This window comes from Pelophylax lessonae (genome assembly GCF_965119305.1).
Source record: "Pelophylax lessonae genome assembly, chromosome: 4".
In the NCBI taxonomy this organism is placed as follows: domain Eukaryota; kingdom Metazoa; phylum Chordata; class Amphibia; order Anura; family Ranidae; genus Pelophylax; species Pelophylax lessonae.
The window spans coordinates 426548036-426692214 of NC_138771.1; the positions used below are offsets into that span (position 1 = coordinate 426548036).

General features: G+C 45.8%; 1 protein-coding gene across 1 annotated transcript; it reads left to right on the forward strand.

The window, feature by feature from the left end:
- The first annotated feature begins 9552 nt into the window (after window positions 1–9552).
- On the forward strand, window positions 9553–103650 carry ZMAT2 (zinc finger matrin-type 2). Its single transcript, XM_082254107.1, has 6 exons — window positions 9553–9649; window positions 15118–15211; window positions 17682–17808; window positions 45445–45518; window positions 88867–89012; window positions 103169–103650. Exons 1-6 carry the CDS (start codon window positions 9632–9634, stop codon window positions 103310–103312), a joined length of 603 nt encoding a protein of 200 aa, XP_082110233.1. The 5' UTR covers window positions 9553–9631; the 3' UTR covers window positions 103313–103650.
- Window positions 103651–144179: the final 40529 nt, after the last annotated feature.

The window sequence follows — 144179 nt, forward strand, 5'->3', positions numbered from 1 at the left end:
TTCGGTGCATCCCTACATCTTACTTTTCTGTTTGCAGGAGGGATGTCTGACTATTTTGATTGGGGTGTGTTCACTATTCCCAAATGTCCCCTTCACCTTTCTAAACCCTAGGGCCTAGGCTAACTTCCTTAACTCTTTGTCTACTGACTTCAATCATTCTCCGGGAGTCTTTTAGACTGTGGGAAATGCTTCCCCAAACTCACTTGTGTCCATTCACACACAGAGCATGGCTCGACCCTGACCCCGCTCTTTTATTGGCTTACTGGCTGTGATTGACAGTAGAGGGAGCCAATGGCTACCGCTCCTGTCTCAGCCAATGAGGAGGGAGAGACCCGGGAGAGCTGAGGCCCTCGTGCACATTTCTGGATCGAGATAGGACTCAGGTAAGTATGAGGGAGCCCCTGCACGCAGAAGGTTTTTTTAAATCCATGCATAGAATGCATGAAGGTAAAAAACCTTGGGACTTTACAGCCACTAACAAATGGCAACCATGCATATTCACCTCCATGCCACAGCATCCATGTGACACTGCAGCTCAACCACAACAGCTTTAAGGCCTAAAGGCCCGTACACACGTACCGATCGTCGGCATACAAACGTCGGTGGACGAAAGATCTGCCGATTGTACGCTTGTTAGTATGGTGCCTCCGACAGCTGTCTGCGCACATTCTGCGGACAAGAGTCTTTCTTGCAAACATTAAAATTTTTGTATGCCGACACCAGAACGGACGATTGTTCGCCAGTCAGTACAGAATTCTGCCGACAGACCGCAGATTTGCAAGACTGGGCATGCTCAGAAAAGAAAAAACACAGGGAAAGTTAACCATTACATGACATCACTTCTGCAGTCGGCTGTAGTCGGCGGACAAAATTCTTGGGCAGTCTTTGCACTTTTCAACAGACACCGACATCCCGGGGAGAAAAGACGAACGTTTGTATGACGACGATCGGTACGTGTGTACGGGCCTTTAAGCTAAGAAATCACATGGCCACTGATCAGTACATTCTCAGTCTGCTGGCAGGGGAGAACAGTGACTGTTAGTCACTGCCCCCCACTCTGCTCCTCCAACGCTGAAGCGCCAGGCTGGGGAAAGAGTGGGCATGGTCGGCTCTGATTCTCATCTGCACCATGAAAGGTGAGGGCAGCTGTCAATCAGGCAGCTGGGTGGATCCAGACAATATTGTCAGGATTCTTCCTGAACTTGGCAAGTTTCCACCCCATCAGCTGATAGTGGGCAATAGCCTGCCATCAGCTGTGAGTCACAGGAGGACATTAGTCCTCCTGTGATTAAAAAGAGAAGTATAGCCAAAAAAATGATTTTGCCAAACATCTCTTTTAAGTCCTTTTTGAATGTCAGAGCGGAACTTGGTCAGGGCAGAGTCTTCTGTGAATATTGCCTCAGAACAGCAATGCTGTATAAAGGCTGATACCATTTTGGTGTCACTAACTTGTTTGTCCATCGACTGCCCCAAAGATCAAGTAGACACCAGAACCATGACTCCACCCAGAGGAAGAGAAGTCACTCTATAGACAACTGAATCCATCCAGAGATCTCCTCTTAGTTGCCATCAGAGGGAGGAGAGCCCTACATGTATGATCTGCTTTGCCAAATTGCAGCACAAAGGAGAAGACTATGCTGCTCTCACCAATTTCACATCAGCTGTATCAGGAGATGAGACACAGAAGACAAGAACCGCTCCAAACTTTTGGGCAAAGGTTGCTTATTCCACTGGGGTAGCACAGTGGGTAAAGAAGGCCTTACATGATTCATTTTTTATTGTACAACCAGCGGGTCGAATAAAAAAAAAAAATAAAAAAAAAAAAAGGAGCATTCAATGTGGTTCGGGAATCCTCCGGTTGTGCTATTGTACTCTGCTAAGAAAAAAGTGCAGCGCCTAAAACATGAATGTTTAATATGAACCAATTGAGAATCTATATTCATAGAGATACCAACAAAAAAAGCCTCTTGACTGTAAAAAGGAGTCCAAACTTGTTAAAACAAACAGATAACTCCAATTACATAGAAAAGGCAGTTCATGTCAGTAGCCACCAATCCAGTGAGAAATTACAGCAGTAATGTCCAAACGAGCAGACCTCCATCATCAAGTGAAATGCAAACTCACCAGACCCAATGGTTTCTGCTACAGCAGCTGAGAAGCCTTGTATATATCATATATGTGGACTAGGGATAGACCGACATGGTTTTTTCAGGGCTGATACCAATATTTTGGTCACAATGTATCTGTATCGGCCGATATGGGCCAATATTTTGTACATTTCAAGTTTTGTAAAATAAAGATAATTTTTGACACAAATCTGGTACTGAACATGTTAATCTTTGTTTAATGCTTAATGGCTGGCTTGCTGGCACCCTGTGGTGGGTGACTGGCTGGCACCCTGTGGTGGGTGGCTGGCTGGCACCCTGTGGTGGGTGGCTGGCTTGCTGGCACCCTGTGGTGGGTGGGTGGCACAGGGGCTGTGGGTGGCTGGCTAGTACAGTGCCTGTGGCTGGTAGGTGCAGGGCCTGTGGGTGGCTGGCTGGCTCGCTGGTACAGTGCCTGTGGCTGGCTGGTACAGGGTCTGTGTATGTGGGTGGCTGGCTGGCACCGGGCTGCTGTGGATGGGTGTATGGCTGTGATACACTCCCGCGAGACTAGTCCCGACTCCAGACAAGGCTGTCCAGGGTGAGGGAGACGGCCTAAGATGGCAGAATGTTGTCACAAAAATATCGGCCAGCTCCGAGACCGATACATCGGGGAAAGTGCATATCGGCTCCGATATATCGCCCTTGCCGATAATTGGTCTAGCCCTAATGTAGACCCCTCTGGAGAGACGAGAGAGACGAGAGAGAGAGAGAGAGAGAGAGAGAGAGAGAGACGAGAGAGACGAGAGAGAGAGAGAGAGAGAGAGACGAGAGAGAAAGAGAGAGAGAGAGAGATCAATGGGCTGTGACTTGTCATGCGACTTTGTGTGTCCAAAGTTGCATGACAAGTCACACTAGAGGAAACATAGACTAAAGCCCCGTACACACGTACCGATTGTCGGCCGCAAATATTCGGCTGCCGAACGATCGGCCGATTGTAGGCTTGTTAGTATGATGCTTCCGACAGCGCATTTTCGGCCGAACAGAACCTGTCGTGCAAGCATTAAAACTTTTGTACGCCGACACCAGAACGGCCGATTGTTCGCCAGTCAGTACAGAATTCGGCCGACAATCAGCACATTTGCAAGACTGGGCATGCTCAGAAAAGAAAAAACACATGGAAAGTTAACCATCACATGACATCACTTCTGCAGTCGGCTGTTGTTGGCCGACAAAATTTGTGTGAAGTCTTTAGCACTTTTCAATCGACAAGACAGCCCTGGACAAAAGACGGCCGATCATTCAGCCGACGATCGGTACGTGTGTACGGGGCTTTAGTGTGGTTGCCTGTACTATGATCATTTGTAGACTGTGAGCTGAGACCCCCAAGCACTTCCAGCTACACTGACAGTCCCCCCTCTCCTCCCCCTGTGTCTAGCTTCTTTCTCCTATGGTAGTATTCATTTTAAGCCCAGCACAGCTATACTATATATGTGCACCTCAACCCCGTGTCCTGTGTGAATGGCTCTTTTTTTTATTTCTTATTTTTCTCATGAATTAGGATGTACAAAGCATCCTTCCTGATGAAAGAACACTGGGCGGGAACCTATGATTAGCTCCTCCCATCCTGTATACGCCCACTGGCTACACAGGAAAAGTGCCCCTCCCTGGAAGTGATGTCACTAGCTTTCAGTAACCACACCCACTTGCTGCTCTTGAAGTCAACAGGAGGAGGGATTGAAGTCATGTGACAGCCCTGAAAACTGCAAAATAAAAGGTAAAAAAACTGGGATTTTTTTCCATTTTGAGACATAAGGATGAACTCCGCTTACATTAATGATTGCAGGGGAGAATTTAAGGTAATTAAATGATCAAAGTTGTCGGCTAATAAAATCCATAACAAGAAATCTGCTTGTCTTTACAATGAAAAAGTCAAAACAGCATGACAAAATGTGAGAATGATTAGGATTATGGAGAACCTGAACCTGGGATGGAGAAGAAAAACAAGTTCTGTGACATGCATTGTGCGCCATGACAAATAGTGGTCTTGGTTAGGTTGCGCCTAACAGTGGATGGGGGAGGTGTAAAGAGGGATGAATAACAGAACCTGAGCCCATTCGCTGCATACGCCATGCGTCTATGCCACAGTCCATGTACCCACAAAATACTGATGCAGATACTGCTGGCCAGGAATCCTAATCCAGTAATCAGCTTCCCTGCACATATTTAAACAGGAAAGCCTTCATTTGAGTCCACTCAAGGATCTCATTTTTAACTCAGGCCTTGATAAAGGGCAGTTCATTTGACCCCCGAAACGCATTGGCTGTCTTTTAACACAATATCAATAAATTAATGTGGACTCCATCTTTTGGTCTAGTGCTCCTTCCATATATGCACGTCTTTACCTGAATTACATAGAGAAGCACAGTAATCTAGGAAACACATCAATGGGTCTAATAAGTTTGCAAAGGAAATGGAGGGGGTTTTATTTGGAATCCTCCCACCTCTGCAATCTTTCAGTGTGGGGGGGGGGGGTTAATAACTGAGGGAGCAGAGACAAAAACTCTTTCTCACCCTTTCCGTTCAGCTGCTCCATTCACAGTAGCCATACCACAACTTCTATAAATGGAACACGATCTATGAATGGAGAGGGTAGGCCCTCCAATCCTCCATTCATAGAAACTGTAGTACAGCTTCTATGAATTGAGGAGCTGGGCAGAAGAGGTAGGCAGAGTCAGGAACTTTTAATGAGTGCCCATGACTGCTCCCTCAGGTTTGTTGACCCCTGCCTCAGGTTTGTTAACCCCTGCCTGCCTGAAAGATTGAGAGGGTGGGTGTAGGTCATTGGAGCAGGACAGGGGCACTTCAAACTGAAGGTCCTGTGTGCTTATTTTTAAGTAAACTTACCACCCTTTTATACAGCATTTCCAATCAGGTCCACTTGTCAGTTTTTCAGGGAGACCTGATCGGAAGCTCCTTGTGGGGTATGGAAAGGCTGATGTAAATGGACTTGAGTGCATGCTTTTCTGCTTTTCCAGACCTAAACATGACAGATCAGAGGTAGCTTGATGTACATGGACACAAGCCCATTTATATCCGTATGCCCATAGCGCCATCACGGGCCTCCTGGTTCGCTGTGTAAATGCAGACACATCACTGAATGGGCACAGATGTCAGGAAACTGACATCGTCCAGTTCAGCACCGATTAGGGTTTCCACTTTACTCCTTTAAAACAAAACACATATTAATCACACAAGTTCTTTAGCGAATTAGGGTGGTAATTAAAGCAGAGCTCCAGTGTCTCTTAAGTGAAAATTAAAAGTCAGCAGCTACAAAAACTGTAGCTGCCGACTTTTACTAAACAGCCACTCACCTGTCCCACGATCCAGTGGTGTGCTCACCCCAGCCATTTTTTCCCCCTGTCCTCCATCGGCGGTGCCGGCGTCTTTATTATGGGCACCCGGCTGCGACAACTTGAGGCTTCATGCGTTGCCCTCTGTGACTAGTCCCGAAGTCTTCGGGATGGAGAGGGGAAAGGACAACGTCTGCTTGCCTAAGGCGGTCAGAGCGGAAGTGGGAGTGGGTACTTGTCAAAAACGGTTACCCACTAACCCCCCAAAAGCTCCATTTTACAAACAGGAGCCGTGGAGGAGGCCTTAAAATGGAACTTCACCCTCGACTGTGTCCTCCTGGAAAGGCCTGGTCGACTCTATGATCCCTTTTTATAAGGGCATATATATTTCCAGAGGTTGCGAAAATAAATTTCGAAAGGTTTGGCAAGACCGGATAGATTCTTCTTCCACCACAGGTTGACCTCTCAAGTGTGGATTGTGAATTCTCGGGCAATGCTTACACTCTTATACAAGATAGATCAGAAACTTGGGCGTGAGTGGCATGTTGATATTTAATAGCCTTTTAAAGCGTTTTTTTATGGTTGAACTTACTATCTATGGTACTTTTAGACCATGATAGCCTAAGGGCTCATTCAGCTATTAAGCACTGGTTTTGGAAGGTGGTTGCATTACTTCTTAGCAGCAGACCTTAGGGGCTTCAAAGTTGGAAGTGAGATGAGCTTAGAGGGTGGGAGGGGTGGGGGGGGGGGGGGGGTAGGAGGGTTTACTTTTAGGCCCCTTTCACACTTGTGCGACTTGTCCTACGACTTGGGATTGCAAAGTCGCATGACATGTCGTACCCCATGATTTCCAATGAGTACCGTTTTTATACAGTCCCTGCATTAGGTTGGTCCAACTTTAATGCGACTTGAGGTCCATAGACCTCAAGATCACACAGGCATTGCTTCAAGTCCAGTCAAAGTTCCGGCAAAGTCACGTGACGTTTAGGTTGCACAAGTGTAAAGGGGGCCTTAGTACTGTTAGAATAACAGGTTTTTGATTTTCTAGGATGTTAACAGCCCTGTGTGGCAATTTTCATGGTGGTTTGTCGCTTCTTGTTTGTTATGTCAAATATAAATTTAATAAACAGAATTAAAAAAAAAAAAAAAAAATTTGAACTTCACGTTTTGGGTGGAGCTCCGCTTTAAATTCACTTAGTGCCTTATCTGCATTAAATTAGCCCCACAACATGTGTATTTAACCACTTGCCCTCCGGAAAGTTTACCCCCCTTCATGACCAGGCCATTTTTTGCGAGACGACACTGCATTACTTTAACTGAGAATTGCACAGTCGTGCGATGCTGTACCCAAATAAAATGTATGACCATTTTCCCCCACAAATAGAGCTTTCTTTTGGTGGTATCTGATTACCTCCGCAGTTTTTATTTTTTGCTCTATAAACCAAAAAAAACAGGCAATTTAAAAAAAAATAAAAAATAAAATATTTTTTACTTCCTGCTTTTAAACATATTGGAAAATAAAATTTAAAAAAATCCAATTTATTCATCAATTTAGGCCAGAATGTACTCTGCTACATATTTTTGGTAAAAAAAAAATCCCAATAAGCGTACATTGATAGGCTTGCGTAAAGGTTATAGCATCTACAAACAAATTTTTTTTTACTACTAATGGCGTCGATCAGCGACTTGCGGTGGAAAAATCGGACACCTACCTGGCACCTTTTTGGGGACCAGTGACATAACATTACAGTGATCGGTGCTAAAAATATGCACGGTCACTGTACTAATGACACTGGCTGGGAAGGGGTTAACATCAGGGGCTATCAAAGTGTTAAATGTGTTCCTAGGGAGTGCTTGCTAACTGTGTGGGGAGTGCTTGTACTGTGGGAAGGCAGAGATCTGTGTTCCTGTTAGCAGAAACATAAGGTCACTGCCTTCTTTTGTCACAAAAAGGCGATCTGCCTTGTTTACATAGGCAGATCACTGTTCTGCCTGTGCCTCGAACGATCAGCAGGTTCGCCAGACCCGCTGATTGGCTCCCGCAGTGTCCAATCACAGCGGAAGAGGGTCACAGTCGGCACACATGCACGCTTCAGACCTGGCAGTACCTGTATTCTGAGCAGAGGAGCCTCCACCCTGCAGTAAATGTATATGGGCAGTCGGCAATATGTAATCATGGGCGTCCGCTAGGGCTGCACGATATTGGGAAAAAAAGTACATTGCGATATTTGGTTTTCAACTATATATATTGCGATATTTCTCTGGGTGGAATGCAGAAGACACTGACAGTGTGGATTTGGCAGAGTCGGGACTCACAGTGGTGGTAGGAGGTAGAAGAACACAGCCCGACATGACATCTGTTGTGTCAATATCGGTTTCCCCAAAGAAACGAGTTTCCCCTTGAATGTCATCAAGGGGAGGGGCTTAGTCATTATACTTATTTTGAATATTTATTTTTAAAGAGCAAACAGCAGCATTTATTTTTAAAGCATTTGTTAACCTAAAAAAAAAAAAATTGATCCTGTTCCCTTAAAGCATGTTATACAGCACAGTACTTTGCTGTGTAATTTGGCCCCTTCTATCACCTAAAATACATGACTGATCCTGCCTGGCTATGTGCTCCCCTCTGTAAACTGACCACGGTATACAATGGTGGCTGAACCCTGACACTGTGGTCAGTTTACGTGCCTCCGTCATCCGCAGCCCTCCTGTCCTCTCTCCCTGCCTGTCTGCTCCGGTGTCAGTGCCCCCTTCCCTCTCCTTCTGCTGCTGTAGTTTCGTTTAAAGTTTCATATCCTGTCTACAGTCTGTTTAATAATCCTGTGTGCCCCTGTGTATGTGTTTTATAAAAATAAGCCATTCTTTACCTGTTTTCAGGGTGCCACTCGCCACTCACGTGACACGCCACCTCTCTCCTCCTCCCAACTAACATCAATTAGGGATTCCTCAGCACCGCCCGCTGCAGGCAGCTGTCAGATGGGAGAGGAGAGAGCCGACGGGTCACATGAGTGTCACTCGGCCCTTTGAAAAATGGTAAAGAATGGCTAATTTTTAAAAAACACAGACACACAGGATTATTAAAGAGACCAGAATGATATAAAGTGGCTTAACAACCACTTGAAAGGGGAAGTTGAGATTCCGGGGGGGGGGGGGGGCATTTGCCCCTACCTGCGGATGCCCATGTATGCAATATGTGTTCGGGTTTAAAGGGATGAGGTGGCAACCCTAGCACTGATTCAGCATTGGTTCTATTCATAGGTCCCCTGCTGAACAGAGCAGAGCGGCCCTGCATGAAAAGGGCCTTTAGGTTTTATACTTTCTATTATAAGCATGCGGAAAAGGAGGTAAAAAAGGAACGAAAAAAGGCAAAATATAGGCATCTATAATACTGAAAGAATAACTTACCTATAATGTAATGGCCAGAAACAGACATACAAGGGTTGCCTTCAAAGGCTGTGAAGACCTGCTAGATAATACAAACTCTTCAGCTCATGGCCTTGCAGTGTTTGGAGTGATATGTTCAGTAAGTCTACATGTTCACTATTTCGTATTCCATCTTAAATCATTATCATTGTAAGATATTCCATCAGACTAAAACAATTGCCCTATAAAGCATATACCCTATCCCTGAGATTTCCTGTAGTGCTGCCTGCAGTCCATGTGATTGTCTCACCTCTGAAGGAAGTAGATCTTCTAGTTCTCCTGTCCCATCAGACATGAATGAACTACTACCAACTAAGGACATCCCATAGGAACCACCGGGGCTATATAACTCTATACTGCACACACATGCACACTACACTCCTAAATCGTTCATTTACAATATTTCTTCAGCTTTTAGCTAAACAAACGGCACATTGCCCACATCAAAGATGGCGGAACTAAAACCTAGTACACCCTCTAGTGCTCACGAAGTAGCACACAATTCCGAACATATTATCATCATTTATGTACTATATTAATCCTCTGTGCTATGCGGATGTTACTCGAGGTTTATTGGTGTAATTTGAGCAGTTTCCGTTCATACACATTTCCAGCAATGCAAAAGCGCCAAGCGAATGCCCTTGTATGCCGGGGGCGGGGCTAATTGCCTTGTATAGCGGGGCGGAGATATCGTCCTCACGGCGACGAGGGCGGAGCATTCCCCGCATTACATCATCTAGTGCGACAGTTGGCTTCAAGGCAAGGGAAAAGATGGCGTCGGGAAGTGGGGTAAGGAGCTTCTGGGGATTGATATTGGTTATATGTTTATGGAATGAATTGGCGATAAAAAAGCAAAGCTTTAATATGTACTGACATTTCTACAGAGCGACTCCATAGACTAGTGGTTGGCTACAAGTCCATAATGCGCTGTTTTCCTTCCTATGCACCATTCAAATAGAGGCAGTATTCAAGTGTAACTTTTCTTTAGCTTTGGATAGATTAAGGAAGGGTTAAAGATGAACTTCACACCCTGTTTGTTTATTTTTAACCCCCTCTTACTTTGTTTGCTGCCTTACAATTAACATGGTTGGACGCTTCGCGAATCAGGCGTTGTTTCCCATGCTGACGTTTTCTCTTTTTACGCCGTTGACTGTCTTTTCCTGGTTCCTGAAGCGGCCCCTCGATGACGCACATTTGCCAAGGCACGTCATCAGGGGACCAGCTAGAAGTCCCCATTCACACTTGAACAGTTAGAAGCGTTCGTCCAGAAGCATTTCAGCGCTTAGATTTCCATGTTATTCTCCTGTGCCTGTTCACGTATGAGCGTTGTGCTGTCACTCAACATTCTGAAAAGGTACAGGAGCTTCTTTAAGCTGTGGTCGTGTATTTTTATTTTTCCCCAATCATCTGAAAAATATACCTACAACTGTCTTTGGTTACCAGATCTCCGCTGGCTAAAACAAAAATGTGCAAATCTGGAAAGTGTGCAAAAAAAAAAAAATACACGTGAAAACTCCTCAAGCGTGACTAATGCTGGCCATACACAGCGGAAAAATCGTTTGAAAATCTGTCATTTGGTCCCCTTTTTTTTTTTTTTTTTTTTTTTTTTTTTGTGTCCAGTTAAAGCGGAGTTCCGGCCTCGGATGTGAAATTTAGATAAAAATACCCCTGGGACAGTCAGGGCTAGTACATTCCATGATGGATGGCGTCTGTACTGTCCCGGGTCACGCTTACCTTTTAGAAGAAATACTTACCTTGAAAATTTCTTCTCCAGCGCTGCCATCTCGGGTGTGGGCAGCTGAAGCCAGCGCGTCCTCTTCTGTGTCCTCTTCCATGTCCTCTTCTCCCAGAATGCGCCTGCATCGGCCCCGCTCGTCACTTCCGGTGCGGGCGTGTCATCCCTCCACAGATTCTGGGCATGCCTAGAAGCTGTTTAGCAGGGAATGAGGCGCCGCACTGGAAGTGATGAGCGGGGCCGGTGCAGGCGCGTTGATTCCTGGGAGCGATGACGTTCAGCTCCCAGGAATTAATGCAAAGAGGAAGTGATGGCGCGGGCCGCGGCCGCTGAGGGAGGAAGTGGAAGAAAGGTGAGTATATTTTCTTCAATAACAAGGTAAGTAAGCAAAAAAAAAAAATCGTAATTATCCATTTGTTTTTCAGGTGACCTAGAGCAAGCGGATGGCCCAAAAGCGATTTTTGAGGCCGGAACTCCGCTTTAATGGGCACAAATAGAAAATCGGTTTTAAATTTTCAGAGCCAAAAAAATCGAAGGAACAGTTTGAAAATTTCTGCCGAACAAATGGTCACTTGAAAGGTTAAAGCGGAGTTCCACCCTGGTTATACATTTTTTTTTTTTTTTTTATAAAAATACCCCCGGGACAGTCAGGGCTAGCACATTCCACAATGGATAAGCCTCTGAACTGTCCCGGGTTGCACTTACCTTTCAGGAGAAATACTTACCTTAAAAATGTATTGTCCAGCCCTGCCATCTCAGGTGTGGGCAGCTTGAAGCCAGCGCGATCCTCTTCCGCGTCCTCTTCCTTCTTCTTCGGTCCCAGGAATCATGCCCAGAAGCTGCTTAGAAGGGAATGACGCGCGCGCCCCGGAACTGACGTCGGGGCCGGTGCAGGCGCAATGATTCCTGGGAGCGATGACGTTCAGCTCCCAGGAATCATTGCAAAAGCCAGGAAGTGACGAATCGCCGTGGCCGCCGAGGGGAGGAAGAAGGAAGTAAGGTGAGTATATTTTCTCTAAAAGGTAAGTAATAAAAAAAAAAAAAAAATTGCGATTATCCATTTGTTTTTCAGGTGACCGGGAGCGAGAAGATGGAGGCAAGTGTAAATTTCGGGTGGAACTCCGCTTTAATGTGTTTCTCGCCCCAACTGTTTGCGCTAGGCATATGTGACAAAATGAATGCAAAACGGATTCATTTATGTCCATTGAACGAATTATCATTCGATATTCAGTCATTAAATGATGGCACGATCGTCTGCTCTCACAGCTGATTTTTCGTTTTTCGAAAATGAGTTTTAACGATTTTTTAGGAATTGTATGGCCAGCTTAAGAACCAGGAAGGGAAGCCAAGCTCTCTGATGACTGCCACATGTGCCTTTCTGGTTTTATTATTGAGTGCATGATGTAAGTATGATTTATCCCAGGTGTGTGTGTGTTTTTTCGCTTACTTAAAAGGTATGAAACCAAAAAAATTCTGAAGCTTTCAGGATGGAGTGGACTTCTAAAAGAACAGTCAACACCAAGGACACATACTAACTGTAATGTCCCTTGTTGCTGGTCTTTCTATTTGTTATTTGGCTGCACTTTAGCTTAAATAAGAACTACTGAGAAGAGCAAAATTGCTGTCCTGGGGGTGCACTGTGCAGCTTGCTCCTAGCACATCTGTCAGGCCGTATGTATGTGTACCCGCGGTGGTTAAAGAACCTAAGCCGGCCATAGATGGTTTGAATTTTGGCTGGTTCAGCAGGAGCTGGCCAGGATTGAACAATCTATGACCCAAGTCAATCCAGCGATCAGCTTGGATACAACCAGCCTGTTGGACTTTTCGGCATTTGATTACTGCCAGCAGCTATAGCCGCTAGCGATTAATTTATTTGGTTCTCCCGACAGTGACTGCTCCAAGTGCCTGTGTTTGTAGGAAATTTTATTCACACCATCTATGGCCTGCCGTAATTTTGTGTTTGTTGATTTTAAAGCTGTTGTAAATCCTGTGGGAAAAAAAAACCTGTAAGACCAAGGTTGCGATGCATACTAGCTCATTTTGAAATGCTTACCTTCCAAAGAAGCCCTCCAGTGGTTCCTGCTCACTGCTAAAAACAGCTGACATATTTACAACGCCCCCCCCCCCCCCCCCCCCCGTGTTTAGTCTGGGTTCACAGGTTCTGTGAATGGCTGGAGCTGCAGTAACGTCACTCTTGTGCATGCTGTTGTTTATGGCACAGGCTCTGAATGTCCAGCATGGTAAGCTTGATCTTCAGAGCGCATGCGCTGTTGACGTCATTGGCTACATGCACTCTGAATATCTCCTAAACAGTGCAAGTTTATGAGATATTCACAGTACTTGTACCTACAGTAAGGCTTACCTGTAGGTACAAGTAAAAAGTAAGACTTTACTTCCACTTTAAGAGCAATGAGTGGCTACAAAACTACTCTACTTGGGGCTTTGGTTGCTAGATGTAAATAATTTACACTCGTTGAGAGGTTCGCTTGTATTGATTTGAAAGATTGCATTTTAACTTTTTTTTTTTTTTGTTTTTTTTTTTTTTTATGGATATCTACAGAACCCCCAGCTTTAGAAGCTACTTATGTTATCCTGTAGCTGTGAGCGATCGTTACCCACGATTCCTTTGTTGCTGCATTATAGTCAACTACTGAAGCAACATTTTTAACCAGCTACAAATTGCCAAAGAAAATCAAGTGCTTCTAAAGGCAGAATACATTCTGTGCTTTAAGGTATAAAAACAAAACGAGTGCAGTTCCAGCTTCTTTCTCCCCCCTGTAAACTTACCTGAGCCTAAAACCAATCCACCGCTGTGCCAGAGAGCAGTCGCTCTCTCATCATTGAGGAGGGAGCAGGGGGTGGAGCCAAGCTTCACTGTCTGTCAATGGACACACAGCATGGGGCTCGATCAAGCTTGCACATAAACCCCCTACTATGGGGGCAATCAGCAGGAGGGAGGAACCAGAATTGCCTGGTGGGGAATTAGGGGGAAGGAGCCGGGAGTGTCGGAGGGGACCCGAGAAGAGGAGGATTGGGGCTGCTCCGTGCAAAACAGCAGTTAAGTATGACCCATTTCTGCTACAAAGTTACTGATGTCACTTGGATGATTCTGCTGCTAGTGACAATTCACCAGCAGCAGAATCACTAAGAAACTGCCTGCCTGTGCTTTGGAATCGCTCCCTTTCAGACTCAGGCAGTGAAATGTCTCTTCCCATTGCTAGCAATCAAGGTTCAGCAGCGTTCGGGTAAGTGAGTGTGCGATTCCATAGAAGCAAGTGGGAAAGCACTCTGCCTGCTGGTGATTTCTCACTAGTGGCAGTCAGCTAACTTTCCCTAAGGAGACTGTTGCCTTCCTCGTTCAGGGAAAAACAACAGTATATTTTATAGGGTTCTTCCTAACATGCTGATGCTCACTTTGCCTGATCTCTCTAGTCAGTTCTTCCTCCTGGTGATGACTGGTGTCAAATGCTAGGTGTGGCAGTGACATTACTCCCTCTTTTGTGTGACAGTGTTGGACCTCTGCACTGTCTCATGGGATGAGGTTACATGCTTCTGCTTACCCAGAAGCCTTGGGTATTGCTGTCAGAAAAGTGTTGGCAAGGGGAGTATCAGTGAGTGAGGAAGGGATTTTATGTCACTTGAGCCTCAATGGGCAAGGTGACTGTCTCTTTAAAATCCCAAATTGAGCCTGACCTTTTTAGGGCTCGTTCAGATGCAGGCAATCTGACCAGAAAAGTCAAATTCTTGGCGGTGGGCATGTGTGGGCAGCTGCCGCTTCCTGACAGGCGGTTACATTTGATTAGGGAGTCTTAACTGGCCCTGGGCACATTTTGTATCCAGGAATAACATTTTTGGTTGCACACAAACTGGCCGCAGCTTTTCAGGCAGTTTTTGTTAATGCCATAGCATTGCTATGTCCAGAGGCAGCGCTTGGCCACCTCCTGAATGTAGCAGCCTATCTACTCCAGATTGCCCATCCTGAATGAGCCTTTAAATATCCCTTGTGACTCGGGGATGCCCTCTCAGTGTTTTTGTTTACCTGATTTTATCACGCTACTGTGCTTAAGTCTCCTCTCAAACTTTCCGTTCAATCTATTGCCTTTGACTGACTTCAATCTGGATGACACCAGTGCCATTCACTTTTTGGCTCAGTGGCTTGGCTATCAGGGACAAATTCCCTGTAGTTCTCCACAATTGATGCCACTTGTGGTATTTCTTTTATTCAGAAATTCATTTTATGTTCTATCGCTGCTTGCTGATTGGACAGTGAATGAGAACCTTCATCTCTGTCCAGGTGAAGGCAGTGAGGTGACCCAGGAAGCAATGAAGAGATAATCCTGAATGTTTCAATCATAAGGCTGGTCAAAAATTACATATTGCTTGGCAGGAGAAAAAACAAACCTGTTTTGCATTTATTTGTATGCCTATAGTTCCTTTTTTTTTTTTTCTTAGTATGGATTCTTTATTAAAGTTTTTATATTTCGTCATTTTTTAACTTTTTTTTTTTTTTTTTCTTTTACAGTCCAAAAATGCTGATTTCCGTCGAAAGTGGGACAAAGATGAATATGAGAAACTTGCCCAGAAAAGAATCCTTGAAGAGCGAGAAAAGAAAGATGGTTTGTATTTTGCTTACAAATTGGATGTTGTTGTGGTAGACATGTCAGAAAAGTAACCATTTGCCTGTTGTATCACTTAAAGTGGAACTAAACGAATTAATTTAGCCATTCCAAAAACAGTCAAATTCAAGGCATACCGTGAAGGATAACTGTCACAGCTGCGTTTTTTCTCAACCAGAGTGTTAAGCCATCAAATAACTTGTTTAATAACTGATCACAGGTGCTGCACCATTGCAACTGCAGATCAAACAAAGGCTAGGATGGCTACTTTCTTGGCTGTTGGGGCGAATTTAGTCCTACTTTAATTTGAGGCAGCGGGACACCATGGTGACAAAAGATAATGTGCACCAACCCCTTTTTTGCGCTGTAAACAAAAAAAGGGCGTCAATTTTGCAAAAAATAACTATTTTTCACATTATTTTTTTTTTTTTTTTATATGAAATTCCCCCCCCAAAAAAAATTGTTTTATGCTACATATGTTTGGTAAAAAAAAATCGCAAAAAGCGTATTTTGATTGGTTTGCGCAAAAGTTATCGCGTTTACTAACAAAGGGAAAGTTTTTTTGTCTTTTTTTTTTTTTTAAACGCGTAATGGCGGCGATCTGCGATTTTTTTTGCGGTACTGCGACATTGCGGCGGACAGATCGGACCCTTGACTGACATTTTTGACACTTTTGGGGTTACCAGTGACATTTCTACAGTAATCAGTGCTATAAATATGCACTGTTACTGTAAAATTACACTGGCAGTGAAGGGGTTATCTTTTTTTTGAGAGGGAGGGGTTATGTGTGTCCCTAGGGGCGTGATTCTAACTGTGATTGGCTGTGGCTTGAGGTGTAGGAACAGTGATCAACGGTCCTACATAGTAGAACCGTATGATCACTATATTTACACAGGGGAGAATGACAGGCGGCTTGTTTACATTAGCCGCCTGCCTTTCTCCCTCTGCACCGGACAATCGCGAGTGACCGGCGGACATCGGGTCCGCCGGTCACACGTGCGGGGGGGGGTCTGTGGGAGCGCGCCTCCGGGGGCGCACACTCGCTCCCTTGACCCTCACAGGCTAGCGACGTAGTACTATGTCGCTTTGCCTGTGAGGGGCTGACCGCCGCAGTAAATAGTCATGCGGCGGTCGGCAAGCGGTTAATAGGGCCCCGTTGGTTAAACTGCCTCATTCAGTAAAAAGTGCAAAGAAAAAGTTCTTATTCTTTGGTTGAAGTAACCCATAGAAATCCATGGATATTTCTTCTGAAGTTAACCACCATAGGAATAATTGTTGGTTGTAATTGGTCGTTGCACTTAAAATCCTGTTGGAATCGCAGATATTCAGTCAGACAGACTTTACGTTTTGTTTAATTTTAAAAGTTAGGCACACTGTGCAGTCCCATAGGCAACAGGGTTTTGTTGCATTGACCAGTGCACATCTTAAAGACCCACTACGGACAAACTATGATGGCCTATAATGAGAAAAAGGATTTGAGGCAATTAGTGGTGTACCGAAACCGAAAATTCAGGATGCACTTAACCAAATTGGACAGTCATTTTTTTATATTTAATTGTATTATAATCAACTCTTTAATAATTTTTGAAGCGCTTTTGCGTAAAAGCTGAAGAAAAACGTATTCCTTACACCGCAACGGAAACGCGATGGACCACTGTGAAGACTCTCTTTCTATCTCTATCCTCCTGTGTGTCTTTGAAAGGAAAATAAGGAACTTCCTCTTGCTATGCAATGACAAACCTCAAAATCAACTTTAATGCTGGCGATTAGGACCATAGCAAAAGTAGTGTCGGGAATCAAATTCCTGCCACGGCTCTCAGCAGGTAGGTGCAGCTGCCGGTCCCATTTACTGACAGGTTGTTGACGGGCACACTTTGTGCGCGTCCCACTGCGATCACCACAGATAATCACTAGCTGTGCAGAGAAGCACAAATGGCTGCGGCCGCCGGCAGCCTTTCATTTTAGTGAATGGGGCCAGCGGCCACACCTACCTGCTCAAAGTTGTCACCGGACTCTTGATACTTGCCATAATCAGCAGGGTGAATGTAGCCTAAGGCTCATTTCACACTGCTGCGACATGGGGTCCGACTTGTGAGACCGCAAGTTGCATGACAAATTCAATGTTTCCCTCTGAGAGCCATCTTAACTGATGCTACACAAGTCGGTCTGACCTTAGAAAAGGTTTCTGCACTACTTTGGTCTGATTTGGGTGCGATTTCAGCCCTTGTACAGGCTCCTAAATGGTATTCAAGTCGGATCAAGACAGAAGGGAGTCGCACAACTTTGCCATCGTAGCAGTTTGAACCAAGCTTAATTCTTGAACAAACCCATTTCAAAATATGAGTCTGTTTAAATATGCACATTGTGAAATGTAATATTTTAGCCTTGATGCATTTACAAATGGCCTCCATGCATTTTACTAAACGGAGAGAGGTGCTACGTATCTTCTAATACATATCTTTATTTATAGGAAAACCACTACAGCCTCCAGTTAAGAGAGAATTACTCAGGCATAGAGACTACAAAGTTGATCTGGAGTCCAAGCTGGGGAAAACCATTGTTATTACAAAGACCACTCCGCAATCTGAGATGGGCGGGTAAGAATGCTGTTATATGCACGCTTTTTCTTTTTTTTTTTTTTTCCAATAGAATGTTTATAAACTTAAAGAATTAAGAGATCCATAGTCCAGCATCACGTTCATTTTAAAAAATCTGCATTTTTTTTTTTTTTGTTTTATATAAGCTTGCTTGAATAATCTCCTTTCATGCTATGATTGCTTCTAGTCTGTTGGCCATCTCTTTACGCAACTCCTGGATTCCCTGCATGCTTTGCAACTTCTCTGTTCATTTATTTGGTTTACATTCAATTGCTGAGCTCTCCCTATCCAATGGTACCTTGCTGCTTGCAAGCAGTGATTCCTATAATGACCCCACCTCCTGAAACTACTACCTTCAGCACCTCTGAAGCTCAGATGGCAGCCTCTGTGAAATGTGTGATACAAGCAGTGCATATTCACAATATATGATTTTAAATTTTGAGCGCTTTTGAGAGAACAAAGCATTTTGGGCAGGATTTAATCACCTACAATTCTGAAGCTTGCCACAAACCGTAGAATTATATTGTGCAGTGTTCTTTTTTTGATAACAACTGTGTATGCCAAGGCCTTTTAGGTAAATCTAAAGAGACTGTAAAAAGATTTGTGTTTGTAACTTATCAGTTTAGGACTGATTTGTTGGGAGACATTTTTAATTGTTTAGACAATTATTATGTAACTGATAAGATTTGTGCGTATAAATGACAGGATATACATACAGTATCTCACTTTTGAGAAACTGTAATTCTGCTTGACAACTATTGGCTTCACAAATGCAGCAATCATTTCAAGGGTTTGCCTGCCCAATTAAATAGTGATTGCGGCTTGCAAGATATTTTGCAGTGAAATTCTGTAATCTTGTACCAGACAGTCCCAAAATTCTAGTAGTAACATGCCAGTCAGCACAAGAGTCCTGCTTTCCTTGTGACCATGGAATATAAGAATCTGTGTTTGACAGTGGCAGCAGCAATTGTGGAAGGCTTTACATTGGAATGTAAAGAACATTTACTAGTTACAGCCCAGGTCCTTTTTATCTATTCTGTCTTACCAATTATGTCTATGTAGTAGCTGTCCGTTTTAATTTGCATCTTTTATAATCCCTAGTATTTCTGGTCCTGGCTTGTGGTATTTTACTGTACTACATTGCTGTGATTTTTTTTTTTTTTTTTTTTTTTTTCTTTTGCATATGTCACACCTAAATGATAGTCAAACAAATAAAGTAAATAGAAAATGCAGTTTTTAAGTGACCTTCATTAAGAGGAAAAAAAGCTGTGCCAAATCTGCCTGGCCCTATGTAAAAAAGTAATTGCACCCCCCTCCCTTGCTAAATCATGAATGAACTGTTAACTACATTTTTTGGAAAGTCAAGTTAAATTTCACTTGCCACACGCAGGCCTGATTACTGCCAGACCTGTTGAATCAAGAAATTACTCAAACAGAAGCTGTCTGACCAAGTGAAGCACACTTAAAGATCTCAAAAAAGCAATACCTCTTACCGTGAAATTCAAGCACAAAGTAATTGACCTTTTCCAAGTAATTGACATGTATCAGCTTGGAAGGGGTTAGAAAGCCATTTCTAAGGCGTTGGGACTCCAGCGAACCACAGTGAAAGCCATTGGTGATCCTTCCCAGGAGTGGCTGTCCTACCAAAATTACTCCAAGAGCATGATGACTCATCCAAGAGGTCATTAAAAAAAAAAAAAAACAGAACAGCTAAAGAACTGCATGCCTCACTAGCATAAGTTAAGGTCAGTGTTCATTATTCAACAATAAGAGACAGGGCAAAAATGGCATCCATGGAAGAATTCCAAAGTGAAAGCAACTGCTGACCAAAAAACGCAAAGGCTCCTCCCATATTCTCAAAAAAAAAAAAAAAACTATATTATCCCCAAGACTTTGGGCAAATAATCTGTGGACTGATGAGACAAAAGTTTAACTTTTTGGAAGGTGTGCGTCCCATACATCTGGCATGAAACTAACACACAGCATTTCATAAAAAGAACATCGTATCAACAGTCAAACGTGGTGGTGGTCTGGGGCTGCTTTGCTGATTCGGGACCTGGATGACTTGCCATAGGTGATGGAACCATAAATTCTGCACTCTACCAGAAAATCCTGAAGGAGCACCTGTGTTTTGCAACAGGATGATAATCTGAAACCCACCTCTAAATGGTTTCAAATTTAAAATCCAAAATTTTAAGATTTTGAAGTGACCTAGTCAAAGCCTGGACTTAAATCCGGTTGAGATGCTGTAGCATGCATGACCTTAAAAGGCCATTCATTCTCAAACCCTCCAATGTGGCTGAATTTAAACCATTTTGCAGAGAAGAGTGGGCCTGGAACATGTTTCCAGTGATGTGACGGACGCTTGATTTCCCCGATTTGTGGGGTAAACCCCGAGCCACACTTGGGATTACCCCACAATGTTACTCCCCTTCCCTGCGATTTCCCCCACCGTCCTCCCTGGCGTCTTTGCGCTTTCTCTCCCCGCTCTGTGCACAGCCGATTGTTGGCACTTGCCTTCCGGTTCCCTTCCCTGTGAGCGTTGCGACGGCAAATTCAAAAGTGTAAATACACTAAATGACATGATACAAAGCTGTGATCCTAACGGATAACACTGTATCATGCCATTTCACCACAGGATTTCAACTGGATACTTTTCCAGTGCTTTGTGCCTGGAAAATTTTGAACGACCATGGCATTCAAAAACCTCCTTTTTGCGCAAAAAAAAAAAAAATTGCTTTTTAGACTAACTGGAAAACGGCAACAGCGAACGGAGTTACTTGAACTGAGCGATTTATCGATTTGTGGGAAAAATTCATCATTGGGTACGGAAAGTGACGATTCTGATGTCTCTTTCTGGCACATAGCTTGTGGAATTTGGGAAGTATATCAAATGATTCTTCACAATTTCCAACGGAGCTATGTGCCAGAGAGACATCAGAATCGTCACTTTCCATACCGGATGACGAATTTTCCCACAAATCGCTATCGCTCGGTTCCTCAAGTAAGTTTCACTGTCTCTGTTTTCCAGTTCGTCTAAAAGCGATTTTGCGCAAAAGAAAGCTTTTTGGACGCCATGGTCGTTCTCAATTTTCCAGGCACCAAGAACTGGAAAAGTCACCAAGTGAAATCCTGTGGTGAAATGGCATGATACAGTGTAATCCGTTTTTGGATCACAACTTTATATGATGTCATTTTAGTGTATTTACGTTTTTGATATTTGCCGACCCCCCCCCCCCCCCCCCCCCCCGCGTCGCAACGCTCACAGGGAAGGGAACCGGAAGACAGGTGCCGGCATCGGCAGAGCACATAGCAGGAGGACAGTGGGGGATCGCAGGGGAAAGTGAGTTTTAAAATGTACAGATCAGATTTCCGTGCAAAATGATACCGCTTTCAGCACCTAAAATCGGAAATAATTCCGTTATAGGGATGGAGACGCCGGGCAACACCAGCTTGGGTCTCACATAAAGTCCCACCTAGTCCAATGTGTTTAACTTAACTTATTACCTGGACCGGTATCTGCTCCTTTGTGCAAGGAGGAATAGGATAAGCACTGCCAGAGCCCTACAAAATGACCTCCAGCAGGCCATTGGGGTGAATGTCTCTGACCAAACAATCAGAAACAGACTTCAGAATGGTGGCCTGACATCCTCTAGTGAGCCCTGTGTTCATTGCCCGGCACCGTGGAGCTCGATTTGGCATTTGCCATTGAACACGGGAATTGACAGGTCTGACATTGGCACGCTGTGCGTGTCACAAATGAGAGCAGGTTCACCCTGAGCACATGTCAAAGGGTCTGGAGAAGCCATGGAGAACGTTATGCTGCCTGTAACATTGTTCAGCATGGCCAGTTTGGTGGTGGTTCAGTGATGGTCTAGGGGGGCATATCCATGGAGGGACATACAGACCTCTACAGGCTAGACAATGGCACCCTGACTACCATTGGATATCGGGAAGAAATCCTTGGACCCATTGCCAGACCTTACACTGCTGTGGTCCTGGGTTCCTCCTGGGGCACAATGCCCATCCTCGTGGTATGAGTATTCCGCCAGTTCCTGGAGGATGAAGGAATTGATACCATTTAATGGCCCCCACGCTCGCCTGACCTAAATCCAATAGAACCTCTGGGACATGTTTTAGTCCATCCACTGTCGTAAGGTTGCACCTCAGTCTGTTCAGGAGCTCAATGATGCCCTGGTCCAGATCTGGGAGGAAATACCCCAGGACACCATTCGTCGTCTCGTTGGTAGCATGCCCCAAAATTGTCAGGCCTTCAAAGCATGTGGGGGCCATACCAACTACTGAGTACCTTTTTTTTTTTTTTTTTATCTAGCAATGGGGTGCAATGTTCTGAAGTGATTCTGTCATAACTTGCAACCTTTCAAAGCTACAGGGGTGCCCCTAAGTTTGTAAGCCTTTTCACTTTTCAATATTTCTCTGTACATGCGGTGCAAAACCTAATTGTTTTTCATAGAGGTCCTAGAACTAGACAGTAAGAACCCAGGCATTAACCTGTTCCTGTACTAAATTTTTCAAAATTATGTATTTGTATACAAACCATTAGGGGGGCATCCACACACAATTAGCACGCCCTTCAAATTCCAGTAGCTGAAATCATAGCTGTATACGAGAGCTGTGGTTGCTCAGCCCATGAAAAATAGTGACAGGTTTATGGCTGCTGCAGCTATCCATGACTGTTCCCACATCCAGGGATTACCTGAGGATTGTGGCTGGGATGGAGGCAGATTGCAGAGTCATCCATGTGAATGCACCCGAAGTCTCAGTTCATTTTGAAGGGAAATTGGATAAATTTTCTCAATCAGTGGGATGATAATCCTGTGTGAGACCCTGCCTCATTTAAAGAATAGAAATCTGGGTCTTTGCTATCATGTTTTGTTCCTAAGACCTGAACTGCGGAGGTCATGCCAAAATAGGCAAGCAAAAGATGACGGACTATTCCACTGTTTCGCATCTTTGCTCCCTGAAGCTGACCTTTTCCCCACTGATGACTTATTCTACCTTGTGTCTTTATGTAAGTGAGCCATATTAGTAGAGGAGCATGGCTTGTCTTCCTTATGTCAGAGCAAGCCATCCTGGTCTAGAGGCTATCATTTATTGGAACTGAGTTTTTAAATTTTAAAATGCTTAGGGCTAGTCTGAGGAATTCGCTTAGATCTGTTTACTAAAACGCAATAAATAGGAATTACGTTTTTGGTTTCTCTGTTTACCTGAGTTCTCGTTATTTATTTTTACGACACACACATGAAGACCATAAAGACCAATCTTGTTTTAAGTCATATTTTATTAGAAGTATTGAAACTTCAGAAACGTTTAGACAGGATTAGTTCACCTTGTAAACTTTTTTTTTTTTTTTTTTTTTTTTTTCCCATGCAAAAAGTGTGCATCTCAAAAAAAAAATTACAATATCAAAAAGTTAATTTTAATTCAAAAAGTGAAACTCATGTATTCTATAGGCTCATTACACACAGTGATCTATTTCAATAATTTTTCTTATTTACGATTTATGGCTAGTGAAAACCCAAAATTCAGTATCTCAGAAAATTTAAATATTGCACAAGACCAATAAAAAAAAAAAAAAAAAAAAACTTTTTAATACAGGAATATTGGCTTGCTGAAAAGCATGTACAGTATGCACTCAGGACTTGGTCAGGGCTCTTTTTTGCATGAATACTGCATCAATGCAGTGTGGCATGGAGGTGATCAGCCTGTGGCAGTTCTGGTATAGAAGCCCAGGTTACTTAGATAGCAGCCTTCAGCTTGTCTGCATTGTTGGGTCTGGTGTCTCATCTTTCTCTTGACAATACCCCACAAATTCTCTATGGGGGTTTTGGTCAGGGGAGTTTGCTGGCCAATCAAGCATAGTAATACCATGTTCATTAAACCAGGTTTTGGTACTTTTGGCAGTGTGGGCAGTTGACAACTCCTGTTGGAAAATGATCAGCATCTTCATAAAGCTGGTCAGCAGTGGGAAGCATGCAGTGCTCTAGAATTTCCTGGTAGAGGACTGCGCTGACTTTGGACTTGTTAAACACAGTGGACCTACACCAGCGCAGATTACATGGTTCCTCAAATTGTCACTGACTGTGGAAGCTACACTGGACCTCATGCAACTTGTATTCTATGCGTCTCCACTCTTCCTCTAGACTCTGGGACCTGGATTTCCAAATTAAATGCAAAATTTACTTTCCTCTGAAAAGAGGACTTTGGACCACTGAGCAACAGTCCAGTCTTTTAGACCCAGGTAAGATGCTTCTGACATTGTCTCTGGTTCAGGAGTGGGTTGACACAAGGAATGTAACAGTTGTAGTCCATGTCCTGGATGTGTGTGGTGGTTTTTGAAGCACTGACACCAGCTGTCCATGCCTTGCGAATCTCTTGCAAATTTACACTGTTATACAAGCTGTACACTCGCTACTTTACATTGTAGCAAAGTGTCATTTCTTCAGTGTTGTCACATGAAAAGATATAATAAAATATTAACAAAAATGTGAGGCGTGTGTATGTATGTATGTATGTATGTATGTTTAAAATATATAATATTTGTGCCTTGCAAAATTATACACCCCCCCCCTTGACTTTTTACCTATTTTGTTACATTTACAGCCTTAAGTTCAATGTTTTTTGTGATGGATCAGAACAAAATAGTCTAGTTTGGTGAAGTGAAATGAGAAATGTATACATAACCTATTTTTTATAAATAGAAAACAGAAAATTGGCATGTGTGTATGTATTCACCCCCTTTGTTATGAAGCCCATAAAAAGCTCTGGCGCAACCGATTACCTTCAGAAGTCATAATTAGTGAAATGATGTCCACCTGTGTGCAATCTAAGTGTCATATGATCTGTCATTAAATATACACAACTTTTTTGAAAGGCCCTAGAGGCTGCAACACCTAAGCACTAACCAAACCCTGCCATGAAGACCAAGGAACTCTCCAACAAGTAAGGGGCAATGTTGTTGAGAGTGCAAGTCAGGGTTAGGTTATATTAAAAAATCCAAATCTTAGATGAGCACCATCAAATCTATCATAACCAAATGGAAAGAACATGGCACAACAGCAAACCTGCCAAGAGACGGCTGCCCACCAAAACTCACGGACTGGGCAAGGAGGGCATTAATCAGAGAGGCAGCACAGAGACCTAAGGTAACCCTGGAGGAGTTCCACAGCAGAGGCTGGAGTATCTGTACATAGGACGACAATAAGCCGTACGCTCCATAGAGTTTGGCTTTGTGGCAGAGTGGCCAGAAGAAAGCCATTCCTTTCAGCAAAAAAACAAAATGGCACGTTTTTGAGCTTGCGAAAAGGCATGTGGGAGACTCCCAAAATGTATGGAGGAAGGTGCTTTGGTCTGATGAGACTAAAATTTGAACTTTTCGGCCATCAAAGAAAAGGATATGTCTGTCGCAAACCCAACACATCACATCACCCAAAGAACACCATCCCCGCAGTGAAACATGGTGGTGGTGGCAGCATCATGTTATGGGGATGTTTTTCAGCAGCCGGGACTGGGAAACTGGTCAGAGTTGAGGGAAAGTTGGATGGTGCTAAATACAGGGATATTCTTGAGAAAACCTGTACCACTCTGTGTGTGATTTGAAGCTAGGACGGAGGTTCACCTTCCAACAGGCCAATGACCCCCCCCCCCCCCCAACACACTGCTAAAGTAACACTTGAGTGGTTTAAGGAGAAACATGTAAATGTGTTGGAAAGGCCTAGTCAAAGCCCAGACCTCAATCCAATAGAAAGTCTTTGGTCAGCCTTAAAGATTGCTGTTCACAAGCGCAGACCATCCAACTTGAAGGAGCTGGAGCAGTTTTGCAAGAAGGAATGGGCTACCGGTGGTAGCATGCGGCAAGCTCAGAGACTTATCCAAAGCGATTTGGAGCTGTGATTGCCGCAAAAGGTGGCTCTACAAAGTATTGACTTTAGGGGGGTGAATAGTTGTGCACATTGACTTGTTATTTTGTCCTATTTGTTTGCTTTACAATTAAAAATAAAACCTCTTCAAAATTGTGGGCATGTTCTGTAAATTAAATTATGCAAATCCTCAAACAATCCATGTTCATTCCAGGTTGTGAGGCAACAAAACATGCAAAATGCCAATGGGGTGAATACTTTTGCAAGGCAGTGTGTGTGTGTGTGTGTGTGTGGATAAAGATAGAGATATATATTGTGTGTATGCAAAGGGACATCCCCCCCCCCCCCCCCCAAGGGCGACACACACACACACACACACACACACACACACACACACACACACACACACACACACACACACACACACACACACACACACACAATCATCCCCCCTAGCTGTATATATGCCAGGCCCTCTGTACACAGACAGCCCTCTCGCTTCATTTATACACACAGCCCCTACTTGTAAAGGAGGTCTTCCTAGTCCCAGCTCTTGTTAACACAAAGCTAGAGGAGCTGGAGCCAAGCACAGGCCAGAATAAAGTACAGACGGCAAACACATGAGGAGTGCACATGCAGGAAGTAGCTAGAGGTGGAAGTAATGAGCCCAATGTGAGCTCAGTGACAAACAGCTGCTGACTCCTCTGTAGTGTACCTATAGATGGGCAGTGCATCAACACAGCACCCCCTACACCCACATGGAAAGAATGCACCAGAAGCAGGTGCTCCTCCCGGGCCACGTACATGTGTATAGGCCAGTGATGGCAAACCTTGGCACCCCAGATGTTTTGGAACTACATTTCCCTTGATGCTTATGCACTCTGCAGTGTAGTTGAGTATCATGGGAAAATTTAGTTCCAAAACTTCTAGGGTGCCAAGGTTTGCCATCACTTGTATAGGCTGTCCTGACCCCCTCCCCCCCCCCCCTGCTGGTGGCCCTGTTTGTGTGCAACAGTCTGGAGTCGTAACGTATTTGCCTATCCCCAGGGCACTGATGGTGGACCTTGGCACGCCAGGTGTTTTGCAACAACATTTCCCTTGATGCACTCTGTAGTGTAGTTGAGCATAATGGGAAATGTAGTTCCAAAACACCTGGGGTCAGGCCCGGATTGGCCAATCGGGAGAACCGGGAGAATTCCCGGTGGGCTGGTCGGGTTGAGGGCCGGTGACACCGGTGTTCTAAAATTTAGAACACAGCTGACAGAGGAGGCAGGACTGGTTGCTTAGCAGAGAGGAGGCGGCACGGATAGAATACATCCTCGGGTCTGAGAGGAGGCGGGGCTGAGGCGGGACAAACTGCTTAGCTGGGAGGAGGCGGGACGGAGGTAGAGAAAAAATGTAATCAGCAAGCTCTGCATTATTACAATTCTGCTCGACCTCCGTCCCGCCTCCTCCTAGCTAAGCAGTTCGTCCCGCCTCCGCCCCGCCTCCTCTCAGACCCGAGGATGTCTTCTCTCCCTCCCAGCTAAGCACTTCGTCCCGCCTCCGCCCCGCCTCCTGTCTCAGCTAAGTAATCTGTCCCGCCTCCTCTGCCAGCAGTGACCTAATGACGCCGGGGGGGGCGCCATTTTTAATTCGAAAGAAAAAAACTGCAGTGGCGCTCGCCTCTCATCACGGCCAGGTAAGACCCCTCCACAGCCTCTAACCATCTCTCCCTGTACCATGCCCACAGCCTCTAACCATCTCTCCCTGTACCATGCCCACAGCCTCTGACCATCTCCCCCTGTACCATGCCCACAGCCTCTGACCATCTCTCCCTGTACCATGCCCACAGCCTCTGACCATCTCCCCAGCCTCTAACCATCTCTCCCTTGTACCATGCCCACAGCCTCTAACCATCTCTCCCTGTACCATGCCCACAGCCTCTAACCATCTCTCCCTGTACCATGCCCACAGCCTCTAACCATCTCTCCCTGTACCATGCCCACAGCCTCTAACAATCTCCCCCTGTACCGTGCCCGCAGCCTCTAACCATCTCTCCCTGTACCATGCCCACAGCCTCTAACCATCTCCCCCTGTACCCCATAGACATGCATTATGTCCGTATATCATCCGCAAACGGATAGGATGATATGCAGACATACGGACCGGATGACACAAGTGTCATCCGTGTCCGTAAAAAAAAAAAAGTGCCACAGCGGACAAAAAAACCGGAGCGGCCGTGTGAAAGAGGCCTTATGCCCCGTACACACGTGCAGATTATCTGCAGACTTTTGTCTGCAGACTTGCCAAAACCATATAATATGAGGTCAAACCTAAACACTTTCAATTTGTATGCAATCCGGCAGGCCCTTGCACTACATAGAAAAGGTAAGTCTGCAGACAAAAGTCTGCAGATAATCTGCACGTGTGTATGGGGCATTAGGCTACTGAATTTGCACTGAATTGTAAATATTTTTTGAAAAATACAATGAATTACAACGCTGTAGAGAATAGAGAACAGTGCACCTTTGCAAACTTATATTCTGAGGTGTTAATTACATTATTTTAATATAGTCAGTCATGAACTAAAGTGGGCCGGTCTAAGTCCTGAAACTCCAGGGCTGAAAATGAGTCCCACTCCGGCCCTGCCTGGGGTGCTAAAGTTCGCCCTATGGTATGATCTGAGCACCCTACCTCTTAGTCAGTCTGAATTCAGGGTTGTTACTCATGGGTTGTTAGCAGCCTCAGTGGACTTGTTCACTGTCCTTTTTGGGATATTACACCAAGAAGCTTTTCCTTTTTCTTGCTTGGTCATGTCATCTGAGATAGGTTGTCTGGCCAGGCAACCTCATTCTCATCTTGATATATTCCCTCCTTGATACTAATGCCTCGTACACACGCATCGATTATTGGCCGGGAATTTTCGGCCAATTTTCGGCTTGTTAGTATGATGCTTTCGACAACCGACTCTGACTTTTCGGCCGAATAAAATCTGGTGTGCAGGCTATAAAATTTTTGTTGGCCGTCAACACAATGGCCGATTTTCCGTCAGTCAGTACAGATTTCGTCAGACAAAAATCTGATGAGCAAGACTGGGCATGCTCAGAGAAGAAAAAACACACGGAAAGTAAACCAGCACATGATATCACTTCTGAAGTAGATTTTTGTTGGCCGAGAAAATTCGTGTGCAGTCTAGGCACATTCCAACCAACAAAACACCACTCTGGACAAAAGTCGGACGATCGGTCGGCCGATAATCGTTGCGTGTGTAGGAGGCATTAGGTATTTGATCCCCAAGCAAAACATGACTTCGTACTTGTTGGCAAACACAGAAGTAAGACATTTCTTGTAGTTAGTAACCAGGTTTGCACACATCTCAGGAGGGATTTTGGTCCACTCTTCTGTACACATCATCTTTAAATCCTTAAGGTTTCTTGGCTGTCGCTTGGCACCTTACCTTGAAGTTTCAGCTCCCTCCATGAATTTTCAATATGATTAAGGTCTGGAGACTAGGCCATTAAATGACCCTAATGTGCTATTTCTAGAGCCACTTCTTTGTTGCCTTGGCGGTATGTTTTGGATCATTGTCATGCTGAAAGACTCATCCATGACCCATCTTCAGTGTTCTGGCTAAGGGAAGAAGGTTCTAATCAAAGATTTTACAAAACATGGCCCTGTCCATTGGCACTTCAATGCAGCAAAGTCGGTCTGTACCTTTTTAGCAGAGAAGCCGTCCCAAAGCATAATGTTTCCACCTCTGTGCTTGACTGTAGGGATGGTGTTCTTCGACTCCTAGTCGACATTTTCCTTCCTTCCAAACAGGACGAGGAGTCCTCCTCAAGAAGGCACATGTACAGTCATGCCAATGAACATCTAAATAATTCAGAGAGGGATCAGGAGAAAGTACTGTGGTCAGATGAGACCAAAACTAAGCTCTTTGGCATTAACTTGACTCCCCGTGTTTGGAGGAAGGGAAATGCTGACTATGACCTTAAGAACACCATCCCTACAGTTGAGCACAGAGGTGGGAACATGATGCTTTTGGGGCTGTTTCTCTGCTAAAGGTATGGGCCAACTTTGCCGCATTGAGGGGCCAATGAACAGGGCCATGTATTGTAAATCTTGGATGAGAACCTTCTTCCATCACCAGAACACTGGATGGGTCTTCCAGCATGACCATGACCCAAAACGTACTGCCAACACAAAGGCGTGGCTAAGGATGCAGCACATTAAGGTATATGGCCTAGCCGGTCTCCAGACCATAATCCTATAGAAAGTTTATGGAGGGAGCTGAAACTTTAAGTTGCCAAGCGACAGCCAAAAATCTTAAAGGGGTTCTAAAATCAGGTTTTTTTTTTTTTTTTTTTTTTTTTTTAATCTTAATGCATTGTATGTGTGTAGCAGCCCCCCTTATACTTACCTGAGCCCCCTTTCTATCCAGCAATGTCCAGGTGTGCATCAGCTGCCTGGGACACCCTCTCCAAAATGGCTGAGACACAGCAGCAGCACCTTTTTTGGCTTCCGCTGCTGTCAAGCAAACTCAGCCAATCAGCAGAGACGGCCGGAATGGATACACTGAGCTGCAGCTCGGGTGCCCCTAAAGCAGGGGTCTTCAAACTATGGCCCTCCAGTTGTTGAACTACAATACCCATCATTCCTAGTCATGTTTGTGAATGTCATACAATGCCTCATGGGACTTGTAGTTTCCTTTCATATGAATATTCCTGTCCGAAAATCGATATGTATGGCCAGCATAAGGCTGGGTACACACCTATGCAGTTTGCTTTCCATCTGTTTCTGCAGTGGTTTTTGCTGTGATTTTTTTTTTTTTTGTTTTTTTTGTTTTTGCTGTTTTCTCTTTTTTTTTTTTTTGTACAGATTAAAAAAAAAAAAAAAAAAACAGATTTCGGCAAAAACGCACTTCATGCTTTTTTGTAGCTTCTCAATTGAAGTCTATTGAACCTAAAAATGCAAAAAAAACACTGTTTTGCATTGAAAAAAAAATTCTTTGACCCTTTAAAATATGCAACGGCTGAAAAAAAAGCATAGATTTATTAAACGTTTCCTATAGGAAATCGTGTTCAATGGACTGTAGTGTGTTTCTGCAAAACGCACCCAAAAACACATACCGGTAGGTATTAACCAGGCCTAAGATGTTTAGTAGCAGCAGCATGGTTTTTTTTTGTATCTCCTGTCAGTCATAAAACTAAAATGAGCCCTTAATTGTGCAAAAACAGTATACCCGTAAAAGTTTACTTATGTAATGCCTTTGATTGCCTCCAGTCTATCAGCCTCCACCTTCTTTGGGTTCTAATATATATATATATATAACAACAAACATGTTATACTTACCTGCCCTGTGTAATGGTTTTGCACAGGGCTGACATTCTCCTCTTCTGAGGTCCCCCACCGATGCTTCTGGCTCTTCCTGCCTTCAGAGTGCCCCAATAGCAAGCTGCCAAGTATAGCATAGAGTGCCCCTATAGCAAGGTAAAAAAAAACTTCTGCCTTTAGAACCACTCACTTCCTACCCAGGGCTACATGTCCCATGAGGCATTGCTCCTCATGCAATCACAAGTTCTCAGGCACTTACTGACATGTATGGATGGTGTACTGAGCTGTATGTGTGCTGCACTTGTGTATACTGACCTGTATGGACAGTGTACTGAGCTGTATGTGTGCTGCACTGTGTCTTCTGACATGTATGGACAGTGTACTGAGCTGTATGTGTGCTGCACTTGTGTATACTTACCTGTATGGACAGTGTACTGAGCTGTATGTGTGCTGCGCTGTGTCTTCTGACATGTATGGACAGTGTACTGAGCTGTATGTGCGCTGCACTGTGTCTTCTGACATGTATGGACAGTGTACTGAGCTGTATGTGTGCTGCACTTGTGTATACTGACATGTATGGACAGTGTACTGAGCTGTATGTGCGCTGCACTGTGTCTTCTGACATGTATGGACAGTGTACTGAGCTGTATGTGTGCTGCACTTGTGTATACTGACCTGTATGGACAGTGTACTGAGCTGTATGTGTGCTGCACTGTGTCTTCTGACATGTATGGACAGTGTACTGAGCTGTATGTGTGCTGCACTTGTGTATACTGACCTGTATGGACAGTGTACTGAGCTGTATGTGTGCTGCACTTGTGTATACTTACCTGTATGGACAGTGTACTGAGCTGTATGTGTGCTGCACTGTGTCTTCTGACATGTATGGACAGTGTACTGAGCTGTATGTGTGCTGCACGGTGTATACTGACATGTATGGACGGTGTACTGAGCTGTATGTGTGCTGCACTGTCTTCTGACATGTATGGACAGTGTACTGAGCTGTATGTGTGCTGCACGGTGTATACTGACATGTATGGACGGTGTACTGAGCTGTATGTTTGCTGCACTGTATTTCCTGCTATGTAAACAAATGCATTCTGTATGCAGGCCAACTAATTGATTATGAAATATTATTACTATTTTCATAATTGATTAGTTGTTTCAGTCCTAATAAAAAACATTTGTAGACCCTTTCTTTGTAAGTGGGCAAACTTGCAAAATCTGCAGGGGGATCAAATTATTTTCTGCACTGTAAATATACAGATGTTCTGCCTGTCTACTATATGACTATCTCTTAGATTGTAAGCTCTACCAAGCAGGGCCCTCTGATTCCTACTGTATAAAAGTTTTTATTGTATTTGTACTGTCTACCCTCAAGTTGTAAAGCGCTGCGTAAACTGTCGGCGCTATATACATCCTATATAATACTGTATACAAAAAATGTATTGCATCTATTCCACCTTCATTTAAAATCTCTTCTGTTTCCTTTATTTAATCCCCTGAAATGACGACTTATTTGTTCACGAATGTTATTAAAACTCTTCTACAAAGCAGATTATGAAAATGATCTAATTAATGGTTAGCCGCCCTTTCGTTTAAATTACAATAACTCCTGTTGACAAGTTTTCCCATCTGCTCATTGTAGATAAACATAATTTTGTAGAAAAGCCTCTGATTATTTAGTAATTGTAGTATTGTAACATTTTTAGAGATGGTTATAACTTTTCTTTTCTTCGCCTTTCCGAATTGTTTAAGCATCAAAACGCTTAAGAGCTTTAATGATTATTTTTATTTTTTTGCATTTTAAAAAAATCTCTTTAGTCCAGTTATGTATTCATTAAATGTATTTTTAAAATTCTGCTCGTATAACGGCCTGAAATGTTTTTTTAATCTCTTCCAACAATCCCCTACGTGTCAGAAATCCGACTAAGAGTAGGAGGTTATGCATTGTGAGCAAATAGGGTTCTATCGCATTGCATAAAGCTGCCGAGCTAATGTTTACAGTCTCTGGAAGCTGAAATGGGAAATGTGATTAGTTCGCATAGGAGAGACCTTAGAAAATGAATAGGGCCACATCCCTCAAACTGCTGTCTATACCTCTACCTTATGATTAGCAGTTTAAGAGTGGCCTTTAATAGTCTAATAAGTGAGCAGGTGATCCAGGAAGAGGCTGTAGAGAATAACGTTATTGCCATCCCAGCATGATTGTGTTCATCACGACTACAAATATTTTCATAGCAGCTTAAAGCGGAGTTCACCCAAATTTTCAACTTAACGGATTTCAGCAGTGATATGGTTTTTAAAAATGAATTGGGCTATAATTTTATTTATTTATTTTTTTTTGGATCACTTACCTTATTTTACAGCACAGGTGTCAAACTCAAGGCCCGTGGGCCGAATACGGTCCCCCAGGCCATTTCATGTGGCCCTCTCACCGCTCCTGCAGCTGCAGCACCCCCCCCTTGTCTCTGTCCCCACCTTGTCTCAGTAGTCAGCAGCAGAGGGGACAAAACTCAGATCCAGCGCATCTCTATGCAGCTGCAGAAAGGCTCGTCTTTGCCCACCCCACCCCCCCTTCTCAGCAGTCCGCAGAATCTGGAAGCTGACTCAAGACCTCCTCTTGTCCTCCTCCAGACTCTGTACTTTCTTTCTGGCAGCAGCACAAGGAAGGTGGTGCAATTGTGATGTAAGGAAGGGTGGGTGACTCCTGACTTGTGATGGTGGTGGGCTCTTGACATTTCATGTAAGGGTGTAAGAGGGCATGGGGTGCTCTGGACATCTAATCTTACAGACATAACCGGCCCTTTGAGGGTAGCCATAATGCTGATGTGGCTCGCAATGAAATTGGAGTTTGACACCCCTGTTTTAGAGGATTGTTTGTCCTACTTCCTCCTTCTCCGGCCGCGGCCCCGGACGTCCCTTCCGGTTTCGCACTGTGTCCTGGGAAATGTGCTGCGTCCTGGGAAATGTGTCATTAATCCCAGGAGGCAATGGGCATAGCCGGCCGCTCCTCTCATTGCCGATCGGTATCTACAACGCATGTGCAGAGGAGCCGGAAGTGACGTTACAACGGAGCCCGATCTCCACAGCGGCGGCTGGTTTTTTGTTTACATGCTGAAGCAACATGCCTAAATTGTAAGTGTAAATTCTTATATTTTAATAAATGAGTTGGATATACTGCACCATGAATAGTCTTTGTCTCTGAGGCACACCAAAGACCGGACAAAGAGGATAGTATATAAAAAACGATCGAAACAAGAAAGCAGCTCCATTGAGCAAGAAAGGACCGGGATTGAGAGAAAGTGAGTCTTTCGTCTTTCGTTGAGCCTGGATAGATACCAAAAGGCAAATTTATCTTGCCTATAAGGTGAGAGGCTGGAGCACTCAGAGGTGATACACAAGGTGAAGGAGATCACAGTCACTAAATTGCATGAGTTAAGCACGGATATAAAAGAGGAACGTATTCACACAAGCCATTTTGGATTACTTTATATAATCTTTTTTTTGGACTATTTTATTTTAATATTTATATTTGAAGGATCGCAATTGAATTATTCACAGATATTGTTTCTAGCACCATTTCTAAGAGAAAATTGCATGGAGCACTTTATTTTGAGCACAATATATATGCGTTTGTATTTATGAATCAGATTGAAGACCTACACTGAATTTATTTATTTATTTTTTGATATCACTGGTAAAAAAGTAACACTCCGATTGTTATTTATTTATTTATTCATTGATACACACCATACTCATATAATTATTTATTTTAAGAGATTCTCGACATTGATTGATTTTATATATTATTTATTACGCGGAGCACTTTGACAGCAAGAATTGTACACATCACTGCCATCAACCCAAATAGAAATTCATTAGAGCCTATCCCTGAAGCGCACCACTACCCTTAGAATTATATGATTTACTGCCTTAGTAACAGTCCCAGTGGCGCTGCAGCAGGGAGTCTCTAGCCATCTCAGACAGCGCAGGGATCACACACCCCCCGAGCATGTGCAAGATAGCGATCGGTATTCTGGGTAGCCAGCTTGCAGAGAAATCGGGAAGCAGCGAACACAGTGGCTTCAGATGCCCACACCGGAGATGTCCACGCTCTGAAATCATTTTTAAAGTAAGAAATTATCTACAATCAAGTACTGTAATCTGAAAATAGTGTTAATGTAATTGGCGATTATATTGGTATTAAAGGGGTATTTTTATTTAAAAAAAAGTATTTTCGTCCGGAACTCCGCTTTAACAATGTGTGTGTGTGTGTGTATGTATGTATGTATGTATGTTCAGTTGTTTGGTTTGAATTCCTCTGTAAAATGTTTATAACACTACAACGTGTTTCTTTTGCCCCCAATAAAAAAAGACCTTGTACTCTTGCACAATGGCAGCTGACCTGCAGCTAATAAAAATCTATTGATTCGCTTGAAGACATGCTTGTCCAAATATCAAAGCGTAAACAACATATGTAGACTCCGAGAGCAATATGTCTGATATTTGCTGCATAGGAAAACATAATTTAGAATGTTTCCTATTTATGGGATCTGAGCATTCTTTGAGTGAAATATCAGGGCTTGACCCATTCAGGCTTTACACAGATTTCTGGGATGGCGGTAGAGCTGTTTTGCTATTACTGCTTCGACTGACTCCTCCCTATATGTGTGTTGGTAATATTTGGAATGAGTTAGAAATGGCATCCATTCTTATCCTTGGTTTTATAAGTAATTTAACAATTAGAAGTGCTCATTGACTCGAAGACTACATTTCATGACAAACAAAGGTTTAACTACGGTGGACTTTTCACACGTCCTTTCATTCCTTTTTATGCACCCAAAAAGCTTAAAGGCTAAGTTCAAGCGGGGGCGTGGCTAGGTCATGGCGGTGTGAGGACGTTTTCTTATGGTGCTCCCGCTCCCTGGCCTCCCTGATCGGCTTTAAATGCACATTTACCGGCTGTCATGAGCTCTTACAAACGGAGGAAGACTAAATCTGCCAAACCTGCTCCCCGGGTGACTTCCTCGGCCCCGATCCGTCCGTTTTTTCAGGAATCACCGGCTCCGGCACTCCGGGCGCTCGCACAGAGTCCACGTGGGGACTCCGATCCGGCCGCTGCCTCTTCATCCCCGGCTCCCTCGCATTCCATGGCCTCCCCGACTCCTCCGCGGATGTCCCAGTCCTCTCTTACCGGGGACTCAGGGGAGGACAGAGACATTTGGACGTTGCTGCGATCCCTCCCCACCAAAATGGACATGGAGGCCCTGGTGGCTCAGGTCACGGAACAACACCGGAGGGACTTCCAGGCTCTGTCGGGAGAGGTGACCCAGGTGAAGGAGCGGGTGGCGTCTGGGGAGTCCGCTATTGGTGATCTACAGGCTCGGGTGACCCAACTGGAGCGGACCCAGGCGGCCCACACGGACATTCTTGCAGAGCACCAGCTTGCTATGGAGGACATTGAAAATCGGAGCCGTCGGAATAATCTGCGGCTCCGCGGACTTCCTGAAGCTACGAGTCACGAGGACCTGCTTGAGACGGTCCGGGCCATACTTACCAGGATACTCCCGTCGGAACCCCCGGTGGTGTTGGAGTTTGACCGGATTCATCGGGCCCTAGGCCCCAAGCCGCAGGATGCTGATAGGCCCAGAGACGTGATTTGCCGCCTTCACCGTTATGCGGTCAAGGAGCAGGTACTGAGAGCTGCTTGGACGGCGGGCCCTCTGGACTTCGATGGGGCTACGATCCATATATTCCCAGATGTCTCGCGGGGGACCCTGACACGTAGGGCTATGCTAAAGCCCCTCCTGGAACGTCTCCGTGGTCAAGACGCTACCTATAGATGGGGCTTCCCCCTTCAGCTGGTAGTCCGCAGAAATGGATCGACTTTTGTCCTTCGTAGGCACTCTGATCTCCAGGCTCTATTCCGGTTTGCGGATTTGACTCCGATGGCGATCCCGGACTGGTTGGCGAGGCTCCCGGAGCGGGACGCTCGGTCCCCTGGTGGTGGGCCGTCGCGGTCGGGTTCCGCTGGTCGGCGCCGTCAGCGCCGTGCCCCCGGGCTGAGCTCGTCCACCTTTTCAGTGGCCTCCCCGGAGGACTAAACCCGGACTGCCTTGGAACTGTGAGTAACCTTCTGGCCCCCTCCCTTGTTCCCAACGATCTCCCCTCCAGTTCCCCCGCTTCTGCCCCCGCTTCTGACTGAGCCGCTATGTTTCCCTTGCTTGGCCCTACCCGATGTCCGCAATGGTTCTGACTACACCCCCTCATGGGCCCTGTGGACTCATCCCGTGTTCTTCTCCCCTGTCCTTACTGGGCGGGTGCCCTGTTCCGCTACCCTGGCGGCCCCCTTCTCAGGACTGGAACTACGGCCCCCGCATCGCCCCGGGTGCTGCAGTGGGAGCTCCCGCCGCATTTGGCTACACGGGTGCCCTGCTGGAGTGCGCTGTGTGATGGAAGAAGTTGCCCCTGCCGGCTGGCGAGATGCTTGCATGCCTCTACCTGTGTCTTATGCTATTATACCATTTGTAATGTGATTACTGCATGTGGCTCAACATATACAGTATATTGATGGCTCGGGGTGTGCTCGTGGGGTTTCCCCCTAGTTTCCTTCCCGGCGGTGCCATGGCCGGACTGGGCCGGTAACGGGTGGTGGCTTAGACGGGGTGCTGCTCTCCTATCCATGATGGATGGTGCTGCATGTTTAGCTGGGGGTCTATGGTTCCCCTTTAGTTCCTACATGGCGCCGCCAACTTACCCCCCGTCCCCCCTTCTCCTCCTTGCCCCCCCTTCCCTCCCCCACCATTTCCCCTTGCCCTCCCCTTCCCCCTCCTCTCCCACCCTCCCTTTTCCCCTCTTCCCCCTCCTCCCTTCCCCCCTTCGCTTCCCCTTCCCCTCCATTTCCCCCTTTTCCCCTCCCCTTCCTCTTCTCCCCCCTCCCTCCCGCCCCCCCTCCCCCTCTCCCTTCCCTCCCCTCTCCCCTCCCTTCCCCTTTTTCTCTCCCCTCCCTTCCCCTCTCCCTATGCCTCGTTTTCCCCTTTTTCTCCCCCTTTCTTCTTACCCCCCCCCCCCCCCCAGGGTGTGGTGTTATCTGTGAGGGGTGGTGGGGTGCTCCCCCCTTCTCTCCGATGCCACTGATCCAGAGGGAGACGTCCGGGCGGAAGGCGAGCGCAGACGAGTTTCTGCCTTGCGTACCAAGGGAATGGATGATTTTGCTCTTTGCGGGGGGCGGGGGGAGGGTTTCCTCTCCTGTTCTGGGGCTCAGACTGTTGCACTATGTTACTAATTTTTTGTGGTTTTTTTTTTACACTTGGGCTGTTGGTATTTATAGCTGGTTGTTAATGCATGTTATTATGATATCTGTGGGCCGGTTTGGGGGGCCGGGGAGCGGTCACCTTCCTCTCTCGGTTAGTGGCTCTCCTCGTTCCCCACATAGGGTGATCCCTGGGTACCTGTCCATTATCCCCTGCCTGCGGGGGTGGTGGGCTGGGCTCTTGGGTCCTTTGAGATTTACTTCTCTCTTGTGCTTCAGCACCTTAGTATTTTGTAGTTAGGCGCGTGTGTTGCGCCCTTTTTCTTTTCTCTTTATCTCCTTTTTCCCTTCACCTTTTCCTTCCCCCCTATTTCCCTACTGCTCTCCCCTCCCCCCCCCCCTTTTTTTTTTTTTTTTCTTCCTTTCTCCCTCTCCCCCCTCTCCTTACCTCTCCCTCCTCCCCTCCTCTGGGTCTTTAGTTTTTGACCGGTGGGCTGGACCCGTTGGTTGGGGGAGATATGGCCGCCTCCCGCCCTGACCCGATCCGTTTGGTCTCCTTAAATGCGAAGGGGCTCAATACCCCTGAGAAGCGCTCCATTGTTCTGTCGGAACTCCATCGTCTCCGTGCTCATGTTGGTTTTCTGCAGGAAACGCATTTCAAGTTGGGCAAGATCCCCAAATTGGGAAACAGGCGTTTTCCTACGGTCTACCATGGCTGCTCCTCTGATTCCAAGACGAAAGGGGTTAGCATCTTGATTCATTGTAATGCTCCTTGGAAGCTCTCGGATGTGTGGAATGACGAGTCTGGCAGGGCCCTTTTTGTGAAGGGCCAGTTAGGGTCCATCACTGTTACCTTGGTGAATCTCTACCTGCCCAATACGAACCAAATTTCCTATATGGACTCAGTACTTTCTAAGCTGGCAGACTTCGCTACGGGACAGATTCTTATGGGTGGGGATTTTAATTTGGCTCTGGAACCACTGGTGGACACCTCTAGGGGCTCCTCCCAGCTGTCCTATGCTGCTCTGCGTCGCTTCAAGCAGTTGATTCATGCTTTTCGCCTGGTAGATCCGTGGCGGGTTCTTCATCCCCGGGATAGGGATTATACTTTCTTCTCCCCCCCGCACGACTCATATTCGCGTATTGACTTTTTTCTGTTGCCACAGTCCTTGCTGTCCAGGGTCTCCGCTGCCTCCATTGGTTCTATTGCCATTTCAGACCACGCTCCCGTTCTCCTCGACTTGGACCTGCGTTCCCCTGAGCTGTCACAGTGGCAGTGGAGGCTTAATGACACCCTTCTCCAGGATCCTGCTATTCTGGGGGAACTCGGTACGGAATTGAGGAACTTTTTCGCATCCAATGCCACGACTGACAGCTCACCCATGATGGTCTGGGAGGCCCATAAGAGCTATATGCGCGGGGTCCTGATCAAGCTCGGGTCGCGGAGAAAGAAGGAAAGGAGTGCCCAGATGTCTGCCCTCCTGGCGAAAATTGGCAACCTAGAGAGGGTTCACAAACGGTCGCAAGCAATTACTGTCCTCCAGGAGCTCATTGTTCTTCGCGATCAGCTCCGTGATCTGGTCCTCTTCCAGGCCAAGGCCACCCTGGCTAAATGTCGCCGAGCTTTTTATGAGCACGGGGACAAGTGTGGGAAATTACTGGCCAGAGCGCTGCGACAGCAGAGATCTAGGGCGTTTATCCCAGAGATCTCTACCTCTGCTGGCCGTACGGTCCAGTCAACGACGGCCATAGCTGAGGCTTTTCGCCTGTACTATTCCTCCTTGTACAATCTGTCCTCTGACCCCTCGCCGACATCACGTGACGCTAGGATCCGGGAGATTCGATCGTATCTCTCGGCCTCCGGCCTCCCCACCCTTTCTCCGGAGGATGTGGAGGAGTTGGACGCACCTCTACGCTCGGGTGAACTCACTGCAGCCCTGGGGGGCATGCAACCAGGGAAAGCGCCTGGTCCGGATGGGTACACCCTTGCGTACTACAAGTGCTTTGCAGAGGTCCTTTCGCCACATTTTTTATCCGCATACAATGCGGCTGGCGAGTTGGCGACCCTGCCGGTGGATTCCTTGCGCGCTCATATCACCGTCTTAGCCAAGGAGGGCAAAGACCCGCTGCTGTGTGCTAGCTACAGGCCGATTTCCCTTCTAAATATCGACCTGAAACTCTTCACCAAAATCCTAGCTTCCAGACTGGCTCCTCTGCTCCCGAGCTTGATCCACGATGATCAAGTGGGTTTTGTTACTGCCCGGGAGGCTAGGGATAATACCGCCAAGGCTATTGACCTCATCCATTATGCTAATAGCCGCCGAATCCCAATGCTGGTCCTGTCGACGGACGCCGAAAAGGCGTTCGATCGGGTGAACTGGGACTTTCTTCTGGCTACCATGGCACATTTGGGCCTGGGGAGGCGCCAGTTGTCCTGGATCAAGGCCATCTATTCCAGGCCCTCGGCTAGGGTGAAGGTCAATGGGTCTCTTTCGGACTCCCTCGACATAGCAAATGGCACTCGTCAGGGGTGCCCACTTTCGCCGTTGATTTTTGTTCTCGCTCTGGAACCTTTTTTGAGGACTGTGAGGGCGAATGTGGATGTGGCCGGACTATCGGTGAGTGCAAGTGAGTCGCCTAAAGTGGCGGCATACGCGGATGATCTTCTCTTCTTCCTGACGCGACCTCTCACTTCCCTTCCGAATCTCTTGCGGGAATTTCGGGTTTATGAGTCATTGTCGTTTTACAAAATCAACCAATCGAAGTCTGAGGCACTAGCGGTGGGTCTGCCGACTTCTCTGTCGGCTCTACTGAAAGCGGACTTTCCCTTTAAATGGGGCCTGTCTCACATTAAGTACCTGGGGATATCTCTCCCGAGTTGCCCGGAGAAAGTCTTCGACTGTAATTTCCCGCCTCTTTTGACTCGTATGAAGCAGGACCTGGAGGGGTGGCGCCAAGGGACTTTTTCCTGGTTTGGACGTTGCAATATCATTAAGATGAACATCATGCCCCGCCTCTTGTATGTGCTTCAGGCACTGCCCATTAAGGTTCCGTCCTCCTTCCTCAGAAGGGTGAACAGGGTGTTTCGGGAGTTCCTGTGGCGTAGGGGCTCCCCCCGCTTGGCGCTGCGGGTGCTCCGGCTGCCTAAATTGAGTGGGGGAATGGCGATGCCTGACGCAGTCCTCTACTATGAGGCGTGTCATCTTTCTCGCATAGTCGACTGGTACCGCCATGGTCCCATGAAGCAATGGGTCCGACTTGAACGTATGTCCGTACGGACTCCCCTGGAATCCGCTCTCTGGAGCTCGGACCCTGTTCCCAGGGAATTGGATGCCCATCCGACCATAGGATCCACGCTGGCGGTGGGTAGACGCCTGTGCCACAATGGCCAATTGGCGCCCTTTCCTTCGCCTCTCCTCCCAGTGATTGATAACCCGGCCTTCGGGCCCGGGGTAGATCAGCCCGGTTTTAGGTCTTTAAAGACCGCTGGGATTTACCAGGCCCGGCACTTTGTGAGGGATGGGGCTTGGATCTCGCGCTCTCACGTGAATACCACGGCGCCCTTTGCCTCCCTGTCCTTTTGGCAACGGATCCAGCTTATTCATTTTCTACAAGCTCTTCCTTCGGCGTCTCTGTTTTCGAGACGCCTCACATACTTTGAAGATTTGTGCTCTGACACCTCCCCTCTTCGCCACACGGTCTCCCTGGTCTACCGGGCACTGGCCTCACCGGACGAATCTTACCGTCCCCCATTTATTGCCAAATGGGAAAGAGACCTGAATGTATCTTTTACGGACCATCAGGTTGAGAGAATTTTATTTTTCACTTACAAGACCTCCCGCTGCTCGCGGTATCAGGAGGTGGGCTACAAGTGCTTAACCCGCTGGCACTATACCCCAGTTAGACTTCATCGAATGTTTCCGGCCTGCCCGGATGTCTGTTGGCGATGTGGGGAGGAGGTTGGCACCTACCTACACGTTTTCTGGTCATGTTCCAGATTACAATCTTTCTGGTCGGAGGTCTTACGAATTGCTAGGAAATTCACAGACCATTCCCTCACCTTGGACCCGGCCCTCTTCCTCCTTCATCACCATGAATATCCGAGAGCGTCCTATCGGAAATCAATTCTACCACTTCTGTTCACGGCAGCTAAAAGCTGCATCCCTCCGCTCTGGAAGCAGACGCAGCCTCCTACGGTAGCTATGTGGCTCCGCAAGGTTTCTTGCCTCAATGAGATGGAAGATCTAGTAGCCACTGAGCACGGTTCACGAGACAAGTTCCTGAAACGCTGGTTCTACTGGCATGAATTTAAATATACTTCAGAATACACGGAGTTGATTTCCTGCTGATGGTTGATGGGCGGGGGCCGGCCGGCCGCCCCCCACCCCCCTCTTTGGTTCTTCCCTGACCCCTTCCTCTCTCACCCTGGTCCCCTTCCTCCCCCTCTTTCTTTCTTTGTCTACTTTCCATAGCTCCTTCTTCTCTATCTAGGCTATAGACATACCGTCTATAGGTGTTTTCATCCTCTGTACCGTTTCTGGGCATTAGCTATTCTACTACGGGCTCCCTGTAAGGTCGTTCAGTCGGTTTTCAGGAGTAACGCAGTGCGACGCCCCTTTGGGGGAAGTAATGCCAGTGGACCCTCGGATGGTTGCCGCGGCATTCTGGGGCGCTTGGGGGGGGCCTCCCTTCCCCGGTAGCCGGCCATGAGATGGATGCCGGTGGGGGGGGGGGTCTACCTGAAGGTGTCCTGAGATTTTCTCTGTTCGCTATTCGGTTCTAGAAGTTTAGACCGTGGGCTTCACGGAGGGTTTACATTCTGTTTCTGATGTGCTCTATGGGCGACTTAGTGTTACGTTAAAAGTTTCGGAATGCTGCCTGTATTGTTTATAATTTGTTATCTGCTCACCACACCTGAAATTTGATTGTACCTGTTGTTGGTATATGGTATGCTTGGATGTTCTCTTTCTAATAAAGAAAAATTTGAAAAAAAGGCTAAGTTCACTTTTTCTTTTTTTTTTTTTTTTTTTTTTTTTTTTTTTTTTGTAAATTTCAGCTCTATGTACCAATATATCATTGATGCACCCCTGTTGCGGGAAAATAAAAGCTTGCTTTTTTTTTTTTTAAAACAAGGCCTTACATTTTTAGCCCCTGGTGTGTTCCATAGAAAAGTATGGTATGTAGATTTAGGATGTAAAAACCAGTTAGACACAGAAAGCAATTCACCAGCTGACCTTATTGGTACACACACACACACACACACACACACACACACACACACACACACACACACACATTCTGCACCCATCTGTGTTTGCTGGCATCCCCAACGTCCCTCCAGATGGGCCCGGGCCCCATTCTAAACTCTCTGGGGGTGTGGGGTGGACACCCCTGTTGTAGTGCAAGGGCCTGCCTGATTGGATACAAAGTGAATGGATAGATAGGTGGGTCCTTCTTTTCCATAGTTTTGGTAAATATAAAGTAAATTTGTACAGAGACTGTACAATTAGATTGTATAGTGTATGGTCACCCTTTTAAACCTTAAATTAACTAGTTGTACTTTCAATGTCATTAATTGTTAATGGCCCCCCAAACAAAGAAGCAAACACATTTTGCCGAGTCAAAGGAAGCAAAACGCACAGTAAAAAAAGTGCAAATCGCAAAATGTCCCTTGAGCTACTTTTGCTAGATGTATGGTAGCCCATTAAAATCAATGGGCTGCACTATGCATGTCTTGGGAAGAACGAGCCAAAAAGGTACGGTCCCATTACTCTACTCTAGGTGTGAATGGGGCCCGAAAGTTTGCACAAGAACATTGAGGCTCTGTTCACATCTGCTTGTTTCTGAACAAAAAAATGCATGCTTTGCCGCGCTTTTTCGGAAACGTGCTGCAAATGCACATGGTGCTTGCGTTACCAATAAACGTTAATGGTACCCCAAGCATGGGTATCGGGTGCATGTTTGCACTCCAGAAGAAGAAGTACCAGTAATGATACTTTTTCTCAAGTACTCCCCGATGTCAAATGCAGATGCCTATTTTTAATGTTGTGACATCAGTAAAAATCAGTAAAAAGTAGTGCAGGAACCTTTTTCATAATCACTGCAACATGAGTTGCGGCAGAGGCGTAACTAGAACATTCAGGGCCCTGGTGCAAGAAACCATGAAAGGCCCCCCGGACCCCCTTCCCTTCAAGCCTGGGGTTCTTTCCACTGATCCTGGGGCCCTTTACTCTTGTTGCTGGGGCCGTTTATTTCGGTCCCTCGGCAGGACCCTTTCACAGGTTCTGCAGTGGGCCCTCTTCCTGCCATCTTTGGGCCTCCCCACGGTGGTGGAATGCCAGGGCCCGGTCACAAGTGTAACCTTGGCGATCCTGGAAGTTCACCCACTGGTGTCATTAGTTTTATTTTTTGTTATTTTAATTGTATTTTTTATCTTTATTTTATTTTGATTACAGTGTGACTGACTATGACTCTGTCCATTCAGAAAAGGAAGGAGCTGGTAAATTACATATTTACAGACCCCTTCCTGGTTCTCTATTGTGGCACATCCCCTGCAGCAGCCGGCAGGAGAGGGATATGCAGCCCCCGCTACCCCTCATATCCAGGTGTACAGGGAAGTCGCACAGGCCCCCTGGAGCATGGGGCCCGGTTGCAATTGCAATCCCTGTAGTTACGCCCCTGAGTCGCAGCGATATGAATGGTTCCATTGCTGGCAACGGGGTGCCTTTTTGTCATGCGATTTGAAGCTATCAAATCGTGTGAAAAGTTGCACCGAGCTTATACTGGAATTTTTATTAAAAAATGAACAAACTGTAATTAAAAAGATTAATAAATAAAATACTAACAAGACACTTCTAAGATTTACACATAAACACAGGTTTTACAACAGTACATAAAACCTACACAGAATATACACATTCAATATATTTGTGTAAAGGACAGTATAGTTTATTTTCTCTTAGCACATATAATGTATAGTAGTATTCTAGCAGTGCTTGCCTGAAAGTAGTTTTTGGTATGACTTTCACATTTACATACTTGCTCCCCCTATTTTTAGAAGGGCCAGAATACTTTCTTTGCTGGGTAATTAATTGCTTGTTTAAGGAGAAATATAGCCAAACTTTATTTTTTATCATTAATTTAACCTTTATTAAAACGCATTTTTTTCTTTTGTTCTTGCAACAGCTATTATTGCAATGTTTGTGACTGTGTCGTGAAGGATTCAATCAATTTCTTAGATCATATCAATGGCAAAAAACGTAAGTATTCTAAAAACCTTTATTTTCCATAAATAAGTGTTCTGTTGTTCTACCTGTGATGGTTATTTTTTACTTACAGTGAACTGCAGGTGGCAGCAGTGTAGAGCAGAGAATCCTCCCTCTTTGTTTTGTTTAGTGGCGGAGGGTTGCGTCTTTAGTCTGGAGTTCTCAGAATATCTGATCACTGTAATTATTACATGCATAAAGCTCCTGAGTGAGCCAGCAAAATAATTAGTTGTGGTATTTAGCAGTTGGCAGTCAGAGGGTTAATCAGTCAGTTCTATATTGCCAATAGTTATTGCGACATTGCCATGACTGGTTTGTCATATTTTTGATACTATAGCTAAGATACTGACTGTGCCATGACAATAGTTACTATGGCTTAAAGACCCGTTCAAGGCAAAGTGTTTATCTGCCCCCGAATCACTTCTCCAGCATACAATGGCAACATCAGACTTGTGATGTCTCCATAAGAGCACATTTCTTCCCTTTGTATACTGCTATCAGGGGGCCTCTTAACCCCCTGGGGACAGTTAATAATAGATTAAAAAAATCAAGTTAATAAAAAAAAAAAAAAAAAAAACCTTCTAACGCAACACTTAATCCACACACTCATGCACATTTTAGGCCCCCTTCAGATGTTTTTTTGCTAGGTTTACAACCAACCCACACTGATGCACTGCACTAATGCTCACTAAAAGTCATGTTTTACCTTCTGTTCAGACTGTGCCGGAATTGTACTCCAATGCACTTAGCTAGCACACAACAAATGTGCTTTTTTTTTTTTTTTTTTTTTTTTTTTTACACACCAGATAGAAAGTATCAATGCATTGTGGTGTGCTGCATTAAAAAAAAAAAAAAAAAAAAAAAAAAAACATACAGGCGCCCTGCCAGCCTATTTATTCATCTCAGTAGGGCTGCAACTAACGATTATTTTCATAATCGATTAGTTGGCCGATTTTATTGTTTTGATCGATTAAGTCGGATAATAACCTTAGTCGGATAATATTGTGTATAATTTACGTAATATTTAAAGTTTTTAAAAAAGAAAAAAAGGCAATGTATTCCTAAATATCTCTGTGCAGGGGTAAATATAAATCACACTACGTGCTTTTCTGCAGCTTCTCCATTAAAATCTATTGAATCCCAAAAAAAGCACCGTTTTGTGTTGGAAAAAAGTCTTTGACCCTTTCCAAATACGCAGCGACTGAGAAAAGCATAGATGTGAGGGTATCCCATAGGAAACTGTGTTAAAGGAACTGTAGTGCGTTTCTGCATAAGCCCCAAACAACGCATAGGTGTGAACCAAGCCTAAGACGTTTAGTAGCAGCAGCATGCTTTTTTTTTTGTATCACCTGTCATAATGGGGTGTACCAAGCAATGAGTCAGAAGTAACAAATAATTGTAAATGTTATTGTTGAAATTTTTAACTTCAAATTCCAATTAAAAAAAAAAAAACTAAAATTAGCCCCCTATAGTACAAAAAGAGCAGATAATCGCTACTAGAAGAGGTTAATTTATACTGTAAACAGTGAAGGTAATAATATATATTACTTAGATTATATATATATATTAAATACACCCAGAAGTAGGATATTTGGGCATTTTAACTGGGGGTCAGACATAAAGCTATATGAAGGGCGAAAAGGGAGATCTAAATCTTTTACATCAAAGTAGTACTAAAAGCGGAGACTATTTTTTTTCATGGATATGATTATTTTATATAATCATATAATGCACAATACTGGTAAAAGTTTACTTTAAATGTAATTGTAATGCCTTCTATTACCTCCAGTCCATCAGCCTCCACCTTCTCTGGGTTCTGATGCTGATCCTCCAAAGCTCCAAAGTATATAGTATAGTGTGTCCCTATAGCAAGGTAAAAACAAAAGTCTGCCTTTTTAGGACCACTCACTTCCTGCCCATGACTACATGTCCCATGAGGCATTGCTCCTCACATATTTAAATTCACACGGCTGACCAACTAATCAATTATGAAAATAGTTGACAACTATTTTCATAATCGATTAGTTGTTTCGGCCCTACATCTCAGCATACCTCAATGCACAAAATAAGTAAGGTAATACAGTTCAGAGTGTGCATGGTCCATTAGGAATAATCTTGGTGCCAACGTTTATACTTTGTATGTTTTATAATGTTTTTATTTATAAACACAAACATTTTGCCTTGCATTACTATTTTAAATGGTTTGTTTTACAAGGTAAGAATTTCACATACGCTTTAAAGTTCTACTAAGGCCCTGTTCACACCTGAGCGTTTTTCAGCTCGTAAAACGCTTATCTCTGAAGCCTCAAAACGCCCAACAAGCAAAATCCCATTCATTTCCATGGCCCCTGTTCACATTTGAACGTTTTGTCACCTGAAGCAAAATGCCTGAAGCTCAAAAAAGTACATGAGCTTCTTTTTTGACAGATTACAAGCGTTTTTGTTAGATGTCAATGCCTGCCCCCACTCCAAACATCTGCAAAAAACTCCTGAAAAACGCCCAAACGCCTGAAAATGATACGCTCAGGTGTGAATGGAGCCTAAAGGTTTTATTTTTTCAAAGCAAACCTGTCATACTTGCCTGCTCTGTGCAATTGTTTTTGCACAGAGCAGCCTCGATCCTCCTCTTCTCAGGTCCCCCACCAGTGCCCTGGGCTCGTCCACCCAAGCTGCTCCCACCTGCTTAGTGCCCCCATAGCAAGCCACTTGCTACGGGGGCACATATGGTTGCTAGCAGCCAAGCCCCGCTGTGTGCATCCCCCCTCCCTCACTGGCTGTCATTGAGAACAGCAGAAGCCAATGGCTGTGCCTGCTACTGCTGTATATGAGCCAATGAGGAGTGAGAGATCCAGGAAAACGGCTTACTAAAGCAGCTGCCTAGAATGCATGAATGTACAAAACATTCAGCCTTTAGAACTACTTTATTGCTAAATATCTACATTTTGTAATGGTTTTTTAGTTCAAGTCAGCTGTTGACTGGTCTTTTCTGTAATTGAGAGATTTTCAGTATTTTGCAGAAACAAAATATTAAATGTATACACGTGTTTATGTTAATGCAGTTATTTTTTTCTTATCTATTAGGATTGTTTTTAGATTACACTGTAAGCCAATACCCATTTTAGAGTATTTTTATTGAAATTGCTGTTTTCAAAAAGGTTAGTTCATTCGGTACGTCCTGCTATCAATCTTTCAATTCCATAGATCCTGTGCTTTAGAAAATATTTGAGAGGGGGGGGGGGGGGGGGGAGTCTTTTAGAAAGTTTACTGAAGTGGTGTTGTATGGCTGCTAGGATCTAGATTGAGGGCCAGTATAGTATACCGGGTGAAGGATGGTGTATGCATTTGATTTTTCTTGATAAGAAGTTCTGACTACTCAGTCAGATGTACTCTTTTTACTTAAGAGAAGAAAAATACACTGATTGCTTCTTGCCAAGTGCTGATAAGGCAGCAACATCTTTTTATAAAATGAGCGTGTTTAAAATATGTAGACTTCATAGATCAACTTTTTTTTTTTTTTTTTCCCCTTACTTTCATTCTGTATTTTCTTTAGTAGACTGAGTAGCATCCTGTTTTTTTCGGTTTCCTTTCATGTAAGCTAAATATAATTATGCCATTACAAGTTTAGTGCTTGCCACCCACTGCTGCAGCTGAGGAATTATCTTTTTTTTTTTTTTTTTTTTCTTCCTTTGGGGTGAGGTAGAAGTGTTAGAATGTTATCTTTGGGGTCTCACATTTTCCACAATAATGGCAAATTTAATATTTCTGTTAAAGACCTCTTCAATTTCTAATACATTACTTTAGCTCCTGAATTTAAATTAAGCTGGGCAGATTTCTGAGATCGCAGCTGCTGAACTGTACAGGGTTGCTTGAATTTTTATTTTATGGAGGGTTTTTTGTGTGCGTGATTTTTTAAATTTCTTTTTAAATAGCTTTTCTCTTTCGTTCATTGACGGACACAGCTCAATATCTTCTGGACCCTTTGGTTTATGCTGCCCCCTACAGGAGTAGGACACTAGGCCAAAAAAAATTAGACTATGCCTGTAGGAAAGTCCCAGGGGGTATACTCCCACTTCCTGCTATAGGTCTTCAGTTTTTTTTTTTCTGCCTAATCAGGAATAAGGACCTAGTTCCTAGCTGGGATCTCTGGTCCTAGCATTATTTCCTTTTTTTAAACAGAATATTTTTCTTTTATTTTCTGTTCCTATGAGAACTACAATCAACCGCCAGACTGGGCGACGGGCTGGATATCCTAGATCCTTAAGGTCTGGCCAGCGAGTGCGACCTTACCTTAGCTCCGTGCTAGGTTTGCCCGCGGCATAGCCCCGCTGGACGGGGCCTGGCCAGCGAGTTAATTGCCTCACGAGGACACATAGCCCTGATCACGACCTGCGTCGCAGCGTGCCTCTGGCCCGCAGCACCCCATTCCAAGAGTGTGCAGTGGTCTGCCTGGAGCGGTGCCCGCCTAGTCCCAAGGTGTGGTGAGTAGTGTTCGCGCCCCGCCCCCCCCCCCGGTTGTTTTTCGGGGTAGACGTTGGTCAGACCCCTGAGCGCCCTTCCTTCCCACATAACACTCCCCCTTGCTATCGGGGGTCCCCCTGCGGACCACCCCTCCCCATTTTCTCCTGGATGGCTGCTGTATGTGTGGTGGCCATGTTTGTGTAGTCCACTGGCCATTTTCTTAGTTTCCTATTGCTATCACACGGCGGCCATGTTTTTGAAGCCTATTGAGTAGTGAATCGGCGGTGGCCCTCTAGTGTCAGTTCCTGAACTTTTTACTTTTCTCTCTGATCGCTGCACAGCCTACATCCTGGCACTCTTGTGTAGGGGGTGGTGAGTTCTGCAGGTGCTGAACGGCTCCCTCTTTCTGCTATAGCCATTACTTGGTGCACTGGGACTTGTGGTGCAGCGGTGGGGGGTTCTTTACAGCAATTTTAAAAAATTTTGTTGGCGGTCCCCAGGTTAACCCATAGAGTCTCTGGAGCACGTGTCACCACCTGACCCTCTCTGAGGCTGCGGGGCCCTCTGGGTACCAGTCCGCTTTGTCTGCTATGACAGTGGTCCTGCAGTCACTAGTGTCCAAGTTTGATATCGCCCTCCAAACTAGGACGAGGAAAAAGCATCCTCTACCTTCACCTGCATCCTCTGTCATCTCAGATTCTGTGGTTGATTTGGCCGCCACAGACACTAGTCGCCCTACTGGGACTGCGTCCATGCACCCGAAGTGCTCTAAAAGTGAGGCTAAATCCTCTTCCACTACAGCCGCGCATGAAAAGGCGCTAGTGGATGCACTGGTTGTATCAGTGCGGGAAACTTTAAAATTGTAAGACACCGCTACTGCTGCGTTGGCTGCACAGGTGCAATTTGGTACCCGCAGAACCTCTAAAGTGGCAAACGTATTTCCTCTTTCCCTCCTTTTTCGACAGCATTGTTGCAAGTCAGTGGGGTTCCCCAAAACGCACTGTCGGGGTACCTAAGCGTTTCGCTCGAAGGTATTCTTTTGAAGAGTCCATGTTAAAGAAACTGATAGTACCACCTGTGGTGGATTCTCAGATTTCCAGGTTGAATAAAGCCACCCTTCTCCCGTTGGGGGGACTCTCTGTCCTTTTAAGGACCCTTTTGACAAGCAAGCTGAATCTCTGGTCCGATACCTTTTTACCATGGCCAGTTCCATTCTGCGGCCGGTGTTCGTTATAACCTTGGTTTCCCAGACCTTAATGGAATGGACTAAGCTCCTGCGCCAGGATTGAAGGGGGTACAGCCTCCGCCTGACCTGGCGGACCAGTTGGTCCATGGGTTGCAGTATATCTGTGATGCCTCTCTGGATGCAGCCCTCTTAGCTTGCAGGGTGTTTGTGACAGCGGTGACCCTTTCGCCGCATGATATGGTTGAAATACTGGTCTTCGGACCAGGCTTCCAAGAAAGTACGGACTGATCTCACCTTTCTAGTAGACCACCTGTTCAGAGCTTCCATGGAGGCACTCAAGAGTCTTACAGGAGGTAAGAGTACTCTGCTTCCACAGTCTACCAGCAGCAAAGAGTCTTGTTGCAAACGTGGCCCTTTCTTTGCGGTCCATAAGCGGTCCATTCGTCCCTCAAGATCTAAGGACCAGGGGTCAAAATCAGCCCGTGACCCTGCAGGGTGTTCCAAGAGGCCTTGGCCTAGTAAGCCGAGAGTGGGTTCCTCAGGGACCGCAGACAGCCCACTTCTGCCTGAAGGGGCGCCCTCACCTGTATCTGGGTGGGGGGGGGGACGTGTTTGCTTCTTTCTGGATCCGTGGACCTTCTTGATTCAAGACAAATGGGTCCACGAGTTGATTCGGTCCGGTTACAAGATTGAATTTTGGGCCTTGCCTCCGGCAAGGTTCTTCCCTTTCAACCTGCGCTTGTCCCCAGATCGCCTACGAGGTCTTCTGAGGGTGGTACAGGATCTGCTCCCACAAGGGGTCATTGTACAGGTTCCAGAATCGGAACGCTTTCAGGGGTTTTATTCAAACTGATATACTGTTCCCAGGAAGGAAGACAAGGTCTGTCCAATCCTGGACCTCAAGGCCTTGAACTCTTTTGTGCGGGTTCAAAAATTTCGGATGGCGTCCATTCGCACGGTGGTGGCATCCCTTCATCAAGGGGATTTTCTGGCCTCTATCAACATCAAGGACGCTTACCTTCATATCCCAATATATATGTCGGGCATTAGCGTTTCCTTTGCTTTGCCGTGGGCGAGGAGCACTACCAATTTGTGGCATTACCCTTTGGTCTCGCCTCGGCTCCTCGGGTGTTGACAAAATGTTTTGGCTCCTGTGTTAGCACTGCTATGGCAGAAGGGGATTTCAGTACTGGGGTACCTGGACAACCTTCTGCGAGCAGAGTCTCCAAATGCCTTACAGGACATTTTGGTGTGAAATTTGCAAGAATTCAGGGGGAAACTCTGGTCCCATCCACCAAACTGGACTACCTGGGCCTGACCCTGGACTCTGCCTCAGCCCGGGTGTTTCTTCTGGAGGAGAAGCTCCAGAAGTTGCAGGATGCGATTTGGCTCCTGTTGTCTAACCGGCAGTCCTCTCTCAGGACATGCATGCAAGTGCTGGGCCTCATGGTTTACACCTTCAAGGCAGTTCCATTTGCTCAGTTCTATAACAGATCTCTGCAAAAGGGGATTCTTGCCAAATGTAAAAAAAAATCCAGTCTCTAGACAATCTGAACCTGTTGAGTTGGAGTCCGAGGGGCTCCCTGATCTGGTGGCTCCACTTTCCGTCGCTTCGGCAGGGAAAATTCTTTCTCCCCATGTACTAGATGGTGGTCACCAGGGATTCAAACCTGTCTTGGGCATGGATTGTGCTCAGGGGGTTTTGACTCTGGAGTCGTCCAGCCTGCCGATCAATATCCTGAAAATTTAGGCGATCAGGCTTTTCCTGTCCCAAGGGATTGATCGTCTGCAGGGGCATCCGTAAAGGATTAAATCGGACAATGCCACAGCCATGGCATATGTAAATCAAGGGGGCACATAAAGTGCCTTAGTGGCCCAGGAAGTAGCCACAATTCTAAGGTGGGCAGAACACTTTGTTCCAGCCATCTCTGCTGTGCATATTCTAGGGGTGGAAAATTGGCAGGCGGACTACCTCAGTTGGCCGACGTTGGATCGGGGAGAATGGTCTCTCCACCCGGGAGTGGTTTTCATCAACTGTGCCTCCGGTGGGGGACTCCTGATGTGGACGTGTTGGCCTCTCCTCTCAAAAGGAAGGTTCAGAGGTTCGTAGTAAGGTCTCGGTTCCTCTGGCCGACACCACAGACGCTCTAGTGGCCCCTTGGGGGCCAGTGTTGTCCGATATACGCCTTTCCTTTTGATACCTCTTCTGCCGAGACTCATGAAAACAATCGAGGCAGAATGGATTCCGGTCATCTTGGTGGCCCCGGACTGGCCTCCCAGGTCTTTGTACCCAGACCTGGTACGGCTGGTTGCCGATGTCCCTTGGAGACTCCCTCTCAGAGAAGATCTTTTAGATCAAGGGCTGATCTTCCATCCTGCTTTAGTTGGTGGCTTTAACGGCTTGGCTATTGAAAGCCAGGTGCTGAAGGATAGAGGGGTGTCTGAATCAGTGATTCCTACTCTGTTTAAAAGCTAGAAAATCTACTTCTAGGAAGATTTATCATCAAGTCTGGAAGGCGTACGTTGTGTGGTGTGAGTCTCGGGGAGGGAGTTCCTTTTTGGTGTCTCATGTCTTGGAGTTTCTCTAAAGAGGTGTAGATCAGCGTTTGGCCTTAGGTACCATCAAAGGCCAGATTTTGGCCCTGGTGATTTTCTTTCAGCGGCCGTTGGCCACAAATTCCTTGGTTCACACCTTTGTTTAGGGGGTCCACCAACTGGCTCCCCCAGTGCGGTCTCCATTACCTCCGTGGAACCTCAATTTGGTGCTCTCGGTTCTTCAGAAACCGCCTTTTGAAAACCTTTGTGAGCTTCCTCTGCCTACTTTGTTGCAGAAGGTAGCCTTCTTGGTGGCTGCTTTGTCCCTGTCAGTCGTTTCCTAAGGTCGTCTCTGGTTTCCATTTTAAATTTAGACATTTGTGTTGCCTTCCTTGTGTCCTAAGCCTAAAGCACCCTAAAGAGATTGCCTTGCATTCTTTGGGTGTGGTTCGGGCGATCAGGACGTACCTGTCGGCGACTGAGTTGTTCCGAAAATCGGATTCCTTATTGGTTCTTACGGATGGATCCCGTAAGTGTCTGGCCGCGTCTGCTGTGACCATTTCCAGATGGATTAGGCAGACGGTGGTGCAGGTCTACTCCATTAAGGGTCAGGATCCTCCTTTTCCCTGTGAAGGCGCATTCTACAAGGGTGCCTACTGCCTCATCAGGCATCGTGGTGCAGGTTTGCAAGGCGGCCACTTGGTTGTCTGTGCACACTTTCAAGAAATTTTATAAGGTGGATGTGTTGGCATCTGCAGATGCTGCCTTTGGCCGCAAGGTTTTGCAGGCTGCTGTTGGAGAGAAGTCCTCTTTGAGGGTGTATTTTTTGTCAGGTGAGCTCCAGTTGTTCCTAGTTGAGCTCCTGTTTTACCTAGTTGGCTACGTTTTAGCCTTTTGGGAAGTGTGTTTATTGCTGTGTTCTTCCCACCCCTCGTGTTGACACTGCTTTGGGATGTCCCAAGGGTCCAGAATATATGGAGCTGTGTCTGTCAATGAACGAAAGGGAAGCTGGATTTTTGTCTTACCGTAAAATCCTTTTCTCTGATGTTCATTGACGGACACAGCACCTGCCCCTCTATTGAGTTGGGTTATATGTTCTTCTGACACGGTTACAAAACTGAAGACCTATAGCAAGAAGTAGGAGTATACCCTCTGGGACTGCCCTATATGTGTGTGTGTAGTCAAACTTTTTTCTGCCTAGTGTCCTACTCCTTTAGGGGGCAGCATAAACAAGGGTCCCGAAGATATGGAGCTGTGTCTGTCAATGAACATCAGAGAAAAGGATTTTACGGTAAGACAAAAATCCAGTAATCTTAATCCTACAGTACAGGACAGAGGCAACCTATTCATACACCATGGCTTATGATAGGCTTGTACAGTCAGGGATTGAACACTGGCAAGCTCTTCTGGACACTCATCCCTAGGGTGCCTTCCCTGTAACCTTACCCTACGGAGTCCAGTTTTTTTTTGGGGGGGGGGGGTTTGTACGTGCAGATGATGGACTACTTCTGCTTCATGAAATTGACGTCACTCATTTTTTATTATTTTTTTTCTTTATTTTGTTGGAATTGTTCAATCGGGCCTTGCTGTCTTCTAATGCCTACACAGAAGCAGTGTGTCCGCATCGATGCAACCTTGGTAAATCCTTGGGAGGTATACCCTGACCCCACACTGTAAAGAGAAAATGTGAGGGGTGTACACACTTTTGTGAGATACTATAACTCCACCTCCGCCTAGAGCCCTTATAAGTTACGCAGGTGCTTTCTCCTGCCCTTCTCGCTCTGTCGCTCTCTCGCCTTAACAAAAGTAGACTTTTCTACATCTGTGTCCCAATTTCTTGGACATATTATGGGCTTAATAAAACCATCTTGGTCTAGAGCATGTGTGTCCAACCTTTTGGCTTCTCTGGGCCACATTAAGTGTAGAGAAATTTTTCTCGGGCCGCATATAAAATATATACTATAGTTAAGGTATACAAGTATTAAAATGCCGCCGCGCCCCCCAACCCCCCCCCCCCCCCCCGCACAAATTTAACACAACTAGAGGATGAGCAAATGAAATGGAATCGGCATACAGAAGTTTGCTTCTTCTGAGAGATGATAAAGGAAGACTCTAACCACCATGACCACTTCAGTGATGTGGTCATGGTGGTAGGAGTCAGAAACACTGCGCATGTTGACCCTCTTCTCCCCCCCCCCCCCCCCCCCCCTCCGAGGCAGCCTCTGCCTACTGTTAGTTGCAAGCTGCGGTGGCCGTGCCCCCAACCCAACTTCCTTCCTCCCCACAAAAAAATAATTGGGGCAGTGGGCCACATTGCCTGTGGTTCCGGGCTGCAGGTTGGACATGCCTGGTCTAGAGTTTAGACAACTCCTTCTCCCACTTCTCCCACTCCCATTTCTCACCTGGAGTCAGGCCCTGATATGCTGGTCCTAGAGGAGGAAGAATCAGAAGGGAATGATGTAGATGTTGAGTCAGTGTTGGAGGAAGCTGCAGAAGATTTCTCACCCCGATTGTTACTATATTGAAGAGAGAAATTCATGCAACATGCTTACGAATGATGGAAAGCTTGTTGCCTCTGTTAGCAAAACCCGTGGAATTGTGCAAACTGACTCTTCTGTCCTGCCACACCCCTTTGGGCACAAGGAGAAATATAAAAACTTTCAAAAGATAGAATTTGCAGTCTTATGACAATTGGGTCACCCAAAAGATTTTCATTCCTCCAAGCTTTTGTAGTGAAAGTGTTTGCAAAGAAATGGGTTATTCCTGTGGTTGACCCAGTCATCTCTGTCCTAAACAATCATCTCACTGTACCTATTTTTAAAGATGTTCCATCTTTCAAAGATTCTGCTGTTTACAAAATTTGAGACTAAAGGGACACCCAGTAATGCCACAGTCAGACCATGTCATAAATCAATCAAGGGGGAACGAGAAGCTTGTAAACCACCAAATTCTGCAAAGTCACATTTCGGGAGTAGACAACTGGCAGATGGGTTATCTCAGCCGCCACCATTTGGACTAGGGGGGGAATAGTCTCTTCATCCACATGTATCCAATCTGATATGCCAAAAATAGTTGTTGAAACCAAGGTCATAAGGGATAGAGACAATCCCTGAAAACCCAGGTCTTTGGAGAAAGCCTATCCTTCTTCTAACAAATACACTGTGTTTTTACTTAATCAGCTCATCCTCCCGCAGTGATTACCTTTTTGTATTACTTGACCCTCCCTCTTAGATTGTAAGCTCTAACGAGCAGGGCCCTCTGATTCCTCTTGTAACAAATTTGTATTTTGTAAAGCACTGCACAGACTGTTGCTATATAAATTTGGGGTCTGTAAATCCTACCCTGATGAAAGCAAGAAAGGCCGCTTCCAGGAGGATCATACCTGGAACACTTATGGCGCTTTTCCACTGCATGGAACCGAACGGTTCGGCTCGCTTTTGTGCTTTTCCACCGCTGGTACCGCATGGTACGGTACGGCGGCGCTTTTCCACTGCATGGAACCGAACGGTACGGCTCTCAAACAGTACCACCTCTATTGTGGTTCCAAGAGGTACCATATCCCACAATCCTTTGCATGCAGTCACTACTAGCCACTGATTGGTCAGATAATCGTTGTTATCCCACCCACTTAACTTTAGTACTACTTTAGTGGAAAAGCAAACGGTACCGAACCGTTCCAACACCGTACCATGCGGTACCAGCAGTGGAAAAGCAAACCGGGCCAAGCAGGGTCGAATCGAGCCGAGCCGGTACTTGCAGTGGAAAAGTGCCATTACTGTGGCTGGTGCAAGTGCTGTGAATTCAGTCCCAGAGATTATATTCGATGCCTCGCATTTTGGTCTTTTTTTTTTTTTTTGTAAATCCTAAATTAAACAAACAAACCAGTTTATACTTATCTGCTCCGTGCAATGGAATTGTGAAGCTCCTCTTTGTAATGGAATTGTGAAGCTCCTCTTCTTCTCATGTCCCATATCTGCGTTCCTGGCTCCTCCTCCCTCCAGCAAGTACCTATGTAGAAAACCACTTTCTATGGGGGGAATTATGCGGGCTCGCTCCCCAGTCTCGCTGTCTACGTCTATTGACACAGAAATGTGTCGGAGGGAGAGAGCGAGACCTCAAAAGCTTACCAGAGTCCAGTCACCTGAAGGCATGAGCCCCAAGTCCTTTATTGTACTCATAGAATTTACAGGCAAGTCAAATTTATTTCTACTGCACTAATATTGTCATGAAGGACACGATCTGTCTAACTCATCAACAACTTATCCTTGTTCCCATGGTAACCGTATAGAAGTACACTGTTTGTATAGTAAACCTAATGGTAACTTTAGACGCTACAATCGACTGTAGATTTATGAAACCTATGTAATATGAGCACCTACCAAATCTAACCAATTTATTTCTATTCATGCAGGTCCTTGCACTACTTCATTTTTAGTAGATCCTAAAGTGGTATTAAAGCCAAAAGCAAACCTTTAATATATTAAAGTTTACCAGTACTTTGATGTGGTGGCTGTATTCGTTTTCTTTCTCCTTCTTTTTTTTTTTTTTTTTTTTTTTGATCCTGCCAGTAAGTCTGCTCATGTAGCAGAAGGTGGAGACAAGTTTTACCACTGACAGGGGTGCTTACGATGGTCAGTTTTTATTTGTATTCATGTATGCAAAACCATTATCCCAAAAGAAAAAAAAACTTCTACGATAACCTGCATAGTGTTTAGCTGGAGATTATCTTCAGTTAGCTGGAGATTATCTTCAGTTTGTAGTGTATCTAAATCTGCTAGCCCATCGAATACTAACCCCCCTCCCCACCACCCAGAATAATAATAATGCTGTCCAAAGGTGCATATGTTGCTCCTTCATCCAGAGTGAAGGCACCTTTTTTAGAGGGTAACTTCACCTTAAAAAACATAATGAATAAATGCACATTTTTTTGCAGGGGGAAAAAAAATGTGCATTTATTATGTTTTTTACTTGGCAGCCTGTAAGCATTGCACTGGCAATATGAGTTTAACTAACATGTTTCTAAAGGTGAACCTATCCTTTAAGACAAGAAGTTGGATCACCAGGTAAAATAGTAGGGGAAAGACTTCCAGTCACCGCATATAAGGATTGGTAAGCTGCAATATACTAAATTGGTCATTTTCGATTTATTACCACTTTGTACAGCCAAAGAAAAAAAAAAAATTAGGTGGGCACTCTAAAGCCTCGTACACACGCAACGATTGTTGGCCATGAATTTTTGGCCCACGTCCGATCGGCCGATTTTCGGCTTGTTAGTATGATGCTTCTGACAACCGACTGCGACTTTTCGGCCGAACAAAATCTGGTGTGCATGCTATAAGATTTTTGTTGGCCGTCAACAGAACGGCCGATTTTCCGTCAGTCAGTACAGATTTCGGCAGACAAAAATCAGATGAGCAAGACTGGGCATGCTCGGAGAAGAAAAAACACACGAAAAGTAAACCAGCACATGACATCACTTCTGAAGTTGGTTTTTGTTGACCGAGAAACACAACAACACTGGACAAAAGACGGCCGATCGGTCGGCCAACAATCGTTGCGTGTGTACGAGGCATTAGATATACCCCCTAATCTCACATACATGTTTTCTTGTGAGATAAAGTGACTTGAAAAGGTAGGAGTACCAGTACCAAGTAAAGCTCCATTCACACCTGAGCGTATTGTTTTTATGGGCGTTTTTTTCCAAGCGTTTGGAGGCAGGCATTGACCTCTTAACAAACGCTTGTAATCTGCCAAAAAAGGTTGTGTCCTTTGAGCGTCAGGCGTTTTTGCTTAAGGCGACCAATGCTCATATGTGAACAGGAGCCATTGAAATTAATAGGATTTTGCTTGTTGGGCGTTTTGAGACTTTAGAGATGAGCCTTTTACGAGCTGAAAACGCTCAGGTGTGAACAGGGCCTTAAGTAACTAATGAAAACAGAAAAAAAACCTGAGTTATACTCAACCACCCAACACAACCAATCTACTGTATGGAGGATATATAAACAATACTCAATGGGCTACAGTAAATTTCTATCTTTAATGATTCAAAAATGTCACAAAACAAAGTCTGTGCAAAAAATGCAAACATTAAAATGGTACCAGATCTCACACCACACACCTAAAATATACACACAACCACCCCTAACACTCCATATATCCATTTAAGCCCATGTTCATTGGTACGTGAGACAATCGAGGAATGAATGAAAAAAAATCTTAGATTGGTGAATGTGTACCCATGTATGGGAAATGGAACTATGAAAGGGAGAAGTTCAATGTTGATGAAAGACAAGCTATTTAGCTGTTCAATAGTAGAGTGATGGAAAGTCTTATTGGCATTGATACTTTTGATACAGAAAGGTGAGCATATGTCCCTGGTTAGCTCATATTAGTAAATATACCATAAAAAGCAACGTCACAGGCTAGACCAAAGCATCTGATGTATAGTTTCAAAGTAAGCTGTGTGAACAAAAAGCCTCCCTCGCACATCCAGGTATAGTGTTCCATTAAGTATTTTCCAAACTGTTAGACAGGACCCTCAGGTCACTCAGTTGGATGGCTAGGCTTGTAAAGTGGGTAAGTGAGCGTATACTCATTCATCTGCTAGGTTTGTCGAGACGTTTAAGCCATCACTCTCATGCAAGTGAATGCATCTCCCAAATGTGCATAGTCCATAGTTCTATTCCAACAAATCACAAAAGGGCTGACAGAAGGGGTGGAGGGTGGGTACGCCTGACCAGTTTTACCGGATACAGGCCATCTGCTTAAACCGCTGCACTTTTTTTTTTCTTACCTGCAAGGCAAAGGCATAATGTGCTAGTATGCGATGCATACTAGCACATTATGCCTTTGCCTTGCAGGTAAGAAAAAAAAAAGTGCAGCGGTTTACAACCGCTTTAAATAGGAACACATTTTATTTAAAAACAAAAAACTTTTGGTTATGCTGCCCCCCTACAGGAGTAGGACACTATGCAGAAAAAAATTCTGGCTAAGCCTATGGGTAGTCCCAGGGGGGTATACTCCCTTTCCCTGCTATAGGTACACTGTTTTGTGTTTTTTGTTTTTTTTCCTGCCTAGTCAGGTGTAAGGACCTAGTTCCTTGCTAGGATCCCTGGTTATGGCAAATTTTTTTTTTTTTTTTTTTTGTTTGATAGAAGAGCGAGCGTGCGCCGACTTCAGCTCTGCAATAGGTCGGCTGCGAGTTAAATGCCTCACAAGGTCGCATACCACCAGGTCTCGGCCTGAGTCTGTGTTCCTCCTGGCCGACAGCCCCCCCCCATTTAGACAGTGAGGGGTTCTGTCTGGAGTGGTGCCCAACTGGTTCCTGGTATGGTGAGTAGCTATCGTGCTTCCCCGCCCCTCCCTCTGTCCTTGGGACGGTCGTGCCCCCAGGTTCTCCTTCTTGCCATCAGGCACCCCCTTTCATCTGTCCCCCATCCTACCTCCCATCCACTTATGCTGGGGCTGTGTGGGTGGTCTGGTCCACCTCCTGGGGTGGGGGCAGGGCGCTGTGCTGGCAATTGGGGCCGGAGGGGGGGGGTGCCTGGTGGGGGCTCCTGCCAGGGCCCCCTGTCCTGCCTGGGTCTGTCTTTAAAGCCTAGGGATCCCTTCTGGGAGCCTCGTGGTGCCATGCAGAGATGCCATTTTGCTGTAGCCTGTGTGTTTCTATGCAAGGCAGCCATGTTTGTGTAGTGCGGCAGCTATTTTGCAATGGTTTCCATTGACAATAGCTGCGGTCGTGACAGTGGAGTCCTCTGAGCGGCAATTTCAGCGTTGGGAGCCCCTCATCCCCTGGTGTGTACTCCTGAATCCTTTCACTTCCTGATCGCTGCACGTAGAGTGCAGACTATCCTGATGGCTGCAGATGCCTATTTCTGCTGGGTGGCGAGTCTGGTGGTGGTCTCTCGCTCTGCTGAGGATCACTTAGTGCTTGTGACCCGGTGGTGCTGCCAGCGCGGTAGGGGCTGTCCCTTCTTGCAGTGTTTTTTATTATACTTTTTGTGCAGTCCCCCTGGTGACTCATGGAGTCTTTGGAGCACATCTCCCCACCTGACCCCCTCTGGGTCCCATTCATCTATCAATGCATTGACGGTGGTCCTGGAGTCCTTTTGTGTCCCGGGTCGAGGTGGTTTTCGGGCCTCAGGCTAGCAAAAAGCGCTCCTCGCCTTCCCCTGCCTCATCTTTCCCATCGGATCCTGTATCTGATTCGGCCGCTGTGGACGTGGGTCACCCTGCTGGGTCTGCGACCACGTGCCCGGAATCCTCAGATGGTGAGGATGATTCCTCCACATCTGCAACCACGCATTAAAAGGCACTGGTGAAAGCACTGCTTGTATCTGTGTGTGAGACCTTTTGGCACTCGCAAGCCATTTAGAGCGGCAAAGGGGTTTTCCTTTCCCTGCCTATTTTCACAGACCTGTCGCTAAAAAATGTGGAAGACCAAAGCATCCCCTTGGGGTCCCTAAGAAATTTACTAGGCGTTACCCCTATCAGGAGTCCCTTTTTACGAAGTGGACTGTTCCACCGGTGGCAACCCTCCGGTTTCCATATTGAACAAGGCAACTATGATTCCAGGTAAAGAGTCCCCGGCCTTTAAGGATTCGGCTGACAGAAAGGCAGAGGCTGTGGCCCACAATATGTACTCTGGCTGGTTCGGCACTGAGGCCGGTGTTAACCATTGCCCTGGTGGCGCAAATTCTGACCGAGTGGGCTAGGCTTTTACACCGTGACCTAGAGAAGAACAGCTCCCCCCTGCTGGCAGACCAGCTGGTCCAGGGGCTGCAGTTAGTGATGCCTCTTTGGATGCGGCTCCCCTAGTGGCTTGGCTCTGTTTCGGCAGTGTTCCTTCGGTGTGTCTTTTGGCTTAAATGCTGGTCTGCGCACATCAGACTTCTAAAAAGGCCTTGTCTGATCTCTCCTTTCAAGGGGATCGCCTGTTTTGGGCTGCCCTGGATCAACAAAGGTCTCACAGGGGGAGAGTATTTTTCTTTTGCATGCTACTAAGGGCAAGGAACCTCGTTGTAGACGTGGGCCCTCCTTCTCACCTCCCCCAGAAGAATTTTTTCATCCCTCAGGGTCGACTGACAAGGGCTCGAAGCATTTCAGGGCCGCCTCTGGAGGATCCAAACCAACCTGGTCTGGCAAGCGGAGAGTTGCTTCTCCAGACCTGCAGACAAAGCTCGTTCAGCATGAAGGTGCGCCCTTACCTGTATCGGGAGTGGGGTGACGTCTACATTGGGTTTCCATACCACTGGACTTCCCTTTTACAAGACAAGTGGGTCCACAAGGTCATCCAGTTCAGCTACAAGATTGAGATTCACTCTTGTTCCCCGGCAAGGTTCTTTCCTTCCAACTTGCGCCGGTCCCCGATTGTTTACAGGGTCTGTTTTGGGGCAGTATAAGACCTGTTGTTTCAAGGGATGATTATGCCAGTTCCAACTTCAGAACGTTTTGAGGGTTTTTACAGTTCCCAGGAAGGAAGGCAAGGTGCATTCAATCCTGGACCTCCAGGCACTGAACTGCTTTGATCGGGTGCAGAAGTTCGAGATGGGAGTCCATTTGCATGGTGTTTGCATCCCTGCATCGGGGATTTTCTTGCCTCTATCGACATCAAGGATGCTTACCTTCACATTCCAATATGTCTGTCACCAGCACTTCCTCTGCTTTGCTGTGGAAGAGGAGCATTATCAGTTTGTGATGTTACCCTTTGGTCTCGCCCTGGTCTTCACAAGTGTTAGCGTTGTTATGCCAACGGGGCATCGCGGTAATGGGCTACTTGGGACAACCTCTTTCTGCAAACGGAGTCCCCTACTGCTCTGTTGGAAAACCTGAAAATCACCATACCAACTCGTGAAGATTCACAATCCAGCCAAACTCCTTCAAAGTCTTCTCTGGTTCCGTCCACAAAGCTGGACTATCTGGGTCTCACTCTGCACTCGGCCTTAGCCAGCGTGCTCCTTCCTCTGGACAAACTCCAGAAATTGCAGGCTGCAATTCGTTTCCTGCTGTCCAGCAGATAGTAATCCCTTCGGACTTTCATGCGGGTGCTGGGCCTGATGGTGTCCACCTTCGAGGCGGTTCCATTTGCACTGTTCATACAGGGTCCCTGCAAAGGGAAATTCTGGCCAAATGGGACAAGACTCTGCAGTCTCTGGACAATCAGATCCGGAATGAAGGAGTCCCTGATATGCTGGCTTTGTTCTCCGGTGCTTCGGCTGGGCAAATCCTTCATCTTCTTGTATTGGACAGTAGTTACCACCGATGCTAGCCTGTCTGGCTGGGGAGGCATCCTCTGCAAAAATTCTGCTCTACACTGGAAGAGTCCAGACTACCGATCAATGTCTTGGAACTCCAATCAATCAGACTGGGGGGGGGGGGGGGGGGTTGAGCAGTGCCTGGCCTTGAGTACCATCAAGGTCGGTTGTCTTGGTGTTCACCTTACCAGGTGGTTCTTTGTCTCTGTCCGTCGTTCTCTCCAAAGGTCGTCTCTGATTTCCATTTAAATGAAGACGTGTTGCCTTCCCCATGTCCCAGGCCTAAAGATCCTAAGGAAATTCCCTTGCGTTCTTTGGATGTGGTTCGGGCAATCGGTGTACCTGGCAGCTACAGAGTCATTTAGAAAGTCACTCACGATTTGTACTCGCAGATGGACCTCAAAGGGTTGGCTGCTTCTGCTGAGACCCATTTTCAGTTGGATCAGACAGACAGTGATTCAGGTCTATTTAATTTAGGGTCAGGTTCCTCCTTTCCCTGTTAAGGCGCACTCTGCTCAAGCGATTTGTGCCTCCATGGTCTTCTGACGTCAGTGCTGCAGGTTTACAAGGTAGCCACCTGGTCGTCTGCGCACACTTTCAGGAAGTTTTTAGAAGGTGGATGTGTTGGCATCTGCGGATGCTTTCTTTGGCGGCAAGGTTTTGCAGGCTGCTGCTTAGAGAACTCGTTCCTCTTTGGGGGTGTATTGGGTGTGTGTGTGTGTGTGTGTGTGTGTGTGTGTGTGTGTGTGTGTGTGTGTGTGTGTGTGTGTGTGTGTGTGTGTGTGTGTGTGTGTGTGTGTGTGTGTGTGTGTGTGTGTGTGTGTGTGTGTGTGTGTGTGTGTGTGTGTGTGTGTGTGTGTGTGTGTGTGTGTGTGTGTGTGTGTGTGTGTGTGTGTGTGTGTGTGTGTGTGTGTGTGTGTGTGTGTGTGTGTGTGTGTGTGTGTGTGTGTGTGTGTGTGTGTGTGTGTGTGTGTGTGTGTGTGTGTGTGTGTGTGTGTGTGTGTGTGTGTGTGTGTGTGTGTGTTTTTTTTTTTCAGATGAGCTCCAGTTTTATGATTGAGTTCCATGATTACCTGGTTGGCTACAGTTTAGCCTTGGGTATGTTTTCTTGCTGTTCCAACCCCTCATGTTTAACACTGCTTTTTGACGTCCCAACGGTAAAGAAAAGGAGCTGTGTCTGTCAATGAACGAAAGCAAAAATGGGATTTTTGACTTACCGTAAAAATCCATTTCTCTGATGTTCAGTGACGGACACCACACCCACCCCTCTGTGGAGTTGTAATTCTCCTGACACTGCTTGTAACAAAACTGAATGTCTATAGCTGAGAATGAGTATACCCCCTGGGGGCTGCCACATAGGCGGTCAAGTTTTTTCCTGCCTAGTGTCCTACTCCTGTAGGGGGCAGCATAACCCAACTGTCAAGAAGATAAGGAGCTGTGTCCATCGTCGAAAATCAGAGAAATGGATTTTACATCACAAATCCCATTTTCTTCAGGGTGTCGGACATTTTGGTTCCTCCAATATGGTCCCTGTTGCCGCCTGGGACCCCAGTTTGGTGCTTTAGGTCCTCCAGAAGCCTCCTTTTGAGAACCTTTGAGAGATTCTCTTGCTTACGCTGTCTCTGAAGGTGGCATTTTTAGTGGCTATCGCCTCCTGTACGCAGGGTGTCAGAATTGGCGACGTTATCCTGTTGTTCATCTTACTTGGTGATTCAGAGAGAAGGTAGTTCTTCGTCCCTGTCCGTCATTCCTCCCAAAAGGTTGACTCTGATTTTTATTTGAATGAAGACATTTTGTTTCCTTCCCTGTGTCCCAAGCTGAAACATCCGAAGGAAATTGCCTTGCATGCCTTGGATGTGGTCCAGGCAATTGGGGTGTACCTGGCAGCTACGGAGCTTTTTTTTTTTTTTTTTTTTTAGGAAGCCAGATTTACGATTTGTGCTCACGGATGGGCTCTTAAAAGGGTTGTCCGCTTCCTTTGCAACTATTTCCAGATGGATCAGACAGGCGGTGATTCAGGTCTATTCCATCAGCGGTCAGGTTCCTCCTTTCCCTGTTAAGGCACATTCTACTCAGGCGCTCAGTGCCTCCTGGGCCTTCCATGAAATCGGGCGTCAGTGATATAGGTTTGCAAGGCGGCCACCTGGTCGTCGTGCACACTTTTTTACAAAGTTTTATAAAGTGGATGTGTTGGCATCTGTGGATGCTTCTTTTGGCTGCAAAGTTTTGCATGCTGCTGTTAGAGGACTTGATCCTCTTTTGAGGGAGTATTGTTGTTTTCAGGTGGCCTCCAGCTGTTAAGCCTGGAGAATTTTTTTGTGGTTCCCACCCCTCATGTTTAACACTGCTTTGGGTCAGCCCAATGGTTAAGATCAGGGGCTATGTCCATCAATGAGCGAAAGAGAAAATGGGGCTTTTGATTTAACGTAAAATCAGTTTCTCTGATGTTCATTGACGAACACCGCACCCACCCCTCTTTGAAGTTGTAATTCTTCTGACACTTCTTGTAACTAAAATGAGTGCCTGTAGCAGGGAGACGGGAGTATACCCCTGGGACGACTGCCCATAGACGTAGCCCGATTATTTTTCTGCCTAGTGTCGTATTCCTGTAGGGGGCAGTATAACCCAATGGTTAAGAAGATCAGGAGCTGTGTCCGTCAATGAACATCAGAGAAATGGATTTTACGGTAAGTAAAAAAAAAAATCCCATTTTTACTTGTCAGGAAAAACACATTATAAGTCACATCTTTTGATCATAGAATGAAACCTGAATTTGAATATGAAAGCGAAAATACAAAGTAGTAGTGTTACACCAAATCCCTGAATTGCGCTTCTGAAAGGGTTTACAATCACTGTTCAGAGGCTATGCTTTTGGGGCATACTACCTAATATTTTTTTTCTGATCCTTTTTGGGCCGTATGTAGCAGGCCTAAGGTCTGCAAATGGTTTAAGTGATGATATGCAATGATTTTGCATAGAGCTGTCAGATCCTCCTCTTCCGGGGTCTCCAGCCCGACGCTTCTGGCTCCTCCTCTTCAGCGAGTGCCCCCATAGGAAGCCGCTTTCTATGGGGGCACTCATGCAGCAGGCTCAATTCAGAGCTGTGCTGCCTTCCCCCTTAGCGGTTCTTGGTCCCGTCCTACTCCCCTCATATTATTAGATTGACAGCAGCAGGAGCCAATGACTTCCACTGCTATCAATTTGCCCTGTGAGGTAGGAGACAGCGGCTGCTCATGGGCACAGTTCTGGATCAAGATCAGCTTAGTTAACCACTTCCTTACCGAGTCGTGTAAAATGACGTCGGCAAAGTGCTTGTCTAGATCCGGGCCGCCGTCATATGACGTCGGCCCGTTCTAGCTGCTACTGCGCGCCCCCGGCGGCGCGATCAGGGATGAGGCTCGTCCCTCGGACATAGCCCATCACTGATCAAGGTAAACAGCCAATAGAAATTGGCTGTTTACCACGTGATCGGCTGTGTCAATCACAGCCGATCACATGAGCGGCTCCAGCACGAGCCGCTCGTTCTCTCTGCAATGCGCGCCCCCGGGGGCGCGCAGAGCAGCGATCGGGGACGAGGCTCGTCCCTCGGACAGAGTCGATCCCCGATCTAGGTAAAGAGCCAATGAAATTGGCTCTTTACCACGTGACCGGCTGTGTCCAATCACAGCCGGTCACAAATGTCAACAGAGAACACGGTAACTAGCTGTCACCGTGTTCTCCTCCTCACACACTGATCCTGTGTGAGGAGGAGTTTGTGGTAACAGCTAGTTACCAAGTACAGTGCACCCCAAACACACTGATTGCCCCCCCCCCCCCAATAAAGAGCACCTGTCACTAGCCCATCAAAGTACCCGAGTACCTGTCATCAGGTACTCAGATGACAGGTACTCGGGTACTCTGATGGGCTGGTGACAGGTATTCGGGTACTCTGATGACAGGTACTCGGGTACTCTGATGACGGGTACTCGGGTACTCTGATGACGGGTACTCGGGTACTCTGATGACGGGTACTCGGGTACTCTGATGACGGGTACTCGGGTACTCTGATGACGGGTACTCGGGTACTCTGATGACGGGTACTCGGGTACTCTGATGACGGGTACTCGGGTACTCTGATGACGGGTACTCGGGTACTCTGATGACGGGTACTCGGGTACTCTGATGACAGGTACTCGGGTACTCTGATGACAGGTACTCGGGTACTTTGAGTACCTGTCAACGGAGTACCCGTCATCAGAGTACCCGAGTACCTGTCACCTACCCATCAGAGTACCCGAGTACCTTCCACCTGCTCATCAGAGTACCTGACGCCTGAAGTACCCAAGTACTTGCCGCCTGCTCATCAGTACCCATCACTACTCATCAGTACCTATCACGTATCAGTACTGATCATCAGTACCCATCAGTACAGTATCACCTATCACCTATCAGTCAGTGAGTACTACTCATCAGTACCTATCACCTGCCTGTCACCTGCCTATCGGAGTACCCGAGTACCTGCCACCTGCTCATCAGTACCAGAGTACCTGTCACCTGCCCAACAAAGTACCCGAGTACCTGTCACCCTTCATACAGCCACCATGTCCAAGTCCAAAAAGGTTTATATACGTCCTCCGTTTAAACCTAAATACCGGTGTTATGGTAGCAGATAGCTGCCATAACCCCGGTATTTTTTTAAACGGTGGACGGTTGGCTTTCCGATAAGGGTGGTCCCAGCGGCGGATTCGCCGTGGGATCACCCTTCCGGGATGGCGGAAGAGGCGCCCCCCCCCCCCTCCCGACGCGTTCCGGTCCCTTTCCCCGCTTACCGGACCCGCCGGCAGCGGGGAAAACGATCCGGTCCCGAATCCTCACAGACAGGATGTCGAGTGAGGGCAAGCTTGCCCTCACTTGACTCTATGGTCTTGGAGGACCGGAGCTACGGAAAATGTTGTTGCCTAGCAACCGGTTTAAAGGTCCTTTTTTTTTTTTTTTTTTTTTTCATTTTATATTATAATTATTATTATTTTTTTTTTTTTCTATCTTTTAGTGTACTTGTGAGATCTGAGGACTTTTTGACCCAGATCTCACAAAAAAGAGGTCCTGTCGTGCCTATTTCTATTACGAGGAATATTTACATTTCTTTTAATAGAAATAAAAATGATCAATTTTTTTTTTTTTTTTTAAACGGTGTAAAAATAAAAAATAATAAAATAAATAGTAAAAAAAAAAAAAAATTAAAGCGCCCTGTCCCCGTTAGCTCGCGCGCAGAAGCGAATGCATACAGAAACCCCGCCCACATATGTAAACGGTGTTCAAACCACACATGTGAGGTATCGCCGCGATCGTTAGAGCAAGGGGAATAATTTGAGCCCTAGACCTCCTCTGTAACTCAAAAATGGCAACCTGTAGAAATTTTTAAATTGTCGCCTATGGGGATTTTTAAGTACCAAAGTTTGTCACCATTCCGTGAGCGTGCGCAATTTTGAAACATGACATGTTGGGTATCTATTTACTCGGCGTAACATTATCTTTCACATTATGGAAAAAAATTGGGCTAACTTTACTGGTTTCTTATTTTTTAATTAAAAAAAGTGAATTTTTTCCAAAAAAATTGCGTTTGGAAGACCGCTACGCAAATACGGTGTGATAAAAAATAGTGCAATAATCTCCATTTTATTCTCTAGGGTCTCTGCTAAAAAAAAATATATAATGTTTGGGGGTTCTAAGCAGTTTTCTAGCAAAACAACTGATTTTAGCTTGTAAATACCAAATGTCAAAAATGGGCCTAGGCAAGTGGCTAGGATGCATGATGATGCTCCTTGGATGTTCGGCCCCTCTATATGGCTAGGCTGTGAAAGTCTCACACATGTGGTATTGCCATACTCAGGAGGAGTGGCAGAATGTATTTTGGGGTGTCATTTTTGCTGTGTACATGCTATGTGTTAGGAATATCCTATAAATTGACAACTTTGTGTAAAAAAAAAAAGTTTTCATTTTTTTCCCACATTTTCCAAAAACCTGTGGAAAAAAATGATATGTTCAAACGACCCATAATGCCTCATAGAATATACGTTGGAGTGTTTGCTTTCCAAAATGGGGTCATTTTGTGGACTTTTCCATTGTATTGGTGCTCTAGGGCCTTGAAAAGTGTGATAGGTAGTAAGAAAGTTTTATGTGTATTTATGCTCCTAGAATGCCTGAATGTGCTTCTTGGACGTGGAGTCTCTTTTTGTGGCCAGGCTGTGTAAAAGTCTCACACATGTGGTATCGCCATACTCGGAAGGAGTAGCAGAATGTATTTTTGGGTGTAATTTTTGCTGTGTACATGCTATGTGTTAGAAATAGCTTATAAATTGACAACTTTGTGGGAAAAAGAAAAAAAAATTTTTTTCTTCATTTTCCCAAGAATTGTGGGAAAAAATTACAACTTCAAAAAACTCACCATGCCTCTTACTAAATACCTTGGACTGTCTACTTTACAAAAAGGGGTCATTTGGTCGGTATTTGTACTGTCCTGACATTTCAGGGCCTCAAGAAAGGAGATAGGCAGTCAGTACATCTGGTGTGATCAATTTTCAGTAATTGGTACCATAGATTCTAGACTCAATAACTTTCACACAGACTAAATAATATACACTAATTTGGGTTAATTTTACCAGAGACATGTAGCAGTATACATTTTGGCCCAAATGTATGAAGAAAAATTTATTTTTTGCAAAATTTCATAATTGAAACTAAAAAAAAGTGTTTTTTTTTCAAAATTTTTGCTCTTTTTTTGCATATATCGCGAAAAAAAAAAACCCCAGTTGTGATCAAATACCACCAAAAGAAAGCTCTATTTGTGTGAAAAAAATGATAAAAATTTTGTTTGGTTATAGTGTAGCATGACTGAGCAATTGTCATTCAAAGTGTGAGAGTGCTGAAAGCTGAAAATTGGTCTGGGCAGGAAGGGTGTCTAACTGCTCTGTATGGAAGCTGTTAAGTATAATGGGGTCGGGGGGGAAGCATGGATAGAGAAGTGTGTGTGTGTGTGTGGGGGGGGGGGGGGGGGGGGGGTTTTTGTCCTGCCTGGAATACACTTGTCCTAAGCAACTATTTCCACTTGTCGAACATATAACAAAGTACTTCCAATGGCAGATTGACCATGCCGTAAGGGAGCAAGTAAGAGAACATTCTTGGAGTTTACACTTTAAGTTGATAACATGGGATTGCATGATATTGGGAGCAGTCAGAGGAGTGCAAAACTCTTGGTAGACTGTTCCCCCAAATGGATATAGACATTTCGTCCCTGATACATAAAGGGTAATAAGCTAAGTTTCTGATGAAAGGTAAAGATGAAGAAGCACCTTGCCTAGATTTTGGTTTTTATTTCTTTCAAGCGAACAGAGCACTCTAATGTTTATCATAGCCTATAGCTGAGATCATTTGGACCTGATAACGAGATAAATAAAACCAGCGCTGGGATGAATGTCGGGTAAAGCAGCGGTCAATCCCTAAACGTAAGGACCATTCAGTATTCTTCACCCTAATTATACAACGCTGATCTTTTAATGTCAGTAATTAACAAGCAGACGTGTTTTTTCCTAGAATAATACAAAAAAACAAAAAAAAATTAATGCTTATTTTAAAAAAGTCTGAAAATGTGTCCAACCAATTCTCAAGTCCTTTAAAAAAGTGTCACAGTGCTGTGCATATAATAAAAGTGCTATAATAGTTCATGACTAATCCTCAACACTTGAACAACAGAGTTTGCAAAACTTCTTTGAAAAGTGCCAGCGTGCTATGCAAACAATTTTTCAACGTGCATCAATCCGCCACTGATGTTCTCCACCAGGAAAACTCACCTGCTTTTCCATGACCAGGGCGGCACAGTGGTGTAGTGGTTAGCACTTTCACCTAGCAGAAAGAGGGTCGCTGGTTCAAATCCCAACCATGACACTACCTGCCTGCAGTTTGCATGTTCTCCCTGTGCCTGCGTGGGTTTCCTCCAGGTACTCCGGTTTCCTCCCACACTCCAAAGACATGCTGGTAGGTTAATTGGATTGTATAGTGTTATCACTCTTGCCGACTCCTTCCTACTCATTTGAACCTGATGCCTTGCATTATGAGCAGTGTATACCCTGTCTCCTTACAGTATTAGTAATTAAGCATTTTGATGTGTATACCTAATTAGCATACGGAAAATGGCTACATATGTCGAATGTGCCTGCTCTGTATGGCACTAATGAGCGCCTTTGTGGTGCTTGACTAGTGATGTCCTAACAGAAGAGAATGGACGCTTTGACATTTTCCTTTGACGTCTGTACTTTATAATAAATGTGCTGCTCTTTATCTGGGGGAGCAGGCATTGGTTGTTCTCAGCAATCAATCTGGCGTTATTTAACAATGTGCTTCTTCTCTAGAGCCTGCAGTCAATGTGTCAATCATGTCTGTGATGTCTAAAGGTTTAGTCACAGTGAGTTGCTGATACTGAATGGTCCTGCATTTCTACTTTGAGATGCTGATTCTCAGTTTCATATTGATGGCTACTTTTTTTTTTTTTTTTTTATTTCATCAAAAAAACCTTTTCATATATATTTCATATATATTTTTTTTTGTTTGTGAATTGCCAGTATTTTAAAAGGTGCAAACAATTTAAGAAATTCAGATCTTCAAATTTAGTTTTTTCTTTTTTTTTCCAGTAAGGCTTCTTCACGTACCAGTACTGGGATGTAGTTACTGCATGTAATCACATTGTGGTTAAGTGTTACTAAACCCACAACAGTAAAATCAGTCTGTATATGCAGTAAAGCATGCTTGTTATATTCACTGTGGAACCTAAGGAGTTAATCTTGCGCATTGGGTAAAAAGTCTGTTTGATCCTATCTTCTGTGACCCTCACCTTATCCCAGTGTCCCCAATCAATCTCCTGATAAGGATAAGACCGAGCCTTTGGAGTCACTCTGCACATGCTCAGTTTGGTCTGTGTGTGTGTGGTGGTGTGTGTTTCTTTTTTTTTTTTTTTTTTTAGTTTTTTTTTGTTTGTGTGTGTGTGTGTGTGTGTATATGTGTATGTATATATATATATATATATATATATATATATATATATATATATATATATATATATATATATATATATATATTTAAAATGATCTCTCTCTATAGATGTATATCTATCTCGGGAGGGTGCATGTGATCAGCAAAGGACCAATCAGCACTGTTCAGAAAAAGTCAGGGGTCATGCAGCCTCAAAGAACAGTCAGAGGGGAATGAAAACTCCTCCTCCATGCTTTAACCGACCTGACACTGATAGAAGTCCCAAGACTTTTTTTTTTTTTTTTTTTTTTTACTGCTGATGAGAAAAGGTATTTCTCTTGTTCATCGATACACGCAGCCTCATCTCCATGGGTTTGTGTGTGTTTGTGTGTTTGAGTGTTTAGGAGTGGGTTTATGCTCCTCCCATCGGGAGTAGTCTAGGCAGTAAAATTTGAATACACATGCCCAGGGGGCTGTCCCTCTTGGCATAAACCCCCAATGCACAATCCAGCACATCAGTTTTTCTGCCTAGAGAAGTAGTAGGACCTAAGTTTCCAGCTGGGACTCCGGTCTCTTTTTTTTTTTTTTATTCTTTTCAGAATATTTTCTTTTTCTTATCTTTACTCGCTAGCTAGTGTTCAGGGAAGAATTTTCCTGGCGATCTACAAGCAACGATGGCCGGCTGGGGCTTCGCACTGGATAATCTAGATCCTTATGGTCCCCCCAGTCTGGCCTACAAGCGTGAGCAGGTTATAGTTCTGACCTAGGCCTAGCCACGACAATGCCCCCTGGTCCAGAGGGGGGCCAGACTGCGAGCGGATTCCTCGCCGGGACACATCGACCTGGAACGCCCTAAATCGCAGCGTACCCATTGGCTGGCAGCACCCCCACTTCGGGTGGGAGGCAGCCTGCCCGGAGCGAAGCCAACCCGGTTCATGGTATGGTGAAAAAATGTACCCCCCTTGTCCCTGCTAGCCTTAAGGGGATGCGGTCTCTTCCCTGGGTATAATGGGATTTGTGCCTCCCAAGAGATCCCCCTGGTCTGCCCTGTACCCGGTCTGTGTGTCCTTCCCTCTCCCTGTCCCTGTGGGGGGGAGGTGACTTGGTACTTTGGGCTTGCTGGTCCCTGTTGTGGTTCCTGAGGCCTTCATGGGTCGGTCCCTTGCCGCGTGATGCGCTGTGGGCGCCGCAATCTTAGGTGTGGGTAATGAGTTTTTTTCCCCATAGACTTGTATGGGGCAGCCATTTTCCCTGCACCTTCCTATTGTTTTCTATGGGCGTCCCATCTTTTGTGTAGCCCTGGTGCTATACTCGGCAGTGTTTCTCTTTTTCAGGTGACATCACTACCTGTGTGGTCATTTCCTTTAGCTGTGCAGAGGTCACTTCCTGCTTTTCTCTCCATCCTGTCGTAGATTCAGGAGGAAGTGTGTCTGAGGTCAGGGATGTCCTCTCCGGCGCTTTTTATTCTGGTATTAGGACCTTTTGGGTGCTGCAATCAGGGCCAATGTGGACACATCAGGAGTTAGACCTTATAAGACTTAACTTTTTTGCAGATGATGCTGTCTTGGTCCTGACCAACCTGCTTATCTCACTTCCCAGTTTGCAGCTCATACCTGTTTTTCGGCCTTCTTGGGTCTGTGGATGAATTTGTTTGAAGACAACGGCACTGAATGCAATTCTTTCCACCGAAGTTGTGGAACATCTTCAAGAACATTTCCCAAACTGCTGGGCGCCCCACTTGATTAATTATCTAGGGATTAAATTTACATCTTCCTACTCTTCCCTGTTTTCTGCTAACTATTACCCTTTGTTGTGCACTTTATCCTCCCTTATGCACTCCTGGCAATATCCTCTCTCCTGGATTGGGAGGATCTCTGTGGTTCAAAATGACGATCCTCCCTAAGGTCCTATACTATTTCCACACATTACCAGTGCGAGTGCCCCCCTTTTCATTTGCCTTTTTCAGAATCTGATTCAGAGTTCCTAGACCCACCCTCCATGTTCGTAGGCTACAAGGGGACTTGGGGGTCCCAATTATTTCCAGATACTACGCAGCGGCACAGATCTTTTCACGGACTGTGCTTCATGCGGTCTCGGATGTCCTTTTTGGGTGTTTCTTGAACTTCCTAATTGTGACCCACATTCAATAAAGGCCTTGCTTTGGCTTCCCTATAAGTCACGCCACCCCCCCCCCCCTCCTTGAGCCCCTTAATGCTTCACAGTTTAAGGGTATGGGATTCTGTTAGTTACTCGTGGGATTTGATGTCTTTTTTTACTGCTGCTTCCCATCACACATAACCCCCATCTTTCCGCCTGGCTTGTCGGAACCCCAGGCGTTCTCATGGGGGCTGTCCTGGGGCTTTATGCGGGTCCAAGACTTTCTCTCTTCCTGCTCCTTTGCATCTTGTGATACCATTCAGGAGACACACGGGGCCCCAGCCGGGGAGCACTTGCTTTCTCCAACTAAAACGCTGGATTGCTGCCCTGCGCCGCACGTTCACCTATCCATTTCAAAAGACTTTCTTTGAACATGCATGCCAACATATCTCTCCTACATGTCTTAATGGGAGCGGGACCTCCAATCCCCAATAGATCTAGAGGACTGGAGAAAGGCCTGGAAGACAGTTGCAAATTGTTCTTTCTCTTACGTCCTCTGACAGTCGCCGCCCATCCATTCATCCTTCACTAGTGGGTAATGACGCCCTCTGCAGGAGCAAGCTAGGCAGTTTAAAAGGTTTAATGAAAAACTTTTTATACCTAGACACACCTCTAGGGGGCCATCCCTCAGCCATTATCCTGAACCAGATATCACTGTTCTTCAGTTTAATGCTGCCTAGCGTCAGGACTAGCTTTTTCTTGCTGGGACCTAGCGTCTCGGTTTCTTTTTTTCCCAAAATGTGTTTTTCTCTTCTGAAAATAGTGTTTTATTTCTCTCACGATCACTAGTGAGTCAGGGATTTTTCCTCGAGGACTACAAGTGACAGCAGAGCTGGGCCTTGCACTGGATAATATAGATCCTTATGGAGTCCCAGCATGCCAACGAGCATTGCAGGTTACTGGTGCGGTGCGCCTATGCCTCGCAAAGACAGTACCCCTCGGAATGGGAACGAGCCTGCAGAGATGCATCTTCGCCGGGGGTGTCTCAACTCCTGAACGCCGAGAGTTGCTAGCATCCCTCTTTGGCTGACGGCACCCCCACTCAGGATGGGAGGTCTCCCGCTTTTCTGGACTGGTGAGTACGAATACCCCCTTGTCCCTGGGACTAGGATCTTTAGGTGGGTTTGTGGGTCCACTCTTAGGGGATGGCAGGGCTGGTGGTATCCCCCTTCTGGCCGGCTTGGTATGTTTCCCTTCCTCCCTGGCGGCCGTCATCTTGGATAAGGGTGGGTGGCTGAGCTCAGTATGTGGGCAGCAGCTATTTTTAGGGCCTTGTCCTGGCACCGAACGGGCACCATCTTGGCTAAGGGCACACATCTAGTAAGGGCAGCGGCCATCTTACCGGTGACTCTTCGCATTGATTTTCAATAGGCACCATATTTTTTGTGGCTCAAGGACATAGGCCTCTAGGGGTGTGAGGTCACTTCCTACATCTCCTCCATTTTATTCACCGAGCAGCGGGTCGCAAGTACTGACACTGTGGGGGGATTTTTTACCATTTCCTCAGGCATTTTCCTGAAAAAACTTTTTTTTTTTTTTCTTGTGGCTCTTGCTTTCTCTCAAGGGGCTCTTTCAAGTAGTTCAAGCTACCGTGGGGGTCCGCGGGAAAGAGCGGAAGTTCCACTTTTGGGTGGAACTCCGCCTTAACATCCCTGTGACGTTTGTTTTGCTGTCTGTGCCTCCATTCAGACGCATTCACCTCCCTTTCTATCTCTGTGACAATTGGATTTTGTCAGATGTATAACTTGGGGACTGCATGTATTCTACCAAATACTCTAGCTAAACTATTTACAATGAGTGGCTAGCCTGTTCCTATTATCTAGGAGGCTATCTGCTTGCTTTCCTAATTACACTAAATTATGCCTAGTACACGAGCCGAATGTCGGGAGACATCAGCCAGTTCAATAAAAAAACCGTCTGACATTCAGCCTGTGTATGTCAGCAGTTTGGTCAGCTTCTGTTGCACGAGCATGCTGGAAAATCAGCAGCCGACCAGCTCCCAGTCAGCAAGAGTGCTGACCAGCGTGGCCGCCCCCTTGTCAGAACACAACAGCTCAGCGGGGGGGAGATGGAATGCTGTACTAAACTAATGTCGGATCATTAGTACAGTGGCTCTGACTGGAGTGGCCAGGTTTTTTTTTTTTTTTTTTTTTTTTTTTTTTTTTTTTTCGTTCAATCCACTGGGCTGAGTGAAAAATCTATTAGTGTGTACTAGGCTTTAGACTGAAGCTTTGAGGGCTGGTAACGTGAGACACAGATGTGTATTGTTACTAATGGGGTTTAGTGGGTCTGGCGGTGTCCCCTCAATGGACTGAGGATGTTCCATAATGCATTTTGAACAACATTGCTTCCGTGTCTCCTACCAGTTTTCGGGCTGTCCAGTTGGCATTATCACAGCTGGTTTTTAGGCTCCATTCACACCTGAGCGTATTGTTTTCAATACGCTCAGGTGTAAGCCTTTGGATTGGTTTGAAACAATGTTGCTATTTACAAGAGGATTTGAAAGAAGGAACCCCCATGTTTATTACGTAAAGGAAATCCATTTGACAGAACATTCCCTTCATGTTCAATAACCTTCAAAGCCAGTTTACTCGCATCTTGCACTGAATACATTTTCATTCATTCAGTCACTTTAACTTTAGAGTCTTTTTTGGGCATCTTTTTACGCAGGGATTAACATCTAACAAAAATGCTTGTAATCTGCCAAAAAAGCTCATGTACATTTTTGAGCTTCAGGTGTTTCGCTTAGGTGACAAAACGGTCATATGTGAAATTAATAGGATTTTGCTTGTTGGGCGTTTTGAGACTTTAGAGATGAGCGTTTTACGAGCTGAAAAACCCTCAGGTGTGAACAGGACCTTAGTGGAAAGACCTAAAAAGTCTCCTCTGTCTTTCACAGAGGTGTTAATTCCAGCCATTGTATTGGGTCCCTTTCACACTTGTGCTATCTAAAAAGTCACACAATTTTGACTGGACTTTAAGTAATGCCTAAGTCCATGGATCTCAAAAACGCATCAAAGTCGGAAAAAAGTAGTGCAAGGACTACTTTAAAGTTGTTGCAACTTAAAGTCGCACAGATATGAACGGTACTCATTGGAAATCATGGAGTACGACTTGTCATGCGAGTTTCCAGTACCAAGTTGCAGGACAAGTCTCACAGGTGTGAAAGGGGCCTTAAAGAGTTCCTAAACAAATGTAATTTTCTGTTTTTGAAAGTTCAGGATTGTTTTTGGTTAGGTAGAATTAGATGTGAACTAAAAAAATGTATTTTTTGGTGTAGTTATAGTTTTTAATGGGTAATAGAATAAGGGTTTGAAGGATTATTGTGAAATGAAACTGATGTGTTATGTTTAATAAAGTACTTAGGCTTTTCCCCCTCGGGTCTGAAAGTTCTGTGAAGAACTTAATGAACCAAATTGGATATCTATACAGGATTAAAGTTTTCAGATGTCCTTGGTTGCACTTATATTAATGTGCAAGATTTTAGTTGGCTTTGTACTTCATGTACAGTGCTTTTAATAAATAAAAAAATAAAAAATAAAAAAAATCTGCCAACAGGTGGTTTCTAGGCAAAAGCGGCGTTCTAGCTGAGGAACAGAAGTTGAATTGAGGAATTTGGAGTTCAGTAGCTTTTTCAGAGAGTTGGCACTGAAACCAAAAATAGGCTGTACAAGCAATCCAATTTTACATGCTTTTAATATTTAAGAAAATGAAACCTGGCATCTGATTGCTAGCTATAGGCAGTAGACCCACCTTTTCTTGCCCAAGTTTACGTTAATCAGGCACTTAACATTTTTCTAGCAATAAGAAAGCAGGGATCTCAAGGTGAACCCATGCTTTACCCTTTTTTTTTTTTTTATTATTTTTTTTTTTATTATTTTTTTTTTTTTTACAGCATCTGTAATCCCTAACAGACTTCTCCTATATGCTCCCTTTTTGGGTCTGTTTTTAAATCCTGTGTTTCTCAACCTTATTACGGTGATGGTGCCATTGAAAAGTATGTTTAGTCTCAAGGCAGGCCAGTCTAAGGCCTTGGATCACATTACTGCAGGTCAGGGAACATGCACAAGATCGCAACACACCGTTTCGCTCTTTAGCAGATGCGCAGGTTTTCTATTAATTCTTACCCCCACACGTTGACAAAAGGAATGTATTTTCCAGGGACTTTTCCTTGTATTGAAATTAAAAATCTGCCCTATACACAACACACAGCTTCACAGATGTGAACCAAGGGCTTGTTAACACGTGAGGTTGGTTGGGGGGGGGGGGGGGGGGGACGATAAAACCATGCAGTTGTACTACCCCCATATGCTCCCCCTTCAGATGCAGCGGCAGCAGCCAGGGTTGTATACATGCTATGGCCATGGCAGGAATTCTACCCTCAAGATGGATAGGGCCACGTCACAACTGTATGCTCTGCACCCGGTTTCAGCACAGCGAATGCTAATTTTTAGCAGGGTAAACAGGCGGTTGGGGGGGTCATCATATTGCCCCTTCACCGCCAGTCAAATGCCCCTGAAAAGCGCTATGAATGAGCTCCAAAAGGCAGTTCTGATCATACAGGATTAGAGATCAAGATTAAAAGTTAACACCCATTCCTGGGCACCACCATGCCACCTACCACACCTGGGCACCAGTACCTCACCTGTCAGACCTGGAGACATCTACTTCAAGATCAAACCAAGGGCAACCTGCATTTGAGAATACAGGGCAGGCTTCTTGGGCACGGTCTGTGCCTGTGACCTCTGAGCTCTGCAGTCTTACAGCCTCACCTAGTCCAGATCACTGATCCCATCTCTGTTGGTGGTGCCAGTAATCTGATGTTACACATGCATGGTCTGTTTGATATTTTTTTTTTTTAAGAATTTGGTCCCTACTTCACTCTGTAGCTGACATGTACTGTAGTCTGCTTGCGCTAGATACACCATATGTGGTTTTTTTTTTTTTGGTTTTTTTTTTTGTAATCTGCACAAGCTATGGATGGACACTTTCTATGATATGTCATTTGGCTCCAGTCACTGTCTACCAAGCAACTGAAACTGTAAATTAAAGTTCTGAATTGGATCAGTTGGCACATTTTTAGTACTTAAATTGTGGAAGCAGAACAGATCTCTTTTCCAGCCTCTCCTGTACTCGCCTTCTCTGTATCCAGCAGATCTTCTTCTGCACAGGCAGTCAGGACTTTGCCACTCCCTAAAAATCAAATGGCATGTCCATCATCCCCATGTACCTGGCATCCCTGTTCATCCAGACTCCTCTGACAGCAGTTGTGGCATGACCCAGCCCATTTGTGAAGCTGCTCCTTCCTTCTGCCAATTCAGCAGAACAGTGGGAGCTCACTCTGATCTTAATGACTTTCTCAACCAGGGTGCCGTGGCACCCCAGTTGAGAGAGGCTGTTGTAAACCAGTGAAAGTGTGTGTGTTTGGTTTGAGTCTACCAGACAGAGCCTAACTGTAGCCCAGCAGGTATTTTTGTTTTGGATAGATTATTTGTTACGTTTTTGTTTGCGGACAATTTTCGCCCACTTCTAGAACATGTGACACCCATCCAAGAAATTGAGCGGTTTTCACAGCAAGGTATGGCCACCAATTATAACACTGTCCGATGTTTTACCTTTCCTCACTTTTACTTAATGTGTTTTTTTTTTTTTTTTCCTGTGTCATTGTAGAGCATTCCTGATGCAAATGAAAAAAAAAATCCTCACCAAAGCGCTCTAACTATTAACACTATCCAAAAGATTATGCAGCCACTAATAATCGGTTAAATCTCATACGAATGTGCAATTAAAATCTCCCGTCCACTCCCTTCCCGAAGGGTTAGGGTTCGTTTATGTTAGTGGCAAGGACTGCCACTACTTGGAAAGGTGATCCATGTTCAGATCACTTTTCAGAGGCATTTGACAGTCAGAGGAGATCATATGTCAGTTCCTCTATGCCTGTTTTAACTGCCTGAATGCCGCAATACGCACTGCTCCCACTTAGTCAAATCCAGTGGGCGGTGGTGCTTGCCAATTTTGACAGGAGGTATAACTCGAGAGCATGTGTACACTTCCCTGCTGCGGCCTTTGCAGGTTGAGGAGTGGTTGGGGGCAGTAAAAACATGGCTCAACTGTATGTTTGTACACCTTCTCTCCAAAACCACAAGTGTAAATGAGCCCTTACAGGAATGAGCTCAGGCATGTTTGACATGGGTCCAAACTCACCTTGGATATCCTGCCAGAAAGCTGTCACCGGCCAATGTTAAGGTTGTCATGTGACCGCTTCCTGGCGGGATAGCTCAAGTCGATACAGACTTGTGTCCAAACATACCTGAGCTCATCCCTACTCTTCCTAATAACCCCATTTTCACGTTAGGCCTAGATTTGAAATCTTTCAGTGGTGGCTTGATGAAGGCCTATATCGGATAGGGAGCTATCACCCCCTAAAGCAGGGATCCTCAACTACGGCCCTCCAGCTGTTGCGAAACTACACATCCCATGAGGCATTGGAAAACTCTGACATTCACAGACATGACTAGGCATGATGGGAATTGTAGTTCCTGAACAACTGGAGGGCCATAGGTTGAAGACCCCTGCCCTAAAGGGACACCCGAAAATGGAGCCCTGATTAGGCACATTGTACATGCAACAAACTAAAAACTTTAGTATCACAAGATTACTTTTTTTTTTCATTCTGTTAAACGACATTCACCTGACCTCCCATACCTCATTTCCTATGAATAATGGTACATCCAAAAGGTCAGCGGAAAGGAAAATCCATACTATAGGGGCTGCAACTGGGAGAATCAAGCAGGTTGCCATATGACAGCTTGATGACACTCCGCTGATTAACAATTGAAAAAACTGTTCATCTCCAGGCATACTAAGTCTCTTATCGAGGCTAACTAGATGGTTCTAACACAAGGGTATCTGGTTCCCTCCAGTCTGGCAGTAATGTAGCTGGGATATTCACCTTTACATTTCAGAGGCTATTGTAAACTATCAGGATACTATGCTTCATATAGTGGTACAATTTATGCCTTTAACACCTGTATCTGTACTTTTATTATTTTGACAAAAATATTGAATGTAAAATCACGTTTAACAGGGTGGTTAGTTGAAAGGGTTGGGCTGTTTATACTTTTCACAGCCACCGCTCAGACCGAAAACCTGGTAAAACATCTGGCTTACCTGTTGCTTGCCTTGATCTTGAATTTTATGTTGTGCTAAAGATAAGCAAATTAAAAGTTAATTGGAGACATATGGTCACATACCACCTGAACAGTTACGCCTCTAATTTTGATGACTCATGATGCCTCTGTGGCAGTTCATTTTTTTTTTTTTTTTTTTTTTCAATCCTATAAATTTTACATAGGGTGCAGAGAACACTTCAGATTTTTTTTCTTTTTGCAACCATGTTCTTTCGAAGTGACTGCCTCAATGAATTTTATATAAATCCTTATAAGCCCCCGTCACCACTGAACACCTGAATCCTAGGACACCCTAATATGCGAATCTTGATTTTTCCTGAGATTATTGAACACTGGTCTATACTCTCATGCCTCCCACTACTCCCTTTTTGGTTCTTAAAATGATGGATAACCTCATTCTTTAATAGGAGTTTGTGTACGCTTGGAAGGTACGGGCTAATTGTAAACTTTCTCTGAATAAGTCAAGATTTGCATATTAGAACTATACTAGGCTTAACCATTTAAAGACTAGGCATTTTCTTGTTCAAAGTATTTTATTATAGTTATGTACATACAATAGATACAACAAAGATGTAAAGAAGATAGTCCAAATATAGAGTGGGCAAATGGTATACAAGATATAGAGAGAGTCAATGAGCGATAATGAAAAGTTAATGTATAATAAATAATGTAGAATTGGAAGTCAATGGGGCTGCAATAATAGGAATAGCGTGTTTGTGTCCTCCCTATTGGTCACCCCTAATGGGTTCAATGTGACACAGAAGAACAGGTAATGGGAACCTTCCACAAATAAAGGATCTTGGAAAAAATTTAATATCTTTACTAATAAAAGTATCTCATAGAACATATGAAGAACAGCCTAATATAGCATGGCACATAGTCATCCAATTGTTCAAAATAAATGGGGACTCAAATCTAGTAGAGAAAGTAAATTGTTGTATCGAAAGATTACTAGAAACCAATTAATAAAAAATAAATGGAGGGAAAGAGAAGAAAACAGTAGGCAAGAATGCCAGAAAGGAAAAAGAGTGGAAGATAGAGAAAAGAAGTGGAAATCATTATCCGGAATAAGGCAAGGCAGAATAAGGAAACAATATAATGGGACCTGTAGGAATGTTGCCAAGAAAGTAAAACCGCTTCATTGAAGTCTGGGGGAAGCATCTTGGAAATCCAAGGTTTCCAAAGAATGTCGAATTTATTCAAAGTGCCATTATCCAAGGTTGACATCTTGGCATGTATCATGGAAATGTTCACTCGTTGTTGTTAAGTTTCACAAAAGTTTAAGGAAGAGGATTTCCATACTTTGGCAATAGTCTGTTTAGCGGCTGTTAAGGGTTGCATAAGAAGTTTAAACTGAGTGCGTGTAAGAATGTCTGTCTGGTTTTGCATTTAAAAGTGCAATCATTGGGTCTGGCAGTAGTGGCATATCAAACAGCTTAGAGGCTAGTTGAAAGACTTCTCTCCAAAAAGAGGAAACAATCGGGCATAGCCACCAGGTGTGAAAATGGGTACCAACCTCCGAACAGCCGCGAAAACAGAGTGCTGAGTTGTGGTGCAAATTTAGCCATTCTGGAGGGCACCAAATACCAATGCATGAATACTTTATAAGAAGCCTCTAACGCAATAATGTTGGTGGAAGAGGATTTTGTATTAGACCATATATCCAACCATTCTGTGTTATTCAAAGTGCGACCCAGATCAGATTCCTATTTTACTACATAATAGAGCTGCACGATTAATCGTATGAAAATCGCAATCTCGATTCACCCCCCCTGACGATCTAAACCTGACATATGCTCGATTCTTTGCATAGGAAGCAGAGAGAACAGCTGTGGGAAAAAAAAAAGCCTCCCGCAAACGCCTATCAGCAAGTCTCCCAGTAACTATAAACAAAATGATTACATTGTATCTTTTCCTTCTCTCTGCCAGGGAGAAAGGAAGTTTAACCTCTTAAAGACTAGACCTTTTTCTGACACTTGTTGCTTGCAAGTTAAAATCATTTTTTTTTTGCTAGAAAAGTACTTAGAACCCCCAAACATTTTATATATTTTTTTAGCAGAGACCCTACAGAATAAAATGGCGATTGTTGTAATATTTTATGTCACTGTATTTGCGCAGCAGTCTTTCAAACGCAATTAATAGACTTTAATGAATAAAAAAAAAAATGTAACAGTAAAGTTATCCCAATTTTTTTTTTTTTTGTTACACAGAGAATCGTGATCTTTATTCCAAGCTAAAAAATCGTGATTCTCATTTTGGCCAGAATCGCGCAGCTCTACTACATAATCAGGTGGTCCTTCAGGTTTAACAAGAAGTTGCAAGTATATTTGCAAAATAAGGCCCTTAACGTGGGTTCTTTATAGCAAACTCGTTCAAATGGCGAAGGCTGATTCAGAGGGCCAGTTCCAGAAGGAAGTGGGGAAAAGTTTTTAATTTGTAAAAATCGAAAAAGTTCAGAGGAAGGGAGAGAAGTGGAAGCACTTAAATCCAGAAAAGATATGAAATCGGATGCAGAGACCAAATTGCAAAGTCTAGTTAGTCCCGATGTGACCCAGTTGCGGAAAGATGGCGGGGATACCCAGGCTGGGTAGAAGGAAGGATTTCCAAGAAAGGAGAGCAAAGGGTTATGTGTTTGGGACAGAATGAAAACACCATACGGCCTCCAGATTGAAAGTGTGTGTTTGATAATAGGGTTGCTAATAGGTGAACGAGATTTGGGTTTTAGCCATACAAGATTGGAGATCGAGAGAGGACCAATTTCAGTAGATTCAATAGCAACCCACAATGGTATTTCCTGTATTGCGTGGTATTTGGTGACCATTGCAATCTGAGCAGCTATATAGTAGGTATTAAAGTTAGGGAACCCTAAACCACCTCGAATTTTCGGAAGGAATAAAGTCTTACTACTATCCTTGGTCTAGTACCACCCCAAGTGAAATTCAAAGTTTTCCGTTGAAAAATACGTAGAAAATTAGCTGGTATTGGTATCGGAAGGTATCTGAATAGATACAGAAATTTAGGAAGTATCAACATTTTAATAACTGCAATCCTTCCAAACCAGGAGAGCGGAAGAGATGTCCAATATTTAAAGAGATCATTAATCTTTTTCAGCAAGGGGGGGTAGTTGGCCGAAAACAAACTAGATATGTCAGCTATAAGTTTTATTCCAAGATAAGGTGGTGTGAGGACCAGGAAAAGGGTAATGCGGACTGGGTCAAGTGGAGTTCTTCTGTGGATAAGGAAATGTTCAATGCAGTAGACTTATGAATGTTCACATGTAGGCCTGAAATATTACTAAATTCGTGCAAAGTAGGAATCTGGTTGGGTGCAGAGATATGAGGGGAAGAGAGAAATAGGGGAACATCATCCGTAAACAAACATAGTTTGTGGTGATGGCCACCCAATTTGATCCCTTTTGATAGAAGGGTTTAGTCTGATGTGTTGGGCGAGTGGTTCAATTCAATTAATACGGAAAAAAGTAGGGGCGACAAGGGACAACCTTGTCGTGTACCCCTTTTCACAGGAAAAAGTTCAGATTTGTATCCAGCTTATTTTATGTACCGTATATACTCCAGTATAAGCTGAGATTTTCAGCATGTTTTTTCATGCTGAAAATGCCCCCCTCGGCTTATAGTCGAGTCACTGTCTTTTTAAAAATGGCGCCGCCCGGTGCTGACGTGTCACCACGCATGTGACGCATGCCCGGGAACGAGTGTATACGGGCTTTCCCGAGCATCGGCAGCGCATTAGCATTGTCCTGCACCATGCCCGCAGCACTGCATCTCCTGTGCCATGGCCTGTACCATCTCCTGTGCCATGGCCTGTACCATCTCCTGTGCCATGGCCTGTACCATGCCTATACCATGTCCTGCGCCATCTCCTGTACCATGCCCGCAGCCCCTGTTTTGTGTCTCGTGGTGGTCCAGTTGGGTCCAGTAGCTGCTGCATTTCCCACCCTAGGCTTATACTCGAGTCAATAAGTTTTCCCACTTTTTTTTGGTAAAATTAGGGGCCTCGGCTTATATTCGGGTGGACTTATACTCGAGTATATACGGTATGCTCTAGGTTCATTGTATAAGGGGGCCACCCATGTTAAAAAAAAAAAAAATGAGGGCCAAAATCCCATTTACGTAGGGCAAAATCCATGTAAGACCAGGAGACCGAGTCAAAAGCTTTTTTTAATGTCTAAAGATGGGAAACAAGTGGGGATGTGTCTTTCTAGCAATGTGGGAAAGTAGTAACGCCTGACGAATATTATCGCCTGCTTGACGGCCAGGAATAAAACCTACTTGGTCTCTGAATACATTTTCCGACAATACTATTTAATCTTAAGGCTAGAATTTTTGCCAAGATTTAATATTCAAATTTAAGAGGGATATAGGATGGTAGTTAGAGCAGGTAGTGTCATCAGTATGAGGTTTAGGTGTCATGCATATGGAGGCTGTGAGAGATTCCCGTCTAAAGGATGCACCATATAGAAGGGAATTAAAAGCATTAGCCAAAAGAGGAGTCAAAGTAGAGGAAAACGTTTGGTAATATAATGTAGAAAACCCATCTGGACCCGGTCTTTTATTAGCAGCTATCAAATCGTTGAAACCTAATATTTCATCTTGTGAAATGGGAGAATCTAAAAAATCTAGTTGTGGAGAAGGGATGGTAGGAAGATTTAGGTCAGAGAAAAGGGAATTTGCCCCGTCAAGATCGATGGAACCTCTGGAGTTATAAAGGGCAGCAAGACGAGATCTAAAGTTAGCTAGAATTTTAACAGGATTGCTAGAATAGGAATTGTCCGCAATCTTAAGTTTGATATGTTTTAGAGGCATTGTGAGCTTTATTTAGCATGCGTGCCAAAAGGGTATGGGGCTTATTAGATTTAAGATAGAAGTGGTGTCTAGCTCTACGAATTTTTTTTGTCAGCCGTTTCAGTAAGAAATAAATCAAATTCAAGCCTAGTGTTATCCAGATCATGTTTCCGGGCAGGTGTGGGGTCGCAAAATAGCATTTGTTAAAAGTAGATTCCAATTTATCGCTAAGGCCCCTTTCACACACTGTCCGTCGGACGGAGTCCGTTTTTCTCAACGGGGGATTCCATCAAGGATCAGGTTCCTCCTTTCCCTGTTGAGGCGCACTCCACTCGGGCGCTTAGTGCCTTCTGGTCCTTTCGTCATCAGGCCTCAGTGACGCAGGTTTGTAAGGCGGCCACCTGGTCGTCGGTGCACACTTTCACAACATTTTTTAAAAGTGGATGTGTTGGCTACTGTTTAGCCTTGGGAATTTTTTTGCTGTTCCCACCCCTCATGTTTAACACTGCTTTGGGACGTCCCAATGGTTATGAAGATCAGGAGCTGTGTCCGTCAATTAACGAAAGAGAAAATGTGATTTTTTAACTTAATGTAAAATCCATTTCTCTGATGATCATTGACGGATATAGCACCCACCCCTCTGGAGTTGTAATTCTTCTGACACTGCTTGTAACAAAACTGAGTACCTATAGCAGGGAGAGGGAGTATACCCCCTGGGACTGCCCATAGGTGTAGCCAGATTTTTATTTTTTTTTCTGCCAAGCGTCCTACTCCTGTAGGGGGCAGTAAACCAAATGGTAATGAAGATCAGGAGCTGTGTCCGTCAATGAACATCAGAGAAATGGATTTTACAGTAAGTCAAAAATCTATATTTTATATATTAAACAGCTGTAATTCTACTGAGGTTAAATTACACACAGGTAGACTCTTTTTACTAATTAGGGGACTTCTGAAGGCAATTGGTTCCAATAGTTTTTAATTAGGGGTTTCAGAGTAAAGGAGGCTGAATACAAATGCACGCCACACTTTTAAAATATTTATTTGTACACCATTGTGAAAACCATTTATTATTTTCCTTCAACTTCACAATTTATGTGCCACTTTGTGTTGATCTATAACATAAAATCCCAATAATACATTTACATTTTTTTGTTGTAACATGACAAAATATATCAAATTTTGAAGGGATGTGAATACTTTTTCTAGGCATTGTTAACTAGTAGGGCCCTAACGTTTGCATTGGACTAATTATCCCTATTTAAGCTCAGACCATTGCATTGCTATGTATAGCTGGCCTCTTTTCTTGCTGTGATTGTGACAAAATGAACAGGTTTTAATTATTCAGAGCATGGTTTATCGGAATGGGTCATCATGACAAAAAGAATGAATTGTTTTTTTCCGGCAACCACTAAACGGTGATCAAAGCAAATGGTTGTTTGAGTGTGCCCTGTTATGCACGTGTGATATTTCTTAATGTCTCTATTCATTACAAGTCATTTTGCGGTGTCGAGTCTGGGAAGGGGTCTTGTGTTGATGCAACATTTGTCCTTTCTACTCGTCTCTAGCATTAATTCTGCACGTTCTCCTGTAAATTAAATCTGTCCCTGCCATTAATTCTCTGGACTTCAGACGGATAGAATGCCCTTCAGCTAAATCGCTCCGTAGAATGTTGTAGTGCGTTGCTGGGCAGACACGTCCAGGATTTAAAAACCAAGAGACACCTAAACTGTTATTGATTTTGCAATGATTCTTGCCTTTCAGATCAACGGAACTTGGGGATGTCCATGAGAGTAGAGCGTTCTACACTTGATCAAGTTAAAAAACGATTTGAAGTAAACAAGAAAAAAATGGAGGAAAAACAAAAGGACTACGACTTTGAGGAGCGAATGAAGGAACTGCGAGAAGAGGTGAACACATTTTACAGGGTCCATCAAGCTTTATGGCTCTACTTTAAGAGCACTTATTGCCTATACACAGTCAAGCAGACATTTATTGAGCCACAACAATATTCATAAGCCTCTGTGTATGCCTTGAAATTGGTCATATTGTTGAGATGCTTCATTACCATTACTCCTAAATATGGTTCTTTTTGATGTATGCTCAATATCTTCAGGGTACAAATGGCTGCCCAGATTTTGTGCTGTGGCTAACCAAACATATAAAGTAAAATGCCATTGATTCATTTTTTTTTTTTTTAACCGGTATATGCAAGGGTGTAAAAAATACTTTCTTTGGTGCCCGTGTTTCCATTTTCCAAAGATAAAAGTCATGCTATGTTTTTTGTGTGGTAGGAATGACCCAATTTTACAGAGCTGAATGAGTGTAGGCAGAGTTGAACCAATTAATTATTTTTTTTTTTTAATAGTGCCATAACATTAGGAGTGTACTTTGATTTACCAAATCCTGATTCTTCTTCTTTTGACATCTTTTAACGTTCCTTTTGAGACACCGGATCAGTACAGCCAGGGCTGTGGAAAAGTGACATAAACACCACACATTACACACTCTAGCAAACTAGACTAGTGCAGATTTTTCACTACATGCTTTTGAAGAGAGATTTGTCTGTGCATATAGGACTGCCTTAACCTCCTAGGCGGTAATCCCGTGCGTGACTTGGGGTGGATTTTTCATTGCAGGATCGGTAACCCCGAGTCACGCTCGGGGTGGATAGGCAGAGAGCGCAGCGGTGTCTCTTACCTTATCCTGGCGATCCAGCGATGATCTCTCATTGCTGAGATCGCCAGCCGAGAGTCCCGCCGCTCCTCCGTCCACCGTCGGTCTGATCGCTTCCTAGTTCCGTTCCCTGCAGCAGCAATGCTGCATGGGAGCGGAACTAGGGAGGGAAATTAAAAAAAAAAAAAAAAAAAAAACGTTGCACATAACACATTTTATTTATATATATTATTGATTCAATTATAATTCATGCGTTGTATATTACACATATATATGTGTGTGTGTGTGTATGTATGTGTGTGTATGTATGTGTATGTGTATATATATATATATATATATATATATATATATATATATATATATAATCATGAATTATAATCTAATCAATAATATAATTTTATTATATATATTAAATAATAAAATTATATTATTGATTCGATTATAATTCATGCGTTTGTGTTTCAAATTTATCACATCTGGGATGTCTACTAGACTCTTGTTTTGGTCAGGTTTAAGTCAGTAATTACTAAGAATTGTAGGCCTATAATACATAACGCCAAATTTCCATGAAAAGAACCGCTTTTGGTATGTAATTCCTGACAGAATCATACCGCCAGGGAGGTTAAACATACAGCTTATCATGACTTGGGAGCAGCACAATATTGCACAGATCTAAACTTCCACGGTAAGAAGAGATTGAAGCAGCATGCCTGGCAAGTTACATCCTACATCACAGCAATATGGATAGCTGTAGACGCTGAATATCAATGGTGGGTATTTATGTGGGATCCTGCGACATGCCATTTGCCTCCCCATAATGTAATACTTGGGTCATAAGAGGTCAATTGTCAAGTCTCTGCACTACTGTCACATGGCAGCAGGGAGCATGCTATTAAGCGCGCAGGTGTCATAAATATTTATTATTGCCAGTGACTTTGGAGTGGCCAAGAGCAAAATGGCTTTCCAAGGTTTGCTGGAGCTACAGGCCACTACATGGTCTTACAAACTAAGGTTGTTTTTTTTTTTTTTTCATTTTCCTTCAAATCATCTGGCTGGCAACCGTCACAAAATTATGGCTTTAGTCCAGGGGATAATTATGTTGCAACACTTCAATGTTTTCTGTTTTTAATAATTTTTATTTGCGTTTAAAAAGTAATCAACGTGCTATATTTACGCCCACGCAGGAGCCAACATTGACAACTTATCACACAACTTGGCTTATAAAAACAGCCAAAATAGGCAATGTGAACATAAAGGAGAAAATGAGAGCTAACACAGCAGCAGAAAACAGGCCGGTTTCAAAAGGCCACCAGGGCCAAGGGGTCCTGAGAAGGTTCCCCAAACCAGTGGGTCATCCCCTGGCCCCGCCAATATCCATACAGTGGTGCCAAATACAGCCAGCCTGTACAGGTCTGAGAGGAGAGGCAGCTTGGAAATCAGGAGAAAATTAGGCAGAAAGGTGGTGCTAAAAGAGGACACATGCAGATGTTTTTTTTTCCAGGCTTGGGCAGTTGTTCTTTTGGCTGACAAAAATAGGTAAGAAGCAAGCCTCTGCTGATGGGTGAAAAGGCCTGGCTTCTTTTGCTATAGGGAGGTGAAACAAAGTAAATAGGAGGCCAAATACACGGGACCAGAAACAAATTAGTCTGGGGCAGGGCTCGACAAACCCCGGGCGCCAGGTCGCATTTGCGACTAGAATTAGCGACCTGGCGCCTGGGGTGCCCTGCAGGAGGTGTCCTGTCCCTTTTGCGCCCCCACCTCCTCCCCGAGTGCACGGACTTCCGTGCCGTCCAAAAATTGAGGCCCCGGCTTTTCGGCCTTCTTCTGTGAGATGAGAGAGGCTTCCAATGGGGAACTGGCACCCTCTTGTGGTGGCCAGGAGTAATATATGGAGTAATGTATAAATAATTTATTTATTTATTTTTTTTTCCTCGTCGCCATGCCACAGCCCTTCGAAGGCCCCGTTCACACGGGCTATCTGATCAGGTCCGCCTGTCAGTTTTTCAGGCAGACCTGATCAGACCCTTCATTCTCCTCTATGGAGCAGTAATCTGCCGCCATCTGATCCTGTCCGCCAAAAACAGACGGATGGTGGTTCTATTTTCTATCCATCCCGTGGATCGGATCAGATGGTATCGGATGGAAAGAGACAGACAGTCTGTTTCCATCCAATTGCGCTATAGAGGAGAGTGAGGTTCTAGTCGTATTTATGTGTAAATTTAGTATCTGTTTTATTAAATAAAGCTTAGTTGTTAGTTTAAAAAAAAAAAAAAACTGGCTCCTAACTTTTTTAGCTGGCTCCTAGATTTCAGGCAAATTTGTCAAGCCCTGGTCTGGGGCACGTTCACCATGTATCTACTACATAAACCTGATGGCCACAGCCCCGGAAACAGCAGTCACCGGAGGACAGATTGGCATGGGCAATGCGGGTAGGAACCCAATACCAACGTAATCGCACCTTATTTGCTGCCTCCAAAGTGGCTGTGTTAAATGAGCATTTGGCCACGGAGGACCAGGCCCGCTCCAGTCTGTCACTTCGATGTTTTAAACCAAATATAATCTGTTCTTGTATAGGAATTCATGCACCACCCTACCTAATCTAAGCCAATGGATTGGGGAATGCATGTATACAGGACTGTAGATCATAGTAATTGTTTGGCCATTTTTTTTTTTTTTTTTATTTCTGGATATTCTGATCCAAAAATGTATGCTTTTTTGAAGGCCTGTGTGAAAGTCTATAGAGATTTAAGCAAACTATATTGTCGAAAGTATTGGTACGCCTGCTGGCCAGTAAAGTTCCTCCAACCCAAACTCGCTCATCCATGTCTTTATGGACCTTGCTTTGTGCACTGGTGTGCAATTATGTTGGAACAGGAAGGGGTCATCCCCAAACTGTTGCCACAAAGTTGGGAGCATGAAATTGTCCAAAATGTCTTGGTATGGTTGCGCCTTAAGAGTTCCCTTCACTGGAACTAAGGGACCAACCCCCCCACCATAAACCCCCTCCCACTAAATGATTTGGACCAGTGCACAAAGCAAGATCCATAAAGACCTGAATGAGCGAGTTTGGGGTGGAGGAACTCGACTGGCCTGCACAGAGTCCTGACCTTCAACCTGATAGAACACCTTTGGGATAAATTAGAGTGCAGACAGCGAGCCAGGCCTTCTTGTCCAACATCAGTGCCTGACCTAATAAATGCTCTTCTGGAAGAATGGTCAAACATTTCCATAGTTCGGTGGCGAGGATTCTGTCTGGAGTGTTACCCGCACCATTGAAGGGTAAGCACAGTCCCCTCTCTCCCCTTTTGGAGGTTGTTTGGGGTGGACGCAGGTAGCCTCCAGGGTACGGTCAGACCTGCCGGCAGATTTTCTCCTCCCATCCTTAAATTCCTCAGTGAGCTGGGCTTACCCCCCCCCCCCCCACTTCCTTTCCCCTCTGTCTGGACCTGGAGTCTGGTGGGGGTCCAAGGGCAGAGAATGCAGCGGTGACCCCTGGGGTCTCCCCCCTCTATCACCACTCTGTAAGGGTCCCAATGTAGGCAACCCCCCCCCCCCCCCCAGGTGCATTCCCTACTGTTTGCAGTGTGGGGATAGTGCAGATGGGTCCCAGTGCAGAGTGCGCAGCAGTCTCCCCTAACGTGTGTCTTACCTTCAGGGGTTCCCCCTGCAGAGGGTGAATTGTTGCAGAAGGCACAGGAAAGATCCTGGCAGCATGCTTCAGCGTTTGTAGCGGACGGTGGCCATTTTTCCCTTAGTCTAGCTGGTCTCCGTTTGGTGGCCATGTTTGTGTAGCCTGTTGTCACGGGGGCCATGTTCCCTTGGTTTGGGAGACGCTGGAGAGGACCGAAGCCTCGTGGGTATGCCAAAGCTCTTCCTCTTCCTGCTCAGTTTCCCTTTCCTGTGCCCGGGACATATGAACAGGGATGGCATCCATGATGATGCTGGGTTTGAATTCTCAGCGCTCCTCTAATCGGCAGGGTAAGTCCTTGAGGGTCCCTTTTATCTCTCGCTCTGCTGATAGGTACCCTGAGCCTTGAGTGGGACCCTTTAGTGGTGCCAAAAGCTATTTTTTGTACTACTAGTTCTTCCTTTCCTTATGGAGCCTCAGGGTCACATCTCCTCCCTCACTGACCCCCTCCTGGAGGTGGCAGGTCCCTTTGAACCCCAGCTTCCCATGATCGCACGGACTACGATCCTGCAAACCTTAGTGTCCTGGGTGGAAGTGGCGTATGGGCAAAGGCATAGGAGGAAGCATCTCTGCCTTCCCCTGCTCAGTTTGTCTCAGCTAATACTGAGCCTGATGTCGTCATGGATACGGCCCATATTAAGTCCAGGGGGACTTAATATCACACCCCCAGATCCATCCGATAGTGAGGATGATAATTACACCATAGTCGCAGCAGCGAATGAAAAAGCGCTGGTAGACTTATCACTGCAGTGCGTGAGACTTTAAAAATGGAGGATGTGGCTGTGTCGTTTGGTACGCATAAGTCACCTCATACTCAACGGTGTTTTAATTATGTGCCTTCTTTTGACAGGTTTTCCTGTAAGGAATGGGAACAACCAAAATTACCTTTTTGTGGTCCCCAAATGTTTTGCTGTATGTTACCCTTTTAAAGAGTCCCTTTTTTAAAAAAAAAATTAAGAAAAGTGGACTAGATCACTAGCGGTTGACCCTCCTGTTTTCAGGTTGAATAAAGCAACCATGATCCCAGTAGAGGAATCCCTCGTCCTTGAAGGACCTGGCTGACAGGAAAGCAGAGGCTGTGGCACGCTGCATGTTTACTAAGGCTGGTTCGGCATTGCGGCCAGTCTTTGCCTCAGCCTGGTGTCTCAGACCCTAACTGAATGGGCAAAGCTTTTGCGCCAGGGCCTGGGGGGTGAGCATGTTCCTGCTTATGTTGATTTAGCAGACCAGTTGGTCAATGGGCTGCAGTTTGTGATGCAGCTTTGGATACAGCTCCTGTGCTGTCCAAACTTTTTTTTTCAGCAGTGGTGATTAGGCACATGCTGTGGCTTAAGAATTGGTCCGCAGACCAAGCGTTCAAGAAAGCTCTCATTGATCTGCCCTTTTTGAAGGCAATCTCCTGTTTGGGGCTACCCTGGATGACATCATTAAGGATATCATGGGGGGGAGAGTAGCTTTCTGTCACAATCCAGAAAAGGGAAGGAGCCTCATCGCAGGCGGGGGCCCTCCTCAGTCAACAGGGGAGCTGTCGGCCAAGTGACCGCTGCGACTCACACCGAAGCCCAGTCGTATGCTACCCATGTTTGCTGTCCTTTTTGTTAATGATTTCACCTTCAACATCTGCATAAAAACTTCAGATATCTGTTGAGGGCTTCAGACCTTATCTGTGTGGGAGCGATAGCCTGCCTTTACATCCCCTTCTGAAGTGGGGTACACACTAGTAGAAAATCTGTTGAAAATTCCTATCCGAGGTAAATTCGTAGGATTTTCGGCTAGTGTGTACACAACTTTCAGCAGCCGATGCCGACATTTTCAACGGAAAAAACAGGGACAAACGCCAAAATCTTTATCGTCCGTCTCCAGCACAACCAATTTTCGTTTAATGTGTATGCAGTACGTCCACGAAAAGTCTGATACGAAAGACCGCACATGATCTGAAGTTGCTGATGACCCGGAAGTCTAGGTACAAACGTCCCAAAAAAAAAATCGGACGAGAAATTTTGTGAACATTATGCACTTTGTCTAAAAACTGTTATTGCTGCTGAGCATGAGAGGGAGAAATTGGAGGATATTTTGTCCGATTTTCGTCAAGTGTGTACGAGCCTTGAGTCACAAGAGGGTAAGCTTTACTCCTCCAAGTCTAGGGTTGGTTAGCTACTCCTGTATGGGCATGTATTTAATCTTTTGATTGTTTTGTTCATTGTATCACAGCTGCCTTATATTTAACCACTTCCCGCCCTCCCTATAGGTGATTGATGGCGGGAAGGTGGTTGTGTTATCCTGACATGCCGTGATATGACGGCGGCAGGATAATGCGCCCCCACTCTGACACACTGCATCTCCGATCCCGGTAAAGAGCCTACTGACGTAGTAGATTTACTGTTACACTTTATTTTAAAAAGAACCTATGGATAAATCAGAACTCGTAAACTAACTTCCATCTCGCACATGCAAATTCATAGTTTCATTCAGGAAAAGCTTTCTCTCACACACACACACACACTTCAATGCCTAAGCCGAAGATTGGTCACTCCACGAGCAAGAATTGGACCAACTATGAAGGTTTTGTAAGGCACTGAACTCTTCTGATGCACCAGCATGTGGTATCCCCTAACTGCTAATGCTCTTAAGTTAGTTTGGCTTTTCATTGATCTATTGGTTTACTTTTAAAGTGTTAGTGTCTTAGCAACAGTGTAGGATGGAATGATGCCATCTCTGGGCGTCATCTCAGCCAGGCTCTAAAACGGGGGTATTGAATTAAAATTCATGAAGGTCCAGTCAGTAAGTTTTCTTCCAGCCGAGGTCCCAATCATATGTCTGGCTCTCAATGGCACCTCTGCACAATTGGCAAATGTGGCGCCTCTTTAGGAGTGCCGCATCCCATGGTGCAAACGTACCATGCAGCTTGGTATGGCGCAATTTAAAGAAAAAAAAAAACAGGAAGTTATTTTCTCACCTTCCAGCATGGCCAACGCATGAGATGATAGGCTCCTCCCTACCGGAAACAAAATCCATTTACAATTTGTTAAAATGCCCCACCCTTCCCCTTATCCCTCAGTTTAGATTGTGTTTTTTCCTACAGCGAAACGTTTGTTATTTTTACTGACCTGAAGACATGGAAGTCTGACGGTCCCCCTGTGAGCAAGGTTCAGGAATGGTGGTGAGGGCTGCACTCTACCTGCCGCCTCCTTAGGCTTCTCACAGGTCTCCTCCATTTTGCACAAGCCGGCAGTCACCAGGGTGCCCCTCTAGGCTTGTCTCCGGCTCCAGCAGGTCTCCTCCAGGGCTAGGATTTTGAAAAGCCCGCCAGATGGGAGTCTCAAGCCTCGCTCTGAAACCAGAACGTCCGGCGTAACGTCAGGGCGGAGCATGCGCAGCGCCACGCGTAAGAGAAAAAGCAATGTGGAGGAGACGCCGGACCCGCTTGCTAGAGGGGAAGCAGACTCCCAGGCCCCTGGAGCCCGGACAGCTGCAGGGGAAATGAAGCCCACCACAACCCACCTCCCGGAGAAGGAGGAGGGAAGGCCGGTCCAGGTGACTGCAGCAAAACCCAGGTTGGAACCGGGTAAGTGCTGTCTCATTGCATTGTTAATGGCTGGTGTTAACAGGAACCCTGGACCCTAGTCGGACCCATATTTTGTCCTTTTTTATGGTCTAGTTTTTTGTTATGGGAAGAGTGATGCCTTGTCTTTTTGTCTATCTTTTCTTCCAGAGTCCCAGAGCGTTTCACAAGAAACCTCTACTATTGTACCCCCTTATCAGGCACTGGTACCTAAAAAAAAAAAAAGTGTGGTAATTGCAGGGATAGACTACCCAGCTCCCACACTAAGCCTTTCTGTTATAAATGTATCTATAAATTAGCTGGTAAAGAAGCTTCTGGATTAATGAAAGATATATTTTTTTAAATCCATCCAGGAAGAAATGCTGACTACAATTCAGTCAGTTCGTTCCTCAATTGTGCCTCCCCCCCAAATCATAGAGTCCAGTGAGCCTTCCCTTATAGAAGGCGTTTCCTCCCAAGAAAGCTCAGCTTCCAGGGTTGTACCTTCAGGGTACTTGCCAGCATCCCAAAGCCTCCCCTCAGCACAGCCCAGGGAGGTAAACCGCTCAGACTCCCAAACCAGTTCAGAAGGTGAGGGAGATGGGGACTCAGAAGAACCCAAGGACTCAGGATCAAATAGGAATTTATTCGTGTTGGAAAATATGCAGGGACTCCTGCAGGCTATTTATGCCTCAGAAGAGATACCTGAACCCCCGAAGGAAACTTCGGCACATGACAGAATGTTTAAGGGTCTAGGAAAGAGCCCCTCCAGAGTTGTACCTGTGCATCAGTCCCTGAAACGATTAATCCTTCAGCAGTGGCAGTTTCCAGAAAGTAGGCTGGTCAAACCAAAGTCTTGGAAAAGGAGGTTTCCCTTTTAAGGATGAGGAAGTAGAAAGGTTTATAAAAAAAAAACATACTTGATGCCCCACTATCACAAGTAACAGAGGTCTGACCTCTCCTTTTGTGGATACAGGCAATATTAAAGATGCCATGAACTGCAAGGCAGAGTCCTTACTAAAAAAAGGACTGAGATGCCAACGCCCCAGCAATGGCCCCAGCCCTAGCAGCTTCTTGTGTAGCAAGAAACGCTTTCTGTTGGGTGGATAGACTGAACAAACATTAGCCTCAGGTTAAAACCCAAGACCTACAGGGCTCCCTGTCAGTGATAGGAAAAGTGGTTGCCTACCTGGCGGACGCGGCAGTGGAATCAGTAATGGCCTCATTAAAAGCAGGGGCTCTTCTGAATTCTGCCAAAAGGGCCATCTGGCTTAAGGAATGGGAAGGCGACTTCACTTCAAAGACCAAACTCTGTGGGTTGCCTTTTGAAGGGTAATTTCTCTTTGGGTCGGGCTTAGATGGTGTGCTAACCCGATCCTCAGAAAAGGGGAAAAAAAGTTTCCTGCCAAACCCAAAAAGGATGGAGGCAGAAAATTTTTTAGTGGCCCCCCAGGACAAAGGCAACAGAGAACCAAAAAAGAACCTGCAAAAATTGGGGCTTTGGGAAGGGGAGGCAAAGAAACAGTTTGCTTTTTCCCTCTTCTGGCGCAAGAGATAAGTGACGCCAGAATCAAAGTGGGGGGGCAGACTAAGCCAATTCCTGTCCCAATAGCAAGAAATTGCAGTAACCCCTTGTATCCACTCCCTCATAAAAGGTTATCGCCTACATTTTACAGCGATACCCCCTGTAATAACCCTTACCCATCCCCCCATGGAAATTCAAAAAAGGGAAGCCCTGTTACAAGGGATTCAAAAACTGGCAGAACAGTTAGTAATAGTCCCTGTACCGGAAGATTAGCTCTTCCAAGGCTTTTACTCACATGTGTTTGTGGTCCCCAAACCCTCAGGAAAACATTGCCTCATAATAAACTTAAAACTTGGAACAAGTTTTTACTAGACAAAAAGTTCTCAATGGAAACCATCTATTCAGTTCGAAAAAACCTATTGAAAGATGTTTTCATGACTACCCTGGATCTCCGAGATGCATACCTGCATGTTCCTATTCATCCGGAACACCAGCCCTTTCTGTGATTTGTGGTAGTTACCAAAGAGGGAACAGCACACTGGCAGTATAGGGCACTTCCCTTTTGGGCTGGCAGCCAGCCCAAGAATTTTCACAAAAACTCTGGCAGATGCGGTAGCCCATCTACACCTCCAAGGGATAGCCTTAATCCCCTATCTGGACGACCTACTGATTTGTGGCAGGTGAGCAGCGCAGATGAACCTAGACACCTGGCAGGTGATAAGATTCCTACAAAAACTATGCTGGCTAATCAGCCTAGAGAAATCTTCCCTGGAACCAACCCAGATACAAACCTATCTGGGGTACCATGTAGACTCAAGGGTACAGAGGCTCTTTCTTCCGGTGAAAAAAGTGGGAAAAAATAGTCTCTTCTGTAGGAGCTCTCAAGGACACACCCTCTTGTTCCAGAAGAGAAATCCTAAGGGTCCTAGGACTCATGTCTGCCATCTGCCAGCATCCCAGCGTTTGTTTGGGCTCAACTCCACGCAAGAGACCTTCAATTCTTCCACCTGTCCTCCTGGGACAGGAAGATGGAGTCACTAGACAAGACCGTCAACCTCACTCCTCAGGTCCAGGTATCACTGGAGTTGTGGTTGGACTCAAACAATCTGGGAAAAGGCAGGCCCTGGGGTCAGTGGAACCCTGTAAAGATCACCACAGACGCCAGCACATGGGGATGGGGGGCTCATCTGGAAGGGGCCCAAGCTCAGGGGACCTGGGCAAACAAATAGCCCAGGCCTCATCCAACTTTAGGGAGTTGAAAGCAGTGGGAGAAGCTCTGAAAGCATTTGAAAGCTCCATTTTAGGCAAGAAGGTTCAGATCCTGTCAGACAATACCACAACTGTCTACCTAAATCGCCAAGGGGGTACCAGGTCAAGTTCCCTCTTAGCATTGACCAAGGAAATTCTTGGTTGGGCCGAAGGGAAGATAATCTCTGATGGCAATTCACATAGGGGGGGGAAGAACAACCGGCAAGCAGACTTTCTCAGTCATCACCCCATAAGAGAAGGAGAGTGGGAACTAAATCCCAAAATCTTCCAGTTAGTGGTCCAAAGGTTCGGGGTACCTGGAGATAGATCTATTTGCCACCTTGCAAAACAGGAAGGTAAAAAGATTATTCTCCCTTACACGGGAGAAAGGGATGTTGGGTTTGGACACCCTAGCTCAACCATGGCAGTTCAACCTGGCTTATGCCTTTCCTCCCCTGGCTCTAATCCCCAGAATCCTACAGAAACCAGTCTGTCTCAGAGCCTGCGACTTATCTTAATTGCCCCTTGGTCGGCAAAGAGAGCATGGTTTTCAACTTTAAAAGCCATGTCAGTAGCTTCCCCATGGGAACTCCCAAATCTCCCAGACCTGCTGTCTCAGGGATCGGTTCTGTATCCAAAACCAGAATTCTTCCATCTGACAGCTTGGTTAGTGAGCGCCAGCTCCTAATAATGAAAGGTGGCTCAGAGTAGTAGACACACTTTTACTGAGTAGAAAATCAGTCACTAGAAGTATATATCTTAAAATTTGGAAACATTTTTGTACCTGGCGTAGGCAAAGTAACTTTGCCTCCACCTCTATTCTATGATTTTGGCATTTTTACAAGATACAGTAGCAACTAACACCCCAAGGCTGGCCATACTTTCTGTTAGATTTACCACAAACCACATAATATTGCCAACAAGTTTGATTTTGGTTTCATCTGACCAGGGCACCTTCTTCCACCTGTTTGGTGTGTCTCCCAGGTGGCTTGTGGCAAACTTTAAACGACACTTTTTATGGATATCTTTAAGAAATGGTTTTCTTCTTGCCACTCTTCCATAAAGGCCTTATTTGTACAGTATACGACTGATTGTTGTCCTATGGACAGAGTCTCCCACCTCAGCTGTAGATCTCTGCAGTTCATCCAGAGTGATCATGGGCCTCCTGCCTCTCTGATCAGTCTTCACCTTGTATGAGCTGAAAGTTTAGAGGGACGGCCAGGTCTTCGTAGATTTGCAGTGGTCTGATACTCCTTCCATTTCAATATTATCACTTGCACAGTGCTCCTTGGGATGTTTAAAGCTTGGGAAATCTTTTTGTATCCAAATCTGGCTTTAAATTTCTCCACAACCAGTATCTCGGACCTGCCTGGTGTGTTCCTTGTTCTTCATGATGCTCTCTGCGCTTTAAACGGACCTCTGAGACTATAACAGTGCAGGTGCATTTATACGGAGACTTGATTACACACAGGTAGATTCTATTTATCATCAGTCATTTAGGTCAACATTGGATCATTCAGAGATCCTCACTGAACTTCTGGAGAGAGGTTGCTGCACTGAAAGTAAAGGGGCTGAATAATTTTGCACGCCCAATTTTTCAGTTTTTTATTTGTTAACAAATTTTGAAATATCCAATAAATTTCGTTCCTCTTCATGATTGTGTCCCACTTGTTGATTCTTCACAAAAAATTACAGTTTTATATCTTTGTTTTGAAGCCTGAAATGTGGCAAAAGGTCGCAAAGTTCAAGGGGGCCGAATACTTTTGCAAAGCACTGTGTGTGTGTGTGTGTGTGTGTGTGTGTGTGTGTGTGTATGTGTATGTGTATATGTATATGTATGTGTGTATGTATATATATATATATATATATATATATATATATATATACACAGACACTGTATATAGTGGCATTGTTAACTTAGTGTTAAAGGCATGTTAACCGCCTTCCGCCACACGTGTGTGTATATGTATGTGTGTGTGTGTGTATATGTGTGTATATATATATATATATATATATATATATATATATATATATATATATATATATATATATATATATATATATATATATATATATATATATATATATATATATATATATATATATATATATATATATATATATATATATATATATATATATATATTTCTCACAAATTGCTAATCGGCAAATACAGTGGCTGCAATGCATTTAGGCATCTAGATATGGTGACGGTGTCTTGCTGAAGTTTAAACTGAATATTAGAATGGGGAAGAAAGGGTATTTAAGGGACTTTGAACGCAGCATGGTTGTTGGTGCCAGAAGGGCTGATGTGAGTATTTCAAAAACTGATGATCTACTGGGATTTTTACGCACAACAAGCAATCTCAAGCGTTTACAGAGAATGGTTAAAAAAAAAAAAAAAAAGAAAATATCTAGTGAGCGTCAGTTGTGTGGACGAAAATGCCTTGTTGCTGTCCATCCTTTTATGACTATAGTGTACTACTCTTCTGATGGCTACTTCAAGCAGGATAATGCACCAGGTCACAAACTTTAAATCGTCTCAAACTGGTTTCTTGAATATGACCATGAGTTCACTGTACTAGCATCCACAGCTACCAGATCCCAATCCAATATAGCACATTTGGGGTGTGGTGGAAGGATATTTGCATCATGGAAGTGCAGCTGACAAATCTGCAGAAATTGCTTGATGTTGTCATGTCAGTATGGACCAATATCTCTGAATGAAGAATGTTTCCAACACCTTGTTAAATCAATGCTACAAAGAATGAAGGCAAAAGGGAGTCCAACCCAGTACTTGCAATGTGTACCTAATAAAGTGGCCTGTGTGTGTGCGAGACCGCTTCTGAGCCTACAGAAAGGCAGAAAAGGTTGGATTCCCTGCTCACAGGTTTATTTTAAGGGCTCACTTACACTATGAAGTTATTCCTTTATTGCACCTGCTTGCTTCCATTAAGGTTCACTGGTTTGTCAGACAGTTCATTTTGATTCTTTTTTTTTTTACACAATGGGGCTGATTTACTAAAACTGGAGAGTTTAAAATCTGGTGCAGCTGTGCATGGTAGCCAATCATTTTTTAACTTCAGCTTGTTCAGTTAAGCTTTGACAAAAAAAAACAAAGTGGATTGGTTTCTATACAGAGCTGCACCAGATTTTTTTCACACTCCAGTTTTTGAAAATCAACCCCAATGTGTAGATGGCATTCCATCCCTTTTAAATTATTAAATAGACATATTGTGTGTCCTACGCTGCAGAGACACACTTTAGTAACTGCTTCATTGAACAAGTATAACGCACACTAAAATAAACTACGGGTCAACTATTAGGAAAACTGTGAAAACTCCTTTTTTGGCCTAAATATTAAGTTTGTATCTTGTTTCTTCCTTAGGAAGAAAAAGCACGGGCTTATAAGAAAGAAAAGCAGCGGGAAAAGAAACGGAAGGCAGAAGAAGACCTTGGCTTTGAAGAAGATGATGAAATGGCTGCTGTTATGGGTTTCTCAGGGTTCGGTTCCTCTAAAAAGAGCCACTGATGAAACTTGAAAGCAGCAGTCTAATATTATCAAGCAGCTAGTATTTTCCCTTTATAGATATGTCTTTTTATATTGAACTGGAGCATTTTAAAAAGAGTTGGTTGTTATGCCTCCGGTGGCATTAGTTTAAAGCTGAGGAGTATGGGAGAATTCAGCAATCTCATACACTCTAGCGCTGACCAAAACTGTGATTCCATAATGTATAAACCTTTATTTGCTTAGTAGCTACCTATTTACCTCAGTTTTGTGAGCTGATAATCCCACAGCTAAAAAACTGTATTACGGACAGTGACTACACAGTGCTAGCTATAATGTAGGCTAGCTACTGAAACTGAATTGGAGGGGGGCGCTTATGGACATGTTCAGTTTATAATACCTCCCTAGCTTCCCTTCCAAACCCATAACCTATTCTAATCTAAACCCACAGCCATTGGGGTTTAGGTGCCCACTACTTCCTCATGGCAGCAGTCTTTGGCTGTCTAACAGTCTACATGCAGAAATCTTTTACAACATTGCTTCTGCAGGAACCTCAAGACTTGGTGTGCTGTACTTGTGCAGCTGAAGTAAGGCCTCATTCAAATCTACGACCAGTTATTGCACAGCTGTGGACAAGGGCTATAAACGATGCAGGAGGCTGAGGCCCCCGCCACTGAAAATGTAGGCACCAGAGGAGAAGGTGTAGGGGGTTTAACTTGTAATAGGTCAGGGGACTGGGAGTTTTCATTCTAAAGTCAACTTTTCCTTTAAATAGGCCATGAAAATCTAAAATCAGTTTTATTTGCAAAAAAGGTTACTTAAGATATAAACCGGTTACAATTGTTACCTTCTCCAAAAGTATTTTGCTGTTCCGTGTTTAGCTCTGTGTCAGAGTACTGTGATCCTACAACTGCAGAACTGATCTTCACTTACATGCTGGGATTCTGTAGAGGTAGAACTTGGTGTGGTTCTCTGGCTCAGAAGCTGCCTAGCGTAACACGTTGTTGGATAAAGTGATAGTCTACAGATAGGGAAACAGCCTTCCAACACGTCACCCTTGTTGATTTGGTCTCCATGCAAAAACACTGGTTTTCAAAACTGATTGTCTTGTCCGTATGCATCACAATTCTCCCAATTTGCAGTTTACGGTCTGGGTTGTCTAAAATGACAGATAAAACACAAACTGCATTTTCCTCTTTCGTTCATTGAAGGACATAGCACGTGGAGTGAAAATTATCCTGGTGGAAGCAGGTGCCTGTTTCTGCTGGGTGGTGAGTCTGGTAGGGCTCTCTCCCTCTCTGCTGAGAATCGCTTGGTGCTTGTGCCTAGTGACCAGGTGGTGCTGCCAGTGCGGTGGGGGGTTATCCCTTAGCAGTGTTTTACACTTTTTGTGGGGTCCCCCTGGTGATTCATGGAGTCTTTGGAGCAGATCTTCCCCACCTGAGCCCCTCTCTGAGGCTGTGGGGCCCTCCCGGTCCCAGCCATCCATCGATAACGGCGGCCCAGGAGTCCTTTGTGTCCTGAGTGGAGATGATCTTTGGGCAAAGGGCTAGCAAAAAGCTACTTCCCCTGCCTCATCTGTCTCATCAGATCCTGAATCTGATTCGGCCACCATAGACGTGCAGCCATGGACGTGGGTCACCCTGCTGGGTCTGCAACCACGCGCCCGGAATCCTTTGATAGTGAGGGTGATTCCTCCACGTCTGCAACCGCGCACGAAAAGGTGCTGGTGGAAGCACTGATTGGATCTGCGCTTGAGACCTTGAAGATGGAGGATGCAGCTGCGACGGAGGCTCAGGTTCCCTTTGGCACTCACAAGCCATCCAGAGCGGCAAAGGTGTTTCCTTTCCCGCCTATTTTGACAGAATTGTCACTAGAGAGTGGGGACGACCAAAGCATCCCCATGGGGTCCCTAAGTGCTTTACTAGGCGTTACCCCTATGAGGAGTCTCTTAAGAAGGTGACTGTTCCACCGGTGGTGGACCCTTTGGTTTCCAGATTGGACAAGGCAACCATGATTCCGGTTGAGTCCCCTGCCTTTTAAGGACCCGGCTGGCAGAGGCTGTGGCCCGCAATGTGTCTTTGCTAAGCTGGCAGTCCAGCTCGTCCAGGGGCTGCAATTTGAGTTGCCTCCTTTGGATTCGGCTCCCCTAGTGGCTCGGCTCTGTTTTTGAAGTGGTCCTTCGGCGCATCTTTTGGCTCAAATGCTGGTCTGCGGACCAGACTTCTAAAAAGGCTTGACTCATCTTCACTTTCAAGGAGATCGCCTGTTTGGAGCTACCCTGGATGCTATCCTAAAAGTTCTCACAGGGGGGGAGAGTACCTTTTTTTTTTTTTTTTTTTTACAGGCTACTAAGGGCAAGGAACCTTGTTTTAGACGTTGGCCTTCCCTTTAGGCTCATAAGCAGTTTTTTCGTCCCTCAGGGTCAACTGACAAGGATTCATGGAGCCTTTCAGGGCCTCCTCCTGGTCTGACAAGCCGAGAGTGGGCTTCTCCAGAGCCGTGGACAAGGCTCCTTCAGTATGAAGGTGCGCCCTCACCAGTATCAGGGGTGGTGGGACATCTTCACTGGTTTCCGGAACCATGGACTTGCCTGTGCAAGACAAGTGGGTCCATAAAGTCATTTGGTCCGGATACAAGATCAAGTTCGGGTCTTGTCCCCCGGCAAGGTTCTTTCCTTCCAACTTGCGCCTGTCCCCGGACCGCTTACAGGGTTTTTTTTGGGGCGGTATAAGATCTGTTCCTTCAAGGTGTAATTGTCCCTGTTCTGACCTCGGAATATTTTCAGGGTTTTTACGCAAACCGGTTTACGGTTCCCAGGAAGGAAGGCAAAGTACATCCAATCCTTGACCTCAAGGCGCTTAACGGGGGGTGCAGAAGTTCAGAAGGGAGTCCATTTGAACGGTGGTGGCATCCCTGCGTCAGGGGTTTTTTCTCACCTCTATTGACATCAAGGATGTTTACCTTCACATTCCAATATGTGCCAGTCACCAGTGTTTTCTCTGCTTTGCCGTGGGAGAGGAGAGGAGCATTATCAGTTTGTGGCATTACCCTTAGGTTTCGCCTCTGCTGCTCGGGTCTTCACAAAATTGTTAGCCCCAGTGCTAGCTTTGCTACGGCAATGGGGGATCGTGGTACTGGGCTACTTTGACGATCTGTCTTCGAGCGGAATCTCCTTCTGCTCTGGTGGAAAACCTGGAAATCCCAAAACAAAACTCTGCAGGAGTGCGGCTGGGTTGTGACTTGGCCTTAGCCAGAGTGCTCCTTCCTCTGGACAAACTCCAGAAATTGCAGGCTGCAATTTAGTCTCCTGCTGTCCAACAGATGGTCATCCCTCCCGACTTGCATGCAGGTGCTTGGCCTGATGGTGTCTACCTTCGAGACGGTTCTGTTTGCACAATCAGTCTCTGGACAGTCGTAGATCCAGGTGAGTCAGGGAACAAAGTCTCTGATATGGTGGCTTCCTTCTCCGGCGCTTCGGCTGGGCATATCCTTCCTCCCCTTGTATTGGACAGTGGTCACCGTGGGTGCCAGCCTATCCTCGGTAGGCATTCTGCTCAGGGGTTCTGGATGCTGGAAGAGTCCAGACTACCGATCAATGTCTTGGAACTCTGAGCGATCAGACTGTCTGGACCATTGGACGGATCGTCTTCAGGTATGTCCAGTGCGTATTCAATCAGACAATGCCACGGCCGTAGCTTATGTCAATCCCAAGGGGGTCACAAGAAGTGCCCTGGCGGCTCTGGGTGTAGCCGGCATTAAAGGTGGGCAGAATGGTTCATTCCAACCCTCTTTGTCCTCATTCCCGGGGTGGAAAACTGGTCCGCATGCGTTGGACCATGGAGAGTGGTCCCTTCTTCCCGGAGGGGTTTCGTCAGTTGCGTCTCCAGTGGGGCACCCCCAAGGTGGGTCTGTTGGCATCTCGGCTCAACAGAAAGGTGCTGAGGTTTGTGGCTCGGTCAAGGGACCCTCTGGTGGACGCCCCAGACGTGCTGGGGGCCCCTTGGAGGTCAGTATCGTCTGATTTACGCCTTCCCTCCTCTCAAGCTTCTGCCAAGACTTCTACACAGGATCGAGGCAGAAGGGATTCCGGTCATCTTAGTGGCTCCGAGCTGGGCTTGGTACACCGATATGGTGCGGCTGGTCACCGACGTTACTTGGAAGCTTCCTCTCAGTGAGGATCTGTTGTCCCAAGGATTGATTTTTTTTCATCCTGCTTTAGTCGCTGGCTTTGACGGCTTAGCTGTTGAACGCCAGGTGCTGAAGGATAGAAGTTTATCTGAGTCGGTGATTCCTACACTGGTAAAAGCTAGGAAATCTACTTTTAGAAAGATCCACTATCGTACATGGAAGACGTACATTGCGTGGTGTGTCTCTCTTAGGGTTCATCCTCGCTCCTTCTCGGTGGATCAGATCTTGACTTTCCTTCAATGGGGGGTTGAACAGAAATTAGCCTGGCGTACCATCAAAGGCCAGGTGTTGGCTTTGACAGTCGTCTTCCAACAACCTTTGGCCACACACTCCATGGTGCGTACCTTTCTTCAGGGTGTCCGACATTCGGATCCTCCAGTGTGGACTCCGTTGCTGCCTTCTGTCCCAGAAGGTGGCCTTTTTGGTGGCTATCGCCTCTGCGCGCAGGGTATAGGAACTGGTGGCGTTGTCCTCTCCTTCACCTTAACTGGTGATTCACAGAGATAAGGTGGTTCTTCGCCCCTGTCCGTCGTTCCTTCCAAAAGTTGTCTCTGATTTTCATTTAAATGAAGACATTGTGTTGCCTTCCCTGTGTCCCAAGACCTAAAGGAAATTGCTTTGCATGCCTTGGATGTAGTCTGAGCAATTAGGGTGTACCTGGCAGCTATGGAGTCTTTCATGAAGTCAGACTCACTATTTGTGCTCAAAGATGGGACTCGTAAAGGGTTGTCCCCTTCCTCTGCGACCATTTCCAGATGGATCAGACAGACAGTGAATTTAGGTTCCTCCTTTCCCTGTTAAGGCGCACTCTACTAGGGCGTTTGCTGCCTCCTGGGCATTCCGTCATCAATCATCGGTGACTCAGCTTTGGAAGGCGGCCACCTGGTCCTTGGTGCACACTTTTATTAAGTGGATGTGTTGGCTTCTGCGGATGCTTCTTTTGGCCGCAAAGTTTTTTCTGGCTGCTGTTTAGAGGACTTTTCAGGTGGGCTCCAGTTGTCTTGGTTAAGCTCCACATTACTTGGTTGGCTATGGTTTAACCTTGGGAATTTTGTCTGCCTGTTCCCACACCTCAACACTGCTTTGGGAAATCCCAATGGTTATGAAGATCTGTGTCCATCAATGAACAAAAGAGAAACCCAGCACCCACCCCTCTGTGGAGTTGTAATTCTTCTGACACTGCTTGTAACTAAACTGAGTGCCTATAGCAGAGAGGGGGAGTGTACCCCCTGGGACTGCCCAAGGGCGTAGCCAGACTTTTTTTTTTTTTTTTTCTGCCTAGTGTCCTACTCCTGTAGGGGGCAGTATAATCAACGGTTGTGAAGATCTGAAGCTGTGCCTGTCAATGAACATCAGAGAAATGGATTTTACAGTAAGTCAAAAATCCCATTTTTTTTTTTTTTTATTATATATTTTTTCCCTCATTCACAGTGTACAGAGTACACCGTTTTAGTAACCCCAATTAGAACCGATTCAGTTTTGCATGGTTGCTGGTAAGTCAAATTGCACACTGACCTACTGGTATCTTTCAAATGTTGTGAGATTCCCAGCAAAATTCACGTTTGTTAAACTGCAGTGATTTGTACAAGGATAAATGGTGTTGTCATCCCTTCTGATGGATTATCTATCATACTGAACTCACAGGTAACTGGGAAGTCCAGTTGGCAGAGAGTGACACCTATGTTTTTGCTTTGTGGGAAACTGGATTCTAATTCTTGGATACCCACATGCTTTAAAGTAATCCTATAATGGGATAAATACTGAACCTTCCATGGCTGATCATCTTCTAAAAAGCTTAGTTTAACTGGCTGTTACCAGCCATGCTTACCACTAGCTTTAAAGGCCCATCATGATGTAGAGAAGGACTCTTGCTCGTTGTGTGGAAGCAGTGGTATTTTTGCAGAGATTCACCTCACCTGATCAGAGGTTGCTGGCAGGGCACAAGCTATTGTACTCAAGTTGTGGCTGCTTTCTAATGAAAATGAACTGCAACGCCTCATGCATGTTTTTAAAGTAATTTTTTTTTTTTTTTTCTTAATGCCTCCTGAACGCAGCGCCGTTTCAGCCAATGTGTACACATTATGCCTTTTTTAGATTTGTATCTTAGAGCAGCATTCAAGGGCAAAATAACCCCTGTATTCTAAGAGGAGCTTACTGACTTAATGCATAAAGCGCTCATATGCAACTTAATTAAATCCAGTGGCTAGAATAAAGGAAAATTCTGGCCAGTTTTTGCTTGTCTAGTTCTAAATGTCATAGGTCTGTAAATGTGCATAATTAAGTGCCAAAATGAGCAATTTTTTTTTTTTTGCTTTATTTTTGTGCCGACTCCTGAAAAGAAATATCCAGCATACAGTAGATGGGCTTCATGCACATGGGTGTATTGAAATGTTCCTAAGACTATGAACACCTTATTGTATTGACATATGGAATATATTTTATCTAGTTTAGTTGGACTTTAAATTTTTTTTTTTTTTTTACTACAAATATCCATGAAATTCGGAGGTATTTATCTACAAAATTTCCGAGTCCATAATTCAAAGTACTGAAGCTTGAAAGAGTCAGATTGTCCGGCAGCTAGTATTTGGAAAAGGCAAGCTCAGCAGTGGAAGCCTGCACATTTTTTTCCTAGGACAAAACTACAGCTTTCTTCATCAACTTAATGCTGTATTGCAAGACACAAACTGGTAAATGTAAAAGGTGTTTTTGGCTATTAACTGTACAGTCTTTTGAAGTATGAGTTGTAATCAGCTGTCTCTAGACACCTTGATGGCAGTGGTTAAGGTGACAGGCTGACCGTTGCATATTCTGTTGGCAACAGCGTACAAACCTAAGGAAATGAGGAAGTGATGACTTCCAATAGCTTATACTTGAAGTGCTGGTACAAGCATAAAGAAGCAAGGAAGTGATGGTGTCACTGCTCTGAACACTTAAGGTGGAACAATACTCACCTCGGCTCCAACAATTTGGCATCTCTGAGCTCCCTGTCTGGCCGCTAACATCTTTATGTTCTGAGTCTCGATTGCCAGCTACTGTTATTGGCGTGGCGGGATGATGTCACTCCCGCACATTCAGTTAGATTTGGCATTGCCGATTTTGTACAGTGAACTGCGCATGCGTGGCTCACTGTACCAGGGCGGACAGGCAGGTAAAGTAGCTTTAATATAGGAGACGACCATTCCGTCCTTAGTTTGACACAAAAGAACTACACCACTAATACCAACCTGCCACCAGCTCTGCTCATTCAACACTGAAAGAGTAGTAGCAGACTGAGATGGCTCTCCTTCAATTAACACGTCCCTTGTCAGTGTGTTTATATTTCCAAAATCTGGAGCTGTGCTAAAACGCAGCACCGAATTTTGTGATTAAGAACACTGCTAAACGTCTCATGGTATAGTTGCTGCTTTGCACACTATTAATTTAGAAAAAAATATATATATTTTTTTTATTATTATTCTTATTATTGATCAAATACACAAGTGCAGTTTTTTTTTTTTTTTTTTTATAAAATTGCAAGTGGTTTAGATCGGTTCAAACTGATATACATTAATAGTGTTTAAAAAATAGTAAACATAATTTATTAAATACTCAGCGTGCATTAATTCGCCTTTAACCAGAGTTCAGCTTTAAAGGCATTGTCAAATGCATATGTTTGGTAATGCAGCAAAGTTATAATTGCAAGTTAAAAGGTTCTTTATTTATATATATATATATATATATATATATATATATATATATATATATATATATATATATATAAGAAAAAAAAAAAACTGTTGATTGAGCTACTTGGTCTTCAGTTACACTTGACATAATACTTTTCAGTATTGTGTCTTGGAGCATATTTATGCCCTCCAGTAATAGCTGGAATGTTATAGGCTTTCTTTTGGTGGGATTTTAGTTCATGCTGCCAGTGCTCACCGATTAACATCACAAGTTGTAGATCTGGCCAGGGGCCCAAATTGGGTGTAATATGGGCTTTTTTTTTTTTTTTTTCCTGGTCATAAAAAGCTTTGTTTGATATAAAAAGACTGGACGTATAACAATAAAAGTCTATACCCTTAATACTTTCTCTGGGTAACAGGACAAGGCTGATTGTTAGACTGCTGTTGTTCAAGTCTGCACATTTCTCTCACATACCAGCTGGTTAATGGTTTTGCTGGGAGATTGAAATTGGGTAAGGCCAAGATCCTTGAAGGGCTGAATAGGTCTAGGTGTTTTATTTACTAACATGGTGCAGAGAGCAGCTAAGCAAGATAATAAGCTCTTAATCAGCTGATTTTCAGAAAACAGCAATTTTGAATTTAGACGTGGCTGTCATGGTGCCCATATGACTCTGCACCTTGTTACCGAATAATGCCCTTAGTATTTTTTCTTTTGTTACTTTTTGTGTAATAACTTTCCGTGAAATTCTTTTGGACATCTCAGCGAGTATGTTGCAAAATTTTTATGTGTATAAATATATTTTCATCTCTCTTTTATTCTCTTGAGTTTAAAACGAAACGAAAGGCAAAAACAACCTTAAATTAGTTGGAAATGACCCGTGTCTTCAGTATCTATGCCCCCACAAATACACTTTAAAATAAATTCATTGCCACTGTCACGCCTGCTGAATTTCATTATTGCCATCTATTGTAAGGAGTCCAGGCTGCGTGCCTTTTTTTTTTTTTTATGGGAAACAATTTTCTCTTCCCACTACCATGTAAATCTTTACTGCGGTCCGTAATATTTGTCAATGCTTGCTTCAACGGCCTTGCATCGGGTACGCTGTGTGTTGATAAACACTAATAAAACCCAGACCCGACTATTTTGCTAATGAGCTATGATAGCAGTCTGCCTATGACATAAGACAATAATTCTTCCCTTTCTGCAGAGTACGTCAGCACGAACTACCTAGGCGGAAAATTAAATCTTTTTTTCTTTCATTGCTAGTGTTTATGGTTTTTCTAAGGTTTGAAACATTCTCTGGCATATAAATTGAGGAGGTTACTCAGCAGTGGTAATGAATTCATATTTTGCCTTTTGGAATATATAGTATTCTTGGTTTGTTGGTGTGTTCTGCTTTTTTCCATTTTTATACCATGGAGATGAGTTTTTGCTAATAAATTTTAAGTGTTTACTACTGATTACTATTGGTATATTAAAGGGCACGCTACACAAAAAAAAATAAAATTCTTATGAAATGACAACCTGGGATGTTAAATGCACTAGATCAGCCCTCAAATTTTCCACTCGCCTGGTCGCATTTTGCGAGTGGAAAATTATGTTGGGCGAGCTCTGGGGAAGAGAGGAGAGGAAAGCCGGATAATGTCAGAGCGGCGGATCATCCCGCTGTAATAGCTTCGATTGTAATTGCGGGGCATTCGCTGACACACAGTCCCGCCTCCTAGCCCGGCTTTTTTGATAGACAGAACACCTGGCCAACCAGGACATGTGACGTCTATCAAAGGAGCCGGGCTAGGAGGCAGGACTGTGTATGTCACCGAGCGCCCGGCAATTACAATCGAAGCTATTACAGCGGGATGATCCGCCGCTCTGACATTATCCGGCCGCATACCGATGGGGGGTGTCAAGCCGGCGTGAAAATCGATCTCCCAGAGCTACACCGGTACTCGCGCCGATCATCTCCTGTGAAGGCAGCTGCTCCCTCGGTCTGTGCTGCGCTGCTCATGGGTGCTGAAAGCAGGTGAGTGTCCAAGGATTTAGCAGCCTCCCTGTGTGACTGGATAGGAGGAGCAGTGGGGCGGCTGCATATAGAGGAATTGATCTTTCCAGCTGGATGCCTGATTCTCCTCTCTGCAGGCATTGAGCAGCTGCAGGAGGAATATGCAAAGATCAATTCCTCTATATGCAGCCACCCCACCGCTCCTGCTATCCAACTTCTTTTTTTCTTTTGCTGGCCCCCCAGTGCTGTACAGCCCCTCCCTCTTCAGCCCTCCCAGTGCTCTTCAGCCCCCCCTCCAGCCCCCCAGTGCTCTTCAGTCCACCCCTCCAGCCCCCCCAGTGCTCTTCAGCCCACCCCTCCAGCCCCCCCAGTGCTCTTCAGCCCCCCCTCCAGCCCCCCAGTGCTCTTCAGCCCACCCCTCCAGCCCCCCCAGTGCTCTTCCGCCCACCCCTCCAGCCCCCCCAGTGCTCTTCCGCCCACCCCTCCAGCCCCCCCAGTGCTCTTCCGCCCACCCCTCCAGCCCCCCCAGTGCTCTTCCGCCCACCCCTCCAGCCCCCCCAGTGCTCTTCAGCCCACCCCTCCAGCCCCCCCAGTGCTCTTCAGTCCACCCTCCAGCCCCCCAGTGCTCTTCAGCCCACCCCTCCAGCCCCTTAGTGCTCTTCAGCCCACCCCTCCAGCCCCCCCAGTGCTCTTCCGCCCACCCCTCCAGCCCCCCCAGTGCTCTTCCGCCCACCCCTCCAGCCCCCCCAGTGCTCTTCCGCCCACCCCTCCAGCCCCCCCAGTGCTCTTCAGCCCACCCCTCCAGCCCCCCCAGTGCTCTTCAGTCCACCCTCCAGCCCCCCAGTGCTCTTCAGCCCACCCCTCCAGCCCCTTAGTGCTCTTCAGTCCACCCCTCCAGTCCCCCCAGTGCTCTTCAGTCCACCCCTCCAGTCCCCCCAGTGCTCTTCAGTCCACCCCTCCAGTCCCCCCAGTGATCTTCAGTCCACCCCTCCAGTCCCCCCAGTGATCTTCAGTCCACCCCTCCAGCCCCCCCAGTGCTTTTCAGCCCACCCCTCCAGCCCCCCCAGTGCTCTTCAGCCCATCCCCCCAGCCCCCCCAGTGCTCTTCAGCCCATCCCCCCAGCCCCCCCAGTGCTCTTCAGACCATCCCCCCAGCCCCCCCAGTGCTCTTCAGCCCATCCCTCCAGCCCCCCCAGTGCTCTTCAGCCCATCCCTCCAGCCCCCCCCAGTGCTCTTCAGCCCATCCCTCCAGCCCCCCCCAGTGCTCTTCAGCCCATCCCTCCAGCCCCCCCAGTGCTCTTCAGCCCATCCCTCCAGCCCCCCCAGTGCTCTTCAGCCCACCCCTCCAGCCTCCCCAGTGCTCTTCAGCCCACCCCTCAAGCCCCTTAGTGCTCTTCAGCCCACCCCTCCAGCCCCCCCAGTGCTCTTCAGCCCACCCCTTCAGCCCACCCCTCCAGCCCCCCCAGTGCTCTTCAGCCCACCCCTCCAGCCCCTTAGTGCTCTTCAGTCCACCCCTCCAGTCCCCCCAGTGATCTTCAGTCCCCCCAGTGATCTTCAGTCCACCCCTCCAGTTCCCCCCCAGTGCTCTTCAGCCCACTCCTCCAGCCCCTTAGTGCTCTCAGCCCCCCCAGTGCTCTTCAGCCCACTCCTCCAGCCCCTTAGTGCTCTCAGCCCCCCCAGCGCTCTTCAGCCCCCCTCCAGCCCCTTAGTGCTCTTCAGCCCCCCCTTTAGCCCCCCCCAGTGCTCTTCAGCCCCCCACCCTCCAGACCCTTGATGGGCACTGATGAGGCTGCACTGATGGGCACTGAAAACGTTGTTATTAATATTTATTTTTGTAACTTCTGCATTAATTCAAAAACATTTAACAGTGTAATTTTGAGATAACTTATGAGGGTGTGTTTAGAGGCGGGATTAGGGGCGGGGCATGGTAGGGGTTGGGTGGGGCAACTGGTGGCGAGTAACCCTTAAGGCCTGGCTAGTAGCTCAGGACTTTAAATTTTGAGCCCTGCACTAGATGTTTACCTAAACTGTATGAAAAACAACAAAAAGTAATATATTGCAGTTTTACCAGTGCTTGGATGTGGTGGCCGCATTCATTCTTTTTCTTTTTTTCATTTTTTAGGCAGTTTTTTTTTTTTTTTTTTTTTGAAAAAAGTGATTTTATTGAAAACAACTTCAGGGTAACATCAAACAATAACAGGAACTGTGCATACAGATGTAACGAGCGATTCATACATGCAGGCCTATCTTGAATACATTGTATATAAACGTTCTACAGGTGCCACGTGAGGCCCATAAAGGACCCCAGTGGGGGGTACAGAGTACATTAAGTGCAAGTGTCTGACCTCTGAAGCCATCTATCCCAAATCTTATTTAACTTAGTTGTGTTGCCTCTGTGTTAATACATGAGTTTATGATATGGAAGGATACTATTGACCGCTGCCATCCACACACTGAACGTGGGGGGACGTTCCCGCATCCACTGTCTGGCAATCCACGTCCTAGCCAGGAACAACGTGGTCTGCAAAAATGTGGTAAGGGACCTGTCCATGTCCTCATCTGGGTATATACCCAGGAGGCACTGTTTAGGGGCCAACTGCACAGGGGATCCCATCTTGTCATGCAAGAAGGTGACAATTTGTTTCCAGTAACCCTGATTCAGGGGGCAATTCCAGAGCAGGTGGAAAAAGGTGCCCACAGCCGTCTGGCACATCGGGCAGTGTGGGGACATCTCAGGCCGGTATCGAGACAGTCCAAGGGGAGTAAGGTATGTTCGGTGCAAAATGAACAGCTGAGTAAGCCTATCGGACAGTTTAGGGGATACCAATTTGCATGTCTCAAGAGCCTCATCCCAGTCCTTGTCCTCTATGGCATCCACATCGGCCTCCCAAGTGGTTTTAACAGCATAGGCTATAACTGTGGAAGAGGGAGTGTGGAGTTACGCTTACAAGACGGAGATCAGGTGTTGTGGATCTGAGCTTTTGATGAAGTCTAGGATGGGGATGGATTCAAGTTCAGAGGGAGCCAATGGGAACTGAGTTCTAAATGCGTGTCTAACCTGGTAGTAACGAAACAGCATATGTGCCGGAAGGGAGTAAGTTGCACTCAAGTCTGCAAATGTGCCCAGGGCGCCCCCCCGCATGAGGTGTAGGAGGTAGAGAACCCCCCTGCCACTCCACAGTGCAGAGTCTTTTAGGCAGTTTTTTTGACTTGGCAATTCTGTCAGTAACGCTTCCTGTCCTAGGTTGACAACACTCGCTGTACTGTATCTGTGGAGGAGCAGTGTTGTCACACAAGGACAGGACAACGGAACTACAGTGCTCTCCTCCTTTTCTCCATTTCCAAGAAATGGGTAATTTTTAAAAACAATTTTGCTTTGGATAGAGTGGTGAGGGGATAAGAACTCCTTTTCAGGTGTTGTTGTTTTTTTTTTTTTTTTTTTTTTTGCAGTCTTTACTTTTGTCTTGTTGCCATGGTGACAACTGTCTAAAAGGGCATTTATCTCATGTTTAGAGATGCATTTTCCCCTTCACTTCCTGTTTTCTACAGAACAGGAAATCAAAGAATCTCCCTAATGGGGCAAACTTTTTTGCTGATATCTTTTTTTCATGTGACAACACTGAAGAAGTGGCACTTTGCTACAATGTAAAGTAGTGAGTGTACAGCTTGTATAATGGTGTCAATTTTCTGTCCCCCTCAAAATAACTCCACACACAGCCATTAACCACTTTAAGACCAAGCCTATTTTTGACACTTGGTGTTTACAAGTTAAAATCATTTTTTTTTTTTGCTAGAAACTACTTATAACCCCAAACATTATATATTGTTTTAGCAGAGACCCCCAGAGAATAAAATGGAGATCTTTGCAATATTTTTTTATCACACTGTATTTGCGCAGCGGTCTTCCAAACGCATGGTTAGGTGGGGGTAGTGAAGGTGCAGTATTGGGGGTCATGCATGGTCCAGGGATGAGGTAAGAGATGGGTTAGGAGTGGGTAGTGAATGTGCAGTATTAGGGAGGGGGTCATGCATGGTGCAGGGATGAGGTAAGAGAGGGGTTGGGAGGTTAAATGGGGTAGTGAAGGTGCAGTATTGGGGATCATGCATGGTGCAGGGATGAGGTAAGAGAGGGGTTAGGAGGTTAGGTGGAGGTAGTGAAGGTGCAGTATTGGGGGGCATGCATGATGCAGGGATGAGGTAAGCGAGGGGTTAGGAGGTTAGATGGGGGTAGTGAATGTGCAGTATTGGGGAGCATGCATGGTTGAGGTAGGAGAGGGGTTGGGAGGTTAGGTGGAGGTAGTAGAAGAGCAGTATGGAGGGGGGCGTGCATCGATGAGGCAGGAGAGGACTTGGGTGGATGTAGTAAAGGAGCCGTATGGAGGGGGGGCATTCATGGTGGGATGAGGTAGGAGAGCGGTTAGGAGGCTAGGTGGAGGTAGTGAAGGTACAGTATGGAGTGAGGTATGCATGGTGCAGGGATGAGGTAGGCGAGGGGTTAGGTGGAGGTAGTGAAGGTGCAGTATTGGGGGGCATGCATTCTGCAGGGGAGGGGTTAGGTGGAGGTAGTGAAGGCTGCATTTGGTGGGCACTGGTAGGCTGTATTTGGTGGGCACTGATGAGGCTGCATTTGGTTGGAACTGCTAGGCTGCATTTGCTGGGCTCTGTTGAGTCTGCATTTGCTGGGCACTGTTGAGTCTGCATTTGGTGAGCACTGATGAGTCTGCATTTGGTGGGCACAACTGATAAGGCAGCATTTTATGGGCACTGATAAGCTTGCATTTGATGGGTGCTGGCGAAACTGCATCGATACATTGATGTCTTGTATCCTATCCGCAGTCTCTGACCATCTCTTGTATCAAGTTTGCAGTCTCTGACCATATCCTATAGTATGTCCTATAGTATGTCTGGGGCCTCTGTCTAATACTCTCTAACAGAGGCCCTCTCTGTGTCCATTAGAGAGACCCCCTCTCCAGGTCCTATTAGAGTATTTGTTTATTGTTAAGAGATCGTGGCAGGGTCCTGGGGTAAGGAAGACTCCTTAGGGGAGCATCTCTGTGTTTAAGTCGTTGCCATAGAAACATTTGTAAAGGGGAGGAGTTAGTAAGATGACCATGCCCATGTGGGCGTGCCAGAAATATTTCTGCACCCAGGCGTCTGTGACCCTGGGATCGGCCCTGAATTGAATTGAAATCGCAAACAATCGCATTTTCCTTCCAAGCTAAGACAAAGGGAAGATTTATTTTGCAGCCCAAATCAAGAAAGAAGCTCAGTGTGACAACTTTTAAAGACCGCTAGTGGAGTAGTGAGCGTAGTCTCCCTAGGACAGGAAGTGTGTTTGTTTTAAAAAGGCATTAAAAAGGAAAACTAATGCTGCAGCAAGCATGTCGAAGAACTGGTAAGCTGCAATCTATTACATTTTTGCCGTAGAATACAGAACACGGATCTTCAAATCCATAAAGAATGCTGCACCTTCAGATGAGTGGACACTGTCAAAGTTTTAAACACACCCTCCTATAACCCCTCCCACCATGTGATCCTCAGTTTTTTGCTATTGTCATCAGGTGATGGATGCATACATCCATCCATCCATCCATTCCCTGTGGTAGAGAGAAAAGGATTAGAAATCTCTTCTCTATCAAGAGTGCTACAAACTAAGCTGCTGCTGCAGAGGGTGTCAGTTCTCCGGATCAATGCCTGTCAGTTTTGTGGTGCTGGGAATGTACCCAAATCTCCCATCAATATGGAAGAGAAGCACTGGCATGTAAGCTTCAATTGTGTACTGGATCCGATGCACCGGCGATTCACCTAGGTACACTTTGTGCAACACGCATTGTCCCTGGGTTTTCTAGTGTTCCAAGGCAGTGGTCCATCTGTTGGCGGGGAGATCCATCTCATGGAAGGGAGGGAGGATTTAGGCCCGACTAAAGTGGGGAAGATACTCTGTGGGGCACAATTTCAGGGTTGTAAGCAGACCCACGAGCGCTACTGCTGCATGTGTGGTCGCAAATGTGCTACCATTTGCAGGAGCGGACACTATTTTGGAAGCGAGGGTGCATTTGTGGATGCCATTTTTGTTTCAGACATGCAGGAGACAGGCAATGTTTCCCTTTCATTCATTGACGGACATAGCTCCAGAATCTTCTTTACCATTGAGCTATGCTGCCCCCTACAATAGTAGGACTCTAGGCAGGAAAAAGCTTTACCACGCCTACGGGGCAGTCCCAGGGGGTATACTCCCACTTCCTGCTATAGGCATTCTGTTTTTCTCTTTCGTCAACCGACCGACGTAGCTGCTGCTTTAAATCATAGACGAAAGGGTAATAAGCCCCTCCCACTAGGAGTGACCAGGTAGAGCCAAAGGCTTTGACACGCCCGGGGGGGCGAGGTCCCTGGGTTATTACCCCTGGCCTCACCGTTGCATCTTCAGTTTTTAGCTGCCTGGTCTTAGGAGTGGCCAAACGGCTCCCTGCTGGGACCTTTTTGTCCTAGCTCTGTTTTAAACGTCTTAAAGGGAACCTTTTATTTTATTTTTTGTTGCTGCGGACTCCAGTTCCTGTGGAATGCCGGCTGGGTTTTGGACCGGCTATATGAGAGCCTTACGGCCTCCCAGTTTGTGCCAGCGAGCGCTTGCAGACCGTAGCTCCACGCTGGGTCTCCATAGCGTCTATAGTCCGACGGACGGGAACTGGCCTGCGTGTGAAACACCCCGCTGGTACTCGCACACCTGGCATGCCAGCATCGCAGCGTGCCCCTTGGCCGACAGTGCCCTCACTGTGGTGCAGAGGCAGTTTGTCAGGATGGACGCCCACCCTCAGCAACGTGGTCCAGTAAGTACAGTCCCCCATCTGGTTAGCGGGCCTGGGGCGGACGTAGGCTCCTCCTTCGGTGAGTAGGACCCTCAGGTACCCATACTTCCTACCACCCTCCTCCACTATGAGGGGTCACCTGGACTTTCCCCTCCTACCCTGACCTTTCCCTACCCTGGGCTCCGGACCCCCGGGACACTTTTAGTGGGGGGGTCCCCTATGTAAGTTGCCTCAGGTGCTATACCAGGTAGTGGACCCTGGGGGGGTAGGCTTTGCAGGGGGCTACATGGTTGCACCTCATATTGCTACCTGGGGGGGGTTTCATCCGCCGGGATGACCCCCGCAAGGGCCCCCAGGCCTGCTACTAGGGTAGGCCTCACTAGGTCCGAGGTCACGTGCTCATTGGTGCAAAGCCACCATTTTGCCGTGGCCTGCAGCCTTAACAGGCCTCAGCAGCCTGCCTGGGTATCCCCATCACTGTAATGCCGGTGGCCATTTTGCTGGAGCCGGAGACAAAACAGCACAGGAGCTTCTGGCTCTTGTGGGCGGGGGCGTTTCCTTCTACCTTCTCTTCTCCATGATGCTGATGGACCTTGCTGTGTTCTCCATGTGGTAACTACTCTAGAGGCGTTTAATTACCCTGGCCTTCACCTTTTCATCTTCAGAGGGGTTTCAGGCTTTTAGGGGGCTTAGGATTATACCCTGGAGTAGGGCTGCGTGCATTGCGATTGCCTTTTAAAGGCGCAGTGTGCGCCGGTAGCGGCGGACTTGCTGGGACCTGTGGTGCCTTTGTAGCCTCAGGGGCGTTAATATTTGGCGATTGGGCGCGGTTGCTCCCTCTTAGGCCATTGCTCCTGTTTTCAGGAGAAGCTTCTGTTTAACTCCTTGAGGTGCAGGTTCCGGTGTTTCCCCGTTTCCCTGTGTGCTCTTTACATTCTTACTGTGCAATCCTACTTTTTGGCCATATGTCTAACGTGGATTCCCCAAGTTTGTCTGCGACCCCCGATGTATCGTTGGGACCCGCTTCTGATGCTCATGTTGTGACTTTGTCTGTGCTGCAAGTAATGTCCAGAAAAATGGACAAAGTTATTGCAGCAGCATTTACTAAGAAACGCCCTCGGCCCTTGCCCGTCTCATCCCAGACCTCAGATTTTGAGGCCGATATGGTGGCCGGCGATGAAGACCCCATTTTTGGAGGATGCATCCCCGCATTTAGACTTTTCTGAGGCGGAAGAGGATGTTTCCACACCCGCCTTGGCACAGGAAAAGGCGCTGGTAAATGCTTTGAATAATCTGTATCCACTTCCTTTTGCCTCCCCACAAGAAATTCCAGTGGCTCCCGGCACAGAAAGCCCCGTTCGGGGCTCCTGAAACTGAATGGTCGGTGTCCTCACCCTCCTGTATCCCGCACAGGGATTTCAGCTTCTACATCTGTGTCGGCGGCCTCGCAGGCACGTCCGCACGGCTACAAGGGATGCGCCCTGACAGTGCGCAGACGCACATCCTACCGTGCGACGGACTCCACCTGTTCGGCATCACGCAGCGCATCATTGCGCATGCGCGGCTGCCTTAAAAGGCCGGGGAACACTCCGGGTGCCTCAGTCTCTCCCACACCGAGGGAGGAGATGGACCCGGAGAGTATATGCTGCCTTTACCCATGACAACACCTTCTCAAACGTAAGTCTAACATGTGAGGGGAACTCCCTACATCCCCTCAAAAACTTTGGGAATTTTTTCAACTTTGTTTATATTGAAGACAACAATTTACTTACCCTAAATATTTTTTATATAATCTCCCAAACTGTTAGACGATCTCAATCAATGTGGATTCTGCCAGTCAAAGCCACATTGGATCCTGGATCGGGTCATTCGGTTCAGAAAGTAAATACCACCAGATTTGAAGCCCTTTAATACTTCTTATACTCTTTCAATGTACTCATGCAGCATATTTGTTCCTGCAGCACCTGGACAAAACCTGGGAAGGCATGGTCTTAGGAAGTGGACAATACAATTGTATGTTAACCCACACATGTCTAAATTATGCATGTTTTCAGTACAATATTACCCTACTTGATACCCCCTTTTTTTGATTATCTGTAGAATCGGTGAAATATCCTTGATAAAAAGGCCTAAGTTGGCCGAAACATGTCGGATCACCGATCTGGCACCTCCTCTGCACTCATCCCAGTCTTTGACATGATGAACAGCAGAGCAAGACCACATATAACCCACTTTTAAGTCCCTTATTGCCACATGCAAAACACACTTTATTTCTTCCTCTTCACTGCACAATGGGACTTTACCCATTAAAGTCACCATTTAATTGTTGTATATATATTGCCACATCGCAATAAATTTTGTATATTATACTATCTCTGCTTATTTTCCTATACTCCTGCCCATAAAATCCCATATTTTGACTTGAGGCACCAATAACCACAAACAATTTCGTCGGGATGGTGGCAGAAACGATTACAATCTTCCAATGTAAGATCCAAAAAACTTATCTCTTCAACTAATACCCTGGATGGATAACACATCCACGTCCTCTCGGATCTCTGGAAATACTACCCACTCGTATACATTTCTATTACTTGGTAGCTGAGCAGCATAGCACCAACCTACTACTTCCAGGCAAAAACAGCCCCCACTGTGGAATCACCACAGTTTTAGAAAGGCTCTTGTTTGCCTGTTTTCAACTAATACCTTTCTCTCAAGAAGAAAGGATGACGGAAGAGGAAGAAAAGAATGTGGGAGACCTGGTCGGTGATGAGTGGGAGACACTTATGTCTGGTATTCAAACCAGCTTCAGGGTCAAAGAACAAACCGAATCAGATATTCTAGCGTTATTCAGAACCCTCCAAAAACACCTAGAGAGAAAATCTTCACTACATTGGCATATTAAAACCTTCGAACGCTATATCAGCGAGAAAATTAATCCTGTAGGCCTCAGAATTCAAATTTTTCCTACTATGGAGAATATTACCGCCCAACTAAAGAAGGAATGGGAAAACCAACTCAACGAATGTTCGCGCAATCTGATGATTCTTCTACAAGAAGAATATCTAAGACAAATAAAATCTTTGGATCTTGACATCAAAAAGACCTACGAACAACTGGCCCCCCTTAAAAAAGCTGAATTATATAGTGAACAAGAAAAGAAACTCAAACTACATATAGAAGAATATGGCAAAGATATCCTTCGTAAAAAAGAAAGGAAGTACTGGCGTGACAAAAACGCCTTTGCACAAGGCAGGGCCTATAAATGGTCCAATCAACGCCCCAATCGCAAAACTCAATACGGTAGATCTACGGACAGAACAGGACAACCATACTACTCTTCGGATTCCTCTTCATACAATTCTGGTACAGAACACTATAAAAACAGAAGACGAGAACCCACCAAACCACATGAACCTCAACCAAGACCAGACGAGGAAAATACTAAAGAAACAGAACCCCAAGAAATAACCCTGATTCAGGAAGAACAAGCATCACAGTCTGGGAACCTACACCCACCTCTTAAACACCATGATATCTTCACGAGATCTAAAGTGGACCTCAAACAACAACAGGGGTTTTTTTTAGGGAAAACCCCAAAACCTCCAAAAAAACATCAAACGGAGAAGAAACAGGAACTAGAAAAACGGTCAAATTTATCACCTCATATTTTGACAGAAGATCAAAAAGAGGTACTATCACTTGGACTTTCTTTTTGCCCGAATACCAGTATAGACAGATTTGAAACTATTAAAGACGTAAATCTATTTGCCAGGAACTTATTACTAAAAACCTTTTATCAAAAACAATCTTCACAACCACAAACCACACCAGCACTCACTGCGGCAGAGTTCGGAGCCATCCGCGACCTCAATTTACTACTTCAGGAAAGTGATCTAGATGATTGGGACGATCCAACTGAATCAGACAAAGAACCTGATGGCGACGACCAGGAAACCACCCCTGACCAACCGCCCTTCAAAAAGAAATCCAACAAATTCCCATCTCTCAACATCAATCCGGCTATCGCACTATTTGTGCGACAAACTTCACAAGATATCGAAGCAATCAAAGAGAAAAGACACGTATCTAATTTAACGAAAAAACAAAAACAAGCCCTTCAGGAACTCAGAGATAACGATGACATCGTTATCAAGCCTTCAGACAAAGGAGGGAATGTGGTTGTCATGTGCAAAGAAAAATACAAAAAAATGTGCTATACTATACTTTCCAACACAAAATGCTACAAAAAGATTTCTCCCATAATGACAAAAGCATATGATCAAACCTTTTACTCTAAAGTAGACAACGCATTCAAGGAAGGCACTATATCCCAAACTCTGTGGGAATACATAAGGACACCACATCCCAAAATACCTACATTATACGCGTTACCTAAACTACATAAAAACATGGAAGAACCACCGGGAAGACCAATCATCTCCGGCAACGGAAGCATCTCAGAGTCTATGAGCAAAGTAATTGATAGGTACTTACGTCCTCATGTCAAAGAACTACCCTCATATACACAAGATACACTCCACCTCCTCAAAATACTTAATGATATCACCATACCAGAAGACACATACCTGATTACCATCGACGTCGAATCTTTATACAACAATATACCCCACACCAAAGGGCTACAAATAATTGAGAAGACACTCCGATGCCACAGTGAACGGGACCAAAAGTTTAACAACTTCATCACGGATATGTTACAATTTATACTTAATCACAACGTCTTCACCTTTGGCGGCAATTATTACATTCAAACCTGCGGGGTAGCAATGGGGACTAGCTGCGCCCCCTCCTATGCAAACATCTACTTGGGCTCATGGGAGCAAGACTTTCTATCTAAAGAGGAGAATTCCATCTACGCTGAAAAAATCCTTATATGGCAACGATATATCGATGACATATTGATAGTATGGGACGGACCGGAAAACATGATACAGGAACTACTAACGAAGATGAATCAGAATGAACATAATATGTTCTTTACAATGACCTACAGTAGACAACAAGTATCCTTCCTTGACACTTCAATTTACAAAGACCCGACGGGCAAAATTTCCACCACCTTATACAGAAAGGAAACAGCAGGCAACTCCATTCTTTACGCCTCTAGCTTTCACCCACAACCCTTAATCAAGTCTATACCTTACAGTCAATATCTCAGATTGAAGAGAATCTGTACAGATCCAGCCAAATTCCAACTGGAAGCCAACGCATTGACTGCCCGATTGCTACAAAGAGGCTACACCAAAACCTCATTACGCAAGGCATTTAATCATGCCAACTACAAAGATAGACAAACACTTCTCTTTAAAAACAAAGAACCAACAAAAACCGAACCCGACACCCGAATAATTATAAGATATACCAACGAACATCAGCAGATTCGAAATATCCTTACAAAAAATTGGTCCATTCTCATGGAAGAACCAAGCACCGCAAAACTCCTACCAAAACATCCACCTATCACCTTCAGGAAGGCAGGCTCCCTACAACAACAATTAGTTGTGAGAAACATGTCGGATCACCGATCTGGCACCTCCTCTGCACTCATCCCAGTCTTTGACATGATGAACAGCAGAGCAAGACCACATATAACCCACTTTTAAGTCACTTATTGCCACATGCAAAACACACTTTATTTCTTCCTCTTCACTGCACAATGGGACTTTACCCATTAAAGTCACCATTTAATTGTTGTATATATATTGCCACATCGCAATAAATTTTGTATATTATACTATCTCTGCTTATTTTCCTATACTCCTGCCCATAAAATCCCATATTTTGACTTGAGGCACCAATAACCACAAACAATGCTTTGATATCCTCAGTGAGGGACACCCTAAAAATCAGGGATGCGATTTCTAAATCGCCAGGAGCCTTGGTATCCTTTGGATCACTCAGGGCAAAGAAATCAGCCAAGGTTTTCCCTTGTCCCGAAGTCTTGTCCGCCTTGGTGGAGGAACAATGGCGGTGACCTAATCGCACGCTTGCAATTCCCAAACGTTTGGCTAGACGCTACGCGTTTGTGGAAGAGATCTTGCACAAATATACGGACTCCCCTCAGGTGGACCCCCATATATGCGGTATTCACAAGGCCACGGTTTTACCGGTGGCAGAATCCTCATCTCTCCCTGATCCCGTTGACAGACGTATTGAGGTCTTATCCCGACACCTGTATACGGTAGTAGGATCTATTCTCAGGCCTGCCCTGACTACCATTCTAGTCTCTGACTATGTTTGAATGGGTAAAGGCTCTGATAGAGGCACTGACGGTAACCCTGTTACCGTCATCTGCCCTTGAACTCGCTGACCAATTATCGCAGACTCTGCAATTTTGTATGCGATGCTAACCTGGACGTTCTTCCGCTCGCGGCCAGAGCGTCAGTGGTAAGTGTGCTCATCATCATTTCAGGGTGATCACCTTTTTGGTTCCTCTTAGGATGACTTGATCAAGACGGTCACTGGGGGAAAGAGCACACTCCTTCCTCACTCGACTAAGGGTAATTCTCACTCACGTAAGCGAGGTCCTTCCTTTACAGCCCAGAAGCATTTTTTTCGTGCGACCATGTCAGAAAACCAAACAGACTTCGGGTGGAAAAGGATCCGGGAAACAGTGGGCTGGTAAGCCAAAATCCTCTGCCCCCAGCACCTCCAAGCAGACCTTTTCTGCCTGAAGGGAACCCCCCACCCACTTCAGGGGTGGGGAGACGTCTCAGTTTCTTCCTGGATCCTTGGACCTCACTGTTGCACGACAGGTGGGTCCACAAGGTAATTCAGTCCGGGTACAAGATAGAGTTTTGTCCCATCCGCCAGACAGATTTTTTCCCTCCAAACTTCAGCTGTCCCCAGACCGCCTCGTGGGGCTGCAGGAAGCGATTCGGGATATGCTGTCACAAGGCGTGATTGTATCAGTTCCTCAGGATTCTATTTGAACCTGTTTTACTGTTCCACGGAAGGAGGGCAAATTGCGTCCGATCTTGGACCTCAAAACTCTGAACCGCTTTGTGAAATTTTGCATTGAGTCACTGCGGTCGGTGGTGGCGTTCTTTCATCGGGGACTTGCTGGGCTCGATCGATATCAAGGAATCTCCATGTCCCTATTTGCCAAGGTCATCAACGATTCCTCCGCTTTGCGGTGGGCAAGGACCATTTTCAATTTGTGGCATTACCGTTTGGTCTCGCCTCTGCTCCCAGGGTCTTCACCAAGGTGTTAGCCCCTATCCTGACTCTGCTACGACATAAGGGATTTTGGGGTACCTGGACGATCTTCTCCGAGCGGACTCGAACAGGATTTGGAGGTGACCATTCACACTCTGAAGCAGTTCGGTTGAAATCTTAACCTTCAAAAATCTGCCCTGGTTCCAACAACCAGACTTTAGTATCTAGGGACGATCCTAGATTCAGCTTGGCAAAGGTATTTCTACCTCCTGTGAAGTTACAAGTTAAGGGAAGCGATTCTGTCGCTGCTGGCTTACGACCTGGTGTCTCTCAGGTCATCTATGCAGGTGCTGGGGCTGATGGTGTCCTCCTTCGAGGCCGTACCATATGCTCAGGCTCACAAGAGACTTTTGCAACAGGAGATCCTTGTCAAATGGGACAAGGATCCTCTATCCCTAGACAGTCTGATTTGTTTGAGTCGGAGATCCAAGGACTCCCTGAATTCGGATCTTCTCCACAGGAAATCCTTCCTTCCAGTATTCTAGACGGTGGTTATGACAGATGCCTGTCTGACCGGTTGGGGGGGGGGGAGTGCTGGGCGCACCCTGAATGTTCAAGGGACCTGGACGTTGGATGAGTCCAAGTTCCCAATCAACATTCTGGAACAATCAAGTTGAGCCTGTTCCACTGGACGGACAATCTCAAGGGGTGTTCTGTCCAAGTCCAATCCAACAATGTCACGGCCGTGCCATATGTCAATCATCAAGGGGGCACCAGGAGTGCCCTGGTGGCTCTGGAGCTAGCAGAGATCCTGTGCTGGGCAAAGGACTACGTCCCAGCCCTATCCGCTGTGTACATCCCTGGCGTAGACAATTGGCATTAGGACTACCTGAGTCGTCAAACCCTGGATCAGGGAGAATGGTCCCTGCATCCACAGGTGTTCCACCAGCTATGTCTCTGATGGGGGACCGCGGATGTGGACCTGTTTTCCTCCAGACAAAACAGTAAAGTTTCAAAGTTTGTTGCTCAGTCCAGAGATCCTCTGGCCAACGCAGAAAACGCCCTGGTGGCTTCCTGGAGCCAGTACGGGCTAATTTTATGCTTTTCCGCCGCTGAAACTTTTATCTCGTCGAGTTGGAGGGGATTCTGGTAATTCTGGTGGCTCCTGAATGGCCCCGGAGATACTGGTACGCCAATGTGATTTGGCTAAAGGTCGCAGGTCCGTGGACACTTCTTGTGCAGGAAGATCTTCTATCTCAGGGTCCGATCTTCCATCCGGTTTTACAGTTGCTGGCTTAATGGCTTGGCTGTTGAGAGGAAGGTGTTAAAGGACAGGGGTCTGTCCGATTTCTGATTCTCTACCTTTACTCAAGGCTAGGAAGTCCACTACTCAAGGCTAGGAAGTCCACTTCTCTGAAGATTTATCATCGTACATGGAAAGTGTACATTGCTTGGTGCGAATCGCTGAAGCTGCATCCTAGTTCCTTTGCTATCAGCAGGATCCTGACCTTTCTACAGAAAGGGGTTGACCAATGTTTGGCGTTGGCACTCTTAAGTGTCAGATCTTGGCCTTGGCTGTGTACTTTCAACACCCTTTGGCTACGCACTCTTTGATTCGTACGTTTCTTCAGGGGGTTTGCCATTTGGCTCCTCCCAGGAGGTCTCCGTTACCTCCTTGGGACCTTAATTTGGTTCTATCGGTTCTTCAGAAATCTCCTTTCGAGAACATAAGACACATTTCCTTGCTCCCCTTGTCACAGAGTTGCCTTTTTGGTGGCTATCACCTCTGCGTGCAGGGTTTCTGAACTAGCGAAGTTATTTTGCCACTCACCTTATCTGGTAATACACAGGGATAAGGTAGTGTTACGACCTAATCCGTCGTTTCTTCCTAAGGTGGTTTCAGACTTCCATGTGAACGAAGACGGCTTGCGTCACTCTGTCCGAAACCTTCACATCCTAAGGAAATTGCCTTGCATTGCTTGGATGTGGTTCGGGCAATACGGGTGTATCTGGAGACTACTGAGTCCTTTTCATAAGTAGGACTCTGTTTGTGAATACGGATGGACCCCGTAAGGGTCAGGCTGCGTCTGCGGCGACCATCTCTCGATGGATCAGACAGACGGTGGTGAAGGCGTATTCTCTTATGGGCAAGGTTCCTCCTTTCCCTGTCACAGCTCACTCTACGTGGGTGTTGAATGCCTTTTGGGCTTTCCACCATCAGGCGTCAGTGATGCAGGTTTGCAAGGCGGCCACTTGGTCGTCTGTACATACGTTCACCAAGTTTTACAGAGTGGATGTGTTGGCATCCTTGGATGTGTCCTTTGGCTGCAAGGTTTTGCAGGCCGCCATTTAAGGAGCAGTCTACTTTTCATTCTCCTTTTTTGATTTTGCTACAATAAAACCCCAGTTGCTTGTTGGGTTATATGGTTGGCTATGTTAGCCGTGGGAATTGCATTCTTTTAAGTTTGTCCATTCCCCACCCCTCAGCAGGTACTGCTTTTGGACGTCCCATCCGTCTATGATTTAAAGCAGCAGCTACGTCCTTCGGTGGACAAAAGAGAAAATGGGATTTTTTTTTACTTACTGTAAAATCTATTTCTCGGAGTCCACCGACGGATGTAGCTTCCACCCCTCTTTTCTCTGAAGAGTTGGGTTTTGGTTATTATTCACTGCTTGCAACTAAACTGAAGATGCAACGATGAGGCCAGGGGTAAAAACCCAGGGACCCTGCCCCCCTGGGCGTGTCAAAGCCTTTTGGCTCTACCTGGTCACGCTTAGTGGGAGGGGCTTATTACCCATCTGTCTATGATTTTAAAGCAGCAGCTACGTCCATCAGTGGACTCAGAGAAATGGATTTTACGGTAAGTGAAAAATCCAATTTTTTTTCTGCCTAGTCAGGAGTTAGGACCTAGCTCCTTGCTGGGATCTCTGGTCCTAGCATTTTTTCCTTTTTAAACTGATTTTTTTCCTCTTTCCTATTTTCTGTTCCTGTGAGAACTACAATCAACTGCTCGACTGGGCGACAACTGGATATTCTAGATCCTTATGGTCTCCCCATTCCAGCCAGTGAGCGGGACCTGATCTCCGCTCCGCAATAGGTTGGCCGCATCATAGCCCCACTGGATGGGGGCTGGCCGGCGAGTTAAACATCTCGGGAGGAAACACACAACCTGGTCACGGCCTGAGTTGCAGCATACCTAAGGCCTGCAGCCCTGGTTCCACGGTATAGTAAGTAGTGTCCCCCCTCTCCCCCTTGCGGTTTTTGGGGTGGATGTGGGCCCCTCCCCTCCTTCTCCCCAGCCCCTCTAGGGTCACTGTGGGTCTTCCGTACCCCTCACCCCCCCCTTCCTTGGAGGTTCTGAACTGGCTTTTGCCATATTCTCTGAAGGGGGGCTTCCTTTGGGGCTGCTGCTGACTGGTTTCTCCGGGTGCACATCGGAGGTTACCACAGGGTTCTTCATCACCGGGGGGGGGGGGGGGTTGACCTGGGCAGGGGGGTCCTAAGGGCTCCCGGCTATTGTGTTGGGCTGGGGAGCAGATGGCTTCACATCTGCGGGCCTGCACCGTACACGGCCGAACTGGCTGAAAATTTAGGCTGCGGCTTTGCAGCCTACTGGCCGGACGCTATTTAAAGGGGCTAAAATGAGGGTGGCTGGAGTCTCCACCCTCCGTTTGCGCATCCGCCCTCTCCCCTGATTGTTCCTTGGCGGTTGGTTTGGGTGGGCTTCATGCCCTCAGAAATTTAGGCCACAAGCTGCCAGGGGCGAGGAGTCTCGTCGCAATCATGTCAAGGTATGTCCAACCCTGGAACTCAAGGCTTGTAATTGCTTGTGCGGTTACAGGAGTTCCGAATAGGGTCTATTCGTACAGTAGTGGCATCCCCACATCAAGGACGCTCGCCTTCATATGCAATTATGTTGGTCATCAGCGTTTCCTCTGCTTGCCGTAGGTGAGGCGAATGCTCAATTTCATGGCGTGATCCTTTGGTCTCGCTTCAGTTCCTCGGTGTTCACAAGTGTTGGCCCCAGTGCTAGCCTTGTTGTGACAGCAGGGGATTGCTGTGCTGGGGTACCTGGAGGATCTTCGGCGTGTAGTCTCCGACTGCTCTACAGACTAACCTGGACATCACTGTGCGGACTCTAAACTTCTAGAATTCTGCTCTGGTTTCGTCCACCAAGTTGAACTATCTGGGTCTGACTCTGGACTCCGGCCTCAGCCAGGGTGTTTTCTTCTGCTGGACAAGCTCCAGAAGCTGCAGGATGCTATTCGACTTTGGTTGTCCAGCGGTCTGTTGTCTCAGGACTGCATGCGGATGCTGGGCCTGATGGTGTCTACCTTTTTGAGGCGGTTCCATTTGCACAGTTCCACACTAGACCTCTGCAGCGAGAGATTCTTGCCAAGTGGCACAAGAATCCACAGTCTCTAGACAATATGATCCTGCTAAGTCTGGGTACGAGAGGGTCCCTGATCAGGTGGCTTCGCTCTCCTGCTCTTCGACAGGGAAAATCCTTCCGCTGACGGTGGTCACCACAGATGCCAGCCTGTCCAGGTGTGGAGGTGTTTTGGGCACAGCCAGGGGGGCTGGACTTTGGAGGAGTCCAGACTGCCAATCTACGTACTGGAACTTCGGGCGATCAGACTTTGGTTCATTGGATGGTTCGTCTTCCAGGGTGTCCGGGGCAGTTTCAATCGGACAATACCACGGCCGTTGGCAGATGTCAATCATCAAAGGGGCACAAAAATGTCCTTTCGGCTTGAAGTAGCCAGTGGGGAACTCCTTAGGTGGACATGTTGGCCTCTTGTCTCAACGGGAAGGTGCAGAGATTTGTGGCAAGGTCTCGAGATCCTCTAACCGACGCCATGGACGCACTGGTGGCTCCTTGGGATCAGTACCGTCTGATATATACGCCTTTTCCCCTCTCAAACTTCTGCTGAAGCGTCTACAGAGGATCGAGGCAAAATCAATTCTGATCATCCTTGTGGCCCCAGGCTGACCTCGTCGGTCTTGGTACAAGGATCTAGTATGGCTGATCGCCGATGTCTCTTGGCAACTCCCTCTCAGAGAAGACCTGTTGGCCCAAGGGCCAATCTTCCATCCTGCTTTAGTCGCTGGTTTTAAAGGCTTGGCTGTTGAAAGCCAGGTGCTGAAGGGTAGGGGGTTGTCGGACTCTGTGATTCCCATGCTGTTAAAGTTTAGAGGAAATCTACCTCCTATGAAGATTTATCATCGCATTTGGAAAGCATGCATTGCTTCGTGTGAGTCTCTGGGGGTTCCTTTTTCTGTGGCTCGAATTTTGGCGTTCCTCCAAAGAGGTGTGGAGCAGCGCCTGGCCCTGGGTATCATCAAGGGCCAGGTATCGGCCTTGGCGATTTTTCTTTCAACATCCTTTTGGCTACGTATTCCTTGGTTCGCACCTTTTGTTCAGGGGGTTCACCACTTGGTTCCATTGCCTCTGTGGAATCTCAATTTCTCTATCGCTCATTGACAGACGTAGTCCTCGGTGATTCAGCACCTTCGGGGTTATGCTGCCCTCCACAGGAGTAGGACTAGACAGGAAATAAAATGCTCTGGCCACACCCTAGGGGCAGTCCCCGAGGGTATATCCTCTCTCTCTCTGCCACAGCAAATCAGTTTTTTTTCTGTCTAGTCAGGAGTAAGGACCTAGATACCTTGCTGGGATCTTCGGTCCTGGCAGGATTTTTTTCTTAAGATTTTTTAGACAGCTTTTTTTCTCCAGTGTTCCTGTGAGATCTTCAAGCAAGAAAGCTGAACTGGGCGACGGGCTGGATGTTGAGATCCGGTGGTCACCCCAGTTCAGCCTATGAGCGCGTGCAGGCCATAGCTCCGCGCTGGGTCGGCCGCGACATAGTCCCACTGGAGGGACTGACCCTGCGAGTTAAACGTCTCGCTGAAACGCCAAGGACCATAAGTCACGGCGTCCGTATTGGTCGACAGCCCTCCCGCCCCGGTGGAGAGGGGTACTGTCAGGAGTTGGCGCCCGCCTGGTTCCGGTATGGTGAGTAGTATGTTCCCCCTTTCCCCTGACGGGTCTTGTGGTGAACGCGGGCCCCTCTCTGTATGGTAAGAATGAGTTCCCCTCTATCCTATAACATGGCACAGATCCCCCTACTTTGAGTGTGATTTTTATGTGCAAAAAGCCTGGAGGATTGGTTTGGGAGCTGACAATTTAATTGTAAATATGTTAAAAGATTGTAATCAGTGGCAGTACGGTAATCTTACTGTGATAATATAAGTATCCTACCAGTCAGAAGCCACAGACATGTAGACTGCTTTCCAAGTCAGGTCTCCAGCAATAGCAGGCCTTCCAACGACCATGCGGTCCGCCAGGGTCCGGTACCGCCGACCAGGCTAATTCCCCATGTAGAGAAGGTGTTGTGATGCTCTGCAGTCACGCCGCTATTCGGTACAACCGCCGCCATTGTTTGCTAGATCGCACGAGGCCGCCATTTTGGCGTAGCCTCGTGTCTCCAGCATGGGGGCGGCCATGTTTGAGGTGATCCAAACACCTCGTGGAGCTAGGGGAGGCGCCGGAAGGCGTACGGAGGGGCGGAGCTGCCTCCTTTCTTCCCGGGCAGCCAGCCAAGAGACTTCCTGTCGATTCGAGACAGTGCTGAGACAAGTGCAGTGGAAAACTCTGAGCACCTGTTTCCCTCGAGGGGACCACGGGACCCGCCGGTGCACAGAGTATGGACGCATTTACATCAGTTTTGGAGTCTTTGGTGGCTCGGGTGGAGACGGCCTGTCAGGGACGGGGGTCAAGAAAGCGACCCCCGCCTACCCCTATATCATCTGACACCTCTGACTCAGATTCAGAGATGGTCACTGCAGCTGCAGGTCCCTCTGCAAGGGCTGTTATCTCAGGTAAAGTTCCCTCAGACAGTGAGGAGGACGTTCATTCTTCCGCCATAATTCGGGAAGAAGCATTGGTGGACGCACTAGTTGTGGCGGTGCGGGAAACCTTAAGACTTGAGGTTTTACCGGCAGAGGCAACTGAAACAGAGATTCCCTTTGGTACTAACAAGCCCATCAAAATGGTGAAGGTTTTTCCTGTACCCAGGTGTTTTGGTAATAAAATTAAAGAAGAACGGGAGCATTCTAAGCGTACCTTTACTATTTCCAAGCGTATTGCTAGACGCTATCCGTTTGAGGAATCCCTCATTAAGAAATGGACGGTACCACCAGTGGTGGATCCACCTATTTCCAGGCTGAATAAAGCCACGGTTATCCCAGTGGAGGACACTTCGTCCTCTAAGGATCCGGTGGATCGAAAGGTGGAAGCGGAGTCCCGCACTATCTTCTCCCTGATAGGGTCAGCATTTAGACCAGTAATTGTTATTGGTCTAGTTTCCCAGACACTAATGGAATGGGCGAGATTGGTACGCCAAGACCTGAGGGGGAAAGATATCCCCCAGGGAACATCTGATTTGATGGAACAGATTATACAAGGGCTACAGTTTGTCTGTGACGCAGCCTTTGATGCTACCCCCCTATTAGGGCATGCATCTATGTCAGCGGTAATCCTCAGACGTGTGCTGTGGTTAAAATGCTGGTCAGCAGACCTAGGTTCCAAAAAGACCTTGACGAATCTCCCCTTTCAGGGGAATCGCCTATTTGGGGCCACCCTAGATGAGATCATTAAGGACGCCACTGGGGGCAAGAGCACTTTCTTGCCACAGGCTGCTAAAGCTAAGGGACCTCGTAACAAGCGAGGACCTTTCTTTACCGCCCATAAAGGGTTCGCACGCCCGGCTGGAACAAACGGAAAAGGCAAGACTCCTCCAGGAGGGTTCAAGAAGGGCTGGTCGGACAAACAGAGGACCCACTCAGCCAAACCCGAAGCAAAGGATTACACAGCCTGAAGGTGCGCCCCCACCCGGTTTGAGGGTGGGGGGACGTTTTCACCGGTATTCAGGACATTAGATCGAGCATCGACTACTGCTACCGGTGCGATTCTTCCCTTCCAACATTTAAGTACTACAGGGAGCGGTAGTCACCGTTCCCTGAAGAGATCTTTTCCTTTACCTTTTCCTAAGATTAGTCTCAATTCCCCACAGGAATAGGATCTGGTTGACCAGACAGACCAAGAAGCCTCTAGCCAGGTGACTTCGGTCCCTGAGGTTCAACCAGGAAAGATCACCGTTCCTGATAGGAATCGGGTGTCTGATAAATGTGTGGGAACAGAAAACGACCAGACTTTCTTGGATGGTCGGGGCCAGATAGCTCTAGGGACGCCTGGTTCAGATCCAGTCAGCGCCAGGGGTCCTAGAAATTCTAGGCTGGCCTCGTCAAGCCGGCCTGGCCGACTTGGACATGCTAGTCGCGGACGTTCCGTGGGAACTTCGTCTCAGGGAGTATCTGCGGTCTCAAGGACCAATCTACCATCGTGCTTTACAGTCGCTGGTTTTAATGGCCTGGCCATTGAGACCCAAGTACTGAAGAACAGAGGGTTGTCAGCTTCAGTCATTCCTACCCTTATTAAAGCAAGGAAAGCGACTTCCAGCAGAGTCTATTATCACACATGGAAGACTTGTATCGCGTGGTGCGAATCTTTAGGATTTCCTCCACGTACCTATTCGGTGACTCGAATATTGGCCTTTTTGCAAAAAGGGGTTGAGCAGAAACTAGCCTTGAGCACCATCAAGGGTCAAGTTTCAGCATTAGCAATCTTCTTTCAGAAACCTTTAGCTACCAAGTCCTTGGTGCGGAATTTCATCCAGGGGGTGCGGCACCTGGCTCCACCAGTCCGCGCGCCCTTACCGCCCTGGGATCTTAATTTGGTTTTGTCGGTTCTACAGAAACCTCCCTTTGAAAACATCAGGGAGATTCTCTTGCTTACTTTATCCCAGAAGGTGGCCTTCCTGGTGGCTATCACTTCTGCACGCAGGGTGTCAGAACTGGCTGCTTTATCATGCCAGTCCCCATACTTAGTGATTCATAGGGATAAGGTAGTACTTCATCCTAAGCCATCCTTTCTTCCTAAGGTGGTTTCAGATTTTCATCTGAATGAAGATATTGTACTACCTTCCTTGTGTCCTCAGCCCAATCATCATCGGGAACATGCGTTGCATTCCTTGGATGTGGTTCAGGCAATCGGGGTATACCTGAAGGCTACGGAATCGTTCCGTGAGACGGATTCACTTTTTGTGATCACGGATGGCCCCAGAAAGGGGTTGCCTGCATCTGCTGCGACTATCGCCAAATGGATTAGACAGACGGTGGTACAGGCTTATTCTATTAAGGGTCGGAGTCCTCCGTTCCCTGTTAGGGCCTCTCCACTCGAGCGCTCAGTACTTCCTGGGCCTTCCGCCATCAGGCGTCAGTGGTCCAGGTATGTAAGGCGGCCACCTGGTCGTCGGTACATACCTTTACAAAATTTTATAAAATTGATGTGATGGCATCGGCGGATGCCTCATTTGGCCGCAAGGTTTTGCAGGCCGCAATTTGAGGAGACCGGAGGTCTACCTCGAGGATTTTTTCTGTTGAAAGATTTTTGTTGAGTCTCATCATTGAGGATGAGCATTGTAAAACTTCTAGTTGGCACCGGTTGGGCCTTCTAGATTGGATTTAATTTCCATTTCTCCCACCCCTCATTTGTGGTACTGCTTTGGGACGTCCCGAAGGTGCTGAATCACCGAGGACTACGTCTGTCAATGAGCGATAGAGAAAAATGGATTTTTGTAAAATCTTACCGTAAAATCCTTTTCTCTTAGCTCATTGACAGATGTAGTACCCGCCCCTCTGTTTTGGAGTTGGGTTAAATTCTCTAAACACTGCTTTGTGACATAACTGATTTGCTGTGGCAGAGAGAGAGAGGATATACCCTCGGGGACTGCCCCTAGGGTGTGGCCAGAGTATTTCCTGTCTAGTCCTACTCCTGTGGAGGGCAGCATAACCAGAAGGTGCTGAATCACCGAGGACTACGTCTGTCAATGAGCTAAGAGAAAAGGATTTTACGGTAAGATTTTACAAAAATCAATTTTTGGTACTGTCGGTTCCTCAGAAACCGCCTTTTGAAAATATTTGCGAGATTCCTCTACTCGCATTGTCCCAGAATGTAGCCTTCTTGGTGACAATTACTTCCACACGCAGGGTGTCCAAACTGGCAGCCTTGTCTTGTCGTTCACCCTAGTGGTTCACAGAGCTTAAGTGGTGCTTCACCCTTGTCAGTGGTTTCGATCAGAATGAAGACATTGTGGTGCCTTCCCTGTGTCCTAAGCCTAAGCATCCTAAGGAGCTTGCCTTGCATTCTCTGGATGTGGTTCGGGAGACCAGGGTGTACCTAGCGTCAATTGAATCCTTTAGGAAATCAGACTCAGTTTTTTGTCCTTACAGATGGACCTCGCAAAGGGTTGGCCGCATCTGCCGTGGCCATTTCCAGATGGATCAGCTAGGCTGTAGTGCAGGCTTATTTGATCAATGGTCAGGTTCCTCCTTTCCCTGTTAAGGCACATTCTACACAGACAGTGCTTCCTGGGCCCTCCGCCATCAGGCGTCAGTGATACAGGTTTGCAAGGCGGCCACCTGGGTCACCTGTGCACACTTTCACAAAATTCTACAAAGTAAATGTGTTGGCATCTGCGAATGCTGCTTTTGGCCGCAAGGTTTTGCAGGCCACTGTTTGAGAGGACTTAGTCCTTCTCTGATGGTGTATTGTTTTTTTCAGGTGAGCTTCAGTTGTTCCTGGTTGGCTAGTTTTAGCCTTTGGGATTTGTTTCTGCTGTTTTTCCCACCTCTCATTTTGACACTGCTTTGGGACGTCCCAATGGTCAAGAATATTCTGGAGCTGTGTCCGTCAATGAACGAAAGCGAAAATTTGATTTTTGTGTTACCATAACATATATTTTTTTTCTCAGATGTTCATTGACGGACACAGCATCCACCCCTCTATTGAATTGGGGTATTTTTATTCTGACACGGTTTGCGACAAAATTGAATGCCTACAGCTGGAAGTGGGGGTACACCCCCTGGCACTGCCCCCAAGGTGTAGTAAAGCTTTTTCCTGCCTAGTGTCCTACTCCTGTAGGGGGCAGCATAACCAAATGGTCAAGATTCTGGAGTGGTGTCCGTCAATGAACATCAGAGAAAAGGATTTTACGGTAAGACAAAAATCCAACTTTTTTTTTCGGAGCTCCTGCACAGGACCCAGAGCAAAAGGCTTTACAGTACCAGGATAAGTGCACAAGAAGGCTCGTGGACAGCATTTCACCTGTAGGAAACCTGGACACTATGCAAACCCACTACTAATACAAGAGGTGTGACTACCCCATAGGGACAACATGTAGGATTTGAAGCAGAGTGAGGAGGTTAAAAGTAGCATGACCTTTTATCCGGTCTCTTCCTACAATCCCAGGCATAATACTGTTCACTGCTGGGAAATGGAGGATTACCCTCCTATCAGACAGTCAGGGCTCCATGTATTTTCTCCCTTTGTCTTGGAGGGGCAGTGTTCTCTGAGACACCACATTCTTCTGAGCAAGGAAGAATTTTCCTCCAAAATGTCTATTCTGAGAAGAGAAATTTCAATTTTTTTTTTTTTTTTTGTTTTCTTTAAAATTTCAGCTAAAAAGATTTGGGCCTGTAGCCGTAGAGCTGTAGAGTGGGTGGATTTTGAGGAGGGCAATGTAACCAGGGCAGACCCTTTTTTCTGATTCAGATGATTTGTCTGTGAAAGAAGGCCCTTCTGTCAATGTGGCCAAAATATATAATTTTGGTGCTTAGAGGAGGTCTGCAAATGTCTTAACCACTTCTGGACCGGAAGGTTTAACCCCCTTAAAGACCAGGCAATTTTTTGCAATTTTTAGCACTGCATGGATTTAACTGGTAATTGCGCAGTCATACAATGCTGTACCCAAACAAAATGTATGTCCTTTTTTCTCTAGCGCTCATCGACAGACGTAGTCCTCGGTGATACACCACCTTCGGGTTATGTTACCTCCGCAGGAGCAGGACTAGACAGGAAATTAAAAAGCTCTGGCCACACCCTAGGGGCAGTCCCAGAGGGTATATCCTCTCTCTCTCTGCCTCAGCAAATCAGTTATTTTCTGTCTAGTTAGGAGTAAGGACCTAGATACCTTGCTGGGATCTTAGGTCCTGGCAAGAATTTTTTTCTAAAAGGATTTTTAGACAGCTTTTTTTCTCCAGTGTTCCTGTGAGATCTTCAAGCAAGAAAGCTGAACTGGGCGACGGGCTGGATGTTGAGATCCGGTGGTCACCCCAGTTCAGCCTACGAGCGCGTGCAGGCCATAGCTCCGCGCTGGGTCGGCCGCGACAAAGTCCCATTAAAAGGACTGAACCCGCGAGTTAAACGTCTCGCTGAAACGCCAAAGACCATGAGTCACGGCGTCCGTATCGGTCGACAGCCCTCCCGCCTCGGTGGAGAGGGGTACTGTCAGGAGTTGGTGCCCGCCTGGTTCCGGTATGGTGAGTAGTATGTTCCCCCTTTTTCCCTGATGGGTTTTGTGGTGAACGCGGGCCCCTCTCTGTATGGTAAGAAAGAGTTCTTTCTATCCTATAACATGTCACAAATCCTCCTACTTTGAGTGTGATTTTATGTGTGCAAAAAGCCAGGAGGCTTGGTTTGGGAGCTAACAATCTATTGTATACATGTTTTTAAGATGTAATCTGTGGCATTCTGGGAATCTTATGGGTTAAGTATAAGCTACCTACCAGTCAGAAGCCACGGACATGTAGACTGCCTTCCAAATCAGATCTCCAGCTATTAGCAGGCCTCCCGAACGGCCATGCGGTCCGCCAGGGCCGGTACCGCCAACCACGCCATATCCCCATGCAGAGAGAGTGTTGTGTGCCTGCAGCACACCGCTAGTCAGCACAGGCCGCCGCCATTTTTTTTGCTGGATCGCACGAGCCGCCATTTTGGCGTAGCCTCGTGTCTCCAGCATGGGGGCGGCCATGTTTGAGGTGATCCTACACCTCGTGGAGCTTGGGGGAGGCGCCGGAAGGCGTGCAGAGGGGCGGAGCCGCCTCCCTTCTTCCTGGGCAGCCATCCAAAAGACTTCCTGTTTGTCAAGACAGCGCTGTAAGCTGTTGCAGTTTAACTCTGAGCATCTAGTGGTGAGCCTGGGGGTCTATCTCTCTCTCTCTCGATCGATAGGGATCCCTAGCAGGTAACACTAAGGGGCTTTTTTGTGGCGCTGGGGGTCAGAAAAAAAAAAAAAAAAAAAAAAAAAAAAGTTTTTTTCTTTTTGAATTATATTATCCAAGAAGTAACTGGAGTTATCATGGACCCTGCCACACATATTCCCCCACCTGTTTCCCTCTAGGGGGCCTCGGGACCCGCCGGTGCACAGAGTATAGAGTCATTTACAGCAATTTTGGAGTCTATGGTGGCTCGGGTGGAGGCGGCCTGTCAGGGACGGGGGTCAAGGAAGCGACCCCCGCCTACCCCTATACCATCTGACACCTCTGACTCAGATTCAGAGATGGTCACGGCAGTTGCAGGTTCCTCTGCAAGGGCTGTTATCCCAGGTAAAGCCCCCTCAGACAGTGAGGAGGACGCTTCTTCTCCTGCTATAATTCAGGAAGAAGCATTGGTGGACGCACTAGTTGTGACAGTGCAAGAAACCTTAAAACTTGAGGCTTTACCGGCAGAGGCAACTGAAACAGAGAGGCCTTTCGGTACTAATAAGCCCATCAAGATGGCGAAGGCTTTTCCGGTACCTAAATGTTTTGGTAATCAGATTAAAGGAGAATGGGAGCATTCTAAACGTACCTTTACTATTTCCAAGCGTATTGCTAGACGCTATCCGTTTGAGGGATCCATCATTAAGAAATGGACGGTACCACCAGTCGTGGATCCGCCTATTTCCAGGCTGAATAAAGCCACGGTTATTCCAGTGGAGGACACTTCGTCCTTTAAGGATCCGGTGGATCGAAAGATAGAAGCAGAGTCCCGCACTATCTTTTCTCTGATAGGGTCAGCATTTAGACCAGTAATTGTTATTGGTCTAGTTTCCCAGACACTTACGGAATGGGCGAAAATGGTACGCCAAGATCTTAGGGGAAAAGATATTCCCCAGGAGACATCTGATTTGATGGAACAGATCATACAAGGGCTACGGTTTATCTGTGACGCAGCCTTGGACACAACTCCCTTATTAGGGCATGCATCTAAGTTAGCAGTGATCCTCAGACGTGTGCTGTGGTTAAAATGCTGGTCAGCTGACCTAGGTTCCAAAAAGACCTTGACCAATCTCCCTTTTCAGGGGAATCGTCTATTTGGGGCCAACCTAGATGAAATCATTAAGGATGCCACTGGGGGCAAGAGCACTTTCTTGCCACAGGCTGCAAAAGCTAAGGGACCTCGCAACAAGCGAGGACCTTTCTTTACCGCCCATAAAGGGCGCCCGGCTGGTACTAGCGGGAAAGGCAAGACTCCTCCAGGAGGATTCAAGAAGGGCTGGTCGGACAAGCAGAGGACCAACCCAGCCAAACCCGAAGCAAAGGAGTACACAGCCTGAAGGTGCGCCCCCACCCGGTTTCAGGGTGGGGGGACGTTTTCACCGGTATTCAGGACATCAGATCGAGCATCAACCACTACTACCGGTGCGATTCTTCCCTTCCAACATTTAAGTACCACAGGAAGCGGTAGTTACCGTTCCCTGAATAGATCTTTTCCTTTACCCTTTCCTAAGATTAGTCCCGATACCACACAGGAATCGGATCTGGTTGACCAGATAGGCCAAGTAGCCTCTAGTCGGGTGACTTCGGTCCCTGAGGTTCAACCAGAAAAGATCACCCTTCCTGATAACTATCAGGTATCTGATAAATGTGTGGAAATAGAAAACGACCAGACTTCCTCGGATGGTCGGGGCCAGATAGCTCTAGGGACGCCTGGTTCAGATCCAATCAGCGCCAGTGGTCCTAGAAATTCTAGGCTGGCCTCCCCAAGCCGGCCTGGCCGACTTGGACATGCTAGTCGCAGACGTTCCGTGGGAACTTCGTCTCAGGGAGTGTCTGTGGTCTCAAGGACCAAGTTACCTTCGTGCTTTACAGTCGCTGGTTTTAATGGCCTGGCCATTGAGACCCAAGTACTGAAGGACAGAGGTTTGTCTACTTCAGTCATTTCTACCCTTATTAAAGCAAGGAAAGCGACTTCCAGCAAAGTCTATTATCACACATGGAAGACTTATATTGCGTGGTGCGAATCTTTAGGATTTCCTCCACGTACCTATTCGGTGTCTCGAATATTGGCCTTTTTGCAAAAAGGGGTTGAGCAGAAGCTAGCCTTGAGCACCATCAAGGGTCAAGTTTCAGCATTAGCAATCTTCTTTCAGAAGCCGTTAGCTACCAAATCCTTGGTGCGGAATTTCATCCAGGGGGTGCGGCACCTGGCTCCTCCAGTCCGCGCGCCCTTACCGCCCTGGGATCTTAATTTGGTTTTGTCGGTTCTACAGAAACCTCCCTTTGAAAACATCAGAGAGATTCCCTTGCTTACTTTATCCCAGAAGGTGGCCTTCTTGGTGGCTATTACTTCTGCTCGCAGGGTGTCAGAACTGGCTGCATTATCATGCCAGTCCCCATACCTAGTGATTCATAGGGATAAGGTAGTACTTCATCCTAAGCCATCTTTTCTTCCTAAGGTGGTTTCAGATTTTCATCTGAATGAAGATATTGTACTACCTTCCTTGTGTCCTCAGCCCAAGCATCATCGGGAACATGCGTTGCATTCCTTAGATGTGGTTCGGGCAATCAGGGTATACCTGAAAGCTACGGAATCATTCCGTAAGACGGATTCACTTTTTGTGATCACGGATGGCCCCAGAAAGGGTTTGTCTGCATCTGCCGCAACCATTGCCAAATGGATTAGACAAACGGTGGTACAGGCTTATTCTATTAAGGGTCAGAGTCCTCCGTTCCCTGTTAGGGCGCACTCCACTCGAGCGCTCAGTACTTCCTGGGCCTTTCGCCATCAGGCGTCAGTGGTCCAGGTATGTAAGGCGGCCACCTGGTCGTCGGTACATACCTTTACAAAATTCTATAAAATTGATGTGACGGCATCGGCGGATGCCTCATTTGGCCGCAAGGTTTTGCAGGCCGCAATTTGAGGAGACCGGTGGTCTACCTCGAGGGTTTTTTTCTGTTTGAAAATTTTTTTTGTTGAGTCTCATCATTAAGGATGAGCATTGTAAACTTCTAGTTGGCACCGGTTGGGCCTTCTAGATTGGGATTTGATTTCCATTTTCCCACCCCTCAGTTGTGATACTGCTCTGGGACGTCCCGAAGGTGGTGTATCACCGAGGACTACGTCTGTCGATGAGCGCTAGAGAAAAATGGATTTTTGTAAAATCTTACCGTAAAATCCTTTTCTCTTAGCTCATCGACAGACGTAGTCCCCGCCCCTCTGTTTTGGAGTTGGGTTGGGTTAAATTCTCTAAGCACTGCTTTTTCACATAACTGATTTGCTGAGGCAGAGAGAGAGAGGATATATCCTCTGGGACTGCCCCTAGGGTGTGGCCAGAGCTTTTTAATTTCCTGTCTAGTCCTGCTCCTGCGGAGGTAACATAACCCGAAGGTGGTGTATCACCGAGGACTACGTCTGTCGATGAGCTAAGAGAAAAGGATTTTACGGTAAGATTTTACAAAAATCCATTTTTTTTTTCTCACAAATAGAGCTTTCTTTTGGTGGTATTTGATCACCTGCGGTTTTTATTTTTTGCGATTAAAAATGAAAAGCCATCGAAAATCTTAAAGGAAAAAATTACATTCTACTTTTTCTTATAATAAATATCCAATAAACTCAATTTGTGTCATACATTTAGGCCAAAATGTATTTAGCTACATGTCTTTGATTAAAAAAAAAAAAAATCTCAATAAGCGTATATTGGTTTGCGCAAAAGTTATAGCGTCTACAAACTATGGTGTATATACAGTACTGGAATTTACACAGCTTTTACTTTCTGACTGCCTAGCTCATTTCTTGAAGTGCTAAAATGGCAGGGCAGTACAACCCCCAAATTACCCCTCTTTGGAAAGTAGACACCCTAAGGAATTTCCTGGGAGGCATAAT

What these genes read in the sequence shown, in the direction of transcription:
- ZMAT2 (XM_082254107.1), top strand. An exon ending in TCATATCAATGGCAAAAAAC is followed by an intron (nt 45,519 to 88,866) that starts GTAAGTATTCTA and finishes CTTGCCTTTCAG; the next exon opens with ATCAACGGAACTTGGGGATG. An exon ending in TGAAGGAACTGCGAGAAGAG is followed by an intron (nt 89,013 to 103,168) that starts GTGAACACATTT and finishes TTTCTTCCTTAG; the next exon opens with GAAGAAAAAGCACGGGCTTA.